We start from the raw sequence: 143,371 nt of genomic DNA, 5'->3' as shown, positions 1-143,371 counted from the left end.
CTGCCGCCATCTTGTTATGGCGTCTTGGTTAGTCAGTCACTCCCCTGAGCTGCACTAGCCCCAACTGCCACATTACAAGAGGGCATACAAGAGCCCCTCCTGCTCTACCCACCTGCAGAGTGAGTATGTGGGGGGAGGAAAGGGTGAGAGCTTTGCCGGGAAGAGGGGAGGCAAACATGGCAAGAACTCCATAGCCCAAAACTCACAGACAGACAGATTCTATGCTACCTAGGCACAAAGACTGGAAGTCCACTTCTAGAAACAAGGACAGACAGTGAGCTCATGGGCACAGAGGGTCCTGCCCTCTCTAAGTCCTGGAGCCTAGCGCAACACTTACACGGAGTCTGTTAGGGGTCCCTGTGGAATACCCTCAGGTTGGAATCTGCTGGAATGGACTGACTTAGCATTTCACAGCCCTTCCTTCCATCCTCCTGAGCCGTTGTTTGTGCCTGAGATGTAGGAGGATGGGGACGGAACTGTTGTTCTCCAAACAGAGCTGGCAAACCAAGGCCCGGCGAGGTGAGGCAGCTTGTCAAAGCCGAGTTGGTGGAGAACCACATCTAGATCCCAAGTCTCTCGCCTGCGGAAGAGAAATCTTCCTTTCTGAGTGGTGACCCTCAGTGATTCTCAAAGGTTCACGGGGACAAACAGTCTAGAAAGGGAGGTGATCTCTGAAAGAAACTAGAGACAAAGAAGATAATTAACTTAGCTGATCTAGTGTCAAATCAGACCGAGACTTACACCTGATTCTAACACGGAGGTAACACCAGGCATCAAAGATGTAAGAAAATCTATGAGAGTCGAAATTAACATGAAGAGAATTCTGTTGCTTAAGTGGTTTTATTTGCTATGGTTTGCACCATTATTTAATTTTTCAAGGGCAATATCCCCGCCCCCTTCCACCTGTCCGTGAGCTCCCCATGAGCTCTCATTGTGGTATAAGTCTGTCTGGAGGGATCCCAGAGCATCTCAGCGTGTTGGGCAGGTCTGAGCGTCCAGGGCCCCTCAGGTGAACATGAACCCCCTGCGGCAAGCGAACGGCAGGTCCCTAACACGCATGCACACTTGCACGCACGCACACACAGACGCACATACAGAGAGAGGAAACCGCACTTGGTCTGGGCTGGCCCCAAGCTGAGGAAGACACTTCGAAGAGGGACTACACCCTCAAGTAAATCAAGATGTGGGATTCAAACCACTTCCGCCTCCTACATAGTGTTAGGAACATCACATACCTGCTCTCAGAGCATGGTCCCTCCCCACCCCCAGAGGGAAGAGTCACTACCCCATTGCCTGGAGCAAAGAACCCACACTCAGAGGCCACGTGACTCACCCAAGGACATGGCTCCTAAAACTCCAGGCCAGGAGAAGCAACTAGACCTGCTTCACCTCCCAGAAGAGGCTGCCTCCCCGGACCCCAGCCTTCAAGGACCCCTGAATGCTGAGGCCCATAGCTGCTGGTCCAGGACGATGTCCAGGCCGCTACCCAGAATCGAATGCTGGGCCATTTCCTGCACTTTCATCTGCCCCATCAATTCCAGCTGAGTGTCGGGGACAATCCCCGCCCAGGCCGCCCATTTCCTGGGCTCGTTTCCCCAGAAGGAGGTTCTCTAACACCCTCTAAGTGCTGTGGTCTTTCATCTAGTTAGACAACCCCTCAGGGGTTAAGGTTAAATAACAAGGCCCAGACCTACATTTCAGAGAGCATCCCACAAAATCTTTTGTTGATGGCCAACAAGGAGACCTCTTTAGGCAGAAGGCTTTTTCCACCTTTGAAGCTATACCACACCCCTTCCTGCTCCCCAACTCTCCCAGAAACGAAGGCGAGAGTCAGATTCTGGTGTCCTGGGTCCTTTGGGTAGGCACAGAAGTCCTTGCCATCCTGGGTCCTTTGGATAGGCACAAAAGTCCCTGAGCTCTCTTAAATCTGAACCCTGCTCCACAGTGGGGGGAATATATACAGCCTCTACTTGGTCATCTCCTGTCACGGGGAGCTCACTACCTCTCAGATAATCTTCTTGCCATTCAAACACCACTGAACAGTAGGATGTGCTTCTTTGGAAGAGCTGGCATCTGCCTTCCTGCTCATAAGTACCCACAGGAAAAGAGGAAAAGACAAATGTCTCCTCAAACCTGCAGCCACACCTTGCAGCCAGGGCAACGATTTCTGGTCTTCGATGGGCTGTAATCTCTCTGTGTGCTTGGGTTAGTCACTCCTGTCCTTTCTGGCCTCCAAGTCTCCTCTCTAAAACAGGCCCCTCCAGTCTGTGCTGGTGTCCATGCTGGGGGGGGGCGGCATGGGCAAGGACTTGAGGCCCCCGGAAGCCAGCCCCAGGGAGACCACAAAAAGACCCCATGTGGCCTGGCTCCCCATTTGTTGTGCTGTTTCGGCCCATGGCGACAAGAGACTGCCACAAGGATATAAACACAACCTAAGATGGAGAGGGACCTGACACACAGCTAACATAGAAGTGACGGGAGATGGGGTCCAAGAGGTTTCAGTGGAGAAAGAGAGCTCATAACATGGACCAGCACTGCAGGCCAGAAAGGGCTTCAGCTGAGACATGAGAGACAAGGGCCCGCACCCCACCTCCATCATCCAGCAGCTAGCTGACCTTGGGTGTGCTGCTTGACCTCCTGAGTCCTGCATCTCTTCCTCTGCTGATGAGACACAGTGGAACAGCTGATCTGCAGTGTAAGAAGTCAGAGAATCAATACAAAAGCATAGACGTGGGCCCAAACACGAGCTCGGAGTTCAGTCAGTCTTCGTCAATGTTCGTGACAAACGGCACTGTACAAACTCCAGTGAAGCTCGGAGAAGGTGGGGACCGCGTGTTTGTCGTGGCAAAAGCCTGGCGTCTGGCCAGAGGAGGGGAGGGTTCGAGGGCTAAGAAGGCAGACACAAAGGCTAGACTCCGGGTGTAGGATGCGCTGTTGCTAACCGGGGCCCTAGGCACGCCTTGGAACCTCTCCTGGTCACAGCTCCCTCGTCTGGCACACAAGGACAGTCTCTCCCACCACAAAGAGTTCCTGCCCAGCACAACAACGCATAGTAGGAGCTCAGCGACAGGCCACAGAGGTGGTCGGCAGCTCTACATGCACCTGCACAGAAGAAACACGCCTTAGTGAGACCCAGAATCTTCTTAAATTATTTAGCAGCCTATAAGGACCTTGATCCTGCACCGGGCTCAGAAACAGCTCTCTTCCTCTTTTTCTGTCTCTGGCTCTGTCTCTCTCAGACAGACAGACAGACAGACAGACACACACACACACACACACACGATAAAAGAAAGAGAAAACCGCAGGCAGCCTGGGGTGTTCCCAGCCGTAGGAAAAACATGTGTGCAACAAGTATGCAGTGCCATAAATAAATCAAACTGTAGGATCCGAGTCTGAGCCGGGGTCCAACCTCCTGCCCCAGCTGCGTCACGAGGTGGGCCTCACTCTCTGTTTCTGCAGCCGGCCGTGCCACGAGAAGCTGGCCTGCTCTTTGGGCTACTCCTGAGGTAGTTGACCCCTCCTAGGGAGCTCAAGAGTGCCCAGAATGGGAGGCAGAGAGAAGCATAGGCCATCAGGATGTTTGGCTGAGCCGAGCCAAGGAGATGGCTTTAAAACCTGCCTGTGGCAAGCTGCCTTGATTCCTAGAGCATTCATGTTGGAAGGGATTGTGGAAAGACACGGAAGTGTGCACACAAGAGCCCCGGGGGGGTGGGCAGGGGTGGAGACTCAGATTTTGAGATGAACTCCAGCCCCTCCTTGCCGGAGGACTCCAGCAAGTTTCCTCCCAGAAAATGAGGGGCTTAGGTTACTAGACATCCTCCATGAGCCTTTTCTGCAGTGAGATGTTGCTGAATTCCTCTGATACCATTTAGCTAGTCCGCTTCTCACCAGGCTTCAATTCATTTCAAGAAAGCAGTTACTAAATGTTGATTGCACGCCAGGAACTTGTGCTGAGCACTGGTTGGGCCAAGGAGAAAAGACAGGGTTCCTGTTTTGCTGCTGCCAAGGAGCTCACAGTCTTCTGAAGGGAAGTGTATATCTAATTAAGTAAATATGATCGAAGACCACACGATACTCGAGTAGCAATCCATTCCCCTGGGAAGACTGCGGGAGGTACCATAAAGGAAAGGGATACCTGAGTGAACGTTTGAGAGTTAAGTAAGAACCTTCCAGAATCCTGAGGGCAGAGGGTAAGACAGGAACCAAATAAGGGAAGTGTCAGTGGATATGAAGAGTCGTTCATGGGGTTGCAGCGTGGAGAGGGACGGAAGGACAGGAGACTGGAAAGGCTAGCTGGGGACCGAGTGTGGAAGAGCAGGTGTGAGAGCCAAAGAATTAGTTCTTTATCCTTCGGGTAATGGGGAGCCACTGAAGATGGCACTCCCGACAGGGGAGGGACAAAATCAGATCCGTAGTTTAGACCATCCATTTTGGCAGGAATATAGAACCCCCGTGTCAGCAAACAACAGCCTGTGAGCCAAATGTGGTCCACAGCTTGTTTTTGTATGGCCTGGGAGCTGAAAATCTTTTTTTCCTACAACTTTACTCGGAAACAATTTGCATACCACATAATTCACTTATTTGAAGTACACAATTTAATGGCTTTTAGCGTACTCCCAGACTCCTGCAATGGTCGATTTTGGACCATTTTCATCTCTTCAAGAAGAAACCCTACACCCTTTGACTACAACCTCCCATTTCCCCCATCTCGTCCCAGCCCTACTTTCTGTCTCTCCAGATTCACCTATTCCTGATATTTCCTGTAAATAGAACCTATGATCTATGACCCTTTGTGTCTGGCTTCTTTCACTTAGCATAATGTTTTCAAGGTTCAGTGACGTTAGAGCCTTACTTTTCATGGCTTTTTTTGGCTAATTAATATCCCATTGAATGAACATACCACACTTGGTTTCTCCAGCCATCAAGCTGGTGGACATTCAGGTTGTTTCCCCCAAAGAAGAAAGTGCCTCATAGACATGTGGCTCACAAAGCCTCAGTATCTACCATCCGGGTCCTCACAGACCTGACGCAGACCCCGCCTAACAAGGAAGCAAGACAGCAAGTCAGAAGCCCAACTCAGGGTTTCCGACACTTTCCAAGTGACCATTTATGACGGTGGCTTCAACTACCCCTCTAGTTGGACACATATTTGGGGTGGTGAAATCCACGGGACTTGATTGGATGCTTTGGGGAAGGAGAGAGGTACTGAGGAAAACTCATTCATTTATCACCAAGAAACTGAAATTCGGATGGTTAGCGTGAGTAGTCCGCAGTGAAGTCACTGGCTATGGCCAAGTTAAGCTAAAATCTGCCTCTCCTCTTGAATGCAACACACAGACCTGTGCGATTTCTTCTTATCATCACCAGAGAGACAGACTCAGCCCCCAAGGGTCCCGAATGAATCAAGACAAGGGGTTTTCTCTGCAGTACTTGTCCCTGGTAACTGCCTTCAGAGCTCCTTCACCTTCTCTGAATTTACAAAGAATTCCAAAGTCGGCTTGGCAAAGTAGGCTCTGATCCACCGTGCCTCAATATGCTTCTCCAGCCGCAGCCTCTCTCTGCTTCTTTCGCATCCTTTGTTCCCCAAACTTAGCATGCCCCTTTCCCGTGTTTTCCCTGTGCCCCTCCCGCTCTCGGCAGTGTCCTCCCTGACTCCCTTCTCCACCCAGAAAACTCCTATTTACCCTTCAAAACCCATTCAAATATTCTGCCTCCAGGAAATGTCTCTTTCCAGCCCTTGTTCATAACATCAGCCACACTGAGTGGCGACATTCCTGTTCTTGTGTCTTTCTCTTCCACCAGGCTGTGCCTTTTGTCTGCCTCTATGGGGCTACAGGGAGAGACGGGCCCACAGTCGGGGCCCCCTCTAAGTATTCGCTGAATGCGTGGGTGAGCGGGCACACATTCTTTCCCTTCATCCTTCAATTTCAAGGGGAATTGCTTTCTTGAAGCCCCTCTGGGTCTTTCAGAGGAAGCCGCTCTCAGCCTCACTGCTTTCCCTTCTATTGATCCCGGGATTTATGGCACTATTGTTTCCTTTTATTAGGCTGTAATGGCCTCCGTTAAAACATGTTACATGGAAATAGGCTAATTAAGTGTGTCAAATAAGTCATCATCCCACAGAGTGGCCAGCCCTCCCCGGGCAGCGCTGTGGTGACTCACAGTGGAGGGAGCCAGGCAGGGCACAGGAGAGCACATCCTCCTCACCCCTGTTTCTCAGAGCAGTGGAGGCCCCCCGCAAGCAAGAGGCTCCCCGCTTTTCCCTGCGACCCTCCTGGAGTCAGTGACTCTGTTCACTTGCGTGGGCTGGAGTTGACAGAGCCCACGCCAGGAGGCTTGCTTCCGACTCCTCTGCCTGTTCCTCGTCTAGGGGCTCGCAGGAAGGGGAAAACTTCTAGTAGCGGGCCTGATGATCAACTCTGGTGGGAAACCTGTTTCACTACCTCTGTCTGAAATACTTCCCAAATCTGTGCTTATTTTCAGGAAGGCTGGTTGACCGGAGAAGCTCCAGATCTTGGACGGTAGGTGAGCGCCCACCTTTGGAGGAATTTCCAGCAGGCCCTTGGGCTGATATAGACTGGACTCCCAGACAGTGCTGTTTGCTCTTTTAGACAACACGGATATCATTTTGGGTTCTTCTTATCCCGAGGGAATGGAGTATTTGACAAAATTCCCATGACAAGTGGTCCCTCAAGGATAAGGGTCAGGAACCCATATAAAAAAAGTTTCAGTTTTGCTCCGCCCGTGGTGAAAGTCTCCTCCCTTGCTTGAATCCACTCTTCAAGGCCCAGTCAAGCCCCTTGTCTTCTTCTCCCTTGAACTTCATGAGCGTGTCTCAAAATCTTAACCTTGTAGGATAATAGTCAGGCTCTGTTCTCCAAGACACTTGGGGAACTCTGTGTGAACAACGTTACACAGGCTTATGTTCTACAGAACTTCTCAGAGCTATCCGCATGTTAAGGTGTATTATAGATCTTCAGGAAACCATGGCACGTCCCAACTATTTACTACCCCCGACCCAGTGTAAGGATCGTACATCCCTGCCCTTTGCTGTGTGCTTTTGCCATGCCTCCCCCAGACTGGACCGTGTATAGTTCCGGTTCCCACGGATGTTAAGGTTGGCCATGTGACCCATGGAAGATGGGCAGAAGTGGGGTCTCAGAGCTGAAATGGCCACAGACTTTGCAAGTGTCTACTAGTTTTCTCTCCCAGTTTTGCCCCTGCCATGAAAAGAGCACACCTCTAGCAACCAGTCCCCCAGAATGCAGCTGAGGAGGAGACTTAAAAGCAACCCATAATCTGAGCCAGTGTTGCTCCACCCAACCTCTTCGGGCCAAGGAATGAGACAGTATCTCTTAGCAGTTACAGACTGTATCAGTTTCTTACTGCTGTTGTAACCAATGACCACAACCTGAGGGGCTTAGAGCACTGCCCATTTATTCTCTTACATCCAAAATCTGTCTCCCTGGACGAAAGTCAAGATATTGACAGGGCCAGTTCCTTCTAGAGGGTCCAGGAAAGAACCCACCACCTTGCCTTTCGCAGCTTCAAGGGGCTACCGATATCCTCTGGTTCAGGGCTCCTGTCTCAGTCTTCCAAGCACATCACTCAGCATCTGCTTCTGTTACATGACCTCTCTTCTTCCTCACTCTGACCCTCCTGTCTCCATCTTCCAGGGACCCTGTGACTACATTGGGCCCATGCGAATCATGCAGAATAGTCTTCCCATCTCAGGATGCTTAACGGAATCACATCTGCACGGTCCTTTTCACCATAGGAGGCAGCATTCCTAAGTTCTGGAGATGAAGATGTGGATGTGTTCAAGTCCATGGTTCAGCTGACCTCATTGGCCATATATATATATGGCTTCCCCAAGTTTTTTGAAATTGGAACCCCTATTATCTGGTGTTTCTATTGCTAATTTGCAGTTATCACTAAACTGATATCCGGTTGCCTCCTGTGGGATTATCAATTTCTGCTGATCTTATTTGGTCCATCTCCTTGGCTTAAAGGTTCTCCTACTTTCCTAATCTATAAAAGAGGGACAACATCTGTCAGGGTTGAACTTATCAAATTCCAATTGGAAATAAGTTGGAAAGACATTAAGCGTGTCTGTACGGTGAACAGCCATAATTTCTCAATAGACACCACTTGACTTCCTGGCCTGCCTTTGCCGGCACGGAGCGCGGGCTGCCGCTGTGGGCAGTTTAAGTGCTGGTTGGCTGATAGAGGGAAGGTCTCCCTGATAGCCACGGCTCTGCTTTCCATCCTCTCCCCTTTTGTCCACAATGTCAGGCATGCAGCAGGCATGGGCTTGTGTCTGTTTGTCCTGTCGTCCCAAAATATATGGAAGTCCCGGGATGGGGGGAGGTGGGCAGGAACTGTGTTGCATGAATAAATGAGCCTTATCATCGCTCGGTAGCTGTGTGTCTTTTGGAATGTTCCTTGTTTTCTCGAGGTTTCAGTTCCCCTACATGCTAACAGGAGACTAGATTCAGAGCCCTGTGGCCTCTCCCTGCTGGGTCCAAAGCCCTTGAGTCTGGGACTCCCCCTTTTCCCACCATTTTGCTCAGCACAGCCTTTGGACCTCCTTCGTACTGATTAAACACTCGGTGATTAGAACAGGGATGCTCTTCTGTGTACCATCTTTTTCAGTTTTGCATTGTAACGGGTTTTTTAAACCAAAATACCCTTCAAAGGCCGAAAGAAAAATTGGCAAATGACCCAGACTCCAGAACAGACCACCAGGACCCGGTCATGATCATTGGGCCTTTCTGGAAACCTCAGATCCCCCCATGCAGAGCCAATGCTGCCCAAGTAAATGACACCAGTGGGTTCTGTGTCATAGCTTGCAAACCCATTGTAAAGCTCGAGTCCTGAAACCCACAAAACCCTTCAGTCGTGACTGATCTTCTCATGCTTGCTTCGAGAAAGCTCTATTTTCTGAGAGCAAGATGACCCAGAAAAGGGTTAAGCCCGAAAAGGTTCATTTCCTCTATACTGCCTGCTCTAGAATCTGGGATAATTCCTGCCATTAATATTTTAAGCAACTAATTTGACATTTTTCCATTTAATTAACTTGCATACATATGAGAACAGGGCTTTGAGAGTACCGTGACATTTAAACAAAGTCATTTAAGTTTTCCCATTTCTGGCAGAGTGCGGCTTTCTTCTTTGCCTTTTTCCTTTGTGCTCCGTTTCTGTTTTGCATTCCCGATTCTGATGCTGGCTTATTAGCTCAGAGAAGTGACCAAATTTCCCCAAGCCAGCGTCCCACAGCCTCAATCTAGGTGACGTGGGTGGGCCTGGAACTCTGGGCTGCGGCTCTTTTAAACCCAATCCTACTCTTTTCCAGGCCATTCTGCAAACAGCATTTCCATCAGAGCAGGCTAGCGTCACAGGCTAATGTTTTCCTGTTGCCACACCAACCCCTGGTGGGAGTGGGGGAGGTGCGGCGGGAATGCAAAACATTTATCAAATGTAACCATCTCCACTGAAGAGCCGGGGTTTCAGGAGGCAAACAATAGCTGTGTGACGATTTTCCCTTCCAAATGACAAATAATTGCTGTCCTATCATCAAATGATTAAGAAATAAAGGAAAACAGACAAATGGAGTGTATCCATGGAGGGATGGTGCGGGGGTCTGGGGAGAGGCTCGCTCAATGTGCCGTAATTGAAAAATTGCACCCTAATTAGCTCCCACCCCGGAGGATTTGTGAGTTCTACGCGCGCCACCCCATTCGCAGCCCGCCAAGTTACAGAACTTGCAGCCATTAAAGTTTCCTGCTGGTTTCAGAAGGGGCTGGGCAGTCTCCAGACGCACCCAGAAAGCAAGGCTCTTTGGCTTGCCCAGCCCTCAAGAAGGAGTCATTACTTCATACTTTCATCTGCCATAATTAATCACAGATTTTCTCTGCCTATCAACAGCACCGGCTGCTCTCCCCAGATGAACCTGGGCACTCATGCCTCAGGGATGAGTGGCTCACCCAGGGTCCAGGGAGCTGCATTCCCATGATGCAAAATGGCGCCCCCAATCCCAGGCGCCAGAGGAGAGAATGGGTCCTGCATTTGAAATGAAATCCTGTGGCAAACCAAGCTCAGGGGACTCTGGACGAATTTCACGTCTTCCTTTCCTCCCACGATCGGGATATTCTTGGGGACTTCTAATGAGGCTGTCAGGAAGCATAGCCCTGTAAGAGAGGTGGGTCTCCATTCTCTTCCACTCCCTCCCCCTGGACCTGGGTTTAAATCCCAGCTCCACGACCTCATTAGCAGCATGACCTTGGGAAAGTGACTCGGTCTGTCTGAGCGTGTGTGTCTCCAGTTATAAAATGGAGATCATAGCACCTACCTTTCAGAAGTAAGAGGATGACCAGAGGGTGCCATGGCAAAGGTCTGGGTTACGGTTGCCACGGTTCCTGATTCCTATGTGGAAAGGGGGGATAATGATCTTACCTCCCCACTAGGATCTTTCTGAGGAATTGAGTAGAGAATGCTTTATATGTGTGTAAATTGCCTGACATAAATTTGGGGCCCAGTAAATATTTGAATTGAAATGAATCATACATAAATGGTTCATCCGTTCATTTAATCCATCAGCTAACCGTTGTTAAATGATTACTTTTCGCCAGACACTTTGTTAGGCATAGGATATACACAGGGGAGTAAGACAAACTTGATTCGTGCCTTTGGGAGCTTACATTCTAGGGGGAGAGCACAATGAAAAACAAATTTTTAAAAAATGACATCCAAGTTGTAAAAAGTTCTGTAAGAAAATAGACAAGAACACAAATAAAAGCTAAGAGTTGGCAGTAATTTTTAAATGAAGACCGAGAGGCTAAAGACACACGTTTGTAAGGAACGATAGGGAAAAGCATTCCAAGCAGAGGGAACAGCCTGGCAAAAAGCAGGATGAATCTTAACATATTCTAGGAACGGAGAACGGCCAGGAGTCAGGCCATGGAACACACAAGCCCAAATCTCAGTGATTTCAGACAATACGAGTTTAGTCCTTGTTCTTGTCAGAACCAATTTGGTATTTGGTGGGTGGTCTTTAGCTCAGTTACTCAAAAATCCAAACTCCCCACTGTCCCCTAAGGTCTCGGTGAAGTTGCCCATTATATCCTTTGCTTGCAGCCAATAGCAAAAAAAAAAAAAATCTCTTGGACATTTGGGGGTCAAGGCCAGAGGTGGTGGGGGTCATTTGCACTCATATACCATTGACTGGAGCTCAAAGATCTGGTCCTGCCTCCCTGCAGAGGAGCACGGGGGACAGTGTGTAGCCACATGTGTGGAAGGACAGTAACAGGTTGAGAGAACACACAGCAATGCCCGCCTCTGCCCCCAGAAAGCGAGGAAGGAGAGATGGAAGTGGGGTTATTCAAGGCCATGGAAACCAGGGGGAGAAGGGTGACGTCCATGCAGAGAGAATGAGAAGCCATTCCAGGGCATTCCTCACATGCCTGTTTAGATCTTACTCAGTGAGAATGGCAAGCTAGTCAAAATTAATGGCATGACCGAATTTACACCATAAGGGGACTTCTCTGGCTCTTATGAGGAGAAACATCTGCAGAGGGCAATACTGGTCCCTGGAAGGTTCCTTGGATTAAGGTGATGAAGAAGGGGATGGACAGAAAGTGACAGATTTGAGAAACTTCAGTCCCCATAGAACTGGCTTCAGCCTCACTGGGTATCTGGCATGAAGGTGCCTGTTGGCCTGGGGCCATCATGGAAGGCTCCAAAAGATGAGAGAAGACATGAAAGCACTGGGTTGAGCAGCTGGCTGTGCAGCATGGAGGAGTTCCAGAAGTTTCCACCGGAACCAAAAGCTGGTCTACCTCCTCAGCGCCTCTCTGGCCCAGTGTAGCCACAGACCCTCCACGTCCTGCTTCCATCACAGTGAGAGATGTCAACCTTCAGCCAGCCTGGTTCCCACCGGTCTCAGGGCAGGCAGCTGGGGGCAGCTGGGATGAGACAGACAATCTGCAGAGTGTGACCGCTTACAGAACACGGGCTTCGAGTGGTTCCGCTTAATCCTCCCAACCGGGCTGGGAGGATGGCCGGAGTTTCTATTGACTCTATCTTACAGACAACAAAACAGGCTCCTGTGCTTCTGTTCCTCTATGAGTACAAGCAGCAGGTTCGAACACGTCTTCTGTTTGCTCGGGTGCAACGCAGCGGACTCCTCCAAGGGCAGGTGTGTCTAGACTCACACGAGGCCGAAAGAGAGTGAAGATCTGCCTTTCACGACCCCTGCTTCCTGCCAGCATGGCAGTGGCCTCCTCCAACCGGATGCTCCCCAGTCAGCCCCGTTGGACCCCTGCGGCCCATTCTGTGATGTCTTCAGACAGGCTTATGGACCTGGTGATCCAAACATTCGGCATCCTGAGCTACTCCAGACATTGTGAAGCAGAATCCCAGAGACCATGGGAACCATTCGGCTGTGTTTTCAAATCTCCCCAGGTACAGTGACCCGGTGCTCAGATAAGAGTACTGTGGCATCATCAGCGGGGGTAGTGGTAGGCTAGGCGGAGCCCGGGGAAAAGCTTAACACCTAGTGAACTGGCGACAGACCCAGGAGTAGACGATGCCTTCTAGTTTCTAGTCTCTTCTCTTCAGGACTGTCCTGATGCCCTGAAGAGGTCATGGGGAAGTGCAGCCTTACCGGTGGTCTGAAAAGATCAGAGCAGGACAGGAACTTTAAGGTTATCTTTCCAACCCAGGGGTTCCCCAATTTCCAACTGTCCAGTGCTTCGGAATCACCAGAAATGTTTGTCACAACTCGGGCTCCTGGCCGCCCTCTGTGCCTACTGTGCCAGAAACTGGGGAGTCCATGTTTTCTAAAATATCCCTGGTGATTCTGTTATCAGCCACATTTGGAAACCACTGATCCAGGCTTCCCATTTCACAGTCCATAAAACTGAGGCCCAGGGAGATGGAATTTTCCTATAACGACCTGGCCTGTAAACCAAGTTTCCTGGCTCGGTCTCCAGCTTCTTCCACTAGCCGTCACTCATCAAAAAGCCCGTCCACACATGGGGCAGAGGAGGGGATGGTGGGCCCACAGCAGCAAGGGGGGGCCACCGTGTTGAAAGAGCTGCCTCAGAGAGACATGGAATTAGCTGACTGTGGCAGGTTTCCTTCCCCTGGTTATCGATGCCTCTTCTCCCTTCCCTTCCCGGTACTTCCCCTGCTCATCCAAACACGATCAATTACTCACAGGAATAAATTATGCACCCAGCCTACAGTCTATTAAGTCATCGGTGATGTGCTGGCTCAGGAGCCAACAGGCAAGACGGGCTGTCTGTAGCGAAGGCCAGCAGAAGGGACCGTGTGGGCCCAGCGCTTGGAGGAGCCTTGAAACAGAAAAGCGCCCAACCCTCCGACAATGGTTGAGCCGCCTGGGCCCCCAGAGATAAGATCGCAGGCCACACTTGAAAAAAACATTTTTTTGAAACAACTGCCCCTCGGCCTGAGGCTGCAGCTCCATGGGCCGACCACCAGCCGCCCTCCCCAGCTCCCACAGCCCCAAGCCCTCAAGGAGGCCTAGCCCCGATCCAGGGATCCTATTAATGTGGAGGAGGGCTGGGGGACCTGAAACTGCATTTCTTGCAAGCTTCTGGATAATATCAGTGCTGCTGGTCCAAAAAAGCAAGGCTCTGGCGAGCAGTGTGAGCAGAACTGGGTAGTCAGCCCCCTTGTTCATACGTAGTTTCTTCTCCCAGTCGGCTCCTTCCGCATTTCCTCTGCCTGCAACATCTTTCCCTTCTGGAACCTGCTTAGAAAACTGTTTGCCATGCATGGTCTGGCTTGGGCACGCCTGCTTTCTCCAAGTCTTCCTTGACCCCCTGCGGCCCCCACGCCTCACTCACACTCCATCATGGCCATACTTACTCTCGTGGGAATAGTTCACACAACTTGTCACTCGATGGCCTGGGAACTCCATAAAAACTGTACCAACTCTTTGGTTTCTATGTGTCCAAGACTGATAGAGCTCTGCTTCGCCACTGGGGCTCCATAGAGCCTGGGAACTTTTCAGAGATCCCCCAAAAAAGTTTGAGACCGGAAAACAAAATGATTGGACCCAAGACACGAAGGAAAAACTTCGCAGTAGAAATTAATAAAATTTTAATGAAATGTCTCCAAAACAAAATATTACATCAACCACATTAATGGTTTCATTTAGTATTCATAAAAATTCATAAAAATTTCATTAGACTTGGAAACGATGTGCCGGTTAGATTTTCTCACTTTGCAAGAATTCTTGAGTACCCCCATCACTGCTGAGAAATCAAAGACAGGCATAGATCGAATGAATTACTTGTAGCCAAATAATTCCAAACGTGAAGTTATAAAAATAATCTTTATTTTTCTTTACAGAAAAAAAAATACACTTAATATGGAATATGGGTGAATTACACTATGTTTGATATGTGTGAGTTGGAGCTTCCAAAGCAAGTGTGTCTAGGTCTTAGAAAGTCTGAAAACCGCCTTGACGTCTGGCCTGGGGGAAGCATGCCATAGATTTCTCCCAAATGAATGGATGCATAAATGGCAAACCATGGTTCTGAAAAGTATATAGGTGGGAAGAAGGGAAGAAAAACAGGCAAGAGAAATATATAAAACATAAGCCAAACTTTTAAAACAACAGAGGAAGTCCTTGTTCGCCAGAAATCCCAGTCCCAACTGGATGACAGAGACAGGCGATATCGCCCCCTACTGGCTGGAGGAATTGTCCACACACACGGGCTTCACTTATTGATCTGTCATTGCCACTTCTCCAACACCAAGAACATCAAAGCCCTTTGGATTTCCCTCAAAGAAAGAAGTCAGTAGTGGTCCCTGAGGATCAGCCTCTGCCTCTCTTCAGGAAGGAGACTCGAGGGGAGCTGTACAGCTGACTTTGTGTCAGACATCCTGAAATGGATCCAAACCCATCTTGAACCTATTTCTACCTTCCTCCTGAACTACCTCTTGGCTAACATATTCCATATGTTTCTTTCCCTGATGGATAATAGGCTTTGCTTTTATTTCAAAGGATATCATTGAAAAGTCTAGGGGACAGGGCTTTGTTCGAAGACAAACAAGATTTGGGGAGTTTTTCTGAGGAAACCATCAGAGATAAACAGGAAGATTTATACACAAGATGTTCATTACAGCATTATTTATAATAGTGAAGGAGCGGAAATGGCCTAAACTGCCAATAGCAAGGGGCTGGTTGAATAAATTAGGACCTCCCCACATAATAGAAGACTATGCAGACATTAACAGTCATGTTTTTGGAGATTATTTTATTTTGTTTATTTTTTTAAAAGATTTTATTTATTTATTTGAGAGAGAGAAAGAGAAAGAGAGCACAGAGGGAGAGGGAGAAGCAGACTCCCCACAGAGCAGGGAGCCTGACACAGGGCTCAATCCCAGGACCCCGAGATCATGACCTGAGCCTTAGACAGACGCTTAACCCACTGAGCCACCCAGGCACCCCTGAAGATTATTTATAGAAGTATCCCACCTTTGGTGAGCCCTTCAGAGGTACCAAACAGCATTGTCTGCACTTGACGCGCCTTCCAACAGCCCTGTGAACAAAGTACACTGCTTGCATTATCTCCGTGGGACACGCAGGGAAACTGAGGCATAGGCAAGCCAAGGTCGCAGCGCTAGACTGGGCACTGCACTGGCAACTCCAGAGCTGCCCTGAGGCACGATGGACTGCAGGATGCTGCCTCCTTCTCACACAGATTGATGGGGAGTGGAAGCGAGGCGGTGGCTCCTTCCCAGATCTGCGGCCAGCTGTCACAAAGAAGGGCAGCAGATCAGGCTGAATCCTGAGGTGTGGTGGGGTCTTGACAAGGCAGCTTTCACAAGCAGTGATGACAGAGGAAGAAAGAGCCCAAGTGAAATCCCAGAGGTGGCAGCAAGGGGGTGGGTAGGGGTTAGCAAACATGGAGGGGGTAGGGATGGCTAGTATGTCAGGTGTGTTGTCACCACGCACTGGGAACAAACAAATACAGCACCGGAGACTGGGCTGAGGCACTGCAGTGTGCGCCAGAGCAGGGACAGTAAGCATCGAAACTGCTAGCTTTGGTGGGCCCATCCATACAACGTGCTTAGTGCTTCTCCGGGACTCGTTAAATCCTGAGGACCAGTACCTTTCTTTGAGCTATCATTATGCCCATTTCACAGGTGAGAAAACAAAGACCTGGCAAGATTTAAGTCATTTGCCTGCAATTTCGACCAGTAAGCAACAGTGCTAGAGTTGAAGTATGTGGTGCAGAGGCCACATGCTTGACCCCTGGGCCACTCCCTCCCGTGGGGACGGGCTGCCACACACAGGGATAGGAGCCCACTTTCGTCCCCCCCCCCCCCCCGCAGCCCATGCTGCTTTCTGTTCCATCAGCTACAGCTGGCCTTCCTTGTTATTCAGGGAATCCATTCTATAGGAAAATGAGGGCAGAGCCTCCTGGGTTTATGAGAACCCCTGGGAAGCCCAACGCGAGAGATGAGAGAGGGGAAAGAAAGATCCCTCCACATTTGGGGAAAATCACCAAATGTTTCTGGTTCCTCAAGCTAATGCTGTGTGAAGTCCAAGGGGAATCTGAAACAAAGGAACACCACAGATTCACCCCAGAAGTCCTGGGTGCCCTCCTCATCCCCAGGCTGCCAGATCCTTCTTGGGTAGCCTCCAGCCCTAGGGCCTCGGCTGCGTCCTCCAAGAGTGGCCACCTCCAACCAGACCCCTGGGCCCTGAGCCTGCCTGCTCCCCAAGCCTGCTGCAGAAAGGCCCAGCCCCCCCCACACACACACCCCCAAAACAAGCTCCTCTCAGACTCTTTCATGGTCGGTGTTCACTCTCCACAATAGCGAACATGGGGATTTTTCTGGGTTTTACTTTCTGGGTTTCTCCCTTCCTGAAGAAGTCAGTGGAGGTCTCTGTGGATTCTGGCTACTGTATATCTGGAGAGCAGGCTCACCCAAAAGCCCAGTGACCCACCCTACCCACCCTCCCTGGAGTAAGGGTCTCTATAGAACAAACAGCCCTTGGGGACCAATCTAGAGCCAGCACCCCACTCATCCACAAGCACACCCCCCAACAGACCCACGGGAGTGGGTTCTGGAGCCACGCTGTCTGGGAGACACCCCCTTTCTTAGCCACAGGCCCCCTGCCCCAAGGCCACAAATCTGCCCGCCCGGGGCTTAGCCACAGGGCCTGCCCATGAGACCAACGCCAGGAGGGAGATCCTGCCCTCTGCCTCTGCAGAGCATTTGGCGGTGAGGAGTAGGAGTCAGGTAGCGGGGCACCCCTCTACCAGAGACAGCTGGCTCGAAAATGGAGAGAAGAAAGAGGAAGAACAGCCGTGAGACAAGGAGAAGAGCCCTAGGCATGACTCCGTAGTTCCTGATTCTAGTTCCTCCAGGGCGGGGCTGAAGTTCTCACCCCTGGGTTTTGTGAAATATTGCCATATCCTTTCCCCAAGGTCATCATTTTGCTTGAGGGAAATGTCCCTTGCAGTCCAAGCAGCCGCAGCAAGAGCAGCCTCCATGAGACCACCACAAGTGCCTTGCACGTTGCATTCAGGATTTCTGCAGCCCACCTCCCCAGATCCACTCACAATTTGCCATATGGGTGGCCAAGCCTGATGAATCCTTGGTCTCGTGCTTCTGAATCTTCAATAGCTCCCTGCTACATACAGGATAAAGTCCAAGTTCCCTAACACAGCGTTCAAGTTCACTGTCAACCTACTGAAGCCGTTTCACTCTCCATTTCTGGATCTTGGCTAGACAGAACTGCTCTTGGCCTCCCACTGCATGCCTCTGCTCATTCTGTTCCCTCTGCCTAGCCAGCCCCTTCCTTGCATCTCTGCCTTGCTAACTTGTTCTCTGACTTCCCAGGCTGGGCAAAAGGGGGCTTGTCCTCTGGGCTCCCCTATGTCCTGGCCTCGCTCAGCCTGCCAAAACTCAGACCAGACTGTGTGGTTACTGGCTGCTTTCTTGTCTTTCCACCACACTGTGGACTCTAGAAAGGCCAACATCACAACGTCTCGGCTCCCCGTACTGTGTTCCGTGTAAACTGGCTTCTATCCGCTCACCCACCCCATCTTGTGGTGACTCCTTCCAGCCAAAGTTGAAGAGTTCCAGGAGAATGTTCAGGTCACCTGTCCCTATTTTAGAGAGAATGAAATTGAAGCCCAGAGAGGTTCATAGTGACCCCAGGTCACAGAGCTAGGCCTGAATTAGAAGCAGAGCTTTCTGCTTCAAACCCCACGCCTTTCCCACTACACCCACCGTTGACCTACTGCTCTGGCCCTGCTCTGTGTCTACGCCATGGTAAGTTTCTTTAAGTGTGTGTATCCCATTGGGGGCCATCAACTTTTCTGAGCTCCAAGAGGATTTCCATTGTGCACCCTGGGATCAAAATTTGAAATTAGGCCCTTGTGCTTCCCTGATGTGCTTGTGTGGGTGGCTTTCTCACCTGGAGGTCTTTGTGTGCACTGTTCTCCTGCCCAGGTTCCCCACGAGGACCCTGCTCCTCATCCCTGTTCCTTCATCAAGAGCCACATCGGGTGTCCCCTCTATCGGGAGCTTTCCAGAAGCCTTCCTGAGTTTGCTGCTCGTTGCCTTCTTGCCTGCACCCATTGAACCTATCCATTTCTCTGGGACAATCCCTGGCGGCCAAGCAGAGCTTGGTCCCTACCCATTTGCTGTTGTCTGTTTCCTCGTAGGCAGTGATCTCTATATTATCCAGCTCCTAGCCCAGAACCTGACTTGTAGTAGGTGCTTAACTGAAGTGTGTTCGGGGGAAGATGAGGGAAAGGATGATGCTTACAAAGCATTTCACATTGAGAAAGCCCTCTAGCCCCATGATGGGGGAATAAGACTTCACCCCATTTCTCTACAGCTTCTAACAAAGAGCTGGGAACACAGTAAAGAATCAGCTAGCATCTTCAGACCAAAGTCTAATTCCGCAACTTTCTTCTGCATTTATGCTGATATTTACCAAGCAAGCATTGACTTACTGAATTTTCATAATAATGATAAGGGGCCTTATAATTTTTTTTTTTAAATTTTCTATGGAAGAGCCACCAGAATCAGCCCTGAATCCTGGGCCTTACCTGGCGGCAGCCTATCCTCCAGCACCTACCCCTATCTGAGGTCAGAGTCCGGCTACCATGACACATGCATGTCTGTTAGAGGCTTGCTTCTCCCCTCATGGTCCATACATAGTTAGGTGATCCTTATGGATACAGGGTATCCTTAGCCAACAGATGACCGTGCAACCAAGTTCAGTGGCCCGGAGCAGACAGTTCAGACACCCTCTGCCTTGACATTGCTTTTAGTGGCTCCATCCCCTCCCAAGCCTCCCGTCAAAGAGAAGGTCCCATGGCTTCCCAGTTCCTTGCAAGCCAGGGTGGAGTGTCCGCACAGCTCAGATGTCAGCGGGAAGGCCGAGCCAGCACCACGTCTCATTTGGCCTTACTTCTTAATTAGGCACCCACAGTGCTACTCAGCTGCCCCTCTGCCCCTCCAGTTTCCAGGAGCGCGGCCGTGCTGCCGAGACAACGGATCAGCAGCACGGAGCACTGCCCCTGAGGTTTGCCAGAGGGACAAAGATGGCGTCCCTGGGAGCACTCGCCATTGCCAGGTCAGCCCAGGGCTTGAGAAGCATGGCAGACTGGCACAAAGGGTTGAAGCCCAGAGCGGTGCAGCCACCCTTGGAGGACCCCTCCCCCAGCTTAAGTCCCGATTTCCCCCCGCCCCCCATGAAGCAACAAAGCAGCAATGTCCCAAGCATCCAACCACACCCCACCAACCCTCTCTGCCCAGCTTCCCCTTCAAGGTTACTGACCTCAGAGTTGCCCTTCCTGGATGGTGAAGGTGTCACATGACAGCTCAGAGGTGGCCACGCACCAGGAGCTTGCAGCCCTGCCTCACCACAGAGGCAACCTTCGGTCAGTTGCCTCTTCTCTCAAGAGTGGCCGCCAGCAGAGGGAGAGGGACTGGCCAGGTGAGACCTGAGCTGGAAGCCTGGCTGTGTCACCAAACTGCTGTGTTTGTTTGGGCAAGTAGCCCCTTTCCTCTGGGCTTCAGGTGGCTCCCCTCCCAGGGAGGGGGTGGCTTCACTGAGCTATCCATTTCCTCTTTCCTTCCAGGCCTCTCAATAACCAGAAACTACAGTTCTGTGGCAGGAATAAAGCTTAGGGCACTAACAGTAAAGTTCCTCCCTTTCTGCTCTGCACAAACCAACAATAAAAATAGCAATAATTCTATTTAGTAACTGTTTTCTCTGTGCCAGCCAACACTCTAGGCGTGTTTCCTGACACAATCTCTTCGCATCTTCCCAGAAACGCTGACAGGTGCACATTCCTATTGCTCCCATTTTAAAGATGGAAAATAAATTCTCCCCAAAATTCCGTGTCTTGTCCATGGACACACAGCTGGAAACGGAGAGAAGTGAGATCTGAAATGGGGTGATTCATCTGCCGAACAAGGACATGTTAGAACTCCATTCTCTTCAGCTTCTGTCTGACCACCTCAGCTATTTCTTCCCCATAGAACATTTATAAAATTCTATTGCATCCTTGGGCGCAAAGAAAAAAGTTTTTAAATTTTAAATTAGAGATTTTATAGGTCACAATCTCTTACTATAATCCAAAATTTTCAAATAAAAAAATGGGGCTGAAAATATTCTTAACTACTGGGGAATTAATAAACACAGTTCTAGATAATCCATGGAACAAAAGAAATATTAAAATGAAAACTAGGGGAGCCTGGGTGGCTCAGTCAGTTAAGCATCCAACTCTTGGTTTCGGCTCAGGTCATGATCTCAGGGTCCTGGGATCAAGCTCTGCATTGGGCTCCAGGCTCAAGGAGGAGTCTCTGCTTAGGGTTCTCTCCCCTCTTCTCTCCCTCTGTTCCTCTCTCATGCTCTCTCTAATAAATAAATAAATCTTTTTTAAAAAGGGGGGGGGATTAAAAACCATGTAGAAACAGATAAAAAGGAGAACATTTATTTCAAAACCTATGGGATCCCCCAAAAAAGCTCAACTCAGGGGAAATCAAGGCCTGAAATGCCTTCTTATTAAAGAAGAAAGACTAAAAATAAAGGAGCTGAATACACATCATAAGGAATTTTTTTAAAAAAATAAGTGAACAAAAAAAGTACAAAAAGGGAATTGATCAATAACTGAAATCAATGACATAGAACATAAGAGAAAAGAATACAAAATACACAGAACAGGTGCTTTGAAACCAGAGCTGGCAGGAGAGATCACTGGTGTCTCAGGGCAGAACGAGGGGGGGCTCTGCTGCATATGTGTCCCCCTCGTGCCCAGCCCCGTGGGTCAGGAGTAGGCTCCCAGGTGGGAGTGGCTTCCTTCCACCTGGCCAGCGCATGGCATCGTCTGGCGGTCTGACTGCCCACCCGAGACTCCTTGGAGTGGAGTCGGGAGCACTTCCTCCCAGAAATAAAGCTCCTCCGTCTGGGCTTATTAGGCAAACGAGTCAGTTTTGTGTTTTCAGCAATGAAAGCTGCTGCGGTTTTGTTTTCTCTCTGTTGCCAGGAGTCAAGAGGAAGTCTGTGGTTAGACATCTTCGGGTGGAGACGTACACAAACACAGCGGCTAGAAATGAGCTCCTCGCACTCAGCCCGCCCTGCCTGGTGGAAGGAGGCTAACGCAACTGAACACACGGAGCAGGGGGAGGTGGGGAGAGACACCGAGGAACGACCAGACCTGCAACACCCCTCACCCCTCCTCTAGTCCCCGGCCGGCCTCTGCTTCCCATTCTGACAGTGGGATCCTGTGGATCCATTTTCTCTTGCAAGGATGAGGCAACCCAGTCTGCCTTCTCTAGGTCCAGAGACTGAATATAAAAGATCCCCGTGAACTGAGTGCCAGTCTCAGGAGATCTCTGAATCTCCTGGCAGGTGCTGCCAGCTGCCGGCACTGTGGGTCCCAGCCTCCCCCTCTTCTGCAACACAACCCTGGACTTGTTCCTATAAGCAGTTCAGGGCTATCTTCACTCTCGCTATACCTCATTCCCCACGTATAGAAACTGGAAGTGCCTTGGGAACCATGGAGCGTGTGAACTGAGCTTGGCCCCACCGGCTAGCACCAGGAATTGACGCATTCTGTTATTTGAAAATCCAACACTTCCAATCAAAAGATCTAGGTTCAGGTCTTGGATTTCCCCCCTAACTTGCTATGAGCTCCTGGGTGGGACAAGTCTCCAAAAATCTCCCTGCCAACATCGGAATGGCAGCCCTTCTCCTCCAGAGGCTGTAATCATAAATTCAGAGATCTATGATAATATATGGTATATGACAATCAGCCTAGAGATTGTAATCTCTAAGCACTCAGGATGTCAAGGAGAACACTTTGTGCATGATAAAACACTGATGTCCTTATTATGGGGCTGTTATCATGATAACTTCGGTCTGTCTCGAGGCTGTGACTCGTCCCTCAGCTCGGTCCTCCTTGTGGTTGACACGTAAATGACAGATATGTTTCACATGCCTTCATGACCACCGATCACCATTTGTCAACCTCATGGGAGCTGAGAATGTTGATTTCATGAGCAGGCATGAAAGGATATTGTTAGTGTTACCGTATTTACCTGCTCATTAAGGAAGGCTATTTTATTTCCTAAGTCCTTCACTTTCTTAGTGACGAAAATTTATCCATTCAGCCACTTTCTTGAAAAAAAGAAAAAAGAAAAAAGAAAAAGAAATGGACTCAGGGCTGGAGACCCCCAGGGTTGAACGGGACTTAAAAATCATCTGGTTCATCCTGCCCTCTCATCTTCATGCCCGTCCCCTCGAAATCTGTGTTGGGCATCTAACCTCAAATTGCTTCCCTTAGAGACAAGGAGTTGGCTGCCGGGGCTGTCCATTTCTCCTGTGAACACTGTCTGTTATAATACTCTTCCTCCAACAGCCTTGGCAGTTGCTAGGCTGTGTTCTTGGCAAGCCCCTAATGCTGTGCACACTTGACTGTGTAGGACGGCAACTGGCAGAGTCAGTGGGGGATGAAGAAGCCCACGGGAGGTGTGACCAAACCGGAAGTGCCATCTGAGCAGCATGAGGAGGGGGAGGGAAGGGGCCCATCAGCCACCCTTGGTGGCTCCAGAGGCAGCTTTTTCCTTCCTGCCATTAAAGAACTCAAGAATAGCGATTACTCTATTCATTCTGATGCTCTGAGCATTTGCTGGGACAGGCCGGGCAATGTGACAGGGACAACATTGAAATCTTGGGGGCTTCATATAATGGAAGCAGATTTCTTGCTGGTATAAGGTGCAGTGGAGGTTGGGAGCCCCACTTTCCACGCTGTTTGGAACACAGGACCTCCAAAGTCACTATGGCAGAGAGGGAAAGAGGAGGTATATCAACTCTTTTTTTTTCTTTTTTTGAGATTTTTAAAATTTATTTGACAGAGAGACACACAGTGAGAGAGGGAACACAAACAGGGGGAGTAGGAGAGGGAAAAGCAGGCTTCCCACTGAGCAGGGAGCGTGATGCGGGGCTCAATCCCAGGACCCTGGGATCATGACCTGAACCAAAGGCAGATGCTTAACAACTGAGCAGCCCAGGCTCCCTGGTACATGAACTCTTAATTGCCTCACTCACAGCCTCTATTGGTCAGCACAAGCCACGGGCCCCAGCCTGGCTGCAGGAGAGGCAGGGAAGTATAGGGGATGTGTGGCATGGATGTGTGGCAGATGCTGTCTCTCCGGCCTGCCTCCCCCCAGTCCATCTCGGGGTACACCAATGAGAAAAGAGTGTTAACCCTGTGAAGAAGAGGTGCCCAGGGCAATGGAAATGAACCACACAGGTGAGGGGGACCTTTTGGGGCAGGGCCTCTGCCTGCTGCTGGTTACCCGTCATCCCTCCCATTGCCATGTTTGCCACATACACCCCCTCCAAAACCGTGGTCCTGGTCTACTCTGCTTCTCCTCGGCCAGCTCCCGTCAGAGCTCCATCTTGGCCATCCCAGGTTCTGGGGAAGATAGGAAGGGACAGACAAAGCTGGAGAGACCCGAGAAACGGGGGAGCAACCTGGCTGGCTGGCTCCATCCCTGAGTCCCCCACTTTGTAGAGAGGCATTTGGGTTAGCGGTGAAGTGGAAAGAGAACTGAAAAAGAAAGAGGGGGAAGAGCAGGAGGGACAAGAAGTGTGTCATGAAGACGCAGGAAGTCGAAAGCGATGGCATGTCCAATGGACTGGAAGCTGGGGGGCTTCAGGGTGCCTTGGGTGAGTGAAAGTTTCTAAAGAAGATTTGAAGCACAAGATAAGGAGATAGAGAAGAAGCGGGACCTCATCCTTTATCATCTCTTTGAGAGATGTGCAGGAAACCTGAAAACCCTCTTTCTTTTGCTTGCCGCATTGTGCGGCTTTGAATGTGACTTTGTGTAGAAACTGGGTCACAAGGAATCCCCACATTTATGCGGGTTACGTGAATAAAAAACCAAAGTGGCCAGAGTGGTGTATTCCAAAGGCAGATGAGGCAAATGCATAAAAGTCAAGACGGAGCTACAATTGTTCAGAAATATACGAATATGCTTCAGTGATGCCAGGGGACGGGGAGAGTGTAGAACCCCAGCTAGGAGCCACTCCCACCCCTGTCGCACCCCTGCCGCTGTGTCGGAGAGCCTGGTGGGTTGCGAGCACCCCTTTCCCTGACAAAGTGTCCCTGAGCCCCAACTCCTGGAGGCAAACTCCAGGACTTGGGAGTGTCCCCTCTCTCCAAGTTGTACCTCCACTTGTGGAGGCTACAGTGACATTAGCTTTGCTGGTTGCCACCTCCCCCTGTTGACTCATAGGAGACTTCCTGTCAACTAAAAACCCAGCATCTTTCACTTGTGCTGTTGACCCAGGTATCGCACATCCTGTGTGTGTCTGGTGGGTATCCAAACCCCAGTGCAAGCAAAGGTCTCTACTGTCCTTCATCTTGGTGTGCATTCATTTGGACCCAAGGTTCGTCTCCGCCCTGCTGAAGTCCTTTTCAAATCCTGGCCCTCACCTTCTGGCAGGAAACGTCCATCCTTCCCACTTTCCCACATGCCCCTCCACGACAAGGCAGTTCAAGGCCATGGGTCAATCAGTGCCTCAGGCTTTGGAGTCAGACCTATGTGGGTTCTGAATCTTATAACATCAATGGCTCTGGGAACCTGGACAGGCCCCCTCACTCTCTCCCAGTCTGTGAAAGAGGTAATGAATACAGCCTGTCTTCCAGGGATACCGTGAGTCATAATTCTATTCTAGTTATTGGTGACTGTTGAACAGGTTGTGGCCAAAGACAGGGTCTATTGACCTACCCCATCTAGGCTGCTCAGCTAGGCTCACGTAGCCAGAGTCAACCATTGTACTTACAACACGGCTATGTTGTGGGGAAGAATGCCAAGGCTGCATGAATTTTCAAAAGAAAACTGAAGATTTTCTGAGACATTTCCTATCTACCTCTAGCATAGGATCCTCAAACCTGCAAGTCCAAATTCACTCTCTACCCTTCGAAAGCTGCCCTGCTAGAGAAGAGGCACAAGGGGCTATTTGGATTCACAGGAACCACATGCTGCTTCCTAGCTCCATCCACTCTCCAAGGAAGAGGTCCAGCTGCCTCGGCCTTCAAGGGCTGCCTCTTCCCTTGGGACGCATGGCCACCCCACACCACCCTCTCCCCAGCTCCAGGAGCTCTCCCCGTGCTCAGCAAGAACCACCCCAGCAGCCAGCCTGCTCTCTGCCACAATCGAGGGTCTAAATTGTGGCTGCTCTGACCTTGACCTTCCACCCCACTCCTGAGCTGGCAAGGCAAGAAGAAAAGCACAGGACTTGGAGAAAGATACACCTAAATTCAAATTCCACTCTCTTTCGCCAACTACCAGTCTCAGGCAATCTCCCACGCCTCTCTGATCAGATCAGCAGAACTGCAAATTGGGACCATTAACGGGACCATCTTCACTGGTGATTGGCATAGTGATGGGGGCAGGGGGAGGGACTGGCTCCTCCTGTGTCCTCAACCACCCTCCTCCACCATGCCCCTCTCTGCCTCAGTTCCTCCAAGATGTCACATTCTCTTTACTTCTAATTTTTCGCCTGCAGGGCATAGTGTAATGAGAAATGAAAATAGCTGGCCACCAGGAGACCTGACTTGGAGTCCACCCAAAGCACAACGTGACCATCAGGTCGCTTAAGTGAATGGTGCCTCGGTTTCCATATCTTTATAATGAGAGGACTGAGTTAGAGATGGATTACGTCAACCTCCAGATCGCACGCCTGCTGCATGCCCATCACGTTGCCACTTGTTAACGCGAGCTCAGTAGCTCCAATGAGGCATTATAACAGTGCGGGCAAAGCACTCGGGAGCATGGGCTGTGGCGAAGGCTGCCCGACCTCATCCCCCTTCTCTCCCTTCGGCCACTTTGGGATCCAACACCCGTGCCTCAGTTTCCCCTCTGCAATTAGGGTGGTTATGAAGATTAAATCAGATCCTTCACACAGGGGCTTCACCCAGGACCCAGCACACAAGAAGACCGGCATGAGTGGTTCCCCCAGTAGACATGAGGGGGCATAAACCTGCTAATGTACCCAGGGCAGGACTGTGCAGTTCTAAGACAGAATGCTGTCTGTACGGGACCATGGAGGGCCCTCTAGGAGCATCTCTGGTACTGACTCAGGATCTGGTAGGCTGGCAGCCTGGTGCCTGGGAGGAAAGGATGTCCAGGGAGAGGTAGGGGTCTCTAAGGAGCTAAAGCTTCCTCCTACACATGGAAGACCACCAAGACCCCAGCAGGATGGGGATCCAGAGAGAACACACCCACACACACTCTGCAGGAACCATTGCCTCTGATCCGTCAGCTCCAAGGCTCTAGCCCAAAGCCCAGGGCTCCTGCAAACAAAACTGAATCAACAATTCCATCCACACACCTGCCTGGGTCCTGGCCTCTGCTGGGTGCTGCGATGGACACGTGGAAGAATTTTCTTCGATGCCATGTTCACTGAGCACTTGCTATGTGCCAGGCACTATGCAAAGCACTGGGACTTTACAGACAAATAAACCAGGGTCACCAGATTTGTGTATGAGACTGGCTCATGGCCCATTGTAGACTGAAAGACGAGTCCAAGAAACTCTTAGTAGTACAGGGGTCAAAAACTGAGTCTTAGAGCCCTAAAGTGTCATCATCATGGGGGCAGGGTAGGAAACAGCCTTTCCAGGCAGGAACAGCTTCTGTTCTGCATAGAGGTAAGAGATACCCTGGCCTACCTGGAGTGGGGTGGTGTGGAGGGCAGTGATGAGAAACAAGGCTAGGGACATAAGCTAAAAGTTTTGACCTTATCTCATGTCAACTGACAGACACTGAAAGGTGCTAATAAGGAGCACATGGAAAGAGAGTTTCGAATCAGATAGCCGGGAAGACTTCCAGGAGGAGGTGGCTTTTGAGCAGGTCCTTAAGCAATGGCCAGAACTTTGGAAAGTAGAGATGGCAATGAGTAAGGCAGTGAGTAAAGCAGGGCATGGAACAGTAGGCATGGGGCCATCTGGAGAACAGCCAGGCCAGCAAGAGATAGTGGGGAGATGTCACAAGAGATTAAGTGAGGCTGCATGGAGGAGCCCAGAAGGTCAGGGAAGGGAGAGAGCACTTGGGGTTGGTAAGTGTCAGAGGAAGCCTTATAAAGAAAATAGATCAGTCAGTGACTCAATCATCCCATGAGTTAGCCTTGAGTTGAACCATCAAGTTTAACAGGTTTGTGTGACCATGGGTGCCACATCCAGGTGGGCGGCCTCTGCCCACCCCCACCCCATGTCCCCTGCTTCCGCCTTTTCACCACGCCTTCACCAAACCTACCCATCTGGATCCCACCTCTTTGGAACCCCACAAGGAGCTTCGGAGTTTATCTTCTGAGCTAATCGAAATCCTTGATTGCATCTAACCTAAGCCCTTAATGTTCTATTTGAGAACACTGAAGCCCAGAGAGAAGGAGTGACTTATCCAAGGTCACACAGTGACACTTTCTAGCGTCAGAGCCAGAACTAGTACCAGGAATCCCAAGGGCCCTTCCTCTTACACATCAGCCATCGGGGGGGCTCAAGGGCTTCTCTAATCCAAAGATGTGTCTTTGATCCCAGAAACTTCTTTCTCAGAAGTGAATTTCCTCATTAGGCCCCAAAGGAATGACTCTAGGACAGCGATGCCTCAAGCAACAGGACCAGTTCTGGAGAAATACCAGGACTGTGCAGTCCCACAGAAAGACCAGGTGAGTAACCAGCCTCCTTCCCCAGATTCAAAGCTGGCCTGAGCACTAAGTACAGAGCGAGGAGGTACGAAGAGCTAAGAATTTCACCTGCTCTGTTTCAGTTTCCATAGAAACCTCATGGAAAAGCAGTATGAACCCCATCCCGCAGAAACGCAGCCTCAAAGGGCCATGAGGTGGCCCAAAGCACGATGGTGACAGCATCAGGATCTGCCCTCCAGCCACTCCCACCTTGCAAAAGGACACCATCCTAGCTGGCTCGCCCATCACGGACTCTCCCTTCAGGGCCTGGCCGGTCTCCCAGGGAACATCCGTCCTTCGCCGGGTCAGTAACAGCCCATCAGAAAGCCCCTGTTTAATAAACCATGTGTGCTAAATTATTGAAGGCATAGGAAAGTGCCATGAAGATTCAGGTCAACGGGAGTAGGGAGGAGGTGGACGGTAAAGGAATATTAATTGAATGTCCATGAACTAGACAACCTCTTGGGTTTTTTTTATAGCAACTTTACACTAAGCCATGTCCTTTCGTTTTACTGATGAAGAAAACTGAGGCTCAGGGGGGTTTATAGACTGCCAGGGACAAACAGCCAGAGTGGGGTCCCACTGGGGCCAGGCTGACTCGTTGGCCCTGTGTTGTCCCCATGACGGGCTGGTCCAGGAGGAACTGAGGGGATGGAGGGAAGGGGAGGGCCGGGGAGAAGCCAGAGGTGGGGGTGGGGGACTGGTGGGGGTGATGCTTAGCAGTGCCTCAGTTTCCCTCATGAGCTTCACTTTCTCCTGAAAATTGTTACCAACCCTACTGTGGCAAGAAGCGGATCCTCAGGGGCAGGGAAGCAGGCAGCAGAGGAGAAAGTGAGCGACTGACCTCTCTTCTCCCTGTATCCATTTCAGGCTTTAGGGCTTTAACGTATAAATGAGGAGGGATACAATTCAGTCCATAACACTAACCAGGGAAGGAATTTAAAAACAACATCTTGGGGCGCCTGGGTGGCTCAGTGGGTTAAGCTGCTGCCTTCGGCTCAGGTCATGGTCTTGGGGTCCTGGGATCAAGTCCCGTATCGGGCTCGCTGCTCAGCAGGGAGCCTGCTTCCTCCTCTCTCTCTGCCTGCCTCTCTGCCTGCTTGTGATCTCTGTCTGTCAAATAAATAAATAAAATCTTTAAAAATAAATAAAAAATAACAACGACATCTTAGGAGGCCTCCCACCTTTTGCATTCCTCTCCAGCAAACCTCGCAAAGGCCGCACCTTCTCGCTCCACCTGAACACCCTTAAAGAGTAGTTTTGCTCTCTGAAACCTTCCTGCAGAAGCCAGCCCTGGGAGGCATTGGAGAGGCACAGGCCACCTCCTGTCTGCAGGGGAGAACACTGTCTGGGAGGCCCCACGTTCTCAGGTCCTCCCCCCTGCTGGGGGAGCCTCCCCTACTCCTGCTTTACCTACCCACAGGGAAAAGTAGGTTCGCAGAGTCAAAAGTACATCAAGGCAAACCAATGAAGACCGTCGGCTTCATGACAAGCAGCTAAGACCCTTCTGACAAATGAGTTAACCTCTGAATTTCCCTTTCTCCGAATGGGCATTATCGTGATAACATGACGTGCTCCCTGGGATTTCCAGAATCCCCGGGAGAGATTGCATCCCCTACCCCTTCCTGTACCAGCGGCCTTTGCCTGTGACTTTGCAATTCTTCTCACAAAGAAATAGACTGTCTCATAAAGACTTGGAGTCTATCCCCCTCTTTGATTCAGAGTTAGGCCGTGTCACCTTCTGGCTGATGGGATGTCAGCAAATGTAAGGCACGCAGAGGCTTGGGGGAAAACTTGAGGGACTAGTGTCATTGCTTTCACATACCCGCCCCCGCCCCGCCGCGTTGCCATGAGAATATGCCTGAGCTAACTTGGTAGAGCATGAGAAACCCATGGAGTGGAGTCAAGTTGTCCCAGTCTTCCCAGAGGAAGCCAGCCAAGATCAACCAACAGCCATCTTATCCCTACACCTTTACAGAGCTCAGTAGAGGCCAGAGGGTGCTCCCGGCTGACTCTGTAAATTAAGGAGCTAAATTGTTTTCAGCTTCTTGTTTTAAGCCCCTGAGTTGGGGCTGGCTTGCTACTCACTCCCAGCAATCGCTAGCAGACACCATCACGGGGTAGCATGTGACCGGTGCCCAGGGCGTGTTTACTCCCCGCATTGTCCCACTTGCCCCCATCCCTTCTGACGCACACCCAGTTCTCCCGGAGCTAGCCAGAAGCCGTCCAGCGTGAATCTCATTGTTCCTCCCACCTCAGATTGATTACAGACGCTGACTGCTCAATTTTGATTAAATACTAAATCATAAGCTGCTTACAAAATGCCTGCAAAAAGCTGACATTTATGAAGTCCAATAAACTACTTGTAAGAACAGGAGTGCTAGATTGGGAGAAAAAAAAAAATAAAATCTTCATCCAAACAAACATCGGTTGACAGCAGACAGATGGTCAGAATCCCTTACTTGTAAACTAGAAAAATTAAGATTTGGCAAGGGTTGTCTGAAAATAACTAGCAAACATCAAAGTTTCCCCTTTCTATGCTGGTGTTTTTCTGGGCCCGACTTCAATATTTGCACAGGCTACTGCACGGAAAAGGTGTTGCAGGCCTCCGCGTCGCTGGCAAGGGAAGGCTAAGACATACCAGCAACGATTTATGGGAAGCAAGGTTGCCAACATCCCAAAGAGTGAACGCTTAACAGCCAGCAACTGCACATTCCCATAAACCCCCAGAACTCAACACCGGGCCTTCCCTTAATCTGCTGAGGTGGGAGGGAAAGGAAAGGCAGAATTTTCTAACTCGATTTTCCACTCGGATCGGCTTTCACAGGGGTGACTGTGAGTTAATCCTATGGGGCCTTTGGTGATCTTAATAGAAATGGAATCCAGTCTTAAAACCACAGGCAGGGCTCTCCTCACCTTTGTGAAATCAAGGAATGCGGGTGCTAAAAGTGGGCTTTGGCTCAGGCCCAAACAAGCCCCATAGGTCCAGAAGAAGTGCGGGCTTTGGCTGCCCTGGTTCTCATTGTTTTCCTAGCCTCTCCACGACCTCCAAAGGGCTCAGAGGGTGAGCGTGTGTGCCGATGAGAGGGACTCATGTGCTCCTTGTGCACGGGGATCAGCATAGTTCCAAAGATGGCCCGTGTGCCACCCTTTGATGGCTCTGCCCCTGCTGCGTCAGGTACGTGGCTGGCACACAAGCAGGTGACCTCACACGTGGCAGAATCCGGGGCCCCTGCTAGGAGAGCAGCATCTCGTGGTGGAAAGATTGTAGACACCGGAAAACTGGGAAACCAGGAAACCCGGCACCCAACCATCGCTGCCTCCTTCTGGCTTCATGTGCCAGACCTTCAGACATGCTGAGCCTTGGGCTCCCCACCCTCCAACAAGGGGAAACCACGCGTACTTTGCTGGGTTACTGAAGGATGATATGGACAAGACGCAAAAGAGAGAAACTCAGAAGCTCATCATGGCGATGTATGGTGAGTGCCATGACGAAACTATGCCCGGGAGCATCACAGGAGCATACAGAACACCTGGTCTACTAGGATATGATTCCTGTGCTGTCTTTAAGGTTGTGTAAGAGTTAACCAGCAGAAAAGGATAGGAAAGAACATTCCAGAAAAAGACCAGGTGAGCAAATTATTGCCTATCAGCTTCTGTTTGAACTCTCCAGTGGTGGGGGTTTGATGGGTATTCTATTTGAACCCTTCAGGAACTCATAGCCTACCGAAGAACCCATTCCACCTAAGAAAGCTCAGGCCCTTGGAAAATCCTTTCTCACAGAGGGTTTCTCTATGGCTTCCACTTACTGGCCTTATTCCCAACAGGGTGTATACTGAAGGTGGCTCCTGGGTCTTCACCTCTCTGGGTAATAGAGTCCAGCCCTATTAGGTGTTGCTTGTGCATCAGGGAGTGAAGTCACCTGGAGAATAGTGACCCTGGAATGGAGCCGAACATCAGGGTAGTGGGCCCAGCTCAGGGTGGAGGATCTAGGGCTCAGCTCAGGTTCCACGGGCCCAAAAGAACCACAGTCTGAAGCCCCAAATAGCAAACAAAGGGCATGGCTTCTTAAGGTCGTTGGCAAAGAGGAAGGGAGGCCATAAGGGAAGGCAGCTCACCCTGAACTTTCAGGCCCAGCTCCCAGCTGGGCCCTGAGGATATCCCAGGGCAGTCTCCACTCGGAGAGCCGTGGGTGGGCCAGCCGTGGGTAGATGCATGAGGAGGCCCGCCTGGCCCCGTAGAGGGCTCTCCAAGTGCTGTCCTGGAGATAGAGAATGCAAACTTGGAGATGGAGGACTTAAGGGGTCCTCGCAACGATGCCCAGCCCTAAACTGTGCCCCCATCCGCCTGCCGTAGACTGGACTCCACCAGGAGTTGTCCCTGCATGCAATATGGGAATAGATCTCTCCAGCAGAGCCAACGAGGTACTTCAGGCACCTCCTCAGACAGTGGAAATGCCTCCCTCAGAGGGCTTACCTCCTATGACAAGGAGACGAGTTAATCAAAATAAAAGCACTCAGGGCACCTGGGTGGCTCAGTTGGTTGAGTGGCTGCCTTTGGCTCAGGTCATGATCCTGGACTTCCAGGATCGAGTCCCGCATCGGGCTCTCAGCTCCTTGGGGAGTCTGCTTCTCCCTCTGACCTTCTCCTCTCTCATGTTCTCTCTCACTCATTCTCTCTCAAATAAATAAATACAATTTAAAATAAAAAATAATAATAAAAAAAAAGCACTCAGAGCGGCACCTGGCACGTAGCATTATATTAACAACATCATCATCATCATCATCATTAATATTATTATTAGCCCAAGTACTCAGTTAGTGAGTATAGCAATAAAATAAAATAAAATCTCCATTTTGGTTGGTGCCACAGTTTGCTTCTGTACCTGGTACCTGGAAAACACAGTGAAAGCTAGAACTCTGTAGAAAAGCAAGGTCTATCCTCACCTCCCAGGATGCTTGCCTCACTGCCAACTTGACTTTCGCAGCCAGCAACTGCCTCTTCCTCACCTCCCCTGAGAGTTGCTCATAGTCACCACAAGCAGAGAGACGAGGGAGCAAAGCTGGACGCTGGTGACTTCCCCTCAAATCCCAGCTCCACTCTCCAGGCACTGTCCTTCCCGGGCCAAGCGACCACCGGTGGACACCGCCACGATATTTAAACACTTCCCTACCGCGATTCACCTTCCAAATCCCCCAGTAACGTTCCCTAATTAATCACCCTGTGTACTGCATTCTAAATTAATTAAATTAAAAGTCATTAAATCCAGGAAATTGAAATTAGTCTAATTAGATTAGAGGCAGATCCAGTGACTGTGGTGAGGGGTGTCATGTAAATTGGCCAATTTCAGGGTAGAAGAGATAAACTCTGATTACAGACACGCTGTGAAGAGGGAGAGGCAACCCTTCCAGAGAAGGCTCGGAGGTCAGAGCAACACTGTTAGCCAGGAGAGTCACCGCCACAGCTGAAGCGCTCCCCTGCGCCCAGCCTGCCTAGGGAGTCCCCACAAAATCCCTCTGAGCCCCGTGCTGGCATCTTCCCTGCCTCAGAGATGGGACAGCAGAGGCTGTGTGTGTGGAGGACCGTGGTAGAGGCCCACATGGTTTGACCCCAGAGCCCTGCTCGCCCTCTCGCGCAAGCCTCCCGGGTCAGCGTGCAGAAATGGCTCTGGGGGCTGGACAAAGGACATCATTGGACGGTGTCCCCATGCCCACGAGCCAGCTCGGTCTGGTACAGTCGAGTGCGACACCCCCTCTCAGACTTTTATCCTCTCATAATGCGTACGGCGGGTAACGTTCACGCGTCCACTACGCGCAAGGGGGTCTGGGCCAAATCACGGCTGTCAAGAGCTGTGAGGCGTCCAAGATTTCCCCTCCTCCCAAGCTAACAAGCTACCTCCCCAGACTCTGAAGATTCCTGGGTCAGAGACAAAAGACTTCATTCCTCACAGAAACAGCAAGAGCCAGAATAGGAGCATTTTCTGGCCTCGTTCCCCAAACCCCAGACCCCACAAGCAACATGGAAAGGGCCAGATGGCGCTGCACACACGACGGGTTGCATTGCCGGAGAGAAACCCCAAGCTTAGGGAAAGGGAATCTCAGATAGGGAACAGCGAGATGGCCCGCCCCGCACTCCGGAGGGGGACGCTCTCCTGCAGCGCTGTTTGCTAGACAACATTCTTAAAAAGATAGCCCAGAAAAAAGGCAGGCAAGGGCCTCTGCTCACAAAACAGGCAGAAATACCAAAGGCCGGCAGAGAATTTTCCCCCAACCACCTCCACCCCTTGTTTTTAGTCTCAGTTTCTGGCAAATTCTCCCTTGAGCGCAGCACTCCACCAGCCGCACTGATTAACGAGACCGAGAATAGAACCAGTTCCGTCCTGTTTATGTCAAGCAGCCTTGAGCTAAGGCAACTACCAACAGGACTCCAGGCAGAAAGAGGAGACTGGCCTGCAGGATTGACCTCAGCCATGCCCTCCCTAGAGTCCTAGACCCAGCCACCTGAACAGAGGTCATAATAATCAGGTTCTACCTGAGAAAGCCAGGGGTATTCTGCCTTATGGCTCTGTACTGACCCTTCCACTTGGCCCAAGGCGATGATCCAAGTAGACAGAATGTATTAGGAACTGCACACACTCCACTGCACCTGCCAGGAGAAAGCATAGGGCAATTCCATGATTTAAAACAACCCGGGCAGTGAGCTGAGATTGACAGGAGTGCCCCCCAGAGCCCAGGGCCAGGGGAAGTCAACTCAAGCTGGGGACAAATCTCGTGCCTCCTTTCCTAAGTGGAGGCTAACTTGGTAGGGATAACTAGACATAGGTACATGCAAGTAACAAGTCAGTTTCTATCAGGGAAGCCCCTCCAAGTAGCTTCAGTCATCTGGGGGTTCAGGGATATACCCTTGGTGTCTACTTAGACACTTGAAGGTCTCCTAGAATAATGATCCTAAGGTTTGGTCACTGTGTTTTCGGAATGGACACACATTAGTATCTGGCTTCTCTACATGAGAAATACAGTCCCCGGGGGGGGTGCATACAGAGCCCACAGAAAGAGAGTAATCTTTACAACTGTAAAGAAAGTGGGGTCCTCATCAGTCAGGGGACACCAGCTGACAGTATTCCCAATGGCACCTCAATGGGGGTTCAGCCATGGGGTCCCCCATTCAGCTGCAATCAGTCTAGTCTAGTCCTTGATTTAGGAGATACTGCCTGAGGGCAGACGGTCACAGCTTGTTCTGTCGGCCCATTCCCCTAGCTGGGTGATGTTCACAGGCCCTTGGAAGGACTGAGCAACAGCGGGGGAGAATGGGGCGGGGCAGAGAGCAGAGGGGCTGACAGTGTGGGAGATGCCGGAGCTGGGGCCACCCCTGCCTTCCCTATAGACTTCGCAGGAAGACGAAGGGGAAGGGGGACCAAATTATGGTCAGAACTCCCTGATGGGGAACAGCAGATCCAACAGACCATTAAATTTAAGGCGCTTCAAGAATTTGGGAGAATTGCCCCGGCGCATTTTCTTTTGCGATGTTCCAGGAGTTGGTTCAGAAAGATGAATCCCATGAATGCCTCTTGCTCCCTAGTAGCTCACCTCTGAGGACAGACCTAAGGTACTTCCTCCCCAGCGGCTGGGTTGCTGCCCTTCTGCTGCCATTCCAGGGGGTAGAACGTCACCCTTTTCCCAAAAATCTCCGACTCATACTCCGTGCAGAAGGTTCGTGAGTAAGAGTGGCGAAAGCATTTTCATAAAACATATAGAGACCCGTTACATCCCCCACTCTGGCCCATGTAGGAGGACTCGCTGAGCCATGTTCTCATCCAGGTGGTCGTTACCCTAAGACTCCGAGAGCATGACAACCCAACAAGGGAATCCAGGTGACCGAGCCAAAGTTCAGTTTTGAACCCATAGATCTCCCTTGGGCCTCCCTGGGGTTGCTGTTGGGAAAGAAAACCACATCCTGCCCAGGAATGGTCCAGAAGGAATCCCGAAGCTTCCGAAATAGATCCGAATAACCTCCCAGCCTCATCCTTGCTCAGGAAGCAGCCAAGGAGAGAGGCTTCCTTTCTGGGTCAGCGGTATTCCATGACCAAACTGCCTGACTAAAGTAGGCGGACCAGGGCCGGCCCAGTCAGCAAAGAGAGGAGCAGGGGGGAGGGTGGGGAGAAGACGAAAGGAGAGACCCAGCTCAGGCATAGCCACACTCAACGGCATCTCCCGTATTCCCATTGAAAACACTGACATTCGGGTTACTTTCCAGTTTCCCCACAACAGAGGGAGGAACTCACTTTATGGGCTCAAAGGTCCATCCTAATCATTCCAACAGCACAGAGGGAACATTCGTCCTCAAGCAGAAAGCCTCTCCCTTTATCAAGACAGAAACCACTGGCTATTGGGAGAGGACGGTTTTCCCATCTTCTACGCATCCCTAGGTCCAGCCCCTCCCCAGTCCTCACGGGCGGCTGGCATCCCACCAGCTCATTAGAAACAGCTCTACCCAGGGCCCCCAAAGGCACAGGAGAGCTTCCCGGGTGGCTGCTTAAACGGGATGCAAAGGTACATTCTAGACTTTCCAGAGCTGGGTATACACAGCGTATCCTTCAAGGGAGGCTCCATGATATTAATTTTTACAGCTGAGTTGATAAGGATGAAGCAACAGGCGGGGAACAATGAGGCTGCCTTCCCCGGGCAATCCCCTCACGGCTGATGTTGCAAAACCAGAGCTGTGTAATAAGGCAGCTCGGTGTGGGCATGAAGGTTTGCTGCCCGGTGGGCCCTTCCGAAGCGAAGGGGCCATAGCCCACCTGCCTCGTGCCCCCCCCCCCCCCCCCCCCCCCCCCCCCCGCAGATGCCTCGCGTGGTGCAGGCTCTCTGGCGATTAGAACAAGGGGCCTTGGTAAGTCATGAAAACCCGCGTGGGCGCCTGGCTTTGAAGACGCCAGTGGGACACGACTGCGAGCAGGTTGAAGCAGGCAGGGGCAGTATGCCTCATCTCTATTAGCTCCCAGCCAACAATTAGCCTGACCTTTTCCTCGGAAATCATACCAACTGCAACTCTTCCTCTGCTGCTTTGCCTAATTTGTTTCGCTGCTGGGGGGGGGGGGGGGGGGGACAAGTCCTGGAGAAGAATTAAAGCAGTTGGTTTCTTGCGCCCATCAAAGGCAGGATGGGATGCTGCGTGGTGATTTTCAAGGCAATTCAGAATTAACTTCCAATTACCCAGAGCGGACTCCCTCCCTGCCTCTCGCTCGCTCTCAGGCACACTCGTTCGCTCGCTCTCTGCCTTCAGCCTGACTTTGTTCACAAAGCGGAACTGTTCCCAGCCTCCCTGTGCTGGGCTTTCAAGCCAGCCCATGTGTTTCCACTTGGCCTGTTTTGGCCTCCAAAGGAGCCGATGAGGAGGCACAGAAACCGAGCGCTTGTCCAAGGTGCCAATGTGCTCCCCGGCCAAAAGACAGGGTCTGGCGTGTGATGGCTGGAGATTGTAAGGCATCGGCCAGGTAGGGTGGCCTCCGGGGCCTGCCAGGACTCAGCATGTCATCCCTGAGTGCGCCCCCCCCAGGGAAGAAAGTGGTGAGGAAGGGAGGAAGGGCTGGCAGACCGTGCTAGAGTCGGCAGGGACGGGCATCCTTTAGGGGAAGCTTGCATGGACCGCCCCCCGCCACTTCTGCTAGAGCTGCTTCTACAAGATGTTCTCTCTCACCGCCCCTGCCCTGCGGAGCTCAGCTGCTCCCCTTCCCTGAGCATTCAGACCCACTTCCCCCGCCCCTGCCCCTCGATCCCAGGCGCGTGCAGCGAACTGTCTACTTGTTGGGAGCTCTGGGGGTATGAGAACCCCACCTATAGCCAGACAGCGAGCCGGCTCTGAGGGAGACACGCCCCTCTTCCCCTGTCCTGTCTCCTCTCCTAAAAGTCAGCTTCATGACCAAAGGGACCATACAGCCCTCGGGTGGCCCCCAGCACGTAGCCCAAGCCCTCAGTATCTTAGTCACAGAACCACATAAGTACTTGTAAATTGGATGATGGTTTCCTTCGAACGTGGTAAGCGCTTGTTTTTCCCCTTTAATGACTGAAGGAAATACACATGTTAAGAACATTCCCAGCCTCATCTCTGTTCCTACTTGCCCCAAGGCTGTAGACAGAGTCACCGAATTTCCCCTCCACGTCAGATCCAAACGGCTGGACAGTTTCCCGTGCGATTAAAAATTCAGCCTTGAAGGGGCTTCTCTTTTCCTCCTACTAACTGCCTCGCTTGGAGAAGCTGGGCCAAGCTATGAGCTTCTGAGTTCCTCCTGCCTGGTGGTGAGTTTGGCTTTGCCATAACCAGACCAGCAAGGTCCCAGACAACTTTGGGATCCTGAAGAAGGCCCCGTAAGAACTGTCTTCAAAAGGACACACCCCACTACATGGTGAGGTTGTACAAAGGGAGCTTTGATCAGTTGCAAAGAGCCCCCAGGCTGTAAGAGATGGGTGTGTGTGTGTGGGGGGGGGGTGTTGCTGGCCCTTTCAACCAGGCCAGACTGATGTCTCCACTAAGAATTTAACTAGGCCAGTCAGGGAAGGCCCAAGGAGGTGACCTTGGAGCTGAGGCTTGAGTATAAAACCAAGCCTTGGCAGGTTCGGGGAAGGTCATTCCAGGCAGAGGGAACAGCTACCCTAAAAGCTCTGGGGCAAGACGAAGCTTGGTATGTGCAAGGAATCCAGCGGAAGCCACTGTGGCTAGAAGATGGTGGGCTAGGGAAAAACAGGGGTTGGGAAGGGGGCACAGAGTCTGTGTGGGTCCCGCATCTCGTGATAGGAAGTACAGGCTTTAAGTTTGACAAGAAGCAGTTAAAGTGCTTTACACAGAAGGGTGATATTTGGAGGTCATTCTGGCTATGGTAGGAAGAATGGGTGTCAGGGAACCTGGTGGGGGGTGGGGAGATGCCTGTGAGGAAGCTCTTTCAGTTGACAGGGGAAGGCTTGATGGCTCGGCCCAGAGAGATAAGGATGAGGAAAGTGGGCAGATTCTGGAGAAATGTTCAAAATATAGCCATTACATTCTAGGACATCCTGGGGTATGGGGAGGAGGAAAAGGAAAGGACCAAGGGTGACTCCCACGTTGAGCAGTGGGGCTGGACAGCAGGGCTCCTTACCTGGATTGGAACTACCCAGGGAGGTCTCTAGACAAGGCTTCTAGCTTGCTGTAGCCACTGCCACCTCCTCACTATTGTGATGGCTACTGGGGTGCTCTGCCCAGATCCCCTCTTCAGAGCCAACACACCAGTCCTCACAGCTCATCCCTCATCAGAACCCGTCTTGGACCACAAGTGACCGGGAGGCCAATGACCAGCTGAGGCGTGGACACAAAGCCCAGCCTTCTTACCTCAGCTGGAGACCACGGTGAAGGGCCATCCCACTCCAGAGCTCCCTGTAGGATGGGCTGGAGCCTTGTTCATAGCTCTCTCGTGGGTGTGCTTCCCCCTCTCCCCACCCCCGGCCGGGCTGGCCTCCTCACCTCTTGATTTGTGCACACTTGATGCCCAGCTTCTCACGCAGCCCTCTCAGAGCCAGAAAAATCTCATCTAAGTCAACTAGTATTATCATCATTATTATTATTATCACAAGATCATGTCACGGGTCCCATCCAATCTGAAACCTTTCTTATGAGGAATTCTGAAATTGCCTCTCAGACTTCCCTGATGCCTACTAGCCGAAGATTCCCAGCCCACACATCTCAGTTCACCACCAACACCCCATCCCTAGGAAAGAACTTCCTGTCCTAGATTTGCAAAGACAATACTCCTATTTCCTCTGCCTTTGTCTGCGGAAGCAGATGCTGGTTCCTAGGCTGAGAAGGGGCAGGTACCCTGGGAGCTCTGTGCATGATACACAGGGGATCAACAGGAGCCCCTTGATAACCCAGGCTCACCCCCAACCCCCGCAAAGGGTGGAGAATATGAGGACAAGAGCACAAGGGCCCCCTTCCCTGTTCCACAGTCGTATACTGTGTTTGCAAAAAAACGTGTTTTCATCTGCACACGTGCGTGCATGTGTGATGCTCTCCTGCAACAGAACACACCCTGTGCTGTGGCCAGACAGACACTAGACCCCAGACACAATGGTGTAGGTCATAACCTGTGCAAGTAAGTGCACCCCATCGAGAAGGCGGTAAGGGGCTACAATCCAGCCCGCAATTTTCTGCCCAGCCGGACACCCTGGTGTGGTTCCCTTCTTCCTGGAGACATCGTTTTCTAATTCTGCTCCCCAAACCCTGCGCCCTGACACAGGGCCAGTTCTGCCCAGAGCAGGTGTTTTTCTCTAATTTGCATTGAGACCACGGTAAACGGAAGCAAGGCGTCCGGGTTATTATACACTTGCCTCTCAGCTCCAAGTGCATCCTTCTCTTCCCTACTTGGGTGATGCCGGGCAGGAACTCTGCAAATTGCACCGGCCCTTCGCTGTCCACTTCCTGATGGACCCACTGCACTGTCACCATCACAGGGGCGGGGGACTTGGTCTATCCCATGGACTTCCTCTTCCAGGTAGTACGGCCCCCCAAGCCACAGGTCATTCTGGTTTTCCTCTTTTCTGTCATAGCCTGAGAACGAGCCACAGCATGTGGCCCTCAGAGGCAGCAGCCCCCATCAGGCAGCACCCCCTCCTCTGGGTGTGAGCCTCCCAGCTCCGCAGCTTCTTCTCCCAGCTCTGGGTTCTCACCACCCCCATCTCCTTTGTTCCCCCCATCTCAGGGCACCAGCTGCCTTTTTGCAGTTACAATCTTTTATGTGTCCTCGGTGAGCACTCTGCCTTTCCGGTACCTCAAGCCTGGTTGCATGGGTGTTTTACCGGAGTTTCCATGGGCTCTGTTTCCTGGCTGACCACCGTGGAGGGCATAGGGAACAGTAACCTCCATCCCTCTGAGCCGCACATAATCAGATGCCCCGTTTCATTTTAGGTACTCGTTTATTCATTTGACAAATGTTGGTTTCTACTGTAATCCCTGTGTAGTCTACACATTATGAAGGATTTCGTTTTATAGACACAGACACGTATGTAAATGCTGTTGATGCCTCTGGGATACGTACAGACATAACCAGGAGAACCCATGGTAGGAGGACGGCTGCAACTCATTCACTCTGGGAATCAGAGGGACGCGGTGGGGAGGAGTACTTTCCACGTCACCTTCTGAGTTTTTGAAAACAAGCCACTTCTTACTGTTCTACTTGAAAAGCTGATTACCACTCATGTGTTCAGTGCCGTCTGAGTGCCAGGCGGAGGGGAGGCCCTGCAGACAACCAGATGTCTTTACCTTCCACGACTCTCTCCCTGCCCAGCCCAGGCTGACACCGCAAACCAGCACCGCTGCGTATCTGGGCTTTCCCTTCTCATCTCAGAGTCAGGGAACATTCTCGGAAGATCAGAAGTTGATGGCGGAACCTCCAACAGCGGTAGCGGTCCCCAGACCGAGTCACTTCACTAAGCGAAGAGGGTGGTGAGGACACAGGCATGGGGGAGGGAGGCTTTGCAATGTCTTGTGCACAGGGTGGAAAACCAAAAGCAAAGAAAATTCGAGTAGGAAGGGACCTCAGAGCTGGTAGAGGACACTTAAGCCGCAGCCCTGTGTGCAACCGGAAACCCTCATCATTCCTACCCCCCTCACATAGGAACCATGCCGTATGAGCAGAACTGACCTCAGCCCCAGCTCTAGGGTCAGGCCTGACTGTTCCAAACCAACTTAGACCATCCTAAACCCCCTTCCATGGGGACTGGTTCTGGTAACTTAGACTTAAGCCCATCAGTTGGAAGACCTCTGCTTAACGACCATGAGAAGTGACACTCTTTCCAGGGGCCATGCTCAAAATATTTAATAACCTCCAGGTCAGGCCCTGAGCCACTGGAACTAGTGTAGGCTCAATCAGAGCAAAACTGGATTGAAACCATCCATTTGGTAGCTGTGCTTAACACCTTTACATAACCCCGCCTCCCTCTCCCTGGCTGTGAAATCTGTGGCTACAGTTGCTGCTGGCAGCCCTTTTGTGATCACGAGGCTGGCCACCCTGAAGATTAAAAAGGCTACCCAGAGGAGGGTTGAATCAAGAGCCCTGGTCAAACTATGCCAAGGACCACAGTCCTTTATTGTTTCTGTCCTACTTGTGTGAAGTTTCTCCACCTCCAGACTGATGGCTGGGTGAGCTGGTGGTTAGCTTTTGTATCCTCTTATCTATTCCCTCACTTCATCCATGGCTGAACTGAGATCCAGAGCTGGGAAAGGCCTTCTTCAAACTCTTGCAGCACCAGGACCGCAATCTTTTGTCTGGCAGCCTGGTGTGCTTCTAATAAACCATAAAACCTCTTCTACCATGCTGTCAGCAGCAACCGGGACTCAGTATGTGTTTGTTGAATGAACTAATTACACTGAACATGAATGGACCAGAGGGAAGTGCTGGCAGGGGCACGGGATAAGCAAGGGTTTGGAGTGAGAGAGGGATGACACGGAGGGGGACGACGAGGAGGAACACCCATGAGTTTATTCTATTTTAGTCACATGAACACATTTGCCATAAAAAGCCTTCATTAAACTCGAGGTTTTCTGTGGATAAATCTCTGCTTGCCACTATATCCAGAAACAGTAAATATCCAAAACACAGAAAGCCTTTTTGAAGTTTATTACAAAAATAACTAAGAGGGCTCTGCAAAGATCTTGGCATACCTGGTCCAATCAGGAATTTGTGGTTGGGTGGAGGGGTGGTCTCAGCGCTGTGCCCTTGTTCTCAGAACAGAGGATTTAAAACCTGAGTTTTCTTGGGGCGCCTGGGTGGCTCAGTGGGTTAAAGCCTCTCTGCCTTCGGCTCAGGTCATGATCCCGGGGTCCTGGGATCGAGCCCCGCATCGGGCTCTCTGCTCAGCGGGGAGCCTGCTTCCTCCTCTCTCTCTGCCTGCCTCTCTGCCTGCTTGTGATCTCTGTCTGTCAAATAAATAAATAAAATCTTAAAAAAAAAAAAAACACCTGAGTTTTCTTTGTACATAAAATAGAAATAATATAGGCCCACTATAATAGATCTCAGGGCCAGACAGCTCAACATTCAGCAATGTGGGGTTCCAGGAAAAATATACGGTGCATACAAATTGATTATGTAACACCGGTGTGTTCCGAGGAACACCCTGTAATCCAACACACTAATATTTCTATAGGAAAACAGATAAATATTTACAGTAAATAATGAAATAATACAGTAGGTAATTAAGACCCTAAATTAACCTCACATCACTGTAGCATGGCACTTACCAGGTGAGTTATAAAAATCTTTGGCTATCAGGACAGTTTGGAGTTTGGGAACTCGACTGAGATAAAGATCCCACCAGGGGGACCTGGGTGGCTCAGTCAGCTAAGCGTCTGCCTTCGGCTCAGGTCATGATCCCAGGGTTCTGGGATCGAGCCCTACATCGGGCTCCTTATTCAGTAGTGAGCCTGCTTCTCCCTCTGCCTGCTGCTCTCCCTGCTTGTGTGTGCGCTTGCTCTCTCTCTCTCTCTCTTTCTCTCTCTCTCTCTCTGTGTCAAATAAATAAACAAAAATAAAATATTTTTTTAAAAACCCACCAACACCCATTCCCAGTCAGTAATAACAGGGAAGATCAGTACATGCTCCGAGGCCACAGACTGTTTCCAACGGGCATCCTATCTCCATGGCAGAAGCATTTCCCGGAGTTCCCAGGGTTGCGCAGACACACAGTGTGGGATCTCCCCTGAGCCCGGGCAAAGGGAACAGTACGTCCATGGGAATAGGTTCTAAAGCTGAATCTCTGGGCTACACCATACTGCACCCTCGCCTGCAAGGCAGGACTCAGCACCCAGTCCCTTGAGCCCCACAGCAAGCTTTAGAGGCAGAAAAGGAGCTTGGAAAATGATGCCAGGACCCACTCCATCCCACACCTCTCACTAGCTCCACAGCCGTTATGAACCTAAAGGAGAAGAACCCGCTTTCATTTCCTTCCAAAACACACTGGTTCTGCCCTTGGCAATGCCCTCCCGCTCTCCTGTAGCTAACAGCATGGCCGGTGCTGAGAGCAGAGAGAGATTACCCGCTCTGGTCCCAGGTACTGGGACGGTCCATCTGACAGGTGTGAAAAGCACCTTTTTGCTCTTCTGCTTTAGTCTACATTTCCTTGTTTTCTGTTCAGTTTGAGCACCTTTTGGACACAGGTGTGTTGCTCAGTCCTTGCCACCTGCTCCCCATTCAGTGGCCTGGGCCCCTTGGTTTTTCTGTGGACATGCAGCTCTCTTGGTGTATCTGACCAGCTGGAGTAGCACAGAAGTCTCCCCTCCACTGTTTCGCACGCCACGCTTCTGTTCATCCAACCTGACAACTGGGCACTGGGCACGAAAGCTTGCAAAGTAATGCCCCAAGCTGCTATTCCCCCAGGGTGCCTGATGAGGCTACAGGGAAGTAGCTAATGAGACCCATTTTAAGTTTGGGACCAGAAGTCCTCCATTACCTAGCAGGCCAGGTCAAGGATGGCACAGCCGAGGGAGTGGAGTTCCCTGGGGAACCGCAGCCTCACAAGCACAGTGCACAGTGCAGGGCAGACTGGAGAGCCCTTGGAGGAGGTCCTTCCACACTGTTCTTCAGGCCACCGCATGTGTGCAGGCTGAGAAGTCTCCAAACTCAGCGCTGAGGTCGTCCAGGCCCCCAGGTTAGACCTGTGAGTGGGCCCAGGACAAGCATGAGGCATGGGAGGCATCTGGAGGTGGGCGGGCTCTCCCTCGGGGGGCCAGCCTGCGCTTTGCACGACCTGGGAGAGAACACCCCCCAACGCAGAGTTTGAAGCCTGGGCCTTTGTTCGCCAGCCTGGGGTACAGAGCAGAAGGGACGGTCCCCTCGTCTGTGAGAAGCTGAGGAAGAAGTGCTGACTGGAGACATTCTCCCTCCTTTGTGGCTTTCTAAACCCGCATCTCGCATCTTGGCCCAGTCATTCTCAGCAAGCCCTGTGGTGTCTTTATAAAGCTCTGTGTCAGCCAGCAGGAAACAGAAATCAGCACACTCTTTGAAACAGAAAGGAATAGAGTACAAGATTAAAAACAAAGCAATACCCAGGAAAGGCTGGAGGGCCCCCCCCGCCCCCCCACCCCCCGGCCTCCAGGAATGTCTACGGACAGCACTGAGCTGACTACAAAGACGGCCGCTGCGTCTGGACCGGCCAGGAAGGTGGAGAATCAGGGACCCTGTGTGTTCAGTCTGGAGATCAGAAGCCAGGGTCGCAAAGCCATTGCCACTGATTGTCTCTGCTCCAACAAGGCAGCCACTTAGACACAGAGACATGGCAACCAGTGGCCTGTCTCCCAACCTTGCTAACCCACAGACATGGGCTAAACGTGATAGGAAGCTGGCCTCACTTCGACTTTCAAAGCTCAGCTCGATGGTATCTGACTGGCAGCACCAAGCTCACTATTAGAACTCTAGCTGCAAGGGAGTCTGGGAAATTTGGGTTTTTTTTTCCTTTCATCCTTCCAAACTTTGGGGCTGAGGAAGGTACCCTAAAAGAAGAGGCCAGTGCCTATTCCTTAGGGAATTCCGGTGCTAGCTGTTAGGGTAGTAAATGTCTTGCTTTGTTACTTGTGTGTGTAAATTTATGTATGTAAACAAATACTTTACATAGAGCCAAAAGCCGTGTATCTCGGTGTCTTCATCTATAGACAAACCATATCTAACCAGTTCTTTTGGGAACAATGGTTTAAATGGTATGCAAATACTCACAAATCTCCATAAAACTTCAAAATAGCTTAGCTTCTCCTCTCCAGTTCCCCTGCTTCCCTTCCCCTTTACCTCCAGCCCAGGTGGCCACACCCCCACTAGGTATGAATCACCGGAGAGTTGTAAATCAGAGGAGAAACCAACAGGACAGCTGTACCTGCCTCCGTGTGCAGCCCCAGGAACGCAGAGGCTGTGTCTCATAAGGGCCACAAGGTCCAGCCTCTCCCTGGCCTGGGACTTGTGTTCTTTCTCCATAAGTCAGTTGGGATGGGGCTGGAAGATGTGTCAGTGGTCCATGGAAGGAAGGTGTAGAGCTCCACATCCTTCATCTACACTGCTCCAGACTCCTGCCTTCACACATACGTCTCTGCCAGGAGCTCTCAATCGCAGCACTATTGACATTTGGGCGCGAGAACTGGGCTGTCCCGGGTATCATGGGATATTCAGCAATGTCCTGGGCCTCTACCCACTTGATGTGGTAGCACTCATCATCCCCCATCCAGGACAACCAAAAATGTTTCCAGATATTGCCAAAAGTCCCCTGGGAAGCGAAACTGGCCCCCAGCTGAGAACCAGTGCCCCGGCTGACACCTACTGTGTGTACAGAAATGTATATACACATACAAACAATTAAATATTTCTATGTCCTTATTTTAAGTTGGCATCTGGTATAAACTTTTCATTCAATCAGCATATGCACAAAACAGAAATGTAACATATTTTCTTCCTTTTCTCCTAAAAATTAATGTCATCTGTGATAATAGTGACATTTGTGGTGATTAAATAAATAGAAGCATCTTACATCTTTCTGTAAAGTTGGCACTTACCTTACCCAGCAATGACAAGTGGCCCTGGAGATCATTCATTTATTTCCCGTGGTCCTTCCCACCATGAGTCCTGGCTCCTTGAGCTCTGGGAAGCCAGATGGACAAATCCAGCATCCAACATGTATATTTGTCTCTCTCCAGCCATGATATCCCAGAGATCCTTGTGCAAACCGTTCAAAAGAAGAAGAAGAAGATGACAACAATGACGAAAACGATGACAAGTGGAAGCCCAGGGAATCCCCACTACACAAGGTTACCTTTTCTAAATCAACCCCAATTCAGTATATTAGCCAGGAAAGGCAAGACCATGGGACAGTAACAAATACCCATTTTATAGAGGTGGAAAGTTAAGACTTACAAAACTGAGGTGATTTTTCTACTCTGTGCAACCATTAAGCAGCAGAACTGGGATTAGAATTTGGGTGCCCTGACTCCAAAACCGGTTCTTCCTGACCCCGAGAGAACTCTGGAAGCTTCAGGGAGCCGAGGATACCCATGATACCACAGCAGGGTGATCATGCTTCCCACACCTCTGGACGTTTCTTTAAGGGTGCTTCTGCCTCCAGAAAGATTAGGATTATTACATCAGGAATGCGAGGTGTGAAGAGAAACAGTCAACTCTTTCCACTTCAAAACAGGTTTTTGGTACTCAGAGCAGAGACAAGCTCTTGGAAGCTAAGATTTGTGATTTGCAGGAACTACTTTTAAGTTCTAAATGCCTAATTTTTAGAACCGGAAACAAAACTCTGAAGGAAATGGGGCATAGGATGCAGAATGGAAAAAGGACAAATGGAAGCCAGACCGCCAGATACCTATGGATACGCAAGGTGGGTGGGAATGGGTGGGAGGCAGAGAAAAGAGTGGGACAGAGCTTCACCAAGGTGGGAGGCTGGGAGACGGAGCCACATTCCCGAATCTTCTTGATGTTCAAATCTCAGTGGGAAAGGAAATAACAGAGCCAGAACCTCTGACAAGTTCGAGGAATAAAAAAGGAGGAGCCTTTGGGTGAAAGCAAACTTTGGAGAAGTAAAACTATCCAGTGGAGGATCTCAAACGTGCGGACCCAGACTGGTGCAGAAAACAGACGTGGAGACGTGGAGACGCCTGCAGAGAACAGCAGGGCTACTGGGGAGGCAGAGACTCCCAGGGGATGGACAGCAATAGGAGATGTCCTGTGGGATCAGAGGAGGACACAGTTGTGTCCCAGCCCATGTCAACAAGGAGGGAACAACTGCCCAAAGACCAGACTAGATGGCAAATCTTAGTAGACACCAGGGGAAACAGATAGTGACAAGTGTGCCTTACCAGGGCAAGGATGCAACAATGGATGACAGCTGGAACCGAGAACCGCATGTCCAGCAAATATCCAGAGACTCCTTCGGATTGGCCCAGCTGGTGTCACATGGCCAAGCCCACTGAACCAATCACTGTGGCCAGAGGAGGGCATGTTCCAATTGGTCGAGGCTTGCTTTGTACATCCACTCCCAGAGCTCTGACTGAGCCTCAACCAGACCTATGGACCAAAGTGAGGGAGGGTAGAAGCCTAAATAAAATCAGGGCTGTTATTAGATGGAGAAATAGGTCCTAGAGAGACGAATGAGTTCTACGAAAGAAGGTATTTGGGGAAAAAAAGCCTCAGGGGGATGCAGACACTATGGTTGCTTAGCAAGTCTGCATTCTCAGTGTCCTCCTTGGGCTCACACTATCCCTAAGGGGAGCAGGGGCTTTACTCCAATTTCTACTGGAGCACTAAAACATGCAGTGGAGAAATAGATCTATCTGTCAGACTGGCCCAGATGAGATGTTGTATTCCTCCACAGGCTGGCTTTCCCTGGAAGACAAGCCAGATGAGGACAGACTTATCCTGGGAGATTTGCAGACTCTGACACCAACCCACCAGGACCTCACACAGGAAGGCTTTGGTTGGGAGACCAGGACAGGAGGCTTGTTTCAGTCAGGGCTGAAGCTGTCCTGTCTGATCTTGGGGAAGCCAGCTCTGGGACCCCAAGAGGAAAGAAAAAGGGCAGGGGAGCAGAGCCCATCTCTCAAGATGGCCTGGGCTCATGCTCATTGGTCACCCAGTCAATGTCCTAATCACCGAGGCTCATGGAGATGAGCAAGGTTGCCCACGGACACATTACTCTTACTAGAACCATGATTTGAACCCATAGTTATGGTTCTCTTTCCACAGCTGCTATTATCTGGGACATTGGCCAGCCATGGAGTATCAACCCTACTCAATTTTATGGAATGTTGTAGGGATGTCCCCTCACCCCACACAGATGGGGTAAAGGAAGCTATGACAGGCTTCCCAGTGTCACACAGCAAAGTAGTAGAGCCTGCTGGTCCCAGGAGAACCCAGGTCTTCTCCTGCTTGGCCCAGTGTTCTGTCCTCTGCCCCTAACTTGTCCACCATCCCGGGACCTGCATCCTACATGGGCCAACCATCTAGGGTACTGTTCTGGAAGTAGACATGAAGCCACAAGTCAGGTGTTGACATCTCCATATCCCCATCACAGTGCCAGATCCCAGGGCTGCCACGCACGTATCTGAATGTACTTCTTGGAAGAATGAACCCAGTCTCCATCCTCACAACCCCAAGTGTGGTCTATGGACCAACAGCATTAGCATCACCTGGCCTCTTTTAGAAATGTAATGCCTCAGATCCTTCCCAGAAACCACGTATTTATTTGGACAAGATCCCAGAGGATTCTTCTGCATATTTCTGTTGGAGAAGTGCTGGTCGGCACACCTTCTTCTGAGCACTGGGACCTTTGCCAGCCTCCAAGGTTTCTGACTCACCAATGGTTCCTGCACTTTGTTGCTGCCATAAATGTGCTCCCGGTGGCCCCCATGGGTTTACACTTGACGGTTGCCAAATAACACCAGGCCCTTGGGGACATGAAGATGCTACTGACTTTCCAGTTTCCAAGGAAGTGAGTTCACAAAGTCCTTTGTGGTCCTTTGTGGTCATCAAAGGCCAGGAAAGGAGGGACACAGAGGCGTCCTGGATGTTCCTGCTGCTGATCCTCCCTCATCTTCTGACATGGAATGCCTGCTTGCCTTTCCCTGCAAATACTGGGTTTGTAAACAAACCCATGTGTGGATGTATCAGGGAAGTCCAGGCAGGAACCCTGCATTTTCCAGGACCTGCATCTGGGTTTTTACAAAAGGCTACCCTCCTTGGAAGAGACCTGCTTCCCCACTTTCACTGTGGTTTTTCTTCTCAACTGCAATTTCGTTGTGTTTTGGGGTTTTGTTTTTTTTTTAATAGATATAAGTCCCCAGTTTTTGGTAAGTAGTAAAATCCTCATTTCTCTTCTCTCTCCTCCTTCTCCACTGAGTCTCTAATGACTGATACACACATATTTTGCAGAATAGCAGGTATCAGTCATATAAAATCTTGGAGAAAAAATATGAAAGAAAATAGAAAAGTTTTAATAGTCTCCCCGTTTAGCACAAAACTCTCAATGGTAGGAATACTTTTTTTTTTAAGTAGCAGGTTTTTTTTCTTTAAGCTTTATTCATTAATTTATTTGACACAGAGAGAGAGAGAGCAAGAGAGCACAAGCAGGGGGAGCAGGAGAAGCCGGCTACCCACTAAGCAAGAGCCCAATGCAGGACTCGATCCCAGAACCCTGAGATCATGACTGGGGCTGAAGGCAGACGCTTAAATGACTGAGCCACTCGGGCGCCCTGGTAGGAATGAATACTTACGTGTTCGTTCCTCAACAAGGGACTGTTCCCTCCGCACCGTGAGTCTGTGGAAGTATACAGATGTCTGTTGACACTACTTGGAGGGTAGGCGGATGAGGTGGGAGGGAGGAGGCAGGCCCATGAGACCATATGTGCTATCACCAAAAAATGAAAATTAAAAAGAAAGCAAAGTACGGAGCCCCTCGTCGTGTCTTTATTTTTTGTTGATGGGATTTAACATAAAATACCGCTGACCCAGCTGAAATCTTCAGAATCTGAAGTCGACATCAGATCCCCATGCACCATATTTTTGACTTGCAAATACCTTCCAAGAATAGCAGGAGTGTCCTTATTAAGCCCGGCTTGTGATGCTTCCGTACCTCGCGCCGTCTGCTCCAGCACTGTATAATTCATGGACTTGCCTTATGAAGTTCGGGAGGGATCGAAACCATGACCAGCCCGTGAACTCAAGCTGACACTTCCATTATTTTAAAAGGAATACGGCGCAAGCTGACATCTGACCCACGGCTCAGCCCCACCTGGCAGGGACGCCAAGCGGGCTTTACTTGAGCCAGGTCCCGAGACCGGCTGTCCACAGAGACTCTGGGGCCGTGGGATTCAGCGAAGGGACACATACCCCCCCCTGCCCCCACTGATGCCGGGTCATGACTTGCCATCTCTGCGATCACGGCCAGCACAGAAAACCAGCCTGTGGGCCCGTGGTACGTGGAGGTGAATTTTGTTAATTTCAGCAAGAAAGGGCAAGCCCCGTCGTGATCATCATCACCATAGTTACCATATGGGAGCTCCTGCAGCCTGCTGGGCCCTGGACCCATCATCTCCTTGAAGCCACACAGCAAACTCAGATTTATTATCCCCTTTTACAGAGGATTAAATGTTTCAGGTCCAGAAGCTGGCCTCAAGCCACATCGACAATGACCAGAAAAGTCTGGATTCACACACAGGTCTGTTCGGCTCCAAAACCGATGTTCTTAGTCTCTGCTCCCCAAAAGGGGGTGCATAACTCCCAGGGCTTGACACGGCAATAGGCCCATGAGAAGAAAAGAACAAGATCATTTTTTACATTTTGAAATCTCACTTAAAACGTCTGTCCTTGGGCATTTTCATCGTATGCATAACATAGTATTACGTTTGAACCTGCATAATGAGTAAACAAATACGTGTGCATCTTTGGGTAGCTGGTAGTGAGGCCAGAGCTGAAATGCTTAGAACGGCTGCTCTTGGCTCCTCCCTGCACTGACCCCCTGCCCAGGGGCTCCAAGAACAGACTCTAGGCGATCAGGCTGGCCCTCTTTCCTGAGGACTCTTTCTGAGATCTGGCAAGCTTCGCTTCTCCGGCCTGCCCACTCCACCTGGCAAGCCAAGAGAGACCACTTGTTTTTGGTTTCTAAAGATTTCTTTATTTAAGAGAGAGAGAGAGCACGCAGAGGGAAGGGAGAAACAGACTCCTCGCTGAGCAGGGAGCCCGACGTGGGGCTCGATCCCAGGACCCTGAGATCATGACCTTAGCCGAAGGCAGAGGCTCAACCCACTGAGCTAATCAGGCACCCCCCACCCCCAAAGGCCACTTCTAATTTACAGTGTGAGCTCCAGCCAGCCAGGGCACCAGCCAGGGCACCACCCTGGGCCTCAGCTCCTCATCTGTTGGCCTTTACCATAGATATGTACACTTACTATTGATTATTGCCCCCTAGGAGTTATGGTCTTGCGTCGGGAGCCTGAGCTCCATTCCCAGGTGGAAATGTGACCCCTTTGTGCACTACTGATCCAACTTCAGGGCAGGGGGACACGCTCCTGCTGCTGTCCCTTCAGTCAGGGGTATCATCTGGCCTGGGATGCCCCCTGCCTCCAGGGCTCAAGAAGCTTCATTTGTGGACCTGGTCCTGCTGCGGCTTATGCAGGGGATCTAACAAGCTAAGTGTCGTGAACACCCCTGGACGGTCAGAAAAACTTTCTAAAACTTTCCTCTGCTTCTGCCATCATTCATCCAGCCGGGCCGGATGACGGAGCCTCCCATTCCTGTAGAGGAGACTTACTGAACCCCTCTAGGGCTAGGCACTGGGGTTCCAGCCCAAAAGAAAACCCACAGTCTCTGCAGGGAGGTTTCCAAAGTAAGCGGGGGAGACAGAAAGGAGTGAGAAACAGTGGAATGAGGACCATCCCCTTTGGAGATCATAAAAGAGGACCACCCAGCCCTGGAAAACGGACACCAGCCCCCAGGTAAAAAGGAATGTCCTTATTCAAGATCAGACTCAGAGCCTCAGCCGGGGGTATACAGATACAGATATGGAAGCTACAGTTCCAGAAAGACTCTCTGACCCCCTCTACACCTCTCTCCAGGTAAGATGTGAGTGCAAAGAAGAAAACCCACAGCTACCAACACTCCTGCCTCAGATATGCCCCAAATCCTATCTGAGAGGTCAGCTTGGTTTGAGCACCCAAAGGAGCCCCTGCCACCTAAGACCAAGGGTGGGGGAACTAGCTGGAAGCTCAGACCATGCAGACGGGCCCTGCCCTTCACACTTTCTGATGGCTAACTTGACTGTCTTCATCTCCTTCCCCCCACCCCCTCTTCCACCCTGCCTGGGGACTTGGCTGCCACCATCCTGGGGATGGAGATATGACCAGCCTCTGTCTGCAGCAAGTCTGCAGGGTGGTGCTCTGGTCCCCTTGGCAATGCCCACCGTGCCCCCATCCCTTGCTGTGAAGCCAGGAGACCATCTCCAGGGCTCCTCCTCAGCTCCGGGCAGGCCAGGGGAGACCAGAACCTTAACTGAGTTCCCTGCCTCCCTCTGGGCATCTAGAGACCTCAGGGAGCCCAGTCTGGCTCTCAGGGTAAACAGCTGAGAAGCAGGACATGATCACAGCTGCCACTCACAGCTAGCGACACAAACACAAACAGGTCCTTGGGTGCCCAGAGCTAGAACATGGGGAGCAGAGGAAGCAGGATTCCTCCAGGACCAGAAGGCCAGGTCAGAGCAGGGAGTGGGGGACACGCGGTGCACCCCGGGAGCTGATGAGAGCAGAAGCTGCTCTATATTGGGCACCCTCTCTGTGCCATGCCGCATACTTGACACTCACAGCGCATCACTCCCCCAGACATCACATGATAAGCCTGGGACTCAGGGTTATGACCCCCGCCGTGTTAGAGATAAAGATGCTAGAGCTCTGAGAGGAAAACTGAGAACCCGAGGGCACGGTGCTAAGAAGTGACAGATGAGCCATTTGAAGCCTGCCTGCCTGCTCCAGGACCTGTGCCCCCTCTACCTTCTCAAGGCCTTGCGTCTCGCTGACTCCCCCTGGGGCCAGACCACGTGTCCGCCACGGGATGCACACAGAAGGACAGAGTCTTGAGTCGGTGGGCTTAGAGCTGAGAGGCAGAGACATGCACCGAGAAATCAGTTCTAGAATAACAAACCATGGGGTTGACTAAGTGAGAAAAGCACATCGAACTTGGGAGTTAGCCCACTCAGGGTTTGGGCCTGAGCCTTCTGAACCTGAACCTAGGCACCCTCATCTGTAAAATGAGTGGTCCCGAGGGACCCCATGAGCACCAGCGCAGTACTTGGCCATGAGTGGGCATCTCATGAATGTTTCCTTCCTTCTTTTCTTTTTCTGTCCCTCAAGATAAGTTCATTAAGACTTCGGAGAAGGAAGCACTCCCGGCAGGCTTCCTGGAGGAGCTGACCCCTGCATCATCCCCGACCCACTGGACCTGTGGCATCTGATCTCAGTAGAGATGAAGGTGTTAAATTATTTGCCCAGTATGTCACTGTTTTGAGCTTCAGCTCCTCATCTGTGGAGCAGGGATCATTACAGTTACTTTATAAATAATCATGCACATGGAGGTACCAGCAAAGTGTCCTGGGAGAGAGCTAGGAGCCCAGAGAACGGCATTCCAGGCCAAGATCTGCCCCACCATGACACAACCCTGGGCAGACTTCATTGTCTCTTCTAAGAAACAAGGAATGTTAAGTCACTGCGTGAGTTGTATGGCATCTCTGGGTCTCCTGCTTCCTCAGGAGTTCAATGGCCTGCTTGTAGCTCTTTGAGGTTTCTTCTTATGTCTAGAATCCCCCGAGGCTCCGGTTCTAAGTCAGGGCCCACCCTGTCCCAATGGCCTCCCCACCCAACATAGGCCATCCAAGACCCTGCAGCCCTGGAGAACAGTATTCTGGGTCCCAGGGTGGGAAAGGAAATGTTTCCGGGCCATCTCCTATTCCCCCAGAGCCTTCAAGAAAAAAAAAAAAAAAGTGGGGGGACGAAGAGCAAAGAAGAAGTGTGCCTTGAAAACAAAATCACAGGATGTAAACTCACCCAGCTAGCTGAGGGCAGGGCAGCCCTATCACCTACAGAGGAAACTCAGGGCACTTCCTGCCTGTGCTCGGAGCAGGGCTGGCCAGGATGTTGGTGGAGACAAGCCCCAGGCAAGACAGAGTGCTCTGACCACGTGTCAGGTCGCACACAGTGGAGCAAACGTCTACTTCTGATCAATGGTGAAGAGCTAGTGGCAGGTGACAAACCAGATGAGGACCCACAGATGGGCCCCGGGCCCCTGAACATAGACAGTCTCCCTACTCTTACATTTCCCGCTTCCAGGGTACATTTTCCTCAACAAACCACCCTCACGCCACCCTCACTCCGTGGCCAGGTCAACCCCACCCTTCCTAGACCAGGATCTAGAACTCACACATCCTTCAGTGGGGCTCTGGGGTGGGTGGTCTGCCAAGGTTCAGGGCTCGGGGTGCTCAGCTCCGAGTCCCTGCTGTAGGCTGGGGCATTCCACCGAGTAGGGGGGGTAGAAAATGGCAGCACAACTCCCCAGTCTCTACAATGGAGCTCTGTTTTATGGGAAGATTCCTCCAGGGTCCCTCCCCATCATCCCTCTCAGGGTGACCTTCCTCGGGAGGAGGGTTGGGCAGGAGCCAGCGATAAGGCTACATACCCTAGCCTGACCCCAGCTCTCTCCCTCTCTCCCTTTCTTCCTTTCCACTGTCCCCTCCATACACAGGAACTGAGCACCTACTACACGCCAGTCCTGTCTGGGGGACTACCTATGTAGTGGTAAATGAGACTCAGCTATCTTGTGCTCTAATCCCACACTCTGACCCATTCTCCTCCTGAAGCTGGGGACCTAAGGAGGGCAAGAGCGGAAAGGGCTCCTCCACCTGTGAGCTGAATCACCACCCCCATTTCATAGATGTGGTCACTGAGGGCCAGGAAGGAACCCAGCTTGAGGTTGCCGGTCTTGAAAGCAAGCTAATGCCTTCCAGGACCGAGAGGGCCCCCTGGGGGTACATTGACTCCATGCAGTAGATGTCCCTGGGGCACCTGCTGGGCACGCAGTCCTGCATCAGCCTGCGGGGACACGTGGGGGAGTCAGGACTGACCCAGGGGTAGGAGGGTGCAAACACACAGAGCTGCCTTCCTCCTCAGGCCGCTTCAGGGGCTGGGGAGGCTGACATAGAAGCCCAGGCTCCAATGCCAGCAGGGCTGTTCCAGCCAGACTTGAGGAATGCCCAGCCACTTCACGTTTTAGAGATCATGAGGGTACTAGCTGCTCACTGTCCCCAACCCACATGTTGGCATGGAGCCAGGAGCTAACAGGACCGGAGGGGGGTGGGAGGAGTGCCCCCTGCCCCTAAAACCTTGCTCCTGAGTTGACAAGAGTGAAAAATGGGGAAGATGGGACCCAAGACACCTGTCTGAGCCACTGGCCTTTCATTCTCTAGCCCTGCCTGGCTGTCCCACGTCCAGCATCCTTCCTCCCCCCGGCACCCTCACGTCTGCCCCATCCTGCACTCCAGTCATTCAGGGACCAAATGAACAGAACCCTAGCTGTGGAATTCCAGGACAGCAGGGCAGAGAGGGGGTTGGGGACAGAGCAAGACTTGCAGGGTCATTCCTCACATGGTAGGAGTGATGGGGAGTGTCCTAGGGCTGAGGCCCAGAGAGGTGTCACCCCTCGCCCAAAGTTGCACAGCAAGAAGGGGCAGCGCTTGGCCTGGAGCCCGGGTCTGTACCATCATCTCAGACTTCGACGACTCCTCCGAGTGGGTGGCCCCCTGCTGGTTCCACTCCCTGGCTGGCTGTCCAGGCCTGCTGTTCCTGCAGCTTGGAGAGAGAGCCTGCTGGGGTGGGGGTGGGGGGAATTGGTGCAGAGGAGAAAACAGAAAGTGCCAGCTGATTCATATTTCTAAATGTCATGTTATTCCAGGAGCGTTCTCGCTTTGCCACCACCTTCATCCACCAACACCCCCACCCCCCCGCTGTCTTGAAGGAGGAGCGGTCACGGGAGGCGGGCTACTGTGAGACCAGGGTCTGGGGGCTGCATCTCCACCCTGTCCCCTGGATGAGTGGAGGGGTGGGCACTGTGCTGGGAGCCTGGGAGCTTGAGTTCAAGCTCCGGCCGTGGAATCGCGTCCCTGGGGCCCCTAAGCCTGGCCCCACCTCCTTTGTACATTTCCCTGTACAAATCGGGGAGGGGGGGCTGTGCTTCCCAAGGCAGTGGCATATCAGATTTGCCTCAAAAGAAAACAAAACAAAACGGTCTCGAGCTGCACCCCTACAGATTCTGATGCAGTAAGTCAGAGACGAGGCTGGGAGTCCATATTCGATCCGTGTTCCCTAACCCCTGCCCAGCCCAGTGGTTCTGTACATCCTGTCCCAGGAATGTGCTTCCATCCAGATTCTCATTCGTCTTCGGTATTTATTTACCTCCTCCGGAAGGCCCTCCCTGATTTACTCACCCCATCTGCCACCTCCAGAGCTCATCACTCCTGGCCCTGCCTTCGCACCCACGCTCATCTTAGTACTCCCAAAAGACATTTAGTCATTTGTGCTTGTTGTCTGCGTGTGTGCCCCACGTGGGTTCGGGAAGGTAAACCTTCCATGCAGCATCGAAAAAGGAGCTCAGCCCTTGAGCCAGCAAGTCCCAAGCTTGTGGCCTCTGTGAACTCTCCCGAGGTGTAGTGTGCAACAGTTAGCACAAGGCTTGGTGGAAGGGGGCAGTCAGAGGCCACGACAGGACAGCTGGGTTCATGCCGGAAGGTTCCTGGGGGGCTCCTGACTTCCAGGGCGGCCATGGGAGATTCGGACACCTGCCACCTGCTGTGTGCCTACAGGCAGAGGACTGGGGCAAGCGTGGGTCCTCCACAAAGAAGAGGTGCTGCTCAGAGTTCTCCAGAACCTTTCAAATGATGCCAGGTGCTGTCCTGCAGGAAATGGAATTCCCAGGAAAAGAATTCCCCACAAACGGTTCCATGGGAGGGGCAGGAAGGGAGGGGGCTGCTGACAGAGGCACATAGGGTCAGGGGGACCCGAAGGGGGATCCCGAGGCTCTGTGGTGCCAGGAGGCACTGGAGCCCCACACCTAAAGAGGCAGGGGCAGATGGCATTGCCAGACCCCAGTGGGAGTTAGAGTGCTGGGAGAGGGACTGCCCCCCAAGACTGCAGTCACAGAGGGTGGTGGCCATTCTCAGGGCCACAGCATCACAGCAGGGAGAAGCAACAGGGAAAAGACCCATCTTTCTCCTCCCACCTTCCCATCTCATTCCAGTGCCTGCCATTGACCAAACCCAGGCTGCAGCCAGAGGCACCAAGCAGTCCCTAAAGGTGCCCCCCACCACCACCACCCGGGGCTCAGAGAAGGGCAGAGAGAGTTTTGCTGGTTGTCGAGTGGGTAGAAGGCAAGCAGAGAATAATCAGCTACTCAGGCAGCCTGGCAATCTCCCAGCTCCTCCACACCCCCGCCCACCTTCTCCACTCCGCAGGGCTGGGGAAGGGGGGGGGGGACGTGCCTGACACAGCCATGGAAAGATGGGCTTTCAGCCGCCGCTGCCGCTGCCAGGAGCACACAGGACGATGGCAGGAAGTCACCGCCCCACTTTGGGACCTGCTCCCCTCATCTGTAAACCCCAGGGGCTAAGCTAGCCAGCCCTTTCCAGTGCTGACCTGAGGTTTTCCTCCCCTGCCTTTTCTCGAACAGAGCCCTGCTCGGTGGCAGGAAAATGGGCTCGGAGAAGCAGGAAGCTTAGCAAATGGAAAATTAATTCTGGACGGTAAAGAGCAGAGGCTGTTGTTTGTGATGTATAACTTACTCTTTGTGTCAAACTGTGTACTGTGAATATCAGTGGAATGGCAAGAAAACCGAGATCTATTGCTTCGAGTTTAATCTGTTCCCCGCGTTGGAGCAGGGAGAGGGAGGGGGAGGAAGACTACCACTTTAATCACAGGCCCAACTTGAGATGTCAAGCTGCTCTCGGGCGTGTTAGTCAAACGGTGTTGTATTATGGGGCCTCCCAGACAGCGCCCCACACTGCAGCTCGATCTGCCGAGCCGTAAATTAGCACACCTACTTTACGCTCTTCAGGTAAAACCAGTAATTTAGCTGAAAAACACACACGCACGCACGCAGAGCTTGGGGAGGGGGGATGCGCGGAGGGTGCAGGGGGGCACTCGGGAGAGGGGGCCGCTCCCCTTGAGCAGGGAATAGCCAAAAACGTGCAAACCGGGATGAAATGACCCGTCGGCGGCACCTCCTGTCATTAGTGCGTGGGCTCCTGGTGCACGCCCCAAAGCCGGCCCACCTTCCCTTCTACCTGTCCCGTGCCTCCCCGCCCCCCGCACCCCTCTTCGCCATGAACCGTAAATTACATGCTGACACCTTTAATTTGTGCAAAGTATGCCTGGCTGCGCCTAGCATCAGCAGCCGGCTGCTATAATAAGGTCAATCTATATTCATTGTCGCAGCCCTTGACGTGCCAGATAACACAGGGAGGCAGCACTGTGGTGGCTTCTCCGGGCGGGGGGCGGGGGGGTAAGTGGGGGGGTGCCCACTGCCGCTCAGCGCAGCCTGGCACCAGTTGGTTCATTACTTATGCATGGCATGAGCAATGTTATGATTTAGCTAATCACCATCAGGTATTCATCCTACTGCTGCCTGGAGACGGCCGCGGTGCACGCCGGCCTGCCTGAGCCAGGGAAGGAGCCCCCACCCCCACTCCCGTGGACACCGTGGAGAGACCACTCGGTGGGTCTGACCATCCTTGCTGGGCCATGGCCCCTGGTACTTTAAGATTCAGGACTATAGGGGCGCCTGGGTGGCTCAGTGGGTTAAAACCTCTGCCTTCAGCTCTGGGCATGATTCCAGGGTCCTGGGATAGAGCCCCACATCGGGCTCTCTGCTCAGCAGGGAGCCTGCTTCCTCCTCTCTCTCTGTCTGCCTCTCTGCCTGCTTGTGATCTCTGTCTGTCAAAAAAATAAATAAATAAAATCTTAAAAAAAAAAAAAAAAAAGAATAAGGACTATAGAGCCCCTAGCTGTCGGGGGTTACTCCAGGAGGGGGGTACGGGAGGAGATGTGGGGTGTCCCTGGATCCCAGGGTCCAACCAGGGGTGGGTGTCTCAGGGATGGGTCACACAGCATGAGCCTAGGCATTGGAGTCCTAGGGTTCTGGATTCTAATCCCAGCTCTGCCTCTTACAAGCTGTGAGAGCTTCAACAAGTCACTTAACCTCTCTGGGCTGAATAGACCAACAATTCCAATCCTGATGCAGAGAGGGTAAGGAGACAAATACACGAATACAGTTGCTGGTGGGTCAGTCCATGGCAGCTCCCATTACTCAGAGCCCTAGTGGGCCCATCACAGGGGCTGTTGGGTGGATGTCTGCTTTCACGTGGGGAATTCAGACCCCAAAGTTGGCTAAAGGATGGGGCTGGGGCCAGTGAGTGAGCGACTTGGTCAAGACACTTCCCAGATCCTGAAATGTTTATGCTGAAGAAGATTCAATCACACTGAAGAAGCAGGAATCCATGGCTGGCGGGGGGTGGGGGGGTTGTCCCAGGGGCAGAAGTGAACCAAGCTCTGGGCCTCCAGCAGGCTGGAGGCAACAGATGAAGCACAGGCTTCTGGAGGAGAAGGGATGTGCAGGGGGGCCAGCCAGACCCTTCCTGCTAGCAGTGACTGACGGAAGACAGAAAGGAAATGGATCCATCCAAGGCAGGCCAGGCAGCTGGGGTCCTAGCAGGCTTCTGTCTTGGTAGTTTTGTCTGTTGCCCCTCAGAACGAACGACCATCAGTCTCCTGGGGGCCACCCTTAGGATGAGAGGGCACCCTCTCTCCCCTCTTCATGGCACAGTTAGGAGAACACAACATGGTTCCCTGCTTTGTCCATAGCCAGGTGAGCCGAGGGAGGCACACAACTGAATTCAAAATCCTCTATCTGATCCTCATTTTCCTTATTTACACAAACGGAGCCAAGAGTGAGCCCAACGGCACACCCGCATGGTCCAGATGAGGACCCCTTTTCTCTCCAATCAACCAGCTTCGGGTCTAAGGAAGGGGGTCACCTAAGTCCTGCTACAACACCAGCAGCCAGGCTAGACGCTTCGGTGATCTGGAAACATGCAAGCTCATCCTACTGCCACGCCTTTGTCCTCGCTGCTCTGTTCCCCAGCAATACTCCTCCCTTCTCCCTGTCCCCAGACCCAGCCCATCATCCCAGGTCCTGGTCAGATCCTGCTTCCTCTGAGAAGTCTTTTGTCACTCCTCAGTGTCGGGACTGTTCTCCTGCCCACAGCACCAACCACCCTTTCTGACTGGAAGTGGGCTCGTGATGCGTCCTCTAGTGATTTGGCCCCCGATAAAGAAAGAAGGGATGGGAAGGTGAGCCATTCCACACAGACTAAGCAGCGTGAGGCCCCTGTGGGTCTCCCCTGCCCCCACATCTGTAAAATGGACAGGCAAAGGCGGTGTGGGTTGTTCTTGGCTGCCCCAGGCATCACAGTGCTAGGCGAAGCTTCCAGTAAAGCTGGCTGGGAAGGGACTGCAAGGGCGAGGCCAGTAGGCATCTCCATGGAAACCAGTGCCCGTAGGTCGAATTTCCCCCATCTTGACAGGCTAGGGACTCCCAGTCCGAATTAATTTACTTTAAAGAATGCAAAGGTTCTCTCCCATGTAGCCTGGCGCCTTGAGGTTTCTTCCCAACGCCCAGTGCAGTCACCTGCCTTGTCCCACCTCTGGCCCGTGCCCTCTGCTCCTGCCTCCAGGCCAGCACAGAGCTGCATCTCCGCATACCTCCCCACACCTCACAGTGACCCACGCACCTGCGCCGCGAGCGCCTGCCAAGTCACAGAGCAGCCGGTGTTCAATCGCCCTCGAAATACGCTGCATCTCTTACCAGCAAAACTTGGGCAGAGTGGAGGGCGGGGCCTCCCCAGGCCAGCGGGGCCAACAACCTCCCACCGCCACCTGCTGGGTTCGCCTGGCTGGGCACTCCTGCCCATCAGCCGCAGGTGAGGTGCCACCGACGGGAGAGCCACCTGACCGGCCCGGGGCTGGGCCCACACCCTCATCCCAAAACATCCTTATCATTCACTAGCTCGTGACCATGATTATGCCACTTTGCTGCTGAGGAACCAGAAGCGTGGGGCTGGTGCATTCCTTCGTAGAGCAGCATCTGAGCCCCACACAAAGATGGAGGTTTTGCAACCCGTCCTCCGCACCAGGGACTCAGAGCCTGTCATCCCTAACACCCATTTCCAAACTTCTTGCCCTAACTGGCTGTCCCACCACACACCACTTTCCCACCTGCTCCCCAGGAGAGGCTGTTGTCTCTTCCGTATCCCACATGACCTAGGGCTGGGACGTGAGGTGGATCCCCTCTAAGAAGTCCTCCCCCTTCAAATGCCCCAGCTCCTCTGAGTTCCATGCCAACTGACTTTACCTCTCACCACCATCCTTGCGGCAGTGTCACCCACTATCCCCCGGGTCGCACCCTGCATTCACAGCAGACTTAATGGGCCCCTTCGCCCACCGGCTTTCTCTCCGTCCCCATTGGGTGACTTCACGTCCATTTTGAGGATCCATCCAACAGGGAGGCCTCTCCGTTCCTCCACCTGCCTGGCTCCAACCATCCTATCCACCCAGCGGCCATGGGCATCACACCCAGACCTTCCTTACCATCTACACAATACCCACTACAAGCCCCCGATCTGGGACCACCTGCTCCCAGCTATTCTTCCAGACCACTCTCCCTTGGCCTCACTGAGCCCTCCGGCCACCAACCGCCACTGTCTCAGGTTCAATACGCATCGGCTGTGCTCAGGTCCACCCTACACCAGCGTCCTCCCTTCCTTCTACACACTTAGACACCATGCCCAAGCTCAGTGCCCTCCAGCCATGCACCTACGTGATACCTGTACCCTTCTGAAGCGCACCGCTGCAGAAAAAGCAAACTGACTTTCCTCTAAATTCACGGCCTCAAATTTCAAAGGAGCACTGCCGCCGAGCAGCTGCCTTGGCCGCCACAACCCCGTTCTCCCACACAGATGCCCTGTCCTTTCTCCTCTCCCCACACCCCTCGCCACCCCCACCCTCAGGGGTCTCAGGCTTTGCTCAGAAGATAGTAGCAATCAGAACTCCCTCAACCTTCCATCGGGGAAGGGGCATGCCTCCTGCACCTGCACACGCCCCCCTCTGCTCCCTCCCTCCCAAGGAGTGGACGAAGGCCACTACTCTGCCCAAGAGCCCCTGTTCCACATGGGGTCTGGATCCCACCTCTCTCAAGAGTCCAAGACTGGATGTCTCCTCTTTCTGTACCCCATTTCTCCCTGTCCCCCAGGTCACCCTGGACAGGATGCCCATGGTATAATAAACAAGCTACATTCTTCACCACGCCTCTCCCTAGCTCCCATCCTGGTTTTCCTGTTTCCCCTTCACTGCAGAATGTGCTGAAGAATGCTCAGCAGCTCCTGTCTCCATCTCTCACCGGCCATTCTGTGCCCACCACTAGAGCCCGCTCCCACGCCCCTGGCTGGGAACGGACCGGCAGTGGAGCATGGCTAGTGGGCGAGAGCAGGAGGGAAGGGGAGCTCAGGGGCAAAGAAAAGACCCTCACTGGGAAGGGTCTCGGGCTCAATCAAAGACGTTGGATGTTTCCCGTAGCCATCTTCAGATTTGTGTTTTAGAAAGGAAGTTCTGATGGCACTGGGTAGGAGACCGATTAGGAGGACATGGAAGGGGTGCAGAGGAGAACTCAGGGAGGTCTGAGGGGACAGAGGAGGGACGTAGAATCACTATCAGGACTAAGGGGCCAAGCATGTCCATCATCTGGTATGAAACACTCCTTACCCCATGCTATCCCATCATGAAACATACCAGACTGGGTGACCCCGGATTGGTGACCGTCTCTCTCGCCCTCCCCCAGCAGTAGGCACCCTGCTCTCAGCCCCGCCACCACCCTCCCCTCGCAGCTGGCATGTGGTAGGTACACTCCATCAAGGAAAGGGTGGACCACACAGTGGCAAGGCCGGCTGGAGGGGAGCAAAGGGCCGGGCTGTGGAGGTGTAAATGCCAACCTCAGAGCCCAGACTTCGTCCTGTCAATACCAAGGAGCCCCCCAGAGGGCTGCGAGTAAAGCAGGGGCACAGCCAGCTCTGTGTGTGACCTAAGCTCATCCGACAACTGAGGAAGATGAATCGGAACAGGGCAAGACTAAAGGGGAAGACCTGTCTCCAGCCAGCTCAGACCCTCCGGGCAAGGAAAGATGAAGTCTGATCTTGGAAAGAGGACTAAAGAAAGGCCAGTCTTAGAAACACCAAGAAGGGGGGCACCTGGGTGGCTCAGTGGGTTAAAGCTTCTGCCTTCTGCTCGGGTCATGATCCCAAGGCCCTGGGATGGAGCCCCGCATCGGGCTCTCTGCTCAGCGGGGAGGCTGCTTCCCCTTTTCTCTCTACCTGCTTCTTTGCCTGTGATCTCTGTCTGTCAAATAAATAAATAAAATATTTTTTAAAAATAATAAAAGAAATACCAAGGAGGTAAGATTGGCGAGGCAGGATGATAAACGGAAATATAGTTAATCAGTTGGTGGCTCAGGCAGCTGGATAGATGGGGCAGTGGGTGGGGGGGTGGTAATGAACTTCGCGGGGGACGGGGATCGTGTTGAGTTTAAGCTCACCGTGGAGCACTCTAGGGAGAGATGCACTGGTCTGGCAGCTAGGCGTGCAGGTGGGATGCTTAGGGTGGGGAGGCCCAGGGCTAGAGATAGAGACTGGGGATCCCTCTGCCAGGTGAGGCAGTGACCGCAATGGCATGAAGACCAGGGAGTCAGTCACCCAGAAAGGTCATGCCGAGTAAGAAGAGCGGATAGTCCAGGACGGAGCCACGGAGACTGCCTTCCTTTGAAGGTCAGTGGAGAAGGTCAGTGGAGAGAAAGGACCACAAAGAGACAGCCAGGGAAAGAAATCAGGACAGGGTGGTATCCCAGACACCAAGAAGGAAGGTTCAGGAAGGATTAAGGGTCATGGAGCTGGTAGCAGCAGCAGGTCTGGCTTTCACTGGTTTGGCTGCCTGCGGGTCCCTGATGACCTTGCCAAAGCACTGCCATCGAATCAGGGGTGGAGGAAGTCACACTGCTGTGGGTGGGCTAAGGAATACAGAGGCAGCTCGATTCATTAGTTAATAGCTTTGTGATCATCGTTACACTTCCTTCTTCCAAAAAGAAGCAATTTCTCAACTGTAAAATAGAGATGAATATAAATCAAAAGAGAAGCATAGGTAAAGGACTAGAACGAGGGCAGCCACACAGTGCTGGTCAAAACAGGTTCGGTGCACTTGCTTCTCATGTTGACAGGCATATAGCAAATAAAGCTGTTAGAACAGGAAATTAAAATTGACATGCCAACATATACGCCAAAACACTGGAGCTGGGACTCGAACAGATCATCATATAACCGTGTCCCTAGAAGCCGAGTTTGCAACAGCCAAGAAAAGTGGGAGCCACCCAAGCAGCCATCAACAAATGAATGGATAAACAAAATGTGGGACACATGTCCAGGGGAATAGCACTCAGCCTTACAAAGGAAGGAAATCCTGACCCAGGCTGTGACATAGAAGAACCTTGAAGGCATTATGCTAAGTGAAACAAGTCAGTCACAAAAGAGCTAAGAGTGTCTGGTTTCACTAATAGCAGGTGCCTAGACTAGGCAAATTTGAGACAGAAAGTAGAATGGCCGTAGTCAGGGGCTGGAGGTGGGCAGGGTAAGGAGTTCGTGTTTAATGGGCACAGAGCTTCAGTTGGGGAAGAAGAAAAGAATTCTAGAGGCAGGTGCTGTTACTGGTTGCGAAATATGAAAGCACTTAACACCACGGAACCGTACGCTGAGAAATGGTTAAAATGGCAAGTTTCATGTTGCATATATTTTACCACAATAAAAAAAAATGCTCAAAGAGAAGAAGAATATATATTATAGTGTGGGCTAATAAAATGATGGGGATTGAGCATTTCATTATGTTCTGAGCTTCTTGGTAACCAAGACATACGGGGAAACTTTTGAGGCTTGATGTTTAATAAATGGAAAAAGTTACGATGGCAAGAGATTTCAAGTCCACCCACCCCCAGCGCCGGCCAGGACTGGGTCGGAGCAGGCATTTTTGTGAAAGAGTTAGGAGAAGCAATCATAGCATCAAAGACAAAGCAGAATATTGACAACGTTACAAAGACACATTCATCACAGAGCCATTTCTGGTGGTGAGTCTTGAAGAAACATGAGAGAAAAATCAATAAAACCTCACTCAAAAGGTCTTTCCGGTGGGAACAAAGTTAACAAGGTCTAGATGTGAAGATTTCCAAGATGGGACTTAGAATTCCCTAAGAACAAGTGTGTTCAACTTGGTGGTACCTGGAGGACTTCCAGGGGGAGGCATCCATGAGGCAGGTGCCAATCCGCCACCAAGCTCAGTGGAGAGGTCCGCTCAGTGGAGGTGGGGGTATGAACATCAGCAGCACAGAGCTGCTGTCTGTCTAAAGCGTGAGGGTGAGAGCGTGATGGCCAGGGGGGACATGGGAGTTCTAGGAAATGCTGCCCCATGATCACCCCCACTTCCCCAGGGCCCACCCAGGTATGGAGCAGCAGGCAGCAGCTGGCAGCACAAGAGGGGAGCAAGAGCTCATGTCCTCTGACTTTACATCAGCATGTGCCATTGTCCTGGGCCCCTTCTTTGCACCAGAGAAAGGACCCAGTGCTGGATGTCAGAAGGCCTGGGTCAGAATCTCACATCAGCACTTCTGTTGTTGTGCCCTTGGATGACTTACACATAGTCATGCAACCTCAGGATCTCCATCTGTAAGTGGTGACAATAATTTTGCAGTCCCTCTCTTCCCTGCAAGGTTATTGGGAGCAGGAGGGTGACTGAAGAGGGCTTTGGCCCATGCTGATCCATGGCTTCTCTCTCCCTCTTCACCATCTCAAATAGATAGCACAAAGAAACAGTGCCCCACCCCCATGCAAAGGCTGCCAGTCAGGAACTGCCCTTACTGGGGCTATCAGCTGGGATGAGCCACGAGACAGCAGAATGTCGCCTGTAAACCACTGATATGTTTGAGTGACCATGTGTCCATGCCCTACAGCCGATCCTACCTACCAAGGCAACGGGATGCCCTTTCACCAAGCAGGGGAAGCCAGGAGGCTGGCCAGGGGCATGGGAAGATGGTGCTTTGTGCATGGGTTCAACTGTGGCCATTCCACCCAAGGAAGCCTAGAAGCCATGGGATGGCCATCAGCAGGTAGGGTGGACGTGGTGGACACTGTGGGACCCTTGCAAAGGGAATCCTGAAACTAAAAGTAGTGAAGACTTTAACAGTGAGATGACTTCTGGGCATTAAAAAGGGCCTGGGGAAGATCGGGGGTTCCGACGCATGCCCAAATTCGCATGGCACCCAGTGGCCACAGCCAGACCTGAGTGGGACCCTCCCCGTGTGCAGCCCAGGGTGTTTGACACAGGACAGTCTACAGTGCTTGGCCTTGCATGACGCTGTGGGGACATGCTGGCAGAATCCCGTCAGACACATCAGCTCTTAAAACCACAGCCTGGATGGCTGTGCTCAGCAATCATGTGTTTAAAAAGCAATAAGACTAAATGCTTTTCCGTTTCCCCTTTGAGAGACCATGTATGATAAATGATAGGCAATTTCATGGTTGGAGTTTCAATTTCCGAAAATATTAGTGCTATTCCCCAAGCTCCACTTCCAAGATAAATTCTTTTTGGCAGCCTCCTCCGTTGTCTCCTAATTCCCTGATTCTGAGCATGTTTGGAAGTCTGGTGTAAATTTCATGGGCTCAGCCCCAGCATCCCACCCGGCCTGGTGTGCCCTGGAAAGGGGTAATCCACCTGCCCCTTTGGCAGGTTCTTTCACATTTGCTTCAAGTCCCTGCGTATTTACAAGTACCTCCGGGTTTCCCAGCCCTGTGCTAAGTATTATTATGGTGGTTGTAAGGAAGCTACAATCAACCATTCAATCAACAAATACTAATGGTGCATCTGGTCTCTTCAAGCTCGAAGCAAGAAGATTAACTTGCTGTCTAGTGCCCCTCTAACACCTTGTACTGGTTCCACTGTCTCCATTTCATTGCTAGGAAAACTGAGGCTCAGGGTAACCTCATAAAATTAGTGTGGACTACTCAGTAGACAGGGTGAGATGAGAGACAATGAACATTTACTGAGATCCTATGACAGTTCAGGCTCTGGGCTGAATGCTTATCCAACCCTCAGCATAGGAGGCTAAGCTGTTTCTCCTCCTAAAACTCAAAGTAGGTAGGTGTTATTATTCCCATTTTATAGATGTGGAAACTGGGGCCCAGAGGGGCCAAACAACTTACCCAGAGATTCTCATCCTACTGGACCACACTGCCTCGCCTGATATCACAAGGCCAGATGGTGTCCCAACAGCCATCTTCAAACCATGGGAGAATCCCTGTTTAAAAACTTCAAAACAACAAGCCAGTCAGTAGGAGACCAATCTTCCATTGCCCCGCCCCTTTACCTCTCATTCCTCACTACCCTCTGCTTGCGCTAACCCTAGTTCCCCTCCTAAATTTCTCAGGCTGGTGTCCTCAGTGTATCACCAACACCTAGGCCCATTACCTGCTTTCTCTCATGCTGTCATCCTCTCTTCTCCACCAAATCCTCTTTATCGTGGCTCAGCTTGGATCCACATAACCACCTATTTTCTCTCTACCATTTACTCACCCTTTAGAGGGCCTCTCTCATGCCCAGGATGACATCTCCTTCTCCCATAATCTCACAGATTCTTATCAAAAGACTGAGCACAAAGCAGGTATTCCAAAACCTTAAGGAAAACATAGAGGCAAGATTAAAATGAAATGGGGCAAAATGAGACTAGATCTCTCAGAATAGAGCAAGGGGAAGGAACTGCAACGGAACGCAATAGAATAGAGCCAAGAAGAAGAGTGCGGTTCAGATGGAAAGAAAGGTGTGTGTGTGGGGGGGGGGGGGGGGGACAGAATAGACTAGAACAGCATGGAACAGAATAAAAGTGGATGGAGACAAGACAGTTAGAACTAGACCAGGACAGGCTGGAACAGAATCAACCAGGACGGAACAGATGAGGTCAGAACAGACTGGAACAAGGTAGAACAGACTAGAACAGGGTAGAATAGGGTTCACCAGAAGAAAACGGAGTAGGAAAGACTCAAATGGGTCTGAACAGAAGACAGTGCAGTAGACTAACAGCTACAGCCCTCTGTTAGACAACTAAGTGAAACAAAATTCAGTCCATCCATTCAATACATATATATCAGGTGCTAATCTGGGCTAGGTAATAAAAAAAAAAAAAAACAGACATGGTCCCTTCCCTCCCAGAACATACTGTCCGGTGAAAAGGGGGAAAAAATAAGACATACAGAAACATTAATAAATACATAATCACAAATTATGAATTTCTATGAAATACCATGAAAGAATGGGCAGGAGTCCATGATGAAGAACAACAGGATGAAAGTAATAATATTAATAATAAGGAGGTCAGGAAAACTGAGACCTAAAATTGAGGAGGTACCTGAGACACTCGGAGAACTAGGGAAAAGGACTCTAGGCAGAGGGAAGAGTAAGTACAGAAGCCCAGAGGCAGGAAGGCATTTGGCCTGTTCTGGGAGCTGAACACTCAGTGTGAACAGAGTTCAGGGTGCAAAGCCCAGGATGACAGGACAGCTGGGGAAGAGACAGGCATAGGCCGATGTCATGGTGGGGGGAGGGGTTGGATTTCATCCTAAGAAGCCTCTAAAGGGAGTTTCATACCTCCTCCTCGGGTGGTGTCAAGGAATGACTTAGGGCAGGGGGACCAGCAGGCATCTTCTGAGGTCATCCGGGTCATGAGGCTGGCGGCTTGGTGCAGAGGGACAGCCGCACCAGAGTGGGAGAGACTCAGCCGACTGGAGAAACATTCTGAAGGTAAGCCCAGACCCCAGACTTGCAGAGGTTTTGGACCTGGGGTGGGCAGAAAGGGGGATCTGAAGAAGCCGCTGGGGTTTGGCTTCTCTTTTCCGAGGTGAAGCTGGGAAGAGATGTTCTGGGAAGGAAAAATCAAGTTTCCTTTCAGGAATCCCGGGGTTCAGATGCCTGGGTCATGTCCAGATAGAGATATCAAGTAGATCTGGACATACAGGCCTGGAGATCTGAGGAGAGTCTGAGCTGGAAATATCAACTGAGGAGTTGTCAGCATATAAATACTGTGAAAATCATAAATGCAGGGGTGCAATGCAGAACTCTATCAAAGCACGTTCCGTGGGCTCCTGGCCCTGGAATCCCTCTGGGTGCTTGTTGAACGTACAAGTTGCTGGGCCCCCTGGGGCCACCGAGACAGAGCCTTGGGGTGGGGCTCCGGAGCCCACATGGGTAGCAGCCACCCTGGAGTGTTTGCATGCTGTCTAACATGTGCAAAACCCCGGTCTACAGACAGAACAGAGGGCACTACCTCTCTCACTGAGAAACATGGTTATTTGCCCCTGAAGAGGGAAAACCCAGCAAAGGTGACAGAGAGGGAGTAGCCAGAGAGACAGGAAGAATCGGGGGAGGCTGGCGTCTCACCTAGACAAAACTAGATAAACTAGTTTCGGGGAGAGATGAGAGGATATCAGGACATGTGGTCAAGTGGGCCCCACTCTGCTACGCCCGGGAAGCACGGGACAGCCCCCACACCCCGTGTGGCAGGGCTCACGCCTCCGGGCAATGCTGGGCCCCAGTGGAGTGGGGCGAGAACTGAACAGGCCAGAGGAGGACACTTAGATGACAAAGTGGGGGAGTGGAATGGGCCATAGCAAGATCTGTTGCCAAATCAATGAACGTTTGGGGACAGATCAAATTTCACACGTGATTTTTATCCCCTCTGGTAGCCGCCCCAGGAGGCCTCTGGCTGGGGGAAGCGGACATGCTGGTGGTCAGGTGGTTCTCTCCAGGTCCCAAGATGGCTTCCTTTTCCCACTTTCCTCTCACAGGAGTCAGTAGTCCTCTCCCAACCCTGAGAAATCACCCTGATACCCCAGCCCCTTACCCCAGGCTTGTCCCAGCTGCTGTCTCTCCCCTCTCCAACCAGAGCCCTTAACAGGCCGCAACCAACTGGTGTAGGAGCTGGAGGCCCCCTCCCCGCTGCACCCCCGGGGACCTCACCTCCAGGAGTGAGTTGCTGAGGCCGCCATTTCTTACACACACAAAACAGGGTGACAAGACGTCACTTCCTGGCATCCCAGGGGTCATCCTGACCACTGGCCAAGCTGCTGCCTGGTGGAGCCAGAGCCCTGAACCTCAACAGGGAGAGGTTATGAAATGGGCACCTTTTGAAAGACACATTCAACTTTCACATTCATAAAACAGAAACTGGAAACCTATGGCTTTCATAACGCAAACCTCAGAAAGCAAGCCAGCAACATTTCCTTGTTGGGGAGGTTCCTGAAAACAAACAGAGATTTTCAACTGGGGACAAACTGCTGGGGGATCTTTCAGAATCCAAGTTGGTGAGATGTTTACATTTTTCGAAAGGTTAAACATTATGGGAAGGCGGTGACAGGAGTGAGTCCCCCCAACCCACCAACCTCCACTGGCTTCCCCTAGGTCTGAATCCGATTCTGTTACAAGTGTACTCCCCCAGCCCACGTCCAGGAAGGGCCACACACCTCGGAAGACCTGAGGAGCCCCTGTCATCCATCTGGAGGCAAATTCCTGGCAAGGAGCAGCTGGGAGAGACTTCACAGAAGTCCCTGAACCTCTCAAGAAGAATCTGCAGCAGCAGAGGGATTTTCCCCAGGAGAGCAAACGACAACAGAGCGCCTGTTTGTTTTCGATGCAGGAAGGAGCCGGAACATCTGCTCCAAGAAGCCACTTGAAAGATAATCAGGCAGCAATGTTGGCAAAACAGCTGTGTGGCAGGCAGGGAAGGGGGCGGCCAGGAGCTGGGAGGGTGGGGGGAGTGGGAGGAGGGAAGCTAATGTCTGAGCTAGGCGGGCAGCCACGGGCCCAGGACCCCTGCTCGGGCAGGGAAAGCCCCGCCCCTGCCCCGCCCCCGGCCCTGGCCCCGCCCCCAGCGCTCAGGGCTCGCTCTCTCGCGGAGAGCAGCTCATCTGGGTGGGGGACAGGAAGGGGGAGACGGGGGCGACGGGGGCGGGGGGAGGGGGGGTAACGTGTCGCTCTGCTGAGGTCCCGGATTGGATGGTCCTCCTGAAGAAATGCTGGGTTTGTTCCAGATTTCCTGCAGGAGTCAACTCAAATTTATAGGATGAGCCTGACACTGTTGAATGTTTCCTACACCTGTGGCCCTGGGAAGCCTCTAAGGTTAAAGAAATCACATGCTCGCGCCTTTTTGTTCCAGAAAAGGCCATTGCAGTTCAGTACCATCCTTTCCCGCATGACTTCGATGGGACTCAACTCTGCCCCCTTGTTAACCTGTGACAGAGCAGACACAGTTCCTCCGAATTCCCATTCTTTGTCTCGTAAAGGAGGAGCTACTGAATCAGTAGCTACTAAATTTCACGTGTGATTTTTATCCTCTCTGGTAGCAACCCCAGAGGCCTGTGGCTAAGGAAAGCGGACATGCTGGTGGTCAGGCGGTTCTCTCCAGGTCCCAGGATGGCTTCCTATTCCCACCTTCTTCCCACTAGAGTCAGTATCCCTCTCCCACCCCTGAAAATCACCCTGAGGTCCCAACTCCCTCCCTCAGGCTTGTCCTGTTTTGTCCCCCCTGGTCAAATAGAACATTTTATCAACTAAACAGTCAAATTCCTTTCATCTGCCTCAGCCCCCACCAAGATGTGAAGCTCCCTCAACCAGAATACAGCCCTTCCTTAACTGCCCCTTGGGCTGGGCTCAGGGAAAGGCATTCTCCTCTGCACTGTGCCTTTGAGTCAAGTCCATCCTGAATGAAGTCGTGTTGGCTCTTTGCCTACAGGAGGTGAAGGTCCTCCGATCACCTCCTGCAGTCCAGCTTGCTCAGTGCCTAATGTGACACCCCACGAACCACTCTTTGGGACTAAGAAGACACGAAACCTCCGAAGACCCAGGATTCTATCTGCCACTCACCTAGAGGACAAAGAAGCAAGTCACTACTCAGTGAGCTCATACTGGGAATTGAGCTCTGCAGGGTTTGGCTTGACAACCCCTATGCCCAGGGCCAGGCAGGGTGGGGGTCCCTCAGGCCAGTGCCTGCTCACTTTTCTTTCCAAAAAACTGTTCAAGTAACCCAAAGAAAGGCAATAAAAAGAGAATGGAGAAACGCAGAACAGAGATAAGAAACAGAAAAAAAAAAGATAATTCAAGATATATATATAAATTCTATTCTATTTCTATATACTAGCAATGAACACATAGACAGCAATATGGTAAATACAATACCACCTGTAATTGCTCCCCCCAAGAAGGGATACTTAGAGTGTAAATAAAATAAGAGTTATAGGCTGAAACTATATAGTGTGGATGAAAGCAATCAAAGATAATAAATGGAGAAACATGCTGTATTCGTGGATAGGAAGACTCACCCTAGTAAAATTGTCAATTCTTCCAAACTGATTACAGATTTAACACAATTCCTATCGAAATCCCAGCAAGGTTTTTTTTGTAAACAAGATTATTCTAAAATGTATAGGAAAAGACAAAAAAAAATGAAAACAGCTAAGACAGTGTTTAAAAAGAAGACTAAAATGGGAAGAATCAAATTTCAGGCTTAGGTGCTCACTGTAATCAAGACTGGATAGCTATGGCAGAGGGAGAGCCAGCCAGATCAATAGTACAGGTCAGAGAACCCAGAAACAGACCCGAGCAAGTATGCTCAATTGATTTTGATGAAGGGGCAAAAGCAGTTCAATGCAGTAAAGGTAGCCTGTCCAAGGGCTGGTGTTGGAACCCACAGGCTTGCTGGGTTGGCTTTCAGACTCCCCTGTGTTTTTGGAGAACCCAAATAATGCATGAAGCAAAAAGAATATAAGGAACCCAAGGCGATTCAGTTGCTATACAAAATTAAGGGGCAGTGGGAAGGGGAGGAGGAAGGAGAGCGTGCGGCAGAAAACACCTGATCTTGAGAAGAGAGCTGGTGGGAAAGCGTCAGGTGTGTTTAGATGGGGGGAGGCTGTGGAGCTGCTACAGGGCCAAGAGGATGGAAGGAAAGACAGGAAAGACAGTGGAATTTTAAGGAGGGTCAAAACGTGGATTTCCGGGGTGCCTGGGTGGTTCGGTGGGTTAAGCTGCTGCCTTCAGCTCAGGTCATTATCTCAGGGTCCTGGGATCGAGTCCCGCATCAGCCTCTCTGCTCAGCAGGGAGCCTGCTTCTCTCTCTCTCTCTCTCTCTCTGCCTGCCTCTCAGTCTACTTGTGATCTCTGTCTGTCAAATAAATAAAATCTTTAAAAAAAAAATGAATTTCCTTTAATGCCCTGTCAGAGATCCAGTAAAGACTTAAATCGGCTTTATTGTATTTTCTAATTTTTTAAAGATTTTATTTATTCATTTGAGTGAGAGAGTAAGTGAGAAGCGGGGGTGGGGAGTGGGAGCCGAGAGACAAGCAGGGGCAGGGAGCCCATGGCGGGACTGGATCCCGGAACCCTGGGATCATGACCTGTGCTGAAGGCAGACCTTGACCAACCGAGCCACCCAGGTGCCCTGTGTTTCCTAGATTATGGTTTAACGTGATGGCACAGTGAGACTGGGCACTGTGGGGCCTGACCTTATACTAGAGTTATGCATTCTTCTCACCACCCTCTCCATCAGCTCTGCAGAGAAGCCACGCTGTGGAGTGGTGAACAACACGGGCCACGCCCCTCCAGGCTGGGCGTAGACCCTCAGAGGCACCTACCCGCAGATCATGCTCCCATTCAGCTCTTTACAGTCCTCAAGGGTGGCACAAAGACATCCAGTTGGTGGTGGGGAGCCCTTTCTTGGCAATGTTAGTGATTAAAAAGTGACACAACAGATGGGTTCTTTAGGAAGGCCAATTAGGTAGTGATGTGCAGAATAGGTTGATGAGGGGAGAGATTGAGCACGTGCACAGGTGAGCATTGTGCCCCCCGACACAGTGTCTGGGACAGAGTATGTTCTTAGTAAATATTTGACTGAGAGCTGGCCCAAGATTTGCTGATGTGCGCTAGGATAAAGGCAACAGAAATGGAAAAGAATTGACGGGTGTGAATGCAGGGCTCTTAAAGAGGACATGACCACCAGATCTCGGGCACTGGAGCCTGGAGAGACCTTTGGCTGCAGTAAGAAGGGAGAGAGACCAGGCATGGACAGATGACCACAGTGTGGGGTCCTCTGAGTGGGTGGTGCTGTTGGGCTAGCTGAGTAATGCTATCCAGTGGGTGGGTAGACATGGGGTGCTGGGGATCCTTCCCACCGAGATGACTTCTGGAGCAAGGGAGGCAGAATGAGAAAGTTCCTGGCAGACCACACAGCCCCCTTTGCACTCTGTGAAGGGAGCAGGAGAAGTTTCCAGTCCTGCCATCACCCATGTGTCCTCCCTCCTCCTGTCCAGTCCCCAGGAGAACGAGACCCCCGAGAGGTCAAATACAAGGGTTCCTCACATGACATCTGTGCCCAGCGACAAAGCAAGCACCTCTGCACTGCTCCCCGAAACTTCTGTTCTCTAAGCTCAGGTACCCCAGCCCTGGACACCCCACCCATCCCCATCCCTTCCCCCACTCTTTGTTCTCTCCCTCCTCTATTCCCTCCGCTGTCTGCATTCCCCTCCCTCCTCCCCACCTCTGTTCTCGCCTTTAGCCTTTCGGCTTCTCTCTGCTTCTGCCCCCTTCTTTTCTGCTCTCTCTGTGCTCACACAAATTCCACAAGCACGAGTCAATTTTAAGAGACCAAGAACTAACTCAGGGAGACTCGTGCAAAGGGCTCTAGCTGACTGGCGTCCACAGGCCTCCTTGGCCCCCTTCAGTGGGTGATATATTACAGAAATACATTAAGGGGCCGTCCCGCTGACAGCAAGCTAAGGTACTATGTCAAGGTACCAGCCCTGGGATGATGTACGTCCCCCATAGATCAGGACACCATCGCTCTGATTACACTTCAGCACTGCGTGTCGGAGCACCACGGGGCTGTGATGGACGGTGGAGATCCATCACCAGCCGATGGCCCATTCCCAGCCCAACATTCATAATCAGAGGTGATTTAGGGGCCGTGCTGGGATACCTCCCAAGATGCACACACAGCAAAACTGGACTCTTTCCTTTCCACTGAGAGAAGTTTAGGGAGAGAAACACTTGTAGCCTATAACGTCAAGGCCAAGGGTTCGGGAATCAGACAGCCCTCCCCGACTTTTCCATTTAAAAGCTATTTGACCTTGGGGCACATTTTCCTCCCTCCTGGAGGTCATTGCCTTGCATATAAAATGAGGGTGATGATACTGTCCTCCCCGGATTCGAGTGAAGCTCCAATAACATAATATAGGTAAAGCATGAAGCACAGTTTCAAGGTCCTGGGACCACCCTTCTACCCCCTGACCTGTTCAGGGTGCACACAGCAGCTGCAACCCCCAGTCTCCTACACACACTCTTCACCTGCACCCCCTTTCCCTTCACCTCCCTCCTTCCATCCCTGATGGCTCTGTGGCCAGCGGGGCAGGTCCCCAAGGACACCCATCTCAGGTCAGCCATTCAGCCTGACTTTCAGGATTGCCCATCAATCCTCTCCCCACTCATTCTTCATTCAGTTGGTAGGTGTCGAGCACCCACTAGGTGCCAGACCCTGTTCTAGGCACTGAGGACACAGAAGTGAATGAAACAAATGAAAACGCCTGCAGTCACGAGTCAACTCCCTTGCGTCCATCAAGTAATCTGTCCGTCTTGGGGTAGGAGCCCTGCCTGAGGGCCCTGTGAGCACAGCCTTGACCCAGACAGACTAGGAGATGACCGTGACTTTTAACCATGCAAGGAGAATGGCATCATGACAGCTTTCTCGGGGACCGTGGCTATTCCTTCCCTCCTCTGATCCCGAGCTGCTGAAGCCCAGAGAGGGATGGTAAGTGACCTAAGGTCACACAGGGGGCGTCAGGTTGAGTCAGGGCTGGAACTCAAACTCCTCAGAACTTTAAAGTTTACCTTTAGATCTTAATTGCGCAGCATCCCATCTTCCTTGTCTCTCAGGTAAAGGAGCCCCTGGATTCCTGTCCTTAGGCAAATTCCACCTCCCTGGAGAGAGAAGCTACAGGTGCATGAAGAATTAGAACTTACATCACGCCAACATGGGATACCTCATTCATCCTCCCATGGCCCCGGGGCGTGGTGGGGGGCAAGCACCCCATGATTCCATTTTATAGTTGGGAGGACTGAGGGCAGGAAATCGGGTCACAGACTCTGTCAGTTTGGCCTCTTCTCCACACTGCATACAGAGGAGTAGAAAACTGAGTCACTGCACACAACACACACACACACACACGCGCACACACACACAGCTTCATTTTTAATATTTAACCATATTTTTAGTATGGTAACCATATTCCTGTATTTTTAAATTTTTTTTTTTTAGATTTTATTTATTATTTGACAGAGAGACACATGAGAGAGAGGGAACACAAGCAGGGGGAGTGGGAGAGGGAGAAGCAGGCTTCCTGCTCGCAGGGAGCCTGATGCAGAGCTCAATTCCCGGACCCCAGGATCATGACCTGAGCTGAAGGCAGATGCTTAACGACTGAGCCACCCAGGCGCCCTTAAATATTTGTTAAAGATTTGATTTACTTATTTGAGAGAGACGGAGGGAGATCATGAGCCCTCGGAGGGACAGAGGAAGAGGGACAAGCAGACTCCAGCTGGGATATGACATGAGCTAAAGTCAGATGCTCACCTGACTAAGCCACCCAGGTGCCCCTTAAATATCGTTTGATATATGCTTTTTAAAAATGTATTCTACAACAGGGGCGCCTGGGTGGCTCAGTGGGTTGAGGCCTCTGTCTTCGGCTCAGGTCATGATCTCAGGGTCCTGGGATCGAGCCCCTCATTGGGCTCTCTGCTCAGTGGGGAGCCTGCTTCCCCCTCTCTCTCTGCCTGCCTCTCTGCCTACTTGTGATCTCTGTCTGTCAAATAAATAAATAAAATCTTAAAAAAAATGTATTCTACAACATAAATACATGCTATTTATCAACGCTTTGTTATCATAGGTCTTAATGATTTCTAATATTCAGGTCTGATAAATAAAATTGAGATGAATATTCTGATACTGTCTCCAGGGTTTTCTTCCAACGGATTCCTAGAAGTAGAGCAGTTGGATCAAAGCTATGAAAACTGAAATTCTTCTGGAAAGATTGTGCCAATTTATGTTCCAATTTTGTCACCTGGTCGCTAACATTTACGCAGCCAGCAACAGCAACATCCATCCCAACAATCAGACAGGTGAAAACAGAATCTTGTCTTATTTTGCATTTCTTTGGCAAATAGTAAAATGAAATATTTTTTTTCATACATTAGCCATTTGTACATCCTATTTCATGAATGTTCCTTGCCAAATTTTCTACTGAGATGTTAGCACCTTTTTTTTTTAAGGCTTTGTAAAAGCTCTTTATACATCAAGGCCATTAACCTTTTTCCATATCTGTTGCAAATATTTTTCTCAGTTTGTCGCTTCCTTTTTCACTTTTGCAGTTTCTTCTTAAATACCTATCAGGAGGTTTAGGGTAGGCAATTGCTTTTGTCATTTCTTCAATTGTTTTTGAGCTTAAATGGATGTTCTCTAATTTAAATGTTCCCTTGTGTTTTCTTCTATTGTTATGGGTTTCTTTTGTCTCCTGCTCTCATTATTTGAAATTTCCTTTAGAAAAAGGTATAAATGACTGTCTCCCAAGTAGTCAGTTTTCTCAACACCCATTGTTAATCCGAGTATTTCCTACTGATTTGTAATGCTTCCCTTGAACTCGTGTTGCTTTTATGCCTGTAGTAAAGTTGGTTTTACAGTTATCCATTATGTCCTCTTGATGCCCCGTGTTCCTGGAGCTCGTACATTGACAGGGACAGTTGCTCTACCTTTAAAATAAAACTTAATATTGCTAAGCAAGCCATGCCTCCTGTTCTTAAAAGTACGTGAGCTATTTTTAGTTTGTTACTTTTTCAGACTCATTTTAGAGTTGTCTTGTCAAATTACCAAATGTTTCCATTGAGATTCTTACCATATTTTTGCCAGATCAACATATTAATTCAGGAAAAATAAATGTCTTTTCATTGTTCCTTTTTCCCCCAAAGCCAGTTGTGTTCTCCACTTACTTGAAAGTTTTCTTACACAAAACTAATAAAGTTTTGTGGCTTTGTTCATGAAAGTTCCACCCCATCCTCATGGAGAATCATTCAGAAGTAGATTATGTTTTTGTTTGCTTTTATCTTCCAACTGGTTATTGTGGGTATGCAAGGAATTGGTTTTTGTATATTCATCCAGGGAGGAGGATATATCTGTATATTATTGGGAAGAAAATATCCTCACCAGCAATGTTCCCAATGATGAGTCACAGGAAACCCAGGGAGAGCAAAAGAAGAGCTGTTCCCCCCCAGAGACTCAGCCCATCCATCACTCTGGACAGGGGAATAAGCAGCAGGCGCGGTGATGCCCAGGCCTCTGGCAAACTCTTAGAAGTGCTATACACACATTTTATTGTGCCTTTTAATCTCAGAATGAGGCCAAAGGAAGCTGTTGGTGGATCAGGCTGTGTCTGAGTGTGAGTGGGGGACTGGGGGCCACACATCCGGCCAGGAGAGCCCGTGTGCACACAGGGGCTGCCTGAGTCCTGCCCCACCTGCCCTTGAACCATGGATGCTGAGAACAAGGAGAGACACTCAGGGATCATGGGGCTCATGGGCTGGCCAGACACCGGCTCCTAGGAAGGGCTGCGGGAGGGAAAGGGTTTTTACCCCTGCGTACCGCCCACACTGGAAACGTTGTGTGCCCCCTGCGCCAGCCCTCTACTCCCGCCCACACCCCCTTTGGACTATGGAACTTTTGCTTCTGCGTTTTGCTGAAGTACATATTTATATGCTCTCATGAAAGAGTGTATTGGGCAGAGGAAATGGAAAACTTGGGGCCTGATTCATACTTAGCAGTACTTAGAAAGCCCCAGAACAGCCCCCATGGTGGGGATCCACCCACCCACCCAGCTGCCTCATGATGGACGTCCCAGTTTGCTAATGGTGGCCTTGTGGATGACATAGCCATGGGGAAGCCCTGTGGCATGGCCCTCCTTATTGTAGCCATAAAGGCTCAGATTTCAACAGAGCCTTGGACCCCAGATGTCAGTTACACAGAGGTTTCCAAGTGCTTTTTAAGCAATGGAAATCTTTTTTTGATTAGAAGCCCTTATGAAACCCTAGTCATTAGAACAGATATAAATGGAACTGCCTTCAGTTGCATGGGGGGAAAAAGTCCTAAATCTCCCTACACAAGCATGCATGTGTGTGCGTGTGTGCGTGCTCTCTCTCTCTCTCTCTCTCTCACGCGCACATACACACACACACACACATACACTTGGAATCAAGTGTGTCATCCTGCGAAGGCACCGGGGACATTCCTACACACTGCTAGGATGGTGCCAGACACAGACCTCTTTTTAAGGGTGGGGAACTGAGGCCCAAATGGAAAACAACTCTGTATGAACATCAAGCAGCATCTTAATGGTGGATGTAGGGCTGGAATCCTGGCGTTGCTTGTCATCCCAAGACCAGTGCAGAGACAGAAGGGCTGTGCTCATGGAGTTTAACTTGGGAGTCGGGGAGTGATGAAGAAGCACGACTAAGGGCTGTCAGGATGTTCACTTGGATAGCGTGGTCTCGCCTGGAGACCTGCTCCTAATCACAACACTTGTAAGAATGCACTGGAGTCCTGAGTTACTCATGGAATCAATTAATCCAGGCGAGCTTGAGAGCCAAGGGTCAAGGCTCCAGCTTCTGCCCTGGGTGTCACTGTGCCAGGGACCTTGGGCCAACGACTGTCTGACTTGAGTTTGACTCATGATCTCCGGGATCCCTTCCAGCTTCCGTGCTCCACATCCAGCCAGTGCATGAAGCTTTCTGACCTACAGCTGATGCAAGAACTCCTTTAAGGAGCCAAAGGTCTCTATTTGGGGAGTGACCTCAAAGAGCAGATGGAGGAGTCTGAAGATGGGGGTGGGGGGGGAGCAAGGCTGCTAAGGCCATTGCGGGGGTGGGGCAAAGCCACCCTACTCTGTAGGAAATGAAGAAAGAAACGGGATTACTCAGAATGAGGAAAGAGAGAGAATCAGAGAAAGGGGGGAAATTGGAGAGCAGAAGATGGTACAGAGCTGTGAATGTCTGGAGTGGTGCATTGGCCAAAGAGACACTTTAAGAATGGAAACACCTGCTGTTGAACTTGAAGTTGTTTGCAATGATGTGATGTAAATCCTTCCTTTATTCCCACCCCCATCCCACCCTATGTCTTCAAATCAGTCTGTCTCACTCATGAATGCTTTGTGCCAGTGAGCTGTTCCACGGAAAATGAGAAGAGACTGAGATGCCCATCTGGGTGTGAGGAACCTGAGGCAGCAGGATCGGAGGCTATGTGTCCCCTAAAAAGTCTCAGAAACCTCAGGGTCCCTAAGTCTCCACAGAGAAGGAATTTTCAATGGTCTAAGTACATCTCACCTGGATTCAAGAGGCAGAGAAGCTCTCACATAACACATAAGCTGATTTCAGTCTTATAAAATACTTGTGTTATACCTATCACATGTCCAACCATGAGCTCTGGGCTGTAGGAACCCCAAGACACAAAAGGCAGGAGTCGTGACATTTCACTGTGTCTGATCAGGACCTCAGGAGCAGATGAAAGACAGAGGTTCCCCAGTCTAATGCCATACCCTTTGACTCAGCAGGACTTTGACAGGCCCTGGGATGTGCTGATGACATGATCCCAGCCCTCAAGGAGCTTACAATGTCATTGGCGACTTAAGTAACAGGATTCACTCTGGCCTTCTTCTGGTCACTATTGGTCAAGAGTGGTTCCTATTAGTTCCTGTTGGTCAAGAGTTCCCAGGCCAAGCAGAGAACAACCAGTCACAACGGAGATCCATAAGTCTTTACCTCAGATCTCAGATGGCCAACATCACTGGCAGAGCAGCTCTTCTCTGCCACTGTGAGCCCAGGGGAATGCTGTCCCTTCTAGATGGAAAAGCATTGGCTTGAGTTCTAGAACGTATAGTACATGCCTTGTTCTTGTGTCCCAGCCTGTTTCCAAGACCTGACTCCTTTCCTACCTGGACCAATGATTCCTCCTGCCCTTCTCTGCCTCAGCTGGACCCTCTGAAGCACCCCTGGCTAGCCTGCCCTACAGCCCTTCTTCTAGGACTCCCCTCTGAACACAGTTTTGTTGCGGGCAATGTGATGGAATATTGGAAGACGGTGAGAAGGATTTCTTTAATATAGCCAAGCATAGCTAGAGATGTGGAAGCCAGTCAGGGATCAAAGAAAGCATCAAGAGGTACACCCAGGAAGTTAGCCCAATGAAAGGGAGAGGGTTCTACAGGCTGGGTTGGGGGCAGTCTTCTGAGGAGGTAAAATGGAATCACAATAGAAAAAAAAAAAAAGAAGAAGAAGAAGAAGAAGAAAAAAAAGGAACCAGTTTCATTTGTGAAACTATTCACTCACTCATTTGTGCAACAACATGTGTTGAGACCCTTCTGTGCAAGGATACAAGTATAAGGGAACTCAACCTTTTTCTTAAGAAGCATACCATCTACTAGGGGATGGCATGGTCCTTAGAGGTTGGCAAGACTCTGAGCATCAGAAATCGGTAGAAAGACATTCTAGGCTCGGGGAACAGCCGGAGCCCAAGCAGGAAAGCAAGACTCAAGGGCCAGTGGGCTGGGCAACTTGGATAGAAGAGAAGGAAATGGAAATATGTTCTAATTCGAGATCTTTCCTATGCGCTGAGGCGGGCCCAGGCCAGGTGCTGGGGACTTAGGGTGAATAAGGCAATCTCTGCCTTCCTTTGCCAGGACTTATACCATCATTCTAGAAAGTGCAAAGAGGCCACACGGTAGCCAGCTCCCCTTCTCAAAGCGTTGTACACAATCAGCATGGGTTACACAGCAGACCCAGGCAGCTTCATATCCCAGTAGAGGACAGGACAGCAACCACTACAGGGACAGCTGGCAGGGAGGGCCCTAACCACCTAACAGGAGACAAACTTTGGCGGGGAGGAGGTAACCTCCCTGCATCGCTGGTAAGTCCCTGGTTCTGCCTGAGAGAGGCAGAACCTTAAAGAAAAGAGCCCCAGAAAAACCAATAGCAGGGCTGGTGCTCTTGAAGACATGCTAACCGAAGTATACAGACATAAAACGCCTACAAAGGCAGGGGAGGGTAGAGTCCCAAAGCGTACAGCTTGCCCTTGCAAAATGGCCCTGGTCAGAGCAGGTCAGGGACTAGGTCCCCTCTCTGAGATTTATGTAGTGACGCCTTCTCATGTCAGGGCTGGGGAATCATGGGCAGTTTTCTTTCTTTCTGGTTTGTTGCCCTTTTCTTGTTTTGTTTTGTTCTCAGTGAGATGATGCTTTCTAGATGGTGATGCTTTCCTCTGAGGCAGGCAAGAAGGAAGTAAGGAAGCCAGCTTATTGGTGGGGCATGGGGCTTGGGAGGAAAATGCCTTCCCCTGGGAGTCAGGAAGTCTGGCCTCAGTTCTGCTCCCACAAGCTGTGTGACCTCGGGCAAGGCCCTTCCCTTCTCTGGGCCCACTCATCAGTGAGCCACTTTCCTCTCCATACTGGGCCAGGGTCCATAACTTATAAGAATAAGAAATTATTACTTTTAAAGAAGTAACAGCAGAGGGAGTGGGGCGAGAGCTGGGGCTGCAGACAGAAGAGTTTCTGGGAGCAGACCCTGCTCTTTTGTCAGTGTAACCAGAAGCTGTTAGGCGATGGCCCTACAGCAGGAGTAAGTGCCAAGGGTGGTTCTAGAAACAAACTGTGTGGGGTGGGGTGGGCATTTCCTTTGGTTTAGGGATAGGGCTGGCTTTCTAGCACCCACCAACACAGCCAGAGGCTGACATACAGCCTTTGGGTTGTGGGGAGTCGGGAGCCTCCTACGTGCTCTGGGAGATGCTGAGGAGGGAAATCAGAGCAGGCCCAATATGCCCAGCTTGCCTTCAGTGCCGGGAGAGGGAAGAGACCGGCTCCTGGGACTTTCTCTCCACCTCTTTGCCCGTGGATGGCTTAAGTAAACCTCCTTTGGGGGTCCCCAAGGTCATTTACAGCTAGTGGAGCAGAACCTTCCCCAGGGGCTCGCCTTGGTCCTGCCCAGCCTTCAGGACTCACTGACATTGACGAAGCCAGTTTCTTAGCCCCAAACCCATTGTGTGAATTAGATTCTTCTCAAAACAAAACATTCTTGGAGTCGGGACAAAGGTCAGGAATGCTTGCCTTTGAAAAGTCTCTCCATTGTTGTTTCTGCATCGTTTTATGTCCTTGCCAGAGCCTGAAGCATTGATCTCGTGTTCAGAGGGGGTCTGGGTGATGGCCAAGCCTGGTGGTGACCAACTGTCAGACCAGTGGGGCCGAGCCTCCACAAGTGACTTATTACACCGTCTCCTCCCCGTGGTCCATGTAGAACTTCAGACTGGGGGCCCAGAGGTAGGTGGCAGCGAGCTCAGCTGGTGGAAGGTCTCCAGAGAGGGAGAGGGGGGCGAGAGAGGAGAGGAGGGGGAGGAGTAGGAGAGAAGGGCTGGAGGAGGGAGAAAAAGAGGGAATGGGAGAGGGACGGGGCAGGGGGAAGGAAGGGGGAGCCATTTACTTCCCAAAGACTCAGTTTCTTCCCCTGTAAAAGGGGGACACTGTTCACCCTACATCAGGCTTGTGAGTTAGAAAGCATCACTTGGGTAAAAGTCCCAATACAAAGCTGGGACTCCAGAATATCAGAGAGGGGAGAGGGAGCTGCCTGGGCCCGGGATCCACCGCTCTTAACAGCCAGAGCCAAGAATGGAGCCCAGGGAGGTCTGAGTCCGAAGTCAGGACAGGCCACACCAAAACGCCACTCCCCAGGCTTCCTGGAGGCAATGTCACGGAGTCTGAGACTTACTCATGGTCTTTCCAAATAGCTCGGTGACTTCCACCTCGAGGTGCTCAAAATTCCCCACAGACCCCAAATAATAACCCAGGGAAAACACCAGCTTAGGCTGGGATTCACCAGAGGAAATGACTTAGGGAAAGACCAGAGGAGTTGGCAGAGAGACCCGTGAACCCCAGGTCTCTTTTCAGGGTGACACTACCTCATAACTTCAGGCCCTAGAGGCTGCCCAGTCTTCCTCACTTGCCTCCCCACAGGTACACACAAGGTCTCACATGGTTCTTGGAACCTTCTCCGTGTGGGTGCTGGAGTCCCCAGGCCTCGCTCTTATTGGAAGCCAGCAAGGGGACCCTACAGTCACCTGCGAGGCAGGGATGCAGGGGGGCCAGGGCCCCACTCTGAGGAGGCTGGGAGGCAGGATCCAGCTTTAGAGTCTGTCCTTTTGCAGCTCTGGTTTCTCTGAATATATGTATGAGGAAACGGGAGATTTCCCCCATCAAGGTAGAAATTTACATAATTTGTAGATCTCCCAAGACACAACAACTATAGATTCTTTTAAAATGTGTGGTCCGGGGCGCCTGGGTGGCTCAGTGGGTTAAGCTGCTGCCTTTGGCTCAGGTCATGATCTCAGGGTGCTGGGATCGAGTCCCGCATCAGGCTCTCTGCTCAGCAGGGAGCCTGCTTCCTCCTCTCTCTCTCTGCCTGCCTCTCTGCCTACTTGTGATCTCTCTCTGTCAAATAAGTAAATAAAATCTTTTTTAAAATCTCCTAAAATCTCCCAGATCCAAAGTCCTTGGCCAGCTAGGCACTTAATTAAACAGAGACTGAACGTTCCTGGATTCACGTTCAAGACCCGATTGAGGAGCAAATGTTAGAGGTGATGATCAGGGGTGGAGAAATTTTCAATGCGCCAATTAAAGTTGATCAAAACTGATGTGCCAGTTAGCAATCACCCATCAGCCCAGGTGCAGGGGGGGCACCCAAGGTATACAGAAATGTGGCTCTGCTGCTGCCTGACATCGGGGACGCGTTTTCATCTCTGGGGCTTCCTTTCCCCATCTGCAAAATGGGAACAGTAATGCTGTCTTCTTACAGGTACTGTAGGAATTCGATGAGGCAATTGTAAGGGCCTATTTAGCCAGAGCAATTCCATCCTGTTAAATAGTGATTTTGTTGTTTATGCAGTAAAACTTAAACTGACCCTGCCCACCCCCCCACCCCTGCCAGAGGAACTTATTTAAAAACAAGTCCCAGAAACCAGACCCAGGTAACAAAGCCCAAATACAAGGGTGGGTCAGACCAGGTGGAGGTATCCAATCAGTGGGGGCGCATACTGTGTCCTAGCTACCAAGGAGTATGGGCTTGGCCCTTTGGGCGCCTTTTGGGTGCCAATTCTGACCAAGGTGATAGGCTAGTTTAAATATGTACTAGGGTAATTTGTAATTCAATTGGCCACCCTTGTGTGACGTAGCATGACTGTGCAGCTTTCTCTGTGTGTTACAATCTCATTGGCCACCTGTGTGTGGCCAGACCCAACCACATGTCCCTTGTCCCTTAACAGTTAGTCAGTAAGGCAGGGAGGGGTCGCCTCTTTGTGAGAGACGGCCCTGGCTGGTCAGTTTGATTCTCGATGCTTGGCGCAAAATAAAGCTTTGGTTGACCTTCACTTTGTATCAGTCTCGTTCCTTTGACCATGGACCCAACAGCAATCACTATAAACTGTTCAGGGCAGGGCAAGATGGTGGTAAACGCTACTTAGCATCACTGTTGTTGCAAGGGAGGCTGGGAACTGATATTTATTAAGCCACTCCTGGGCATCCCTGACCCCTGAAGACAACTTTCAATCCTTAACGGAATTAGTCCTCTCTCACTGTCTTCATTTTCTGGATGAGAACACTGAGGGTTGGGGACTCATCACACAATTATTCCCTGACAAAGTGGAGAGGCAGAGCTAGGTCTGTCTGATATTGGGACAGAGAAGATCCAATCAAGTCAAACAAACGGGTACTTTTTTAAAAAAGTTTTAAAGGTTTTATTTATTTGTTTTGAGAGAGAGAGACAGGAAGGAGCAGTGGAAGGGGCAGAGGGAGAGGGAGAAGCAGACTCCCCACTGAGCAAAGAACCCCATGTGGGGCTTGATCCCCGGACTCTTAGATCACTACCTGAGTTGAAAGTGGACACTTAACCAACACCCAGGCATCCCCAAACAGGTACTTTTGTTAGGACTGTTGGGACCTTAAACTCTCTAGTATATTCTGGACCAGCCTGTTCCATTGAACATTCTGTGATGATGGAAATGTTCTAACTTAATGCTGGTTAACACGGTAGGTCACCAGAAAGGTGGCTGGTATGACCAAGAAACAGAATTTTTAATGTAGTTCAATTTTAGTTAATTTAAATAGCCACCCATGGCTAGTGGCTGCTCTTTCAGACAGCACTAGCCTACACAATAGCTCTGGAACCCTCTTTAACCTTGCATCTAAGCCCCTCCCCTGCCCGTCCCTATGTCTCCCTGAGGGTGACTGGCTTGCTCAGGTCCCCATGGTCTTGCACTCCCCACTCACATCCCATGTCAATCCCTGTCTCTGGTCCCTTGGTTCTGGTGACCCTCCCTGCCACCCCCCTCTAGCTCCTCCCCCTGAGTGTGATGTCAGGTTCTCTTAACTCCTGTGCTCATGTCTCCTGTTACATCTGCTGAAAACTCCCCAAGCCAGACCCAGAAGCTTCAGACTCTTCACCCTTACCTTAATATTCACATCTTCCCCCCAAAACTTACCAAGACCCCAAGTCCAGATCCAGATGCCCTGGCGGGGGGCAGAGTAGGTGGAAGGAGAGCAAAGGGACAGACTGTTCAAAACAGATGCAGCCAAGAAACCCCAGAATATTTGGTTGCTTCTGTATGGGAGATACAAAAAGGTAGGGCACCTGTTGGAACTTACACACTAAGTGGGGGGACATGATACACTGAAAAGACCAGAGAGAGAGAGCCACATCCTTACAGCACAACTAAGAGGCATTACAGCTCCTCAAGGTCAAGGGTGCTCCCGAGGCTCAGAGAAGAAGGAGACCTCTCTGGGCTGCACTCATGACAGGGACTCCCAGGCGAAGGCGGAGGCCTGCCCACCCTTTTCAGCCCACAGCCCCTCCATCCAGCTTGCAACTCTGAGGGCTGCACAAAGGACATCTTTCCTCCATCTGCAAGCTGGGATTGGCCAAAGAGGTGCAGGAGGAGAGAGTGGGACTCTGTGTTCCTCTGGCTCCATCTCTGCCAGGTGCGGGCTGAGCCATGATCAGTTTCCTCGACTGAAGGCCATGACTTCTGCCAAGGGCCCGCCCTGCCAGCCATGGTTCCTTCGTGGTTCTCTTGCAGTTCTGCAGGTGGCTCTCCAGGCCACGCCCAGCCACTCCTTTAAACAGTCTCTTCCTCGCTCATTCCGAGCACCCCCTTCGGCTTCTCCTCGTGACCCTGCAGATCCACAGTCTCTGCAGGGTATTCCAGGATGAGTGGGATTGAAGCAGGCAGAGAAGAAACTAAGCAAATCAGGAGAACCCCAGGGCAGAGAAGCAAGACAGAAGCGTCACAGTCTTGCTCTGAACGGAGACCAGCGGGCTGAGAAGGGGCTCTGGGTGGGGGAAGCTGGAGCTGAAGCTGGGGCTGGACTGTGGGTGCCTCCATCAGCAGGAGCTGGGACTGTACACCTGGGAAACCAAGAGACCCATGTCAAACTGAGACGAGGCAGCATTTCAGGGGCCCTTGTGCCCTGTCCTTCCTATGGAACCAGTTATGGCTATCACATAGGCAACTGGTTGTAAGAGTCTTATTAGCTAGAGCCACCTGGGTGGCTCAGTCAGTTAAGCATCTGCCTTCATTCGGCTCAGGTCCTGATCTCGGGGTCCTGGAATAGAGTCCTGCACCCCTGAGCAGGAAGCTTGTTTCTCCCTCTCCCCATCTCCCCTGCTTGTGCTCTCTCTCTCTCTCAAATAAATAAATGAAATCTTAAAAAAACACAGAGAGAGAGAGTATCTCCTGAGCTACCCAGTGACCACACAACCAGCTTTTAAACACACATGACACTACTGGTCAATAAACAAGGCTGCCCTTGAATAGACTTCCACTCTGGCTCTCATGACAATCAAGTGAGTAAAATTCACTCATATTCAAGTGTATCTATCCTGGATCCAGTGACCTACGGAATCATGGTTCTGTTTGCTAGACAGGAACATTCTAATCCTGCCTCTTCACATCTTATTGGTCAATCAAACGCGAGGACATATTGCATACTACATAGTGTAGATATATCGTAGTGATCACTGTACTTGTCGATTTCCCCCTGCATAAATCAGATCTACTTTCGTTTGGGGGAAAAAATGTTTCTAATACATATTTTATGCCAGATGCCCTTTGAACAAAGTATGGCATGCCTCCAATGCTAAGTGCAATGACATTGGGGCTATTCTTTTTGTGGGGGGGAGGGGAGGCTTTTCTTTGACAATACTTGGCAACTCCTAGTAAAGTGTATTGACCTCTGCTGCCTTTAGAACTGAGAGAATGTGGGCACCTCAGCCGGCTTCTTTACAAAGACGGAGCTGTCAGACTGGCCGTTGCTCCCTCAGCTGAAAAGCATATAGAATTCTTGAATGGAATCATGCATCTAGAACTATACTAATGCCTTAAAAGATGGGTGGAAAAATTCTGACTATATTTCTCAGGACAGGAAGGGAGGGAGGGAGGGATGGAGGAAGGGAAAGAGGGAGAAAGGAAGGAAGGAAGGAAGGAAGATTGTGGCGTCAAGTGCTCCTGCCTGTTTATTTCCTGAGTGTCGGGATGACAGTAAATTGATCTTCTGCAGTTTTGTTGTGGGTTTGGTTTTTTTGTTTTTTTTTTAGAAAAGAATTTTATATTGTTTATCCTTTTCTTCACAGGTCATTGATAACATTAATTACCTAAATAGACCCAACATTTCAGGGTTAAGTGTAACCGCTGACTAATTTGTACTTCTTTTCCACCACCTTAATGAACTCATGCAGATGAAAAGTCCACTGTAAAGCACAAGGACAGTATCAGTGACCCATTAGAAGATCCCCCATTAAACTACTGCTTTGTGAATATCAGCAAGTGACACGGACAAAATTCGAAGTATCCATGGATTTGCATGGAATGGTACAGCGTGTCTATAGTGAGTTTCTGCAGACTGTTATCTGTTAATTTTATTTTTGACAATTTCTGCCCTGGTATCTTAAGCAGAACAGCCTTTCTCCAAATTAAAACCAATTAAAAGCTATTTAAGGAACACTCTGTGACAACAACGTTTAACAGAATTAACACCACTCACTGCAGAAACAAGGCAGCAAAACTTGCAAAACTTATCGATGATTTCGCTCACGCCAAATCACAATGATGATGCTGGAAGTTTGCTTCCAATTTCCAAATTCGTCTGTGTTGACTGAGTATGGCTTGGTACTGACATGTTTTATTTTAGAGTCTAAGTCTTAAAGTTTACTTATATAGGTTTTTTTGTTATATCGGGAAAGAATGGTAGTAATTAATAGTTTCTTCTTTTATTGTATGTGGGGAAGGCACTACACTAAATATCCACTTTAAATCTGTTTTTACAGATGATGCCATCGTGTTAAAGGGACTTTAAAATGGTTTTACCCGTGTGCAGAAGAGCAAAAATGAAGGGTTGTTCTGAAGGGCCAAAGGGGGGAACTGAGAGCTCCATCTGTTCTAGGAACCAGACTGTGGATTTTTCTACATTATTAATTTTTATCTTCCCAACAACTTTGAAAGACAAAAATGTTTATCATCCTCTTTTGATAAGTGAGGGGGCTTCACATCAGAAGGTGAAGTAACTTGCTCAAGGTCACGTAATGTGCCCAGACACCAAACAGCTCTGAAACACTCATAAGGCCAAAGAGAGCTCTTTCCCATGAACCCAGGATCACAGGATGTTGCCACCCACCTAAAGATCATCTGAAACGGTGGAGCCAGGAGTCACTGAGGTAGAACTTGGCCTTCTGATGTGATCCGAGGGCACATTGGGCAACAGTCCAATCCCTGGCACAGCTCCACATGCTGCCCCATTTGAGTTGAGGGTGCTCGCAACATTAGCTCTCCTGTTAGGCTTACAAATTAGGTGCTCAGAGGGCCAGCCCGGTGCAGGGATGAGTGTGAGTCTCAGCTCTACCATATACAGACCTGGAATAAGGCACCCAAACCCCACTGCAGCTGCAAAAAAAAATGTTTTAAGTGGATAGCAGGGGTTGGAAATAATCTATCTGACATCAAAGGCTGTCTACAGGAATAAATTAAATGATTTGTGAAAAATCCTTGGGAAAAAAAAGCATATACACAGAAGGTGCTTGACGATGGTGGCTGCATTAAAATGAAGCCTGGAGTGCAAGGCCATTGCCCGGGTTCAGAGTGTTACCTTAGATCCTTGCCGTTCAAAGTGTGCTTCATAGATCGACAGCATTGGCAACCCCTGGGAGATTGCTGGAAATGCAGAATATGGGCTCTACCTCAGGCCTCCTGACTCAGAAACTGCTTTTTCAGCAGGGTTCAAGTGTACACATTCCAGTTTGAGAAGTACCACCTTAGGCTTCCTGCTGTGGTTCTCTAGGTCTCAACCGTCAGAGAGGGAAGTTAGCGTGGTTCACTGTTCAATTATTCCTCATCAAAAAATAGAATCCAAAGGGTCGTTGAAGGTCATCCAATCCAGAAACGATCAATGCACAACACAGGGGACTGCCATTCCCTTCCCAGTGACCAGGCAGACATCAGTAATCAATCATAATCATCGATAATCACTTGCAATCGATGAGGGAACATCTTCCCCGAGCTCAGAGGTAGCAGCCTCATGCTCCATATTGCACTCCAGAAGGGCACTCTTTCTCTTAGAGTGAATATGGATATGAAGACTATTTACAGTCCCCAACCCTTGCCATGTGGTCTAACCCCTCTTATTTCATAGGGGGACACTATCTCCAGGTTAAGCTTGTTTTCCCAACATTCCATCCCATTTCATATGCTCCCCTACAAAAGTGTTGAATAAATCACATGGCCGTACTGATTAAAAAGAAACCGAATTCCATCAGGTTTAAATGACATACCCCTAAATGGAGAATCCTAGTCCTCTGACTCAACTCTTCTCTTCCTGTCATGGTCCCCCTCTGTCCCACCATCAGTCTTGGAAACCTAGGAAGAAAGTCTTGAAACCCAGGACACTGCTCTGATGCCAACGCCGAGGTAGAAGGACATGAGAACGTTTTTGCCAAGTTCAGAGGCTTTGAATCGCACCCCTGTGGGCCCTGGCAGCCCCACCCTCTCCCCTGCTGGGAGCGGGAGCTGGCATCTTCAGAAGGGCCGGCCTGCCGGGCCTCACGCCTGTGGCCCTCACCCAGTTTCCCAGCTGCCTGCCTCAAACACAATGAGTACAGTTCCAAAATAGGAGTGATATTTTGAACTTAATTTTTGTTCACATGTAATAGGAGACAGAGGCCCCTGCTAAGCTATTGTGCCAATTAGCCAGCGGGAAGCAGCCCATGTTTCTGGAAGGCAAATCATTAAGAACTATAATACAGTGTAGGCCTCTAGACCGGCTGGACCCAATTTTAAGTGAAAATTAATGGCAAATTCTTGTAACCACATTAAGGGCCATTGTCGTTCATTTGAAATCGGTTAAACATGAAAACAGTATGAAAACCATCTTGAGTTTATGGAATATAAATATTTGTCCGTATTTTGTCTTGCCGGTGCCCCGGAGAGACTCAGAGACGTTGGCAGATGTGGTGTTCTATAAACATGCTTATGAAGGGGGGTTGGGATAAGGAGCCTGATCTTATTGGGTCAAGCTACTTGTCAACTTTTCCATTTCCTCAGTCAGAAGATAATTAAACAGTAAGCAGATGTCAGGATCTAAATGGTTCAAGGAAAGATGGCTTGATGACTTAACGGTGCTTGTGATTTGTACATACTGTCTGCACACAGCCCATGGGTTAGTACAAGAAGCAGAAAGTCATGCAGTTACTTTTCCTCACAGGGAGGCAGAGGCTCTCCCAGCAAATCCTATCTGCAGACACTCTCCATATCAAGAAGCAGTCAAGAAAGTTCCTGAAACGATGCTCTGGGCCTCTCAGACTGGAGAGAAGCTTTGCCACTTTAGAAAAAGAGAGTGGAAAAAGGAGAGAGAGACAGATGGAGTAGAGGATGGGGAGTCGGGAGAGGACAGGAAGACAGAGATGAGGAAGGGGTGAGTAGAAAGACCACGACAGAAAAACGAAGTTTCATTGGAAGATGGTGTCTAGGCGCGGGGGTGGGGGGTGTGGGGAGGGGGCAGTGGGTATAAATATGCTGCAGCCAGCTAGGGGCATAGTCTTCCATCACCTTCTCCCTGTGGGACCCTGGACCATTTGGGACGTCCCCAAATTCATCCCCATATCTGACATTTGGGTGTTGTAATCCCCACCCTGGCTCTGTCACAGGCTTGTTGTGAGTGACCTTGAGAAACGTGAAGGTCCCCAAATCGTAAACTGCTGGACAACTGCTTTAACATCTCCCGAAAGAGCAGAGGAAATAGAGTAAAAGAGAGTGGAGAGGAGCTGAGGTCTGAGGTGGGGCGAGGGAGGACCGTTCTCCGTTTTGTTTTTGTGTCAGGGTCTGTGATCTGGGTCCCTCCCGTGGAGCCACGTGGAGTCCGATATGTTGCCGAGTTCATTAAGGAAGCTCTTTCAGACCCTAAAACAGACCGCCCTCCGATGGCGCGCGTGCGCGCACACACACACGCACACGCATACGCGCACGCGCACGTACACATACAGGCGCACACCTGCATGCACATGCGCATGGCGCACGCAAGCGCACACGCGCCGCTCCCTATGGGACTGCAGCAGGTGTCCAAGGGAGCCAGGTGAGGACCGGGCTTGACAATCTCTCACTACGCTGTGTTTGGAACTTCAGTTCCACTTGTCCTCGGGTAACCATTTGCGTAACGGCCTCTCCCTTCAGGATAAATCTCCCCGGAGGCCTGCCGACTCCCCCTTTCAAACTGACCCCCATTAGGGTTCAGGCATGCCAGCGCAGCCTGTACGCCTTAAACCCATCCTTCTTGTGTGGTTATGTATAAAGTAGTCTGCTCCAAAGAACCCATTTACTGATGTGGGGTTCGCACTTACCCTCCTGTCCCGTCAGAGACTACCTTACTGTGTGGCCTCAGAGCAGCATGAAGCCGCTCTGGGCTTCTGTCTTCCCATCCGTGAAATGAAGTTGAACAGCTTGATCCTAAGAACCTTTCTATTGGTGACTTTGGAAGGGCTCACCCTTTACCCACTGGAAATCTAGGGTAGGAGGTATCATCTCTCTCCCCTTCCTCCCTCCCTGCTCCCCGCCCCTCACTCTGCTGCTTGCCCTTTGCAGGGGTCCTGCACGGACTGGGTCAAGGACTCCTTTGCCCTCTGGCTTGCCTAAGGTCTCAGCCAACAAGGGGCAGATCAGAAACAGGAGTTTGAGGTCTGGGTGTGTTTACCTGACTTCTCCTTAGGAGCCCCCGCCATTGCTGACTGCGCCTCCCCCCTGGAAGGTCCCAGTGCCTGGGTCTTCTCTTTGGACTCTCTCCTTGCAGGTTGCCTGACAGTTTCTTCCCCTTCTTTCTTCAGGACTTGGGGTGGTAACAGCTCTACTGTGACTAACCCCAGATACTGTGATATCCCTTGTGGTTCTCCCACTTCCAGACATCACTTTAGCAAGTGGGCCTTTGTAAACAAACTCTCCTTGGTGGGGGTCAGTCAGAGGAGAATAAACAGGTCCAATGGGGCTGGGGGGGTGGGCATGAGCAGAAGGATCAGGAAGACCTCCAAGGGAAGAGGCAGGCCTTTGCAAGTTTGCACTGAAGCCTGTCTGGAAGGACAAGAAGTTTAGATGGACCACAACAGAGTGGGAGAGGGCATTCTAGGTAAGACAGTGGTGAGGAGGCTGCCGTGATGCTTGTCTGGAGGGAAGAACTTGGTAGGGAAGGAACAAGGGTCACAGTTGGAAAGCCAATGAAGCCTCAGTCTCAGGGACTTGAAGGGGACAGAAGCCTGGGATTTTGTTCGAGGGGAAATGAGAGACTGAATGGTTCTGGAGCAGGGGAATGGCCTGATCACACAGAGCCATTTGAGGCACATTAATCTAGCAGTGGGGAGGAGACAGTATGCTACCAATGGGGTAGCCCTGTGCAAAGGGCAGGGAGGGTGATGCCGAGTGGGACTCCTCTACCTGGTATTTCTCCTAGCGGTGGTGGGGGAAGGGCCAAGGCAGTGCCAGCATTACCCCCAGAGCCATCTCACACCCATGCCAGCCTCAAAAGAGCAGAGAGTGAAGTGCACCGCATCCTGAAGATGTAAGAGAAAACACATTCTTGGAAGAGATCTCTTCTCAAAGACGTCCGCCCACAACCCCCAGAATAAGGGGTAGGCAATCTGCTTCTCCTGGCATCTGATTCAAAATGCTCCTGAGGCCAAGAGGACCTAAAAGAATACCTCTGCTCGTGTGTGCAAGAACAGCCCAACGGGGGACCATCTGTTTCAGGATGGGCTCAATGTGGGGGCAGAAACAGTAGCCCCCAAAGGGGTGCTATTTTGGTTTCCAGGAAAGTATCCTGTGAATATCCCCAGCACCAACTGGAGATCTCTCTTTAGCTCTCTGCTTTGTTTTTTGCTAAGCCGACCCCATCCCAGGTGGTGGGGGGTCACTCTCTGCGAGGTTCTGTGTCACTGATACCTGGGTGTGCACATGTTTGGGGGTGGAAGGAGTCCAGGAGCTCTGATCACCTGAGACAGTGCAGACCCTGTAAACAACAGTAAGGGTAAAGGGAGATAGATTCAAGAGACAGAGACCACTCAAACTGACTACAAAAATGTCTTCTCAGGATTGGCCCTATATCTCCTCCTTGAAAAGATTGCTTTGACTTCCAGATGGACCTGGAAAGGGATCCTCCTTCCCCGGGAGGGGGAGGGGTGCACACAGCCTGCCCTAAGGTCTACTTCCCTGACCATCCCCTGGTCATGTCAGGGTTATCACAGTGCTCCAAAGGAGGCACAGTGGTTGTGTGGATAAAGAAAGGAGGGAGCCACATCCAAGCTCTGGAACATTCTAATATTTAGAGGTCCGCTGAAAGAGACAAAGCCAGCAAAGAAGGAGAGATCTGTGAGTTAGAAGGAGAACAAGAAAGTGAGTGTCATAAAAACCAGGAGGGAGAAAGGCAGAGGACATGATCAGATAGCTCAGATGCTCCTGGAGAAGGGGGGAAGGGTATCAGGATGACAATTATGGATGTCCTCGATGATCTGGACAAAATTAGTTTCAGAGGAGTGAAGGAAACAGAAGACTGGCTTCTGCACCTCACCTATCTTCTGAGGTAGACAGGCTTATCTTCACTTTGTAGATAAGGAAACTGATGCTGAGAGATAAACTGACTCACTCAAAGCCTATTACCTGTCAGACTGGTACCCTATTGCCTATGATCATGGGGTCATGAAGGCTGTTGGGAGACGTGGTTGTCAGGGACACTGGTGGTGTTGACAGTGGTATCAGTGGTGATGCTGGCGTTGATGCTGTTGGTGATGCAGAGGACAATGGTGATGGTGACAGTGGCGTTTTTGGTGGTTGTGTGAATGGGCAAGTTGATAAAGACGATGAAGCAAAAAAAAATTGGTCTGTGGAATCAGGCAGATCCAGATCTATATCCCAGCTGCTCAGTGACACATAAGCTTTTCAACCTTTGAGCCTGTGTCCTAGCTGTAAAGTGGAGATTATATTGCCTACACTGAGGGCTGTTGTAATAATGACATGGATGGGGAGCACCTTGAGGCCCCTGGCTCCTGGGAGGCCCTCAGGAAATCTTTGTTTCATTCATTTGCTCTCTGGGCAAACTTAGGGAGTGCAGTGGACCTCACTCTGTGAGCCAGACTCATCCCTCCCAGTCTAACTGCTTTCCCCAACTAAAGTCACCTCTATTCTCGAGATCAGTCATGGCCATCTTGGGAATGAGGTGTTCCCCACGGTCACCTCTTGGTGCCCACACCCTGCTCTGGAAATGCTGTCCTGCCAGGAGCCCCCCTCTCAGATCTGCCCCATCCCAACCCCAAGTGGATGAATGCCCAAGAGACCCTAAAAAGAAGAGGGTGGGAGAGGAGTGAACACTTACTGAGCACTATTATGCGCTCAGCTGTCTGGTCTCATGCAGGTGGGAAAGAGGAAGTACAGGCTTGAGTTGGGCTCTGGAGTCAGAAGTGCCTGGAACAAAGCACCTCGCTTCCTTGACATCTACTCAAATAAAACCTTCTTCATGAGCCTACCCTGACCATCCACCCATATATCACCCCCACCCCTAAGAACGTGCCTATCACCCTAATCCTGCTCAGGTTTACCCATCCCCTTTCTAACCTGCTACAGTTTTTCTGTGTATTAGTTTATCTGTCTTCCATCGAAATGTAAGTTCCAAAGGACAGAGACCATGACCTCTTTTGTTCACTGATGCATCCCTAATACCTAAAACAGTGGTGGCCCCTAGGAAGCGCTCCCTATACGTTTGTAGAGTGAAGTAGTAGTAATGCAAACAGCAGCTTACCCAGCTCTGTCAGGCTCCAAAACCCTCCGGGGCCCCTTGCAGACAACAAATTCAGGTTTGTCCCGGGGTCACAGCCCCTCACCTCATCCCACCACGTCATTTCCAGAAACCTTTCTTTGAAGTCTCCCTCTTAGATCAATTCATTTATTCATGACAGGGCCGGGCGGCTATTTGAGGAATACAGAATGTTCCTGGACTCCAGAAGGTACCAGGCCCAGCTCCAGCATCTTGTCTGAGGAGAGGAGCACGTGCTATGAGATAAAGCAAGCAGAGACACTGGCCTGGCCCACCCCGGCCTGGCTGGAGGGAAGCCCTTGCTGTTTAAACACTCCTCAGTCAACATCAAGTCCAAGGGCCAGAAGGCAGGTCTACCCCGTGTTTGCTCCGAGGGGTCCACCTACTGGGAAAACGCAGGTAAGTCAAACAAGGCTATTTGTTCTCCCCATACAGCAAACAAAAAAACAGGACGAGTCCTCCTCCAGGGCCTCCCTGCTGGACCCAAGAGGCATAACTCAAGTAATGGGAAGACAAATATTTTCTTGGAGAAAATGATAAAACTTGAGGCAGGAAAAGCAAACACCGTCTTCAAAAGGGCAGCTGGGGAGTTGGTGTGGAGCTGCCCCAGGAGCCATTAGGGAAGATTCCAGAAGTGGGAAGCACTTGGCCTGCGGGCTCCTGGTTTAGAGGGACCGGCTGAGGGAAGTGGGCACTTTGCTCAAAGCCGCGAGCACGTCGGGCTTAAGGTGCTCTTATTCACCCCCGACCTAGGACTCTCATCATTAGGAAGGCAGAGAGAATTCAGAAGACATGGTCCCAGACAGGCCAGAGCATGAGCGAAGAGCCAGACATGCTGGGCTTGAATCCTGTTACTCATTCACTCATTCATCCGTTTGGCCAATCAGTCAGCCCTTGCACACATGTGCGCCGAGCGCCAACCGTGTGCCAGGCTCTGGCTGGTGCTGCGTGGTTTGAGTAAGCCCTTGATCACGTCGGAGCCTCCGTGTTCTCTTCCATGAGGCTGGGGGACTGGGGCATTGATACCCCCAACTTGCATCCCCCACTGGTGAGGGTTAGCCCAAGGGCATTTCCCGATTTGTACCTGCTTGCAACCAAGAGAGAGAGAGAGCGAGCATGAGCAGGGGGACAGTTAGGGAGAGGGACAAGCAGACTCCACACTGAGCACAGAGCCCGACATGGGGTTCAGTCTCACAACCCCGAGATCATGACCTGGGCCTAAATCAAGAGTCACCCACATGGGGCACCTGGGTGGCTCACTTGGTTAAGCAGCTGCCTTTGGCTCAGGTCATGATCCCAGGGTCCTGGGATTGAGCCATGCATTAGGCTTCCCACTCAGCAGAGAGCCTGCTTCTCCTCCCTCTGCCTGCCACCTGCCTACCTGTGGTCTCTCTCCATCTCTCTGTCAAATGAATGAATAAATAAGAGTCAGCCACTGAAATGACCGAGCCACCCAGGCATCCAAACAATATTTTTGTGTACTCTCCCCAAGTTACTTTATCCATGCCCCCAATTTTAATTACCAACTATATATGAGTGACTCAGATTTCTTTCTCACCCAGACCTCTCCCCTGAGTTCCAAAAATGGTGGCCCACTGGACATCTCAAATTCAATGTGTTCAAAATAGAGCTCACTGTGTGCCACTTCCTACCATACTACTCCCCAAATCTGCTCTTTCTTCTTTCTCCAGGTCAGTGTGTAGCCCCACCTCCCCCTTGTTGCCCAGAAGGGTTATCTCAACACTCCTTCCTCTCCACTACCCCTTCTTGATTTCGGCTCTGGTCATGATCTCAGGGCCCTGAGATCAAGCCCCACTTCAGGTACCACAATGCATCATGCCCCTTGCTCAGCAGGGAGCCTGCTTCTCCCTCTGCCTGATGCTCCCCCTACTTGTGTAGTCTCTCTCTCTCTCTGACAAATAAGTAAATCTTTAAAAAAAAAAAAGAAAATAGTGCCTTTCCCCAACTTTTGTTTTTCTTTGCCAAACTCCTATTCATACAGCAAAACCCAACTCAGGTATAACTTCCTCCAGAAAGCCTTCCCTAACTCCCCACTCCAACCTCATAACCTCATAACCCACTCTAACCTCATAAAACCTTTATTCCTCAACCAAGTTCTCACTGTTGCAGTGGAATGGGAACTTGCAGGTGCCCCTACCAGACTCTGAGCTCTTAAAGACTGGAACAGGGTGCTTTTGAATCCCCAAGACCTAGGAGATACTCCATACATGTCTGTTAACTTAGAGCAAATAAAAATTTCTCTCAGTTCCAGCGTGCTATGATTGTATGCTGCTGGTTCATAGAGCTTTCTCCAAATCCACTCCGCTCTTAGAAAGAAGTAGAAGACAATTATTTTTCTTTTCCATTGCTAGTTCCTGTTAATTCAGTCAAGATAAATAAAAATTAATAGGCACTCATTTGTCATGTGGATTTAATAATCCAAAATTACATTTGTCTTGGCCCAGAGTGTTAGTACATCTCATAATATTTGCAATTTACTGAGAAAAATTTAGGATCCAGTGTCGTCTCTCCTGCTTAAATGAATACACACACACACACACACACACACACACACACACATAAATACTGGCCTAGGGTCTGCAGGAACTAGGAAAGGAAGACAGAACAAAACTATGGATTCTGAGAATTCCTGAAGAAGTGTCACCCAGACCAGGACACTGCTCCTGACCCACAAAGTGTCCCCAGCCCTCCCAGTCAAAGCTACTCAGGGAAAAGATGATGAAGCCCATGGCAAATTGCCATGGGAAGGATGTAACTTCCTCTTTAGCTCCATTCCTAGACAGTAAACCTCCAAGCTCCACTCCCTTCTAGGGAAGTCTGGTCATTGACCTAGAAAGCCACCTGCAAGAGTGGAAGGAAAGAGGTAAAGGTCCTTTGCTTAGCACTTTACTCCCACAATCCTCTGCCACTTGCCAAGATTCTCCAGGCTGATAAGAAGCTCGTCTCCCTCCTTCTGTTTTATGCTCTCGGGAGCCTCTCGTGACCCACCCCTGCCAGGTAGAAACAGAAGAGACACAACCAACATGGTCCCCAGTAGGTTGACAGTGTCACCACATACAGCACAGTTCCATGTCGCTGTTGAACAAAGCATTCCACTCCTTAAAAAGCTTTAGGACTACAGGATGGAAACAGACACCTCGAGCGTTTGCATTTACTTCTCAAGCAAGAAGTATCTCAGAAGGAAAGTGCCAATGTGTAGTCTCTAGTCTGTCCCCACAGCCCTCTGTGTCCACTGATGCTTGAAGGGATTTCTGTCAATTCTAGAGAGTGACCAGGGCAGCAAGGACAAAGGTCCCTTGTAAGGAAGTGGGACAAGAGTCCTCATGGTTTGGGAAATAGAGCAGAGGGATGGAAAGCGTGTAGATGGGACCTCAGACCCCAGCTTCAGCACACAGCAGCCCCGCTGGACCGTCTGTCAGTCCACCTTGGCCTCTCCCCACCTTGGCATCCTGCCAGCCTCTTCTGCAGGCTGGGTTTCCCAGCTTCCCTTTCGGCACAGGGTCTCAGCCTGGATTCCACCCATGAGACTAAAGAAGGCTCTTTAGAAGGCTAAAGAGCAAGAGACCATCCTTCTCCAGAGGCAGCTGGAGACAGACCCTGAGGCAGATGGGAAGTTTGTCCACCTCTGGCCGGCACCTGCCCTCCCCTACTTACAGCCGCTGGCTTCCTGAGGTTCTGCACGGGTCCAGGGAAGTTTCAGAGAACTATGTTTTGGAACCTGCGGGCTGGCCTTCAGCAATGACTTCCTGACCTTCACTCACTCTCCACCCTTCCTGCAGCTGCAAAGGCGCTAATTCCCTGAATTCACACCCTTCGCACTTGAAACACGTAGGATCTGGGGCTGACTAGCACGGCAGCTCTGCAAACCTTAGGCAAGCCACCTTACCTCTCAAAGGCAAAACGAGATTGACACCTGTCCCATGAAGTCCTTGTGCAGACTTGACCCAAGAATTTCTGGCTAGCACCTCCTTCTCCTCCCCTCCCAGGCCTCCCGTGTCTCTGCCCTCTTCTCTGCCACCCCTCACCCTGGATAGGCCATTTTATTGTATGGCCAGTTCTTTGTGAGTATCAGTGAGCCCTACCTGGGTGCAGCTCAGTGGACTGTTCAGAGGACTATGGGTAATAAAAGGGAAGAGATGGACCTGGAAGGAATGAGGAGCAAATACAGAAAGGAGGGTGAGCATGTAGGGGGCGGTTCCCGGCGTCCTGGGAAGGGGGAGGCCAGAGCACAGAGGATGGCCTGCCTGCAGACACAGGGGTCCTGGGCACTGCCCATGTGCCCACGGAGCAGGGGCTGCGGTTGAAGGCAGGCCGTCCCCACCAAATGGCTTCATTCTCCCCACAGGGTGAGAGGCTGGACCTCACACTTGGCCTTCTTCAGGAATACTGGTGAGGACTGCATGTCTGCTTCTCAGGTGAGGCTGTGTGTTCAGGAGGGCAGGGCCCTGTCTGGCTTACTCAGTGTGTAGTAGTGCCCAAGGTGATGGGTCCTGGGATGGGGGCAGGGGGTGATGGGAGATAGAGCTCCCAGTTCATGAGAGGAGGACCAGGCATCCCAACGAGCTCCTGGGAGTGGGAGTTCCCTGCAGGTGACGGTGATGCCAGGGGTTAGTGGGGACAAGCTGGCGGCAGGAGTGAAGAAGGCAGACCTCGGATTTCATCATAGAGGTAGTGGGAGACAAGCAGGGACAAGGGATGAGGGGATGGGCCCAAGCGTCGAAGTGTGGCTCCTGCTATCTAGACTGAGACAGGAGGAAGCTGCTGGGCAAGAGGAAAAGAAAAGTGTTGAAAGCCTCAGGGACTTGATGGGGAGACTTAGGTACAGGGTGAGAGGGGACTGAAGGGGACAGGTCATGGCTGGGGGAGGCTGCTGTCGGGTTGAATTCCAAAGAGAACTGCAACTGAGGATGACAAGTTCCAGTGGTCCCCAACCTGGCCAGTCCCCAGAAGTTCAGACCCAGTTTCTGCATCTCATTTCTGGAGCCTCTGGGACCTGGGAATCTATGTTTTAAAGCTCCCCAAATGGCACCTGTGATCAACCAGCTCTGGGAATCCCTAGTATGGGGGGGTAGAAGCGAGGTTACGACTGCAGCAGTGATGGTCATCAGATCTGAAAAGGCGTGGGAGGTGCATGAGGGGTGGCTGAGGGAGGTGTCATTTACGAGGACACTGATGTCCCCGGGACAATGGAAGGCCTTGTGTGAGGAGGAAGACTGTGGGCAGGTGCCAAGGCCCTGGATGAATCTGGAGGTGTGATCTCACAGGGTGGTGGCCATGAGGCCATGTCTTGGCTGGCTGAGCCTCAGGCATCCCTGGGACAGCGCCACGTGTGTTGGGGATGGAGCTGAAGAAAGAGCAAAGCCCAGCCTCCAGAACAGCTTCCAGAGCCTCCTCAGAGCTACACGCTGGTCCCCCAGCACTTGTGGGGCATGTACTCCGTGCCCAGCCCTGTGCCGGACACCACAAAGCTGGAGAGAGGGAAGCACTGTGCCTGCCACATCAGGACCCCGACATCTTGGGCGGAGGGGCTGGTGTCTGTCTTCTGCCCAGGCCTGGGACTGTTTCAGTTCCAGTAAGAATCAGGGTGTTGGCCAGGGGCTTCAAGGAGTTTTAGCAAGGGACATTTTGTAGCACTATGGACAGTTGAGGGCCAGTGGCAAGTGTGACACCAAGGTTCCCAGAGCCGCAACCCCTACCCTGCCCTGGACCCAGCTCCCATCTGACACTGCATCATGGGCACTTTCAGATGCATCTGGGAACAGTGCTCTCGTCACAGCAGCAAAGGGCAGGGACAGGCGGCAGACTAGGCAGGACAGAAAGATCTAGAAAGATACCACATGATGACTGCGACATGATGCGGCACTCTGGGGGGGACTCTCCAAAGTACCAAAGAAGACTTTGCTCCTAGTGCTGCCCAAGCAGCTGGAGAGAAGAATATGTGCGTGCAGAGTGGGGGCCTCCCCTGTACAAGCTGTCTGGTGAGTCCCCGGGACACTAGGATCACACGCACGGTCTACCTCACAATCATTTGCCCGCTTCTCCAGAATGCAGATTCTTGGGCTCCTCCCCAGACCAGCTATACCAGAAGCTCTGGCAATACTGCCAAGAAACGTGCACATTCTTTTAAAGTAGGCTCCACGCCCAACATGGGGCTCAAAACTCTGCACCCCAGAGATCAAGAGTCTCATGATCTCCCTCCTGAGCCAGGAAGGTGCCCCAGAAATCTGCATTTTAAACAAATTCCAAAGGGGGCCTTGTCACTCTACCAATATTTCCCACACCCTACCTTCCTATGATCTCCGAAGAAAGTATCAGCAGGCCCATTATACAGATGGGGAAACCAAAACTCAGTGAGGTTACGTCACTGGCCTGATATCTTATGGTGGAGTTCAAAGCCAGGTCTTTTGATTTCATGGTCTTCGATGTTCTTTCAATTGCTCTCCTCCCTCAGAGAGGTACGATGTGATTGGCAGCCCCAGAAGTGGGGTCATCAGAGGCTACCTGGGTGGGGAGCTGCTCTGAGGCTGGGCCCTGAGCTGGCCAGGACCGGGCAGGGGAGAGGTGAAGGGAATGGAAGACGGCCATTGCTGGAGCGTCTGGGACACTGAGCACAGGACTGTTGCCACACACCCAGTCTGGCTCACTGAGGCCCCACGACAGCCCTTCGGGCTCCATGTTCCTATTCTCCCATGGCAGCTGGGACAATTTGAGCTTGAGAAAGTTAGGTCACCTTAGGGGAACTTGGACAAGAGGCTGGGGAGGCTCTGACTGGGCTGAGCCAGGCCCTGAGACACTCTCCCCAGATTCTCCAATTACAGACCCCATTTCCCCATGTGGCCCCACAAATAGGGCAGCTTCATAAGGAGTGTGCCCAATTTCTGGGCCTTTGAGCCTTGGGTCCAATCATACAAAGCAGCCCCTAGCCAAGTCTCTCATGAAATCAGGCGGCCAGTCTGAAGAGTTTCGGAAGACGCCCATTGCTCTGTGGGACTCGTAGGCAACTGCCTCTTTGGGAAGCAATATATGGGCCAGGTTTCTCTATCCAGCCCTACCTAAGGGACAGAGGTACAAAGAAGGACAGAGGGGATCGGGGAGATGCCAAATGGTGTGAGGCATGGAGACGTGTGTGTTAACTCTGAAAAAAGAAAAAACAAAACAAAACCTAACTGCCTTTCTGCAGCTGCTTAAACACACCCGGGCTGCCCACCTCTGCCAGCCCGCGTCCCTCCTTCCTGATGATAAGCACATTCCCTTCCTTCTCACCATCTGAGCCCACAGGAACCCTCCCTCCTCCGGTGACACAACCTCCTGGGACCGAAGCCATTGGCTAAGATGGTCAGGGTGCCTCATCATCCCAGCCACTCAGGGATGGGCTCTGCTTCTGGTCAAAGGGACCAACGCGCAGGCAGGGAAATGCACTGAAAGCCCACTTATCCCCGGCATCACCATTTTAATTGGTCATCCGCCCCCACCAGGGCATCTCGAGAGAGCCCAGACTGGAGAGGAAGGCTCCAGGCATCAGGATGTGGCCAGAGCTGTTCAGCAATGGGCTCTCTGGGCCATCATGCGGTCACAGCGTCAGGCCCAGAAGCAGACAGAGGGTCACACACACAGGAGGCCCCTGCCACAGACAGGGCCTGCCCCAGGCTATAAACACTTTCCCTCTGGCACTCTGTCCCCAGCCACAAAGCACCCAGAGTGAGCCTAGATATGACCCTGCCAAGCTTGAGGCAGTGTCCCCAGAGAGGCCTCTGTGGCCAGTACGCCCCTGCTGTCCTCCCCAGTACATGCCTTCCCACGGTGCTCAGGCTTGGCTGACTGCGGGAGCTGAGAGAGCACAGGACAACCCTGGGTGACAGAGAGGAGGACGGAGAGCCAGGGACAGATTGTTATAAATAGGCATGTGTGACTGAGAAGGTCACCAGCCAGAGTGAAACACGCCAGAAATTCTCCGAGAGAGAGAGAGAGAGACAGACGAACGTCATCTGAGCATCTCACAACCTCTCTGTCTCAGGAGGGAGAGCTGGAGTGGGTTCCAAGATAAGGCCAAGGTAGGAAAGTGGCCACAGACACCTCCTCATGCCGCCCCAGGACCAGAAGCCCAAAAGGCTCTGGGATTGAAGAGTCACTTTTACATTGCACTGATTTCCTAAAGAGGCTGCCTTTTCTTGGCACACCCAACACTGGCCAAGACATGTGGAGAGCAAGAGGGTCAGGAGGCACGAGGAGATCCCTTGACCCCTCACCCATTCAAACCCTCCTGCTCCCCAGCCTGGCCCACAGCTGAACTAGTGCATGGCAGCTGAGGGAGAGGCCCCCCACGGAATATCCAGCCATTTCAAGAGACATCTTTGTCACGCCTGGCGAGGGGGTGTTCCTGGCATGTCGTGGGTGGAGGCCAGGGATGTCGCTCAGTGCTCGGCCATGCGCCCGACAGTCGGTCACAACAAAGGATCATCAGGCCCCCCGGCTGACAGTGCTGAGGGGAGAAACCCTGGCCCAGCCCTTTCGCGCGTCCCCTCCACCTCCAGACACCACCTCCTTTCCCCTTCATTTCCAAGGGCCCTGTCGAGGCAGCCAGAGCACACAAGTACTCATAGCTACGCAAATAGCAACTCCTTATTTGCCATGTTTGTTCAGCCAATATTGACTCTGCAGCCTAACACTGGGGCTATTCAGCCGGGGTTTTTCTCCATATTGTTTGAGCAGCATTGGAACAGCCTGTGATCACGGGTGGCAGAGCAGGAAACTGCACCTCCCTCCTAGGTACCCGCCTTCCCCCGGCCGCACCCCCTCCGTGGGACGCTCGGGGAAAGACAGAGGAACTTATGTGCTCGTGGAGTTAAGCGGACCCAAAGCCTGCTCCTCCGCTGAGCAAACACCCCGAGGTTCGAGAGGGAGCCTGCTCCCCGGCTAAGTCAACACTCCAGGGTAGCCGGAGGAGCTGAAAAAGGTTACATAGGGAGGCCATCCCCGGGGGTGGGGCCGGGGAATAATGCTGGTGAGGCTGCCCCAGACTGTAAACCAAACCCCTTGCTGCGATCTGCTGGGGGAGGTGGCGGGGGGTGAGCCTGCAGGGGCTGGGGTTCATGGAGCCTGGGTGACTGAGCCGTTGATCCATCCGTCACCCAAGCCCCAGACAAGGGAGGGCCTCACAAAGGTGCGAGATGTTGCATTTACTGGGAACAGAAGTTTAGAGCCAAGGGTCCTTTGTGGGCAAGCTAATGCAGCCACCGTGTTGTGATGATGAAGACCTAGAAAAGCAGCCTCCGTCAGGGCTGGTCCTTGCTGTGAGGGAGCACAGCCACCGGGCGCGAGTTCAGAACAGAGAACAGCCCTCTCCTCAGAACAGCACTCTCCCTGCCAGCTGGGCTCAAGTCCCTGCCACGGGAGCCAACATCGAACATGCTACAGTGAAAGGCTTTCAAACAGAGTCCCGGAGAGGGACAGTGACCTCCATTCATGTCTGGGGCAAGCTGGGATGTCGGGTTCTTCCCGAGAGCCATCCCAGAGGGGCAGAGGGAACAAGGAACAGAAACCAGTGGCCAGGCCTGCACCAGCCACAGGGGTGATGGAAGGAAGGCGGGATGTCCTGCATTCCAGAGGGGGAACCCCGAGGCACAGAAGCACAGCTGTGAAGTAGGTTTGGAACCAAGACTCCCGAGGGGCTCCGGTGAGGGTCACAAGCACAGCCATACTCCCCAGCCCAGGCAAGCAGCCCTGCAGTGAGACCAGACCAGGCACAGAGCCTTCGGAGGAGACAAAACCACATGGAGTCCTTGTACCGGCTTTCCCTTGCCCACAGTAAAGTGAATCTCAGCTTAGCTGTAGGACTGGATCTGGGCCCATCTCATGTCTCTAGGTCAACATTAAACAAGTTGCCAGAATCATCGAGGGGGCATTCTAAAAATTAGCTCTGGCCAGCCCTAGTGGCCTGGGAGCACCAAAATGGTCATTTGCTGAAATTGGTCATTAACATTTCCTACTAACTGCTCTCTCCAAAGGCTTAGAAAATGAGGGGGGAACTCCTCAGAAATCAGCAGTTATGTAGGCCCTTATGACCTGGACTCAAAGCTTCAGAAGCTATTCATTTTTAAAAGTACATGGTGGGCATTTTCTACATGTGGTGGAACACTTATTCAATGCCAAGTCATTCCAGTCTTCCCCCACAGGAGACATGTTTGCCAACGTGCCTGCCGCGCCTGTGCTCACTTCCCTAAGAAGGTCTTCCCACCCACAAGAGTGGTCCCTGCAGCCATGTTTATGCACCTGAATGCACCCTGTTGGAACAGAGACAGACACCTGACTGAGGAGATGCACCCATTGGCTGCCCATTGGCCAATCAGATTCCTCCTGGGAATTTAGGTTTAGACTCTTGGTGTTGGGTCCATGATCTGAGAGATCATATCTCCATGGAGGTGAACATTTTTGGTCCTAGAGAAGGCCAGTCTTCACAGAAAAGATAGAAACAGACCTCCTGAGAGAGAATGAGATTTAAAAAAATAACAAAACAAAACAAATCACAAGGCCCCAGAGAAGGAGGGACACAGAGCACAGGCAAGCAGTTGTCTGGGTCTCTCATAACTTTCCAGTAGTGTCACCCTAAGGTTCTCCTGCACACTGATTGTCAACCTTGCCCTTGGATTCGTGAGACTCCTCATAGCCTTCCAACAGATTCATTTTTGTTATTATCAAGAGCTATGTTTATAGTTCTGTTTCTTGCATCAAACAATTATTGAACAAGACACCTATTAAGAAATCACCCCTTTGGAAGCATCTGGGTGGTTCAGATGGTTAAGCATCTGCCTTGGGCTCAGGTCATGATCTTGGGGTCCTGGGATTGAACTCCATGTCAGGCTTCCAGCTCCACGGGGAGTCAGCTTCTCTCTCTCCCTCTGCTTGTGCTCTTTCTATCTCTCTCTCTCTCTCTCACGAATGAATAAATAAAATCTTCAAAAAAAGAAGAACGAAAGAAAGATAAATAAATCACCTGTTTTCTGGACTGGAAGCTCACCCTTTCTTCTTCCTCACCCTTAGATCTTACTTGACTCCTTCCTTCCCTGGTATTTCCATGTCTTCCAAATTTAGTGCTTCCTTTCAGTGCTTCTGTAGTAATAGCCAGCAGGATGGCTCAGGGATCAGCAGATGAGTACTCTGTGTAGCCTAGACTCCACATTCCACTCAGTAGTTTGCTTGCTTAGCCTACTTTAATGGAGGCCATGAGCCCATCTGTCAATAATTAGTCATTCAACAAACATCCATCAAGTTATGTCCCAACCCCAGCAAACATATGTCCAAAAAAAAAAAACTAACTTTAAAAGACCACAGAGAAAAGGCAAGCACGTTTTTTTCCAGGTTCCTGTCACAATAAAAGAACAATTCTGATGTGCCACCAGCCCTAACACAGCCAGGAGCCACAGGCTACAGCAGCAGCCCAGTCAGAAGAAGTGTTGAGACAGGTACAGCCTTTACTTTACTAACTACAGAGGGGTAGTAGTTAACTGTTGCTTATGAAGGAAAATAAACCACCCCCTCCCCCCAGTGAATCCCCAAGAGAAATGGAAGGGTAGTTGGACCACCTACAACATCAGAGCTTCCCTGAAGGGCCTGCAGGGGTCCAGACTCCAGGCACAGGATACCTGGAGGGCATTCATCTCATCTCATCCCATCCCCTGTGTGGTAAGGCATCTACTGCGTGATCAGGAAACACCTCCCATCCCTATACGCTGCAGTATTGTCCTGCTTCTCAATTTGATTAGTGCTACAGTAATAATAATATAACCACTAACTCACTTAAGATTAACTTTGTAAAACCATCTAACAAATCTGTCTACCTTGCCATTAATGCAATCAACAGTTCTCTCTCTCTCTCTCTCAAATCTTCACAGGTATTTTCTTATTTGCATTTTACTTTCCACAGGTAATATTTCTACATTGACATGACCCATGACCCTAGCATACACATCAGGTTGTAATTTACTGTTTGATCTTATCTGCCACTTCTCTATGGGTAAGCAATATCTCTCAGGCTCCCATTCCCTGTGCCTGACCTCTGACCCCACTCAAAGCTCGGTCCAGTTGTTACAGCACGGAATGCCTACTTTTCTCCTTGGTGCCTCTGCTGCAAAGGCTTCTGCCCTCAGAGTGGGGCCTCACTGCAGCCCCCACGGTTCAACAGCAGCTGGGAAAACCCTTTCCCCCAGGCGTGGCCACCCTAGCTGTAGACCACTGCTCCCTCCAGGGTGTCCGCCACACATCCCGTCACCCACTCTGCCTGCCACAGTCCACTGCCTTCCCAGGTACTGACATACCAGGTACCAGGCTTTCCAGGAACTGAGCTCTCTTTTCCATCTTTGAACATCAGACCTAGCACAAAACATAACACACAGCAGATGTTGAAAATATTAAGCGGAAGAATGAGCGGGGTAAAGAACTAATGCTTTGTGATGAACAAATGAACCCTACGGGCCCAGCTTCCTCCTGCACCTGCTTCCCTTCCACCCATAGCTCTCTGCCAGGACCCTGGAACCTGCACATGCAAGAAGGACCAGGCTGCAGTGATTGGGGGCTGGTTCGGTTAATGTTGTCTTGCCGGAGAAAACCAGCCCAGGACTTTCCCCACCGTTTCCTGTTCCCTCCCACTCATTCCTATCCCAGCTCTGGCTTCCCTTCCCATCTTGCCCAGAATTCTTCCCACCACATTTGGGCCTTTCCATTCTCTTGTTCACTTAAAATAGTATTGAGCATCCGCTCTGTGACCCAGATGCAGAGACAAATCAGAGAGAATCCCTGCCCTCCAAGAGCTCATAGGCTGGTGCGGCATAGCCTGGATATATACAATAACACTGTCTGGAGTGGAGGTTAGGAACCTGAGTTATAGAGCACCAGCTGCACTTCTGGTCATTCCCATGAGTGACTGATGCTCTGTGCTGTGCTCAGGTCCCTTAGGGGCCAGCAACATGGTCTGATGTTTTGGTCCAGAGGTGTTCCTTCGGGTGAAGCACTGCCCTCTTCCTACATCTGCCTTCAAAGGTGAATCCTCAGCCCTACAGGGAACCCCAGGCAGACCCTGAGACTTGGGGATCTGAAGCTCTCCTTCCTCTCTGGGATGGTTAGGGCTCCAAGAAAGTACAAGCTTTCTGGGAGTCGAGACAATAGTAGGCAGGTGAGAGAGACACAGAAAGGGGGCCTGGAGGCTCCAGTGACTCACCGACAGGCAGGCTCATCTTGCAGGAAAGAAGGGGGCGGCAGGGACCAAGGCACTGGCTGACATATCCAGGTCTCAGGGCCCCTCCCTCACCTTATGACCTCGTGCCCTGAAGAATGTCAGAGGCCTCATTCCCAGCCGTCAACCAATCTTCTGATCTGTAAGGGAACCTGGACCCCTCTAATCTGACCTGCTCAGTTTACAGCTAGAGAAACTGAGCCCAGAGAAAAGCAAAAGGACCGAGTCTCTCTTTCCCTTTAATTTTGCATTGGCTTCTGTTTGGCAAAATGACATTGGGATACGTTTATCTCTTGTGATAAAATAACTCCATTTCTGAGAAGCTCCTCTAAGGATATAACCCTTAGCACAGGAAAAGCTTTGGGCACAAAGGTGCTCATTTCAACACCATTCCAACTAAGAATGCCAGAAGAGGGGGCAGGCCAAGTAATTCCCACGATGGAAAACAGGTTGCTACATCTCCACTGAAAAACTGTAATTCAGTCCAACCTTTAAGAAATGGGAAGCTTCTATTATGATATTGGAGGGGAGGAAAAGACACAGATTTTTATATGAGCTTAACTATGTGAGAAAAGCAGCTGAACGAAACCAAGACTGAAAAAAAATTGATTTGCTAGTGTGTTTGACTTGGTCCCTTGTGTATTTTTTAGTAGCTGTTATAGGTGGTGAGATATGAGAGAATCTCCTCTAAGAGACTTTCAGATTGGAAAAAAAAATTCAATTATATCTTTAAATGATGGTATTGGGGAGCCAATTTGAAGGGAAAGGAAAAGTAGTTCCTAGTAGCCTGGGCAGCTAAAGTTGCTTCTCGTAATTATTACGAAGGCCATTGTCAGAGCCAGCCTTTCCCTACATGATCCTGTAGGACCCCCTGCTAGACACCAGGTTCTCATGGGGTGTATTCATTTATTTCAAGAGAATTTACTAATACCAGCACTATACCAGCCGCTGAAAACACAGGAGTAAATAAGGCAGAGAGGGTCCTGCCTCTGTTCTAAGGAGGGAGGCATTAAAAGGGTCTGCATTTAACTAGCATCAACTACGATAACAGCCACAAAGAATGTCTATCAATTGGGATTAAGTTTGACTGCCAGGAATAGAAATCCAACTATAGTGAGGAAAATGAGTGAGGGTTCTATCTCTTACATAAAACAAGTCCAAATGTGGGCAGCCCAGCCTGGAGTGATGGCTTTCATGAAGCCTTCAGGGGCCCAGACTATTGCTCGAACATAAAAACTTCCTTAATATCCCTTTTTTTTTAAAGATTGTATTTATTTATGAGAGAGAGACACAGAACACGAGCAGAGGGTAGGGGCAGCAGACAGAGGGAGAAGCAGGCTCCCCGCTGAACAAGGAACCCGATGCAGGACTCATTCCCAGAACCCTGGGATCATGACCTGAGCTGAAGGCAGATGCTTAACCCATTGAGCCTCCTAGGTACCCCCAACTTGATACCTTTAACAGGAAGGACTAAGACAGCTGCTAGAGCTCCAGCCATCACTTCTGTGTTCCAGGCAAAATGAAGGAAAGGTGCAAAGAGCAAAATGCAAAGATTAAAAATAGCACTTTCTCAATTTTTCAGTAGCCTTACTCAGCAACTTGCTAGCTGTCAGGAAGGCTGTAAGAGATAGTCTTTTAACTGTACACATTGCTTCCCTGTTAAATCGGGAGTTGATAAAAGAAGAAGGTAATCATGTATATCAGAAAGGAATGAGTAGTCCCTACCCTAGACGATGTTACTAGAGCAGAATACAGAGGGATCCAACCAGGTTAAGGCAGGGGCTCAAGGCCATAACATTTAAGTCAGGATCTAAAGGATACACAGAAGCCCAATAAGCAAAAAGGTTGGGGAAGAGTCCCAGGCAGAGGACCCAGAGCTCAACCCAAGAGGACAACGCTGGTGAGAATTCAGTGAGTCTGCAGGGAGAACACTGAAGTGAGGTCAGGAGAAGTGGCTTCGAGTCCTCACTCTGCAGGAACATCACATGCCCTCCCGAGCCTCTCGGGCTGTAAAGTGAGCAGTCTGCACTCGGATCCTGTGAAATATTTAGTAGGGCCTCTGCTAGGTTACGCGGGGCCAGGGAGGGGGCACCCCGCTCTGTGCCTTAGCCCGATACTGTCAGGGCTTTGGGACAAGGAGGACAGAGGAAGCCCCTGAGGTTTGAAAGCTGGAAGGGGAGCACTGGACCCAGTGAAGAAATCCAGACCCACCCCAACCCCACCCCCTGGAGGGTTCAGGGGAGTTCACATCCGTGCACCAGCAGCCTCCCGTTGACCCTGGGACACTCAGATGCAGAAGGACAAGCCCCTGCAGGGGTAGCAGGCAGGAGAGGTAAAGCAACTTGTCCGCATGACGTGTCACCACAGGTGGCCTCTGCCACTGAGAGTTCTCTGAAAACCCCCAGTCTCTGCTGGGGGCTGTGTGACTCCAGTCAGGCCCCACTTGGGGCTCAGTTTCCTCATCTGCACAATGGGGTCATGTGGTTCTGCCAAGGGTCAGCCATCCAGCTCCCTTGCCCAGGGCTGGTGACTTGTTACATCTTCACAACAGCCCGGCCAGGTGCCCTGAGCACCGGGTTAGGGACAGGTCTGGACCCACGACCCTCTCGGCTCTTCCCACTGCTGCGACCTGACTTGCAAAGTTCCAGAAAAGCTCATTCCCTGGGCCCTGGTGGACGCCCCATCTCTCCCTGCCCCACTTCACTGCCGAGCTTGTGGCGCAGGGCGGGGTGTCTGGGACCCGGCCACAGCTCGTGGGCAGGGGGCGGGAAGACACCAAAGGAGGCCCTTCACGTTATTACTATTCAGGTCAAAACACCTCCCTGTGTTTAAACAATTACAATCCATAATTAGTTGCCATCACAGTGGAGCAAGCCCACTGTGGTTTCAAAATCACAGTGACTGCTTTATTTAGCTAAAACGACCGCAGCCGGGACCACTGGATCCTCTGTCAAACAAAACATCTCAGCTCTGGTTTCCCAGCGTTCTCGTAGCCAGCCTCTCTCGCAGCCCTACAGGCACAAGCCCACCCCACCCACTGCCCGCCCCGGACTCTTCACACCCATCCCAGAACTCTTCTGTAGCTTGTCCTCCTTCTTCTTTGCTTCTCTAAACCCTGTCCATTCCTTTAAAGCCAAGCTGGGGCCTCCTCCTTCAGGAAGGCTGCCCTGACTACTGCAGCGCCATCAGCTTCTCCAGCCTCTCTACTCCCACTGCTTCTCTGTGCGACTGGCTCATTAGCATCTGTGTGTGTCAGCTGAGAAAAGAGAAGGAAGGGAAAGTAGATTGTGGAACAGGAGGGAGAAAGATGGGCCACAGCACGGGTCCCGTAACCTTCTCCTGTGCTCTAGAGAAAAGGGAGGTAGGATGGGTGGGAGGGAGAGGTAGATGGATCCGGGTCAGAGGGTCCTTCCTGCTTGGGTTTAGAGGGTCTCAGCAGGACTAAAGCCCTATCTTGCTTAGGACTCGGGAGGAGAGGCTGGAGATGGAGCCCAGAACACAGCTAGGTTCTCTCCTAGTGATGGGGATCTACATCAGTGCTTTCCTATCTGCTCTGCAAGGCACATGCCACTGAAGTGTGGTCGGAGAGCCAAAGGGTCTCAGCCCACCTCCTGGTATCTAAGCCTCTTCCTCTGACAAAAGTCATGTTGAACTGGCTTCCACTCCAACATTCTCTGGTTCCACAAAACATTTTTAAGATGGGGTGGGGGAGGGGAACACAAGTTCATACTTTGTCCATTTACTTTCTATAGGTTTTGTTTCTTATATTTTTATGTCTAGTGCCATAGAGGCAGGAGGAAGGAGTCAGTGCAGAACTCGCTCAGCAGCTCCCTAAAGTAGCTTCAGGCCAGGAAGTGGGTGATGAGTGTGGGGTGCCTATGAGAAGAGGACTAGGGCCACCCTTCCCCAGAGCGCTGCCACGGCTCCTGTCTGCCACACCCAGTCATGCTGGACAAGCCAGAGAAAGAAGGTACAAGCAGGAGCTTGCCCAGGTTTGAACAGTCCTGCTCCCTGAGGGGCCAGGTGACCTCGGGGTCCTGCCAGGACAAGAGAGCTTCTTCACCCAGACTGCCTGGTCCTGAGCCAGCCATAGTCTCGACAGCAGATGGGGCTGGTGGAGGTCCTCCTTGCAACCTTCATTTGCTTGGGCTGTAAGCCCCCCCCCCCCCATAGCTGCCCCCCCCCCCCCCCCCCCACTCCCCAGAGCTATTGCTGTCCTTGGAGAGCCTCCACACCTGACATTCATTGTCACCCAGGCTCACCTCATGGGACGTTTGCTGATTGATGGACTCCAGCCTGGAGCAGAGGCAAAGACCTGAACTGTGGACTGACCCAAAAGGAAAGGGAATCGGGCTCTACTGAGGAATAGCAGAACGGGTCCAAAAGAGAGGAGTCGGACAGACAGTTATTCTTTCCTAGCCTGCTGGTCCCCCCTCCCCTGCCCCACCATTCATTCATCTGTGCAGGACATGTTTACCCAGCACCAGCCATGTGCCAGGCACAGCGCAAAATGCTGGCCCACAGCGGTGAACACGACGCACTCTCTGACTTCATAGTGTTTATAGACCAGTCAAAAGGGCAGACCTTGAACAAATAATTACACAATGAATTCATTAACTGGTGTTATAACTGATGCTTTGAAAAATTAATAAGCACAGGTGTTAAGAAAGAACAATTTCCAGGAGGAGCTTACTTGTGGGAAGGTCACGGGAAGTTCACAGGAGTGATCTTTCAGCTAAGACCTAAAGATGGTCTTTAGTGGGGAGGTAAGAAAGAGCCAACAGCCTGTGCAAAGGTCCTGGGACAGGAAGGCACATGGAATGTTCCAGAAATCTAGAGAGTCGGCGTGGTTGGTGCTCAGAGCCATTCAGGGAAGAGGGGGTATAATGAGGCAGGAGTAGCAGCAGGACTTCCCCGGCCAGCAAAGAAAGAATCTAGCCTGGGCGGGTAGAGGAGGCCAGGAGAAACTTCAGCAAAGACAGAGCTCTGTACTTTTTCACCTTGACCGTGGCAATTTCTTTCCTGCCATCCCTCTTCTAAAGGACTACAAATCTCAGGACTTGCTTTTGCTACCCAGAATTCATGCCATATTAACATCCTACATCTGCACAACTCCAAGAATGATTACAGCATTGTCCCGCCCACTATCTCTTCTCATACTCACAGAAACCTCATCAGCTAGGTGTTTTCAGCCCCGCTTTGCAAATGAAGTCATTAAGACTCCGGGAAATTAATTAACCTGCCCAGAGGTCACCTGCACAGTGTTCTTCTGTTCAGGGTATATGGCAGCCTGATGAAAAGGCAAAGAAGAGGAAAAATTAACATTCACTAGGTACGCGTATGCAAATAAGTACAAATAGAAGTGAAGCCTACTAAGAAGGACAATCTAGCGGTAAAGAATATGGTGCATTCCAAAGCCTGTGAAAGTATTTGGGACGAATCTGATTTTCAAAATTGCCTACTAATGGCTACAAGTATAGGTATGGGTATAAGTACAGATACATATACAGATAACGTACATAGAAAACCAGGAGTTGGAATAACCGATTTTTTTCTCCCATAACTTGAGATCTTAAACTGCTCATTTTGGGTAGCTGGCAAATTTTATGGCTCTATGTGAAAGCAACAAAATGGTTCCAAACTATAATTCAGATTCCACAGTTTCATAAGTAAGGAAAAGGTTCGTTCTTTCAGTTAGAAATGCTCACTGTTTCCATGTCCATTACAACTTCAATTAAAATGGTAAATGATAATAACAAGAGCATGAATCCTAGATCCCAAACTCAGGTTTGGAAAAGTATCACTTCCTTCCGTTTCTCGAATGACCCCACTGCAAGGTCCCGAGCGCCCCCACCTCCCCCCCGACGGCAGTAGGGATCCACTCTCATTGAGTACCTCCAAAAGCAGACGCAGGATAAGCTTACACGAAGATAGCAGACAGAAACTACATCCGAAGAGAACACCCACCTAGAAAGCAGAGCAGGAGAGTCAGGGGCAGGGATGGGGTGGGGCAAGCCTAGCCTTTCCATATAAAATATTGAGTGCTAGAGTCAGGCTCCACATTAGAAATTTGACACTCAGGCAGAATTCTGCTGCCAGGCTGCAGTGCAAAGCCACAGGGAAAGTGAAATTTGAAAAAATGAATCCTCAGTCCTACGGCAAATTAGTCATTCAGTGAATTGATCATTTGGCAAATTGGCTTTTAGCAAATTGATTTTGGGTTGTCTGGGCTTGCTCCTGGAAGGCCATCCACCAGCCCGTGGAGTATGTGGAGCCTAGTGGGCGAGAACACAGCTCCCAGGGAGCAGGCCGGCTCTGCTCCCAGGAGAGAAACCCCCAGGCCTGGTGAAGGCCGAGTGAGGAGATGCCATGTCAGGGATTGCCCGGAAGCCTGGCTGTCTTTTGGGCAGCCTTGGGTCTGGGTCCGTGGGAAACCCTTCTGCCACCGGAGTCAGCTGTGCACCAAGACCCTCCGGGTGGAGGAGGGGAACAAATGCATGTTCTGTTCCAGAAGCTGCGATGGGGTCTCTCCACTGAGAAGTGAGAGAGGACTTACCTCTGATCCTACGAGAGTAGCAGCCAAGACCTTTTAGACTCACTGTACCTCCAGCCCCAGCAGCTGGCTTCCTTTGCCATCATTTCCCAGGTTAGAGAGTTTGATGACAGGGGAAGAACGACCAATCCACCCTGGGATGAGAAGCTGGACCACGGGCAGGACCCTCCCCAGACCAAATGTCTTTCTCTCCCACGAGCCTTGAGTGCTGACGATTCACATTAGGCCTCAGCCAATTTACTAATGGTGGCATGCAGTGGACCTTCAAGTCATTTATAGGCAGTTATACCTCAAAGCTGAACCTGTAAAACCCAATGATCCCCTGCACCTTTGTAATCTTCTGCCAAGCTGCCCAAATCTGAGCATCCGCATGAATGCCTGCTGAGGGATGAGGTATACCTGTGCGGCGTCCTGCACTTGAACTATACCCACCTTGGCCCTCCAGATTCACGGCAGGTGGAGGGCTTGGCAGGATTTCCAAAAAAGACACTCATACTTGAGGGGCACCATCCAGTCAATTTCTTTCCTGCCTACGTTTTGCAGCCAGAGCATGCACTCTCCAACACTTCCTCCTACGCTCATGTTTCATGGTTCTGACACCCAGAATCGTCTGGGTTACAACCTCCATGAGTTGTAACAGAATAGAGTCGTGCCAAGAGATCAGCCAATCCTGACCAGCACTGACCAGACGTTCAGTGATCACTTCGATCCGCAGAATGGTAAGTTGGCAGGACCCATCTCTGGCTGTCACGCTGAGTAGACATGGCACCAAGGGGTCCCCAAGAAGGGGGAAGTAGGAAGGAGCCCAGAAAGGTGGTCTGATGATTTTGATGATAATGAACCAGTGTCTGGGGAAGAGGAGGAGGAGAAACAGGAGTCCTTATAATATTTTAAAGCAGCTTCACTTCATCTTCATAAAGAAGAGAGAAGAAGGAATTAAGAACCCCATGTTGCAGGTGGGGAACTTGAGTCTCATTAAGGTTAAGCACCTAATCCCAGTTCACCCACCCAATCTGAGCACAGATCTTGCATATCCAGGAGCCAGCTCATGGTCATGTGCTGCCCTAGGACTCTCTCCCATGCACACCTTTGCCCCTCCCAGTTGCCACCAAATAACAGGTTGGGGCAGCCTCTGGGGTCCAGAGGACAAAGCAGAAAAACAAGCCTTGACCCTACTCAGTACAAACTTCCCCACCAGAATGGAGAGAAGGGGAGTTCCCAGCACCACAAATCTATGGAGCTAGTGAGTTGTCAGGACTGGTGGCACCCCTGGGCTCCGACACCCTCCGACCCATCAGGCCCAGCCTTTCCTTTCCCCTGCAGGCAGTGCAGGGCAGGGATCACTAGGCTCAAAGGCAAGCTCCTCTTGCAATGTCTGCCCACTTGCTCTGCCCCGAGCACTCAGTATTTTGTAATTACAGCCTCCAGCGAGCGCTTTGTCACCTTTTGCTGAATTAATGTGTGCATGCACAAATGAGTGAATGATTGAAGAAAACTCTAGCATGTGTGTGTGTGTGTGTGTGTGTGTGTATAGCACTTCTATTTTTCATATCACCTTTTTATCCACTAGTCCATCTTATCCTTGGGATACCCCTGTGAATGCAGTATTGGAATCCCTGCTTCACAGTTGGAGAAACTGAGGCCCAGAGAGATGACTGCCTCATTCATGTGAGGTAATGGCAGAGCTCAGGCCAGAATCCTAGCCCCAGGCTCTTACTTGAGTGCTCCTTCTGGCCTGGATAGGCTCTCCAGGAGAGGAGCTTTGCCCCCCGAAGCCCAGCAAGTCAGAGGCTCCCTCGATGCCCAGCTCACCACCAGAGGTGCAGACAAGGCTGAAGCTACAGGAAAACCCCCAGAGGAAAGAGCTGTCACCCCCCGGACAGGGAGCACTCATGACTTTCCAAACAGGCCTCCACACCTCTCCCGAGTTAAATCATCATTTCCAGATCTGGATAAGGACTGGAAACCCCCCTTCGGGACCTTTCTGAGGGTGACTCACTCGGGGCAGGGAGGTGGGAGAGGTGAGGCACTCAGATCTCGAATCTCACCAGTCTTCGTGACAAACAAGTGTCTTCTTTGACCTCACAATCGTTCATTCAACACATTTTCCTGACCACGTGTTCTTGGGAGCACTGAGTATCCAGCACCATGCTCAGATCTGTGCAGGTAGGAGGCGACTCGGCAGCCTGCCCCTCACAGGTCTGCACACAGTCCATGACCTCGCCCCTCGTGTCACTGCCATCCCTGCGGCCGAGGGTGCCAGTGACCTTCCTGCTGATGCCCAACCCCAGGCTTGTGTGCCTCGTCTGGGCAACCCTTGGGAATAGCAACCACTGGTTCTTCACTACTGTGCCCTTGACCTCAACCATGCCTCTCCTCCCCCACTGCCCACTCATTTCCCCTCCTTTCCCACCCACTCTTGAAACACTCCCAGGAGTTCTCTTGTAGGCTTTTTTCTCTGTCTTCCTCTATTTACCCCCCTTTTAATCACCCCATCTATAGCACAGGGAGGCAAACACTACCCAACTGTCGTAGACACTAGGGTTAATTCTCCAAACTCCATGAACTGCTTATGGACACCTTCTTCTGGAGGGCTCACGGGCCTCCAAAACCCAGCATATCCACCCCTGACTCACCCTCACAGCGCCCACCCACCCTGCTCCTCCTCTCCCTGATTCTGGCCTGGCGTCAGGGGCTGCAAGCAGGCATCCCCTGGAGCCAGGACCCTGGCAGTCGGCCTCCCTTCCCCACCTCCTCATCTCCACATCCAGATGGTCATCCCACCAGATCACTTCTCCCCACATAGTGCCTCAGAACTGTTACCCTACTCCTGCCACTACCCAGCTTAATGGGCCTCCTCATCCTCCTCTTCTGAACTGGAGAAATGACCCCAGGCCGTCCGGGACCGGGTCCCACCTTCTTCCCAGGCCCCTCTCTACTCACCTGCGTCTGTACTCCAGCAGTAGTGAACACTTCCAATCCCACAAGGGGCCCTACCCTCTCCCCCTGCCAGCTTTTGTGTTTTTCTTTCCTAGAAAGTTCTCTCCCACCACTCTGGGAACCCCACCTAGGGAATTTTACAGCCTCTCCTTCAACACCTAACTCAAACCTTACCTTGTCGGAGAGCCCGTCCCCTCCTCACCTCTCCCAGGCTGGACCAAGCTCCCCCAACTCACCAGATGCACCCATATGGGCCAGCATAGGCCATTGTCACAGCACTCACCGCCCTGAATTACAACCTTATTTATAAGTGTCGTACCCCCTAAACTTGGGCCCTTCAAGGACTGTTGCCTGTTGCTTTTTCTCTGTGCGTCCAGCTCCTGGCAATATCCTGCCCATGGCCCACCTTGGTGAATGGCTAAAAGAATGGATAGTGCAGGTCGGTGAACTTGATGGAATACAGGATGGAACCTGACAGTAGGAGGAGGAACAAGTCAGGAGGAGGAAAAACACCGAGCACGCCTCTGCCAGGCCCTAAGGAGTTCACAACCAGCTCGAGAGAGACGGGACTCTCAAAACACGTCACAAACCAGAATGGCTTACAATGAGCTCTGTGATACCCTTACTCCCTCTGGAGCTCAAAGGGACAGGAGCAGCAGGGGAGCTGAAGAAGGATGGGGAAGCAGCTCGCCTCTGTGCTCCCAGCCTGCCTCCCAGGATCTGAGCAGACAAAGGTCAAAGGGTTGAGGGAGACGGCTTCTCCAGCAAGACTGCACCTTCCAGACCTCTTGGGTTATTGTGGGAGAAAGCTTGGTGCCATCTTTTTGCCAAGGAGCCTGGCTCACTGGTGAGGGTGGGAGAAGGGGCAGGCAAAGCATTCCAAGCAGAAGGTGGACATCCCCCAACCCCCCACTGCACCGTCAAGACGCCAGCTTGGAGTCCACTGGCTAGATGATCCGGAAGACTTTCTGACTAGGGATCCAGACGCCAGGCCAGACCTCCTGGCCAAGTGGGAAGGACCAGCGCCCAGAGGCCGGGAACAGCACCGAGAGAAGGCAGGGAGGGCAGGTGGGAGAGCAGGCACCATTAAGTCTTCTGTTTGACTCTGGGCCAGCTAAGGTTACATGGACCGACTTGACCTGACCTTCGTCTTTATATGATCCAGGCAAGTGTAAATACTGAGGCATATGCCAACACTAAAGGAAAGCAAGCAAGCCCATGTAAGCATCTAGCACGTACTAGCAAGACTGCACGTCCAGCTAGTGACCCCGGGGGCCCCTTCCCCAGGGCCAGGCTGCCTCCTGGGTCCGAGCGGTGAAACCTGCTCCTGAAAGCACAGGATATAATGCTGAGAAGGGCTCCAAGCTCAGCCAGCCCCAGCCCCCCATCGACAGAAGCTGAGATCCAAGGAGGGAAAGGGACCTGGAGGGGAATCACACAGCTGCCCAACTCCCAGGACAAAGCTCTCCAAGCCTACGAAGTTCCTGGACCCCACACCCGCACTGTTCTGTAGATCTAGGAAACACTGCTGTTGGCCCCACCCCCTTCAGCTTCCACCCCACCCTCCACCAAGGAGAGAAACATGGCTGCATTTCAGCATCTCGGATCCAAGCAACAGGCTGAACAGCCAGAGCAGAATGGTGGAATTTGAGGCCTCAGCAGCCAAAGGCTTGGGGAAGGCCCAAGAACCCTCGGCTCTGTGCGGGTTCTGTGTATCAGTGCCCTTTACATTCGGTGCTGGCCCCCGGCCTACCCTCCCAGCCTCACTCTGGGTCTGACCATGACACCGAAGACAGAGCGAGGCCAAGAGGGAAGGAGCCAGAGGAAGGCCTGCTCTTTAGAGGCCCCGGTGGGGCCCTGGCTCCCGGCCCCAGTGTCTCGGAAGCCCCCCGAGGGTGAGTCTGCATCCACTCGCCCACAACCAGTGACATGCACAGAGACAGGCCCTGAGCTCTGTCCCTGCTTGAGACCCCAGCACCCCTCCTGCCGTGCTGGCTCCTCCAACATGGAAAGATGGCCCCATGATGGGGAGAGTGGAGACAGGCCTCTGGTGCCCTCTGCTGTTCTGCACTCCTGGCCCACAGCCTGAGGGATGGCACTGAGGCTGGCGGCAGAGACCGGAGGAATGCCACCGGGGCATGGGTTTGCCGCACCATGTCCGTGCCTCTATCTCCTTTCCAGAAGGATCTAGAACAAATGCCATGCTCGCACCCCAGGAAGGGCAGTCAGCATGCACTAGGGTGAGTCATGGTAACCAACAACCACCAGAGTGAAATAGCTTGCAACGGGGAAGCTTTATGTCTTGGAAGTGATTTCTCTGGGTTTGGTGCTCCAAGTTCCCTCTCCCCAGGGTCCCGGCTGAGGGAGCAGCGCCATCTTGAATCTGGCTGTCTCAGGGCAAGAGCCCAAAGGGTCTCGGATGGGCCCTGAAAACTTGCCCTCACAGCTCACTGGCCCCACGCAGCACAAGGGGCCTGCACGTGCAGTCCTACCAGGGGCCCAGCACTCAGGGAGCGAGAAATAATTTGAGAGCAGCATTCATGACTGCTAATAGTTTGTTAGCTTTTGGGGTCACCAAACACGCAATTCATTCTCTCTCCCTCCACCAAGCAAAGTACACTCACTCCTCCCCAAGGAATACAGCCCCAGGGTCTCGGGTGGTGTGTGGGGCTCTCCGTATCAGTGATCAGTATCAATGAAGGTCAGCGATCCCTTTATCGTGTACAGATGAGGCTCCTCTTGATCCAGAGACCAACAACCTAGGGATTAAAGTCACCTGCCTCCCAAACATTCCATATTTGATGATATAACAAGTAGAAGGTAACATCAATGAATACTCCAAGTCAGAAAGGGGAAGAACAGGAGACACACCTCAGCAGAGTACCCCTCCACAGGGATCCTCACATCCCACTGGGCAGACATTTTAAAGGTCCCTGCCTGGGATGGGGGTGTCTTCCTCCACCAGGCAGACTGGAGCTCTCCCTGGGGTATCTCTCTTCTTGGTTCTGTGCACCTCTGCCTCTTGTCACCCAAGTTTCTCCCTACTCAGAACCTGAGGTGTTTGTTAGCCCTGTAATGACCATGCCATGTCCAGATTGTAGCACGACCACAACTGCAACATCCCTTGGGTCTCAGTTCAAATTCCAGAGACAGAGAGAGTGCAGGAGAGGAGGGAAGGAAGGAGGGAGTCTCTCGCCTGATCGCTGAGGTTCTACCATTTAGGACCAGGCATACAAGTCCTAGCCACCATCCAGCTTACGAATGGCCCGTTCCAAAGGGAGCACAGTGCCCACACATTCTGGATTGCACTGGAGGTAGATGGGAAGGCCAGGAACACATGTTTTCTCTGAAACAAATTTCATGGAGTTGCTTCTGAACAACTCTGAAGAAAGCACACAATTCGAGGTGAGAAAGTAAGGTTTGGCTTGCTACCATCACAGACCACTTGCCTTCTTTATTTGTGTAAGTCTGTTTCCTCATCTGTAAAGTGAGGATAATAATCTCCATCCTTACTCCCTCTCCTTTACTCCCCCTTTTGGCCCTTCAGGCCCCAGATAAAACCAATTCCCTGTCGCAGTTACCTGGGCTGGATCACAACATTCCAGGCTTACAGGGGCTGCCTCTCCCAAGGACGTTTGCATTTGTATGAAGAACTCTTGGAGACTGAATAACCAAAGGAGCAAATCTCTAATGGTGAAATGTAAAGTAGTAAGAGAGACCTAAAGGGAAATATTTCAGTAGAAGGAAAGAAGGAGACACAGAGCACTCAAGATCCACCTAGATATGAATCCTACTCTCTATTGTTGACTTTTTCTTTCCTCCTTCATGGGAGAAATGACTCAAAGCCTATCTTGAATGACAACTCTTATTACCAGAATCCTCGGGTCATTTTTAGTGGTAAACTGGCTCTTGAGAGCTATGTGTGGGTGTGGTGCCTGCAAAGGTATGCACCCCTGTCCCCATGCCCCATGTTCTCTCACTTCTGCCCAAAGGTGACTCAGGCCTAGTTTTGATGATGGCAAGACTATTACAGCCCACGGTTCTTGACCGCAGAGAATGAGAGTGCTGGGTTTCCCCTTGGAAAGCTCTGCCTTCCTCCCCACCCCTGCCCTACCTCTTTAGTCCCTGGTCTGTGATGATCTGAAGATGACCTGGGTTGGATGTCATCTTGCCCTGTTTCTGAACCAGAAGTCCCATGCCAGGAATGATTTGCACTATCCTTGTGTCCTCGCACTAGCGGCCCCTACACAGGATTTGGTAAAGAGCTGGCTTTTACCCCAAGCAACAGCACGGACTCCTCTTTGGAGCCTTTGGAGCCACTGCCCACCTGGCCGCCCTCCAGCCTCACTGCCCACTGCCCCAGCACCCTCCTCCTGGGACCTTCATCTGTCCCATCTGTCCCATCATGGTCCAGTCCCTGAGCCTTAAGCAGACAATCCCCTTTGTTCCCACCCATCCTCACTGCCTAACCCTAATCCTATTCCCTAATCCAATCCTCGACCTCTGCCGTTAGGGGCAGACTGCTTACACTCTCTGGACTATGACCTCCCTGTAACATGAGATCAGAGAAAGCAAAACTCCTCAGTTCTAGATCCCTCCTTTTCCCTGTCCCCTTTAAGGTGCATCAAAAACAACAATGGCTAGAGGTGCCTGGGTGGCTCATTCAGTTGAGCACCCGACTCTCAATTTCAATTCAGGTCATGATCTCAGGGTCATGAGATGGAGCCCCACATAGGGCTCCATGCTAGGCATGGAATCTGCTTGAGATTCTCTCCCTTCCTCCCCTTCTGCCCCTCCCCCTACTCATGCGCACATGCACGCGCGCACACACACACACACACTCAAATAAATAAATAAAATATTTTTTTTAAATAGCTAATTTAGGTGCTTTACAGTCTATACAACATGGCTACATTTATTATTTCATTTAAAACCATTGATATCCCCCCTAAGGGGCAGTTATTTTACAGAGGTAGAAACTGAGGCTCAGAGGTGTTAAGTGACTTGTCTAAGGTCACACAGCTAGTTTAAAAAGTTGGAGGCATTAAAATCCAGGTATCCAGACCATGTTTTCCTTCCACTTTGTCCAACGATGTGTCTCCCATACCCTCTGGCTGATGGGTACAATCCTTATTCCCCAGACAGAGCACTTCCCATGCCAGAGTTGGCAAGAATAGACTTAGGGCATAAGTCTTCCCTGGGCCCAGGAACAGAGGGGCAAAGAGCATCAGCACAGAATGGGCTGCCTTGGATCTGAGTGACCCGAAGAAAAGAAAAACGGTGATTTTAGAGCTCATCACATCCTCCTCTATCAGTGGCCTGGACCTCTTTGGAGCAGCAAGGCTGGTTCTAATTCGTAAGGCCAGACTCAACGGGGCCTGTGCTCTCCCAGCAATGGACCGGCGCCTGCAAGTCTCCTCCCAGCGCCCCTTCCCTGGCTCACCACAGCTGCTGCCCAGGATCAGAAGCGAGGTGCATCCTTTCTTCATCTCGGTTTCTCTTCCTGTAAAACAGGAATGATCACCCCTGTCCTGCCACCATTCTCTGGGAGGAAGAATGGAGGAGAGGACAAGAGGGCATGAGCTGGTCTCTTTATAGAGCTGATATTTGAATAGGAGGCACCTGGATGGCTCAGCCGGTTAAACGTTTGCCTCTTGATTTCAGTTCAGGTCATGATCTCAGGGTCATGGGATGGAGCCAAGCACCAGGCTCCATACTCAGCGGGTAGTCTGCTTGGATTCTCCCTCTCCCTCTGGCCCTCCCCCTGCTCTCTCTCTCAAATAAGATAAATAAATCTTTAAAAAAAAAAAAAAAGGTAAGAGTCAGAGGGTCCAAAATGCTACCTGATAAAAGGACTCCAGAGAAGTCAATTCCCTGGCAATTCTGGAGAATTTAATTTTCTAGATCATTAGAATCCCCTTTGATTTCAAGTCTGTGGCCATGAACCCATCTACTGTTCCTGAGAGAGAGCCTCACTGGGCCCGAGACTGGAGATGACTCTGTGGGTATGTGTCATGCTGGGCTGCAGAGCTCCACTATCTAGGGCCTGGACCAGGGGCAACTGCAGCACGTGGCGTCACATGGACCTGGAGCCCAGATGGACTCAGAAGTGGCATCTTCGAACAAATCCCCTGAGAGTTGCTTACATTAGTTTCTTTGGGTTCTTTCTGAAAGAGGTCAAGTACATAAAAATCCCAGTTACATAGGAGCTGTAATTCATCTTATCATGGCATAGAAAGGTGCACTGAAATAAAATGTACGGGAATAACAGTTAGTGTGTGTGTGTGTGTGTGTGTGTGTGTATACAGAGAGAGAGAGAGTTTAAGAAATTGCTGGCAAAAATTTGTAGGGTACACTAGCAGGCTGGAAATTTATGTAAGAGTTAATGCTGAGTTAATGTGAGTCCCACAAGGCAGCAGGATGGAAACTCAAGCAGCATTCCTACAGGGAAGTCCTGCTGAGGATCCCCTCTTCATTGGAAAATTCGATCTTTGGTCTTATGCCCTTCGACTGATTGGACAAGGCCCACCATGACATAGAGACTAATCTGCTTTACTTAAAGTCTACAGATCTGAACATCCATCACATCTGATACCTTCACAGCAACATCTAGACTGGTTGGTGTTTGACCAACCCCCTGGTCATAGCCCAGTCAAGTTGACATATAAATTAACCATTATGTCACCCTCTCTCACCTTTGTGTGCCCACCTGGCCCTCAGAGGTAGTCGGTCCTGAGCAGATACACAACAAGGATGTATCTTGATTTCTCTCTTATTTTTCTTACCTTCCCATTTTTGGTAACCCCAGTCTCCTGGGAAAAGCCTGAGCCCCATTCAGTGCCACCCAAGCTCACACCTCAACCATGTTCGGTGAGTGCAAGAGAAAGGAGACGAACCTGAACTTGACTCCTGGCCCCCACCACTCAGGGGCCCTGGGTGAGAGGTTGAATCCCTTTGAGTGTGAGTTCTGCGTCTGCAAAGGAGGGGGCGCTGCGTGCTGCGCCCAGTGCAGGGTTTCCTCAGGCTGGATGGGACAATGCATACGTCTGCCATAAAAGATACACCCATCATCTTCGTAATGATTATTTTATTGCTTCTTTGCACACAATTAAAACTCACTAATTCAGACCTATCAGAGAGGGCAGTCAATGGCTGGAAAGTCCACATTAAAAAATAATTTTAAAATAATGTCGTTTTATTACTTTAAAATATATTACTCAATCCCGGCTAATAAAGTGTTATACAGTGAGCCCTTGGGGGCCTTACGTTAATGAACAAATAAGAACAATTTGAGGTTAGTCCATCAATTATTGGTGTGGAAAAGGGAGTTTTTGAAAGTACTTGAAAATGCCTCCAAAGAGTGTACTATCCTCTGTAGATTAAGTGTTTCCCCTGCAATCAACTTAATGCATTTTATTAATTCAACAGCTTCTCACCACCTTGAGTGCTCCAGGCAATTCGGCACGGAGCTGACCAGACGTCCTATGAATTCTGACATGCTGGTAACTGAGTGTAAGATGCTCCGTCAAGTTAGGGCAAGACCTGTTTTTATGCTATCTCCCCTTTTTAGAAACCTTTATCGGGGGGCCATCTCGGCCTGTAGCCCCCAGAGGTGGGACTGTTTCTGTCCAATAGCAGAGGCTGGACTTAGGAGTGTAGGCTCTGGACTGATACAGACCTGGGTTCGAATCCCACCTCTGGTTCTTTCAAGCTGTGTGTCCTTAGGCAAGCCACTGACCCTTTCTGAGGCACAGTAAAGACAAAGACTTTCATCACGAGGTAGCTGTGAGATTAAATCAGTTGTCACTAATTTATCAAAAGAAGCTAAAATATGTGACCTGGTACCTGAGAACGCCCTCATACAGATGACAAATCTAGAGATGCGTCCAGAGGTCACAGGGACGGTCCCAGAGAGGCTCCAGGGGTAAGGTATACTGGAAGTATTTTTCTGGGTGCCAGGCCAGTCCTCGGGAAAGTGATGAAAGTTGCCTGCAGACAGACGATCTCAGGACGGGAGCCCAGGAATTGTCATTACTATTATTAGTAACAAAAATGACAATTTATATTTTACAAGAGCTCTCCGGCTTCTCTCAAAAGCTCCGCTGAGACAAAGTATATTTGACAGAGGTTATGCCAGGGCACGGTTTTTGTCTGCTCCTTCTAGGCCTTCCAAGTCTGGTTTGGGCTCGCTCACCAGAAGCCCATGCGCAAAATGAGCCCAGCCCCTATAAAAAGGGGCACCTCCCTGAGTGTGAGGTGCAGGGTAATTTTCCACTGTGCCTCCACTGTGCCTCTGGGTAGAGAGCCCCAGGGAGCTCATCATGCACTGAGTAAGCATTTCCTCTGTGGAGGGCCTAGAGCTTCAGTGTGGCCTTACTTTGCCCTCAGGGATGTCTGCCAGTGAGGCTGGACTATTGCCTCCACCCCCAGTTTCTTGGGGGGTCTCCCTGGAGGTCACAGAGCTGCTAAGTGCTGGTGGGAGGATATGAAGACACCCTCGGTACCTGCAGCTCCATTCCACCAAGGCTCCTGCCCTTCTGTGGCACCCCTGGTGTGAATTTTGTCACCCCGCTTTGAACAACCCGCTCTTAGAACTGTCTCCACCACCCTTCCTTGAATTCCAGCCACAGGCGGACCCATGTAGCTCTCCTGGAGGGCAGACTGGGACTTGTCTGAGTCTGTCGATACCGTGGGGGCCAGCACCAGGCCTGCACCTGAACAAGGCATTTAACACATAGTCGTGTTGATGGAATTCCAAAGAATTTCCCAGAGGGCCATTGGAGGAACTTTGTACCTATCTGTCTGTTTTACGTGACCCCACTCTAAACACGGCTACTTTTAAGTAGATGGGGGGGGGGCTGTTACCAGCTGGGGCAACCCCAGAGACAGGTGACATTGCCCCAGTCTCCCTCCAGGCTTGGCACCACATCTCAGGAAAGGATGAGACAGGAGCTGAGCCTCCCAACATGGCCGACTGGAGGCAACCCAAGGGCACGTCTGCTCAACAAGAAAGCCCAAATACAGGCCCCTTTCCGAGGGAGTAGGAGCTGCTTGAGAAAGAGGGTGTGATGGCAACTGACTTCACCACACCTCAGCCCCTGACTGTAACCACCCCACTCTGACCAGGGCCCCCAACCCATGCAGCCTGACCACAGCTGGCAAATCAGCAACATAAGGAGAAAGATGGACACCCAGGGGGGATCAATTTTTAACTCACTCCTCCTCCAAACAACAAAATTATTTTCTGTAAAAATTATGATATGCAATGAAAAACAGTATTACATGTGCTCTAGAGAGGCCCATTGTCATTTCTTCAGAATTCTCCATAACTACTCATGATTTCCAAAGTGTTACATACTCTTAATACATCCAGACATTGTTTCAATCACCTCCTCTTTCTTTCTTCCCCCCTTTCTTTGCTGAGCTCCACTGAATTTAGGTCATTTCAGGTTGGTACAGGTGCCCACTTGAAGTTTCTTTATAATCTCAGAATGATTACAAACCAGCGGCCAGTTTCACAATACTACAAGACACTGCAAGTCACTCCAAGTCCCTACAGGACAAAAAAGCACCACTATCTTAAAACGCTGTTGACACAGGCCCAGTAGCTTGAACTTTGATCCTTCGGTTACAGTCTGATAGAATAATAAGTTATGTCAATAATTATCCAGTGAACTCACAAGAGGGTTTTACTAAAACTAAAACGTCAGCAAAGGATACCAATTATTGATAAAAATCCTTTTCTGGATTTTGTTCTTTTGAAAACAATTAAAAAATAAGTTTCCACTTGGAACACATTATTCAGATTCAGTTAACTTTTTTCAAGCATGAGCTAAAACACGCACTCGCTATGGGATGCCTGGGTGGCTCCGTAGGTGAACTGTCTGCCTTCAGCTCTGGTCACAATCTCTCAGGATCCTGGGATCGAGCCCCACATCCATCGGGGACACTACTCCTCCCTCTACCTGCTGCTCCCCCTGCTTGTGCTCTCTCCCTCCCTGACAAATAAACAAATAAAATCTTAAAAAATAAAATAAAATCTGCACTCACTAAACAAAAGCATTACATCTCACAAAGCCCTCTTTGGTCATTTCAGATTTTAAACAAAACTCAATTCCCATGGTTACCCAGCGTGGCAGTGTGCAAGAAGTCAGGTTACATCTTGCACCTTTACGATCGCTCCGCTATCAGCGGCATCAAATCTACTTTTTTAAGCTCAGGTACTTGTGCTACCACAGGGCAGGAGGGACACACAACTCTGTAACTGGAAGTTCTCCAAATTAACATCGCTGTACAATAAAATGTTTATTAAAGCAGCGGTAATAAGGAGGCTTATATGCTCAGACTTGTTATTACTGTCAGGAGCCCCCACTGGCTTACACCTTAGGCCAAGGAAAGATTTTTCACAGAGAATTTTATCGCTGACATTGTGTATAATCACCAGGGCGAGGTGACAATCAAAGCAGACTGAATTTGGTTTTTTTCAGTCAAACTTGGTTTTTTTCAAACTCCTCTGCACGTGCTGATCCCCTGCACTCAAGGCCTGTGCCCATCACCCCATGCTTTGTACACAGCCTGAGATACCCTCACAGCCCCCTGCGGTGTCTTTCAGAGCTGGCCCCCAGGACGTGGATCCATTTCTCTGGCACAGATGATGAGAAGCATGGACTGACTCTGATACCTTGTTGCTTTGGCACCAGGAGCCACATTTATAACTTACCGAGTGCGGCCTTATGGCATTTTAAGTTCGCCTCTCAATGTCGATGTAATGTCTCAGTTTTCAACTTACTGTTTGAAAGTTCTCAAAATGGCCTCCCTCGCCCCCTAATGAACCGGCAGCATCTTACCCTATAAATTTGGTCTTCCGTGTTCGGTGGCATTAGGTAGGGCCCCCAACCTCCAGTTCACCACAGTCCCCACCACTCCCTAAGCCTTGCCTCTGGAGCCTCTCTCCTTCCTAGCTACTTTCCACTTAGCCTCTGAAAGCATCTGACTTTTCAATCCACCTATGTGTTTTCTTGCCAGCCAACTCAAGTCCAGCTGAGAAAAACTCAGTCCCGCATCATCTGGAGAAGCGGTGGTATGGTCTGCGAAGAGGGACACTGTGTATTCAGCACTGTGCCAGGCCTTTGGAATCTTCTCATTCTTTTTTAAGACTTTATTTTTAAGTAATCTTTATAGCCAACGTGGGGCTCAAACTCACAACCCCAAGATCAAGAGTCCCACACCCTACTAACAGAGCCCGCCAGGCACCCCAGCATCTTCTCATTGGACCCTCACTAACCAGATGAGAAAAGCACTATTCTATAACCAAGGAGCAAGTGGCTCTGAGGGGTTCAGTGTGCCAACCCATGTCACAGAGATTCTGGGCAGTAGAGCCAGGGTGGAACCCCACGTGGGTCTGGAGGCTGCTCTGATCCTGAAGTGAGGGGGAAGCATGCTGGAGTTCTCCCCAAGAAAAGGGGGATGCCCTAAGTAAGCGATGTCTTCTATTCCTCCTGCCCCCCACCTGGGCTCTTTATACAGACCCACCCCCAGATGCTCCCCTGGAGGCCAGCCAATGCCTGCCCCGGGGGCCACACGACAGAGATCTGTGCAGTCTCTCAGACCCTGTCCTCAGAGCAACATGTACTAGATTTCATGCTCAGCTATCATGATCTTGAAATTCTCCATAATTCTAATCAAGGGTTCATACTATCACCACCTAGACCAACAAGTGACAGTGGTAAGATGGCCCAACCAGCACCAGGCTCCCTCACGCACGGTGCCATTGGTGCTGTGCACCCAGAGGACACCTTGCACCCAGCAATGCCTTCTGGGAGTCACCACCCACAGACCCCAGTTCCCTCTTCCAGACGCTTCGCAGCCAGAGTTCTTGGGCTTCACTGATACCTAATCAGCCGAGCTTTGCGCTGGACAGTCACCACGGCAACCAGAGGTTGGTCTCTGCCACTGAGTGAGTCAACAAGTATTTTTCAAGTCCTGTGGTAGAACTCGGACGGAGAATCAGTGACTTTGCTGGACAGTCTAGTTTTTAAGTATTTTTAGTAATCAATACCCTAAAAGAAGGGGGAAGTCATACCCTAAAAGAAGGGGGAAGTCATATTCGTCAAGTCATGAGGTAGACACAACAGTAAGGCTGTACAAACACAGACTTTGGCCTCAGAGACTTTTGGGCTTGAGTCCCAGTACCACCCCGACTAGCCCTGTGACGTTACACAAACCACTCTCCCCTCTCGGCCTCAGTTTCTCCTTTACAACAGAACAATTCTCCTCCCTGCCCAGCTCACTGGGCTCTTTAAGGATGAAATGAGCTCATGTGTAACAAAGAGCTTTGTTGACTGTGCAAATGTTAGATTGTTCTTTCAATAAACATTTATTAAGCGTTTACTCTGAGCCAAAGCCCGAGTTAGGCATCAGAGTCTCTCAAATGTAAACCTCCCGGGCTCCCTGGGATTCATTCTTTCTTTTCCCCCCCAACTAAGGTGATATTCACATGACATAAAATTAACCATTTGAAAGAGAACAACTGAGGAGCACTTAGTGCATTCACAATATTGTGAACCAACCTACTAAGTCCGAATCTGTGAAAAAACTGCACCCACTAAATATCAGCGTCCTTTGAGGGTATGTTCTCCCTCGCGAACATTTCGTCCTTCTTCAGAGCTGATTTCCTGGGTTTGATAATGGCCTGATGTCCCTATGGTCACCTGTGATGCCAAGCCAACCCCCGGATCCAACCTCCATCTTCACAACTTGAGATCCACTTTCTTCTGCCAGCCCCAGGGAAACCAGAGCCCCGAGCCTGCCATTTTTAATGACGCCAGGGCTGGATGAGCAGGTAATCACCATGCATTTCAGTAAATGACCTCCATAAAGGAGCGATCGTGTTTGTTCGTGTGCCCTTCCTTCCTGGAATCAGCTCCCTGCCTGCCAACATTGCCTCTTCCCAGCAGCCTGTGCGTTTGGCGAATGTCGGCCTTGTCAGGCTGGGGGAGAGTCAGGTGCAGGGGGAAGGGGCGGTGTTTGGGCAAATATTGGACTTGGCCACACTTGCTGTCCATATCAGGAACCCGATTGGCGTTATTGATTGACAGATGTGGGGACCAACTGTTTGGAAAGCTGAGCCCCCTCGGATTGGGGTAGGTGTTTCGGCAAACAGCCCTAATACTGGGCAAACAGGCCTGTTGGAAGAAGTGCCTGGCATGTTAGCAGAGCAAACCAAGCGCTGAGCAAACAGCTTAAAAGAATGTGGCCACCTCCATGTAACCTCAGCCGAGGTATTGATCCCACCGGAGGCGAGAGAGGGGCTGAGCGGGGAACAGAGAGATCCACACCCCAGCAGAATGTAAATGTTATCTTTAAGCTGCGGCTGTCAGGGCCCTAATGGGCATCTGTTTGGAATTTGTCTTCTTGCAAATCTTTAAATCCAGGTCAGGGCCACACACAGAATTCAATAACAACTTTTCAGAGAGATCGGGGCCTGGGACTGATCTCATTTTTCCTAAGTCCCACTGGGACCTTCTGTTCTCCTGGAGGTAGCAGCCTCGGATGGAAACTTTCTAGGTACAAGGCCCAAGCTAGAAGGAGGCAAGTCTCCTGAACGTGAGTCAGAGGAGAAGAAAATCTGAAATCAAGGTGCTTTCTTTGATCCCTGAGCTGTCCGTACAGGAGAGCTGGTCGGTGGAAAGAATCCCGGAATCCGGGCCAAGGAACCCGGTGTTGCTGCAGCTGTTGGTTCCACTTGGATGGCCTCCGTTCCTCACCTCCCTGGGCCTCAGCTTCTGCCTCTTCCAAGAGGAGCACACAGACCCTGCTGGGCATATACAAAGCCTCGGGCCGGAAAGCTCACTCGGGTTAGGAGAACACTCTGTAGTCAGAAGACGCTGCTCCTGGGGTCAGAAGTTGGGCATTTTGTGGGATGCCCCTCCGGGGCCCAAGACCCTCCAACATTACCCCGTGGCAGTGGCACAGACCACAACCGTGGCTACCCACTGTTGTTCCAGGAGAGTGACTGCACAGAAGACGGACAGAGCAGGGAATATGTGATGTTTGTAAATTCCTTGAAAAGTCTAAAAACCATGCTTGCTTGCCTTTTGGTATTTCTGGAAAAGAACAGAGTGAACTGTACTTGCTCCTCACCGTTCCAAATGAGGTAAAAGGGCTGTGATCGGAGAGCACCACTGGTCTGCAACTTCTCCTCAAGAAAAGCCACAGGAAAAAGAAGCCCTTCTCCCTTGGCCTCCCACCCCCTTCCCCAGCCTGGCCCAGTCCCTTGGCCAAGCAGGTAGAGGCCAGGCATAGGAAGGAGTAACTCAGCCACACCACAACCCCGGCCCCCGCCCCCAGAAAGGAAGGGGCAAATCCGTGCTGAGTGCTGACCCGTTCAGAAGACTGAAGCCCGTCTCCAGCAGGGGCCCTGAGCAGTGAGGGTAATCCAGGCTGTCACTGGGCACTGCAACTTACAAGAATAGAGAGAGAATATAAACCCTTTGGGTCATCTCCGACTTTGGGTGTCCGGTTTCACCGTGATAAGAAGAATCAAAGAAGGCTGTGGCTCGGAGAAGGAGCATTCCCAATTTTAATGGCCCTTTAAACAGGCACCGAACGGAAGGAGGTCGGCGAGTAGTCAAGAGTGTGGGCTAGGGACGCCTGGGTGGCTCAGTTGGTTGGACGACTGCCTTCGGCTCAGGTCATGATCCCAGAGTCCCGGGATCGAGTCCCGCATCGGACTCCCAGCTCCATGGGGAGTCTGCTTCTCTCTCTGACCTTCTCCTCGTTCATGCTCTCTCTCACGGTCTCTCTCTCAAGTAAATAAATAAAATCTTTAAAAAAAAAAAAAAAAAAAAGAGTGTGGGCTAGAAATCCCTGCTCAGCCACCTGCTAGCTCTGTGAGCGTGGGCAAGTTACCTGCGTTCTTTGAGCTTCAGCACTCCTCCCTGTAAAACGGAAATAATAGTACAAGGGATGAAATAAGGTACTGTGTCTCGGCCCTTCAGCACTGTCCTTCACCCACCGTAAGCCCTCAGTAAATAGTAAGGACTCATTATCATCTCTGTGACATGGGCAGGACAGACCCTAGCACGAGCTGTCATTGCCAGTATGAGGCTGTGGGAGATGCCCCTGTCCCCAGTGAGGACATCCACCAGCCTAGCCTAGAAAACCTAACATCAGACTGAGGTCAGCATGGAGGTTTTACCACAAAGTGGAGAAACGCATTGTTTTTAAGAGCATGGCCCTGGAAAGTTTCTCCGGCTACCTTCTCCCATAGGCACATCCCGGCTTTCTGCAGCGAGAAGGCTATAAGGACAAAGCACCCCTCCACCCGCCCCCTCCCCATCGCAGAGATGGTCTATTGCCCTCTGCTTACAGATTGGGCAGAGGAAACCCTAGGACAGGAAGGGACTTGCCTTGGGTCGCCCAGTAGGTCAGACAGGGAGGGAGCAAGCCACCTGTGACACTAAGGAAATGGGCAGAGGAGGCTGGGTCTTCGAGGCAGAAGCACTGACAAGCGAAAGCCAGCCTCCAAAGAGAAGGGGGTAGTGACCTACTTCACCCCACCCCCACTGAAGTTATTAATCCATTAGGGCTTCTCTACTGCAATTAGAAAGAGCCAGGTAAATTGTACCTGGGTTGACACCCTTGCTCTCAACCTCATGATTAACAAACATACCCTCCGTGAAAGGACTATCTCAACAAAGGGCATCTCAAAACCATCTGTTCTGGGGACAGGAGAGCAAATACGAGGACGAGGATGCATGACATGGGGGGTCGTCGAGGAGGGCAGGTGTGGAGAGGTAACTGTATTTCCCCAATCCGCATGGCCTTGCCTCTGGACCAGTACAGAGTGTCTCCCCCTCCCCCCTTAGAGAAAGGGATTTTAGCGAAGGTCTCGCATTTGGCCTGCGTCCCCTGTCCCCTGCGGCTGTCCTGCCTCCTGGGCCTTCCAGGGGGTGCCCCACTGATCTCGCCACCCCCACAGAGCACAGGCAGAGCCCCCCCCTTCCCCGGCTCTCTCCCTTAGCTCCAAGAGAGTGACGCAGAGGCTCAATGTCATGAGCCAAAAAGAGTAAAAACTAAAAACGAGGAAGCTTGTTCCGTAAAAACCACTGCTGTTTTCAAGGGTCAGGAGAGGATGCCCTCAGTGGCCTGAAGAGAAGAAAACAGGGCACACGCACACCACCACCACCTTCTCTGGTCACTCTTAGGTTCCATACTTGGCTCCCACAGCTGTCGAACAACGTCCCTCCTTTCCTGCCGCTCTGCAGACCTGGAGGAGATTCTGTCTGGGGCGGGAGCGGTACAGCGCCGGCTTCTGGACCAGGCTTCCCAGGTAGAACACACGGGAGGCAGGAGCCCGGTGCGCATGAACTTAGTTCGTGCGCAGTTCAGAACAGCTCAGAGTGTGCCTCCAACCCTTTCTGAATCCACACTGGGGCACGGAAGCCCAGAAAACCCTTATCAAAAGCACCTCCTAGGGGTGCCTGGGTGGCTCACTGGGTTGGGGACTCTGCCTTCGGCTCAGGTCATGATCCCACGGTCCTGGGATCAAGCCCCACGTCGGGCTCTCTGCTCCACAGGGACTCTACTTCCTCCTCTCTCTCTGCCTGCCTGACTACTTGTGATCTCTGTCTGTCAAATAAATGAATAAAATCTTTTTTTAAAAAAAGCACTTGCTAGCCTTACCTGCTGAGAAACCCCACCCTCCACCCTCCCCCAACTCCCTGCACTTGGAAGGCTTAGTCAGGAGGCAGTAAAAGGATTGGCCCCCATTCTACTTCTGGTCCATCTCCCCACCCACGCCCCACTCCCCCCACTCCCCCCACTCCCGATGCTGCTGTAAAGGCAGGCCCTCAGAACCAGGGAAGCTGTTCCCTCCTGGGTTCCCACTTTCTCACCCCATTGCAATGCTCCTAATTACCAACTGTTTACAGGGAAGACAATGAGACGGAGTCCCCTGATAGAAGAGTTAATTATTACAAGCCAGGAAGAGAGAGCTGTTGCAAGCTGACCCCATCCACCTGGAACTGTGGTAGCTAGCACTGTTTGGGTAACACGCAAGTTGGAGCCCTGTTTTCAGGGGAGGAGCAGCAGCTAATTATAATGATAATGTGAACGACGCTGCCTCCCTGAGTGACTCTAAGCTCAGTTACTGACCCGCCCCCCCCCCAAAAACGCTCCTCCACGTGGTACCCAGGTGTGGCCCATTATGCTAAGATCACAGTCCTTCCCCTACGCCCCTGGGTCTCCCCAACAGACTTTACAGGTCCTTGAGAACCTTGATCTTTGAAATGAGTAAATGAGTAAACACAAATACACCCAGACCATGACTGGCCTCCTGGGTCACTGAGGCCCTGAGCTCAGAAGGGGCCCCCACGTGGTTTCGTGCTTGGCTGTCACTCTCTTGACATAATTTCTGAACGGGGCCCCCCAGCATTTTCGTTTTGCACAGGGACCTAAAATTATGTCACCAGTCTTGCACCAAACTCAAAGAAAAAAACAAGACAGTGCTAATAGAAAGTGAGACTCAGGGGGGCGCCTGGGTGACTCAGTGGGTTAAAGCCTCTGCCTTCGGCTCAGGTCATGATCCCAGGGTCCTGGGATCGCATTGGACTCTCTGCTCAGTGGGGAGCCTGCTTCTCCTCCCTCTCTGCCTACTTGTCATCTCTGTTGTCAAATAAATAAATAATAATAAAAATATATTTAAAAAAAATGTGAGACTCAGGAATTCATACGTCAACCCCCTTTGCCCTCATTTGAGTCAAAATGCCCCATTCTTTTAAAATTCTGAGGAAGAGAAAGTCTGAGCTACAGAACTTTTTTTTTTTTTTTAGGAAAGTATTTTATTACATGAGAACCCCCTTCTGAGTAGGCCAGACCCTGTCCTTGCCTCTCAGCCAGCCCCTGCGGGAAAAGCACCTTGCTGACAGGCAGTGACTGCAATCCCAGACTGGGGAGGGTCCCAGCTCCGCCCTGAGACAGCCGGAGGGTTGGAGTCCTTGCCCCAGTTAGCTCCTTCAGAAAGGCAAATGGGATTGGGAAGGGGTAAGGAAGGGATGGGGGCAAAGTCAGCCATTCCCAGCCTGCTTCTCAGTTGTTTGAAAATATTTCCCCAAGAGAGGGTCTCTATGGCAAGAACAAGGTTCAGAAACTCTGGATCAAATAATATTCTGAACGACAGGACTTGTCAGAACCTTTATTTATTTTTTTTTTCCTAAAGATTTTATTTATTTATTTGTCAGAGAGAGAGCGCGAGAGCAAGCACAGGCAGACAGAGTGGAAGGCAGAGTCAGAGGGAGAAGCAGGCTCCCTGCGGAGCAAAGAGCCGGATGTGGGACTCGATTCCAGGACGCTGGGATCATGACCTGAGCTGAAGGCAGCTGCTTAACCAACTGAGCCACCCAGGCATCCCTGTCAGAACCTTTAAAAAGTTATAAGAATTGTGACTCTCCAATCCTGTGCTGACAGGGCTTCCTCCCAAGCTTGTTTGACTCCATTGATCTAACAACCCAGTCGCTTAGGGGAGTGGTCACTATAAGACCCATAGAACCTAAACTTCAGGGCCTCCCACCTAGGTCTTTGCAAGGCTCTGGAAACACTCTAACAAAATGTTCACCAGTTATATCCATCCACCCCACAAAGTAACGTTTGCAGAACATTTATATCCATACCCTTAAAGAGAGCTCCTAAAATTCTGACTTTTGGACCCCACAAAATGTGTATCCTTCTCTGCACCCATCTCCCCATCTCCCCATCTAGAGGCCCCACCCTTACACCCCGCCAAACACCTTAAAATGTACTCACGTCCTCGTTTAATATCATTTATAAACTAACTTGAAGAATGGAGCCGGAGATAGCATAATGTCATTTGTTTCGTAGACTTCTAATTAAACATTCTTTCATATTGGTTTTGCTCTGTTGCAAGGAATGTTAATTTCAGAGGCAACGTTTAAAATTTCCATGTCATGATCACTGTCTTAGACCCTGGGGATGCTCCCGGTCCCTGAGCACCTGGTCTATACTGCAAAATGCCAGAAACGGTGCCCCGCTCACCAGCCTCTACAGTTCCAGAAACACTATGCTGGGTTATCTGCTTGGGTGTCTCCACTTCAGGGGAAACGTCTACCTGACATCTCATTCAGACTAAAGAGGGATCAGGGTGGTGGGGAGAGAAAGAGTCTGGGTTATGGAAATTGAACTTTTATTATCATCGAGAAACAGCGGGTTTCCTTGAACTGGTTTAACAAGGTGTTATCTAATGAGACCTGAGGGGCTGCTTTAATTTAGGACAAGATTGTTGTGCAATTAGCTTATCAACTCTGTATATGTAAATGAAGGCTTTTAAAGTCCTTGAAAACGGCTCCTGCTCTTAAGTAATTGAACTGTTTCCCTGGATGCTCTTCACTCTCCCCTGCCTGGACACTTCTTTTAATTAAGCATTAGTGTGCAAAGCGCTGTGCCTAGGGGTTGAAAAGGAGGAAGAGCCAGTCCCCTGCCCTCTATCTGCCTATTGTCTAATTAAAAGTTGGCCACCCTTCCCCGAGGAGGGCTGGATGGCGAATGTTTTCGGCTTTGCAGACTATCTCTGTTCCCAGAACCCAGCTCTGCCCTCCCGGCACCAAAGGAGCCAGAGACCGTGAGCAGATGAATGAGGGCGGCCATGATCTACTAAACCTTCACTTACAAGAATCACCCAGGCTATAGTGCGCCAACCCCAGGTCTAATGAGAGAGACAGATGTGTAATTGACTACGTGAAGGTACAAATGCAGGTCTGTGCTAGCCAAGGACTGCAGAGTGCGGACAGAGGGAAGAAGCAACTGCTTGGCACAGGGAAGACAGAGGCTTTCCCCGCGTCTGAGCCCTATGGAGACACTGCCTTTTGGCTGAGCCCCTTTTGCTTCCCCAACTGCTTTGTTCTTACCTGATTTTCCTCCCCAGCAAGGCTGGAGCTCCTGAGGCCTGATGTTTTCTTCTGTCGTTCACGGGGCTGAGCTAAACTGGGTGCCTACGTCCTGCCTGCAAATTCTGAGTCAGCATCCAGGCAAATGAGTTTCATGTTGGAAAGAGCGAAACACCGACACCAGGCAACCCTCCCCCCCACTCCAGCCAGGCTTCATATAACCATTGCTCGTTTGGGAAACCACCTTGCCTTTGAGGGGAATTAAACAATGTAATCTCCTGCACGCACCCGTCGCCTCTGCTCTGACTCCTTTATTGTTCTTCCAGACACTTTCTCTTTGCATTTCCAATATCCAAATGCAGCGTAGTTTACTGTGACTTGTTTGCTCAAGGCTGGGCAAATACAAGAACAAAGGAGGCTGTGAGCCGCCGCAAGGGCTCTGCTATCACCTGCTCTCATCCTGAGCTTAGCAGCCTTCAGCACCCCATCCCCTAAACAGGCTGCAGGCAAAGGGTCCTTGAAATGCAGCGGCTATAAAGGTGGGACAGGAGACACCACCGGAAAGGACTCCTGATAGCTTATCTCTAACTCCACCAGGAACTGGGTGATGGTGACCCACTGGCAATAAGAGCATGTAAATGAATGACTCACCCCAGAAAATGCGTGGGGCTGATAACAAGAAGACCTAGGCATTTCCAAGTCCCAGGTCTTACCAAGAGATGGATCTTAGGGGGCTTAGCCCTGGCAACATCACCACTAGCTATCTTCTCCACAGCTTCTCCAAATTCATATGTAATCTCCCTGTGAGTGCATCATTCTGGCCATGCCACTGGACCACGCTCTGAGTCCCCCACTGCCTGGTTATGCCTGGTATCTGCCCAGTGGGAGGCAATGCTCATGAGTCCCCCCAACACGTGTGTGACTCTCCAGGAAGCCAGACGAAGTCAAACCAGAGAACGCTAGATCCAAAATGGAACTCCTGAGTAGTATTTCCAATGCAAGTTGCACCTGCAAGCACCCGGCCCCTCCCTACCGAGTTAGAGACCCCAGCTGCAGTCTTTCTCATCTGCAAATGAGAAACTACCTCTGAACTGCCGCACCCCATCCCCACCTTCTCACCCAGCACAGCTCCTGATGGACAGGGAGTCCCTCTGTGGTCTAACCCTGGACCGGGTGATCAGTGTTCTACAGAGAAATCTCCCTGCCTGGATTACCCTCCTGCTTCTTCTTCCCCTACCCAGGGTTTACCCAGCCTTCAAGATCTGGCTCCAGGCTGCCTCCTCCAGGAAGTCTTCCCCCATCAACCAAGCTCTGCCAGCACCTCCCACCCCAGAGTCCCAACCCGGCTTTTAGGCAGGCTCACACAAAGTCAAATTTAATAGCACCCTGTCCAATCTCACAGTCTCAGCACTCCACATGTGTTCATTATCTCCCCAGAGCGTGTAAGTTCGTTGGCTAGAAACCATGCCTTCACTTCTAACCCCCTAAGCTCAATTGCACAAGGCTAGATAAACAGCAGGTGATATAAATTGCTGTTGCTGATATAAATTCCAAGGATATAAAAAAGGGTACAAGCCCAGCTGCCTCCTCTTTTAAAAGGAGACATAGTGAGGGTGCCTGGGTGGCTCAGTGGGTTACAGCCTCTGCCTTCAGCTCAGGTCAAGATCCCAGGGTCCTTGGTCATGATCCCAGCATCCTTGGATTGAGCCCCGCATCGGGATCTCTGCTTAGCAGGGAGCCTTCTCCCCCCACCCTCTCTGCCTGCCTCTCTGCCTACTTGTGATCTCTGTCAAATAAATAAATAAAATCTTTTAAAAAAAAATAAAATAAAAGGAGACATAGCCATAGTAGCAACCAATTCCTGTGAGCCATCGCATATCCGAAAAAGACTCCCCACATTCATGATCTCAATTAATCAGCAACCCCAGGGCGATATGTAGAATCCCTCCCACAATATGCAGATGGGGACACCAATGGCCAATGAGAGTCTTTGATTTGCCTGCAAGCACAACTCACTCGTAAGTGGCAGAGTCATGATTTGAACCCAGGTCTTAGGACACCAAGCCTTTTTTTTTTTCTTCTCCAGCATATGGTCTATGAGCTTTGAAAGCCAAGAGCTGATCCAAGGGGCGGCTGGCAGTTTTGCTACAGAGAAAACTGCAACCATCGGAAAATATATAACTTGTCCATACAGAGATGCAGGGACCACAGAGAAGGTAAGTTTCTGCCAGACCTCGAAGAAGCAATGGAATTTGGACAAAAAGAGGCAGGAGAGAAAAGGGGCATGAACGGGAGCAAGCAAAAGGCTTTGGAGAAATGGGGGGGGGGCACGGGAAACCACGTGGAGGAGGTATAAGCAGAAGGCAGTCTGAGGAGAGGAATATCATGCCAAACTAGAAGCAAGTCTTAAGCCTCAAGCGGGAGATTGTGAAGACCGTGTAAGCAGAGATGGGGGTAGGGGGTGTTTGAGAGACCTCCCCCTGCCCCCCCCGCCCCCCACAGGACTCCATGAGAGACCAGACGGGGATGGAGAGCAAACAAGAGTAAGTCAAGGTCGTTCCAAGCCCCCCAAGCCAGAGAGCCTGCTAAAATGTAGGTGTCATTAATCGACATGGGGGTGGCGAAAATTGCCGCTGATTTAAACTGGGAAGGAAACAGGCAGTATCACACAATGTCAAATTTAATAATATGCTGTCGCTGTGCACTATCTCATTATTCCACACATGTTCATTATCTCCCCAGATTGTGCGCTAGCTGGCTTTTGGAAACTATGTCTTCTTTTTTAACTTTTGCAGCTCCTCGTGCAGGGCTGAGCAGAGAGCCGTGGCCCGAGAAATACCAGTGGCTGTATATTTTAATGCCACGAACGGGGGCCTGAACCCCAGGGTGGCCGCAGAGACATTTCAGAGAGACAGACATCAACGCAATATTTTCTTGAAAGTATTTTTGCAGTAGCAGCTAGATGTGTCCAACAGCACATCTAGCTGCTACTGCAAAATACTGTCCCTTGGGGTAATGAGTGTCCTGTCACTCAAGGTATCCAAGCAGAAACCAGACAATCGTCAGAGTCTCTATGGAAGGAATCCCTGCCTCAGGAGGGAATCCAGACAGAACAGCTCATAAAGCCCCTGCTCCATCTCTCAGACGCTATGGTTCTAAAATGCTGTGAATTCGATCTCCCATTTCCTTGGCATGTCCCATTCAGAAATAGCCAGACTGACTTAAAAAAAGAAATCTCCATGCCTCCTTCTATTTCCT

General features: G+C 51.0%; 3 long non-coding RNA genes across 3 annotated transcripts; all 3 read right to left on the bottom strand.

The window, feature by feature from the left end:
• Positions 1–51,919: 51,919 nt before the first annotated feature.
• LOC131999207 (uncharacterized) lies at positions 51,920–140,374 on the bottom strand. Its single transcript, XR_009399050.1, has 6 exons — positions 140,135–140,374; positions 76,907–77,009; positions 69,626–69,814; positions 68,558–68,657; positions 68,188–68,293; positions 51,920–56,661 (listed from the first exon to the last, which is right to left on the bottom strand). It is a non-coding gene; the product is annotated as an uncharacterized LOC131999207 (long non-coding RNA).
• LOC131999206 (uncharacterized) lies at positions 86,856–125,800 on the bottom strand. Its single transcript, XR_009399049.1, has 2 exons — positions 125,656–125,800; positions 86,856–88,549 (listed from the first exon to the last, which is right to left on the bottom strand). It is a non-coding gene; the product is annotated as an uncharacterized LOC131999206 (long non-coding RNA).
• LOC131999208 (uncharacterized) lies at positions 134,771–136,629 on the bottom strand. Its single transcript, XR_009399051.1, has 2 exons — positions 136,430–136,629; positions 134,771–135,037 (listed from the first exon to the last, which is right to left on the bottom strand). It is a non-coding gene; the product is annotated as an uncharacterized LOC131999208 (long non-coding RNA).
• Positions 140,375–143,371: the final 2,997 nt, after the last annotated feature.

This window comes from Mustela nigripes, chromosome 13 (genome assembly GCF_022355385.1).
Source record: "Mustela nigripes isolate SB6536 chromosome 13, MUSNIG.SB6536, whole genome shotgun sequence".
NCBI classification, from domain to species: domain Eukaryota; kingdom Metazoa; phylum Chordata; class Mammalia; order Carnivora; family Mustelidae; genus Mustela; species Mustela nigripes.
This window is presented reverse-complemented; position numbering and strand designations above follow the sequence as displayed.